Source organism: Quercus robur, chromosome 7, assembly GCF_932294415.1.
Source record: "Quercus robur chromosome 7, dhQueRobu3.1, whole genome shotgun sequence".
Lineage (NCBI taxonomy): Eukaryota > Viridiplantae > Streptophyta > Magnoliopsida > Fagales > Fagaceae > Quercus > Quercus robur.
Genome location: NC_065540.1, coordinates 874537 through 1018715, shown reverse-complemented (window position 1 = coordinate 1018715; position 144179 = coordinate 874537). Strand labels below are relative to the sequence as shown.

Below are 144179 nucleotides of genomic sequence, written 5' to 3'. Positions count from 1 at the left end.
AGGACCTGACCTAACTTAGTTTTTGTTTAATACTTCAATAGATGTCATTAGGTGTGGAAACACAAGATGCATGATTAACATAAATTAAAAGAAAAACCCAAACTGGACTACTTTTATTAATAATAATACCTCTTGAGATTATTTACATTCCAAGGATGAGGTACAACTTTTTCATCTAGGTCTTCCAGATAATAGGCTCCTATTCCGGCTACTGAAGTAATCCGATAAGGCCCTTCCCAATTAGGCCCCAATTTTTCCCAAGCTGGATTCTTGGTGGTTCCCAGAACTTTCCTCAGCACCAGAGCTCCTATGGCTAACGATCTCAGCTTCACATTACTATTATAGCCTTGCTTAAGTTTATGCTGGTAGTAAGCCAATTGGACCATTGCACTCTCCCTTCGCTCTTCGATCAAGTCTAAACTTTTTTCTAACATCCCATCGTTAATGTCCGAGGAAAATGTACTAGTCCTTAATGTTGGGAATCCAGTTTCCAGAGGGATGACGACCTTGGCTCCATAGGTCATGGAAAAAGGAGTCTCCCTTGTTAATCGTCGGGGCATTGTTCGATAGGTCCAGAGAACATGTGGCAATTCCTCTACCCATTTTCCTTTTGCATCGTCCAGTCTTTTCTTAAGTCCATTGACTATTACTTTGTTAACAACTTCAGTTTGCCCATTCCCTTGAGGATAAGCCGGAGTGGAATATCTGTTTTTTATACCCAAGTCTGAACAGTATTGCCTGAAGGCCTTACTATCAAATTGAAGGTCGTTATCCGAGACAAGAGCGCACGGAGTTCCAAATCGCATGACAATATTCTTCCAGATAAACCTCTTAACATCTACGTCTCTGATGTTAACCAAAGGTTCAGCTTCAACCCATTTAGTGAAATAATCCGTGCCGACCAGCAGATACTTTTTATTTCCTAAGGTTTTAGGAAAAGGGCCGACAATATCTAGCCTCCATTGAGCAAAAGGCCAAGGGCTAGACAGAGGGTTAAGAATTCCCCCAGGCTGGTGGATGTTTGGAGTGAACCGTTGACATTGGTCACATTTTCTGACATACTCCTGCGCTTCCTTCTACATGTTTGGCCACCAATATCCTTGAGTAATGGCTCGGTATGATAGGGACCTTCCCCCTGTATGACTTCCACAAATGCCTTCATGCTGCTCTTCTAGAAGTGACTTTGACATCTCGGGATGTACACAAAGTAGGTACGGCCTAGAGAATGACCGTTTGTATAACTTTTTGTCCTCGGATAACCAGAACCGAGGAGCTTTCCTCCGTATTTTCTCAGCTTCTATTTTCTCTTCAGGCAAAGTGTCACTTTCGAGGAATTTCATTATGGGATCCATCCAGCTCAGCGCTACATTAACTTGATGAACTTGACGTACGTTCTTTTCTGGTGAAGTGGGTGTATGCAAATCCTCGACGATTATCACCCAAGGAAAATTCCATGTTGAAGAGGTGGTAAGGGTTGCCAGGGAATCGACATGGGTATTTTCACCTCGGGGGATGTGTGACAAGAAGAAAGATTCAAATTTCGTTTGCATACGCCTAACTTGACTCAAATACCCTTGCATTCTTGGGTCTCGGGCTTCCAGTTCTCCTTTCACTTGGTCGACTACCAATCTTGAATCCGAGAATAATTCTGCTATCTTTCCACCCATTTTTTGGACCATACTCATTCCCATCAATAAAGTTTCGTATTCTGCTTCGTTGTTAGTAGCCGAGAATCCCAACCTCAAGGACTTTTCAATGATGATCTCTTCAGGGGATATCAAAACTAGCCCCAATCCTGCCCCCCGTTGGTTTGCTGCTTCGTCCACATATACCCTCTAGGAGGAACCGCCTTGTGTGGATATTAGACCAACCGATTTTTCATCCATGTTATTTTGCTTCATATTAACTTCTTCTGGGCACTCGACGAACTCGGCTACCAGATCGACAAGAACTTAGCCTTTCACAGAGGTGCGAGGCATATACTTGATATCAAAAGCACCTAGAATTGTGCCCCACTTAGCAATTCTTCCAATGTAATCTGCGCTTCTAAGTATGGACTTGAAAGGTAGCTGAGTTAAAACAACCACAGTATGGGCCTGAGAATAATGTGGAAGTTTGCGTGTTGCATGAACCACCGCCAGGATGGCCTTTTCTAATAATAAGTATCTCACCTCGGCTTCATGAAGAGACTTACTTACGTAATAAACTGGTCTTTGTACGCCACTGTCCTCTCGTATTAAGACAAAACTAACTGCATGAAGGGCAACTGCCAGATAAGCGAACAACACTTCATCCACCTCAGGATTAGACATGATAGGCGACCTGGATAGGTACTCCTTCAACTGCTGAAACGCCACAGCACATTCCTCGATCCATTCAAATCTTTTCCACTTATGCAGTAGACGGAAAAAGGGACGACACCTCTCGGCCGATCTGGAGATAAATCGGTTCAAAGCAGCAGTCATTCTTGTCAGTTTCTACACCTCTTTTGGATTCCGAGGTGCTTGTAAATCGTTGATGGCCTTAATCTGATCTGGGTTCACTTCAATTCCTTTATAAGTCACCATGTATCCCAAGAACCTCCCGGAGCCTACACCAAAGGAACACTTTGAAGCATTTAGACGTAGCTTATGCTTTCTCAGTATTCCGAAGATGTTCATAAGATCTTCCACATGCTCGGACACCACTTTACTCTTCACCACCATGTCATCGATATAGACTTCAATGCTTCTACCCAGTTGTGGTTCGAACATTTTAGTCATCATCCGTTGGTAGGTAGATCCAGCATTTTTCAAACCAAAGGGCATCACTTTGTAGTGATAGTTTCCAATAGAGGTGACAAAGGCAGTCTTCTCTTTATCATCCAATGCTAGCTATATTTGGTGATATCCTTGGAAGGCATTCAAGAAACTCATCCTAGGATGACCAACGGTTGCATCCACCAACTGGTCTATCTTTGGTATGGGAAATGGATCCTTGGGACAAGCCTTGTTGAGGTCCGTGAAGTCCACGCACACTCGCCACCTTCCTGTCTTCTTCTTTACCACCACCGTATTGGCCAACCATTCAGGATAAAAAAACTTCTTTGATAGCCCCAGCCTACTTGAGTTTAGTCTCCTCACTTCTGACAATTTCAGCGTGCTCTTTTGATGGTCGCCGAGGTGGTTGTCTTTTGGGAATTACGGAAGGATTCACATTGAGTCGATGACAAATGAAATTCAGATCTATACCTGGGGCTTCATATGGGCTCCATGCGAACACATCCACATTTGCTTTAAGGAATTCCAGCAATCGCTCCTTCTCTTGCAAAGGCAGTTTAGCCCTAACCTGGAAGAACTTTTCCGGATCATCAGCAACAATTACCCTCTCCAAATCTTCACATTTTACCTCGTTGACTGGTCCATCTAAGGGTAATGCTGGGGGTTTTAATTGCTATAATCCATTATCAGCGGTGGCCGAGGTCTCTGCCTCTGGCCGATGTTGTATAGCCGCTACCAGGCATTGCCGAGCTGCAACCTGGCTTCCTACTATCTCTAATACTTGGCCTCTAGATGGGTACTTCACTTTCTGATGTAGAGTAGATAAGACTGCTCCCAGGGTATGAAGCCAAGGTCTGCCCATTATAGCCGTGTATGGAGAGAAAACATCTACAACAATGAAATCCACCTCCACCACATCCATACCATTTTGCACGGGTAGTCTGATCTGTCCCTTTAGAGCGACCATCTTTCCCTCAAAACTCACCAGAGGGGAACTGTAGGCTGCTAAGTCCTCTGGCCTCAGACCTTGCCCTTTATACAAATCTGGGTACATTATATCAACAGCACTACCTTGATCAATCATCACCCTTTTAACATCGTACCCACCAATTCTCAGCATGACCACCAGAGCATCATCATGGGACCGTATGGTTCCAACCTTATCCTCATCCAAAAAGCCCAAAATCAGGGGGGCGTCCGCCCTGGCTCTCTTCGACGCTTGGCAATGATCCTCGGCCGGAGGTCGGAACACCGACAGTACCTTGGAATGACAAGATCCAGTCCTCCGAGGGTGGCGAAGATATTGATTATTGTGCCAAGGGGGAGTCTTGAAAAAGCGTCCCCAAGCATCTCTGGGCCTGCCTGGCCTCCCCTACCACTAGAATGGTGCAAGAGTTGCTTCAATTTCCCTTATTGGACTAGCTGCTCCAAATAGTCCCATAAATTCCTGCAATCTTCCGTCGTGTGCCCATGATCTTGATGATAGTGGCAATATAGGTTCGGGTTGCGTTTCTTAGGCTCTCCTGCCATCTTGTTTGGCCATTTAAAAAAGGGCTCATTCTTTATCTTCTCCAATACCTGTTGCACCGGCTCCCGATACACTCTATTGACCATCTGGGTGTCAGAAGAACCTGATTGCCCCCCGAAGTCTTTCCGTGGTCGGTTACTATTGTAACGGTTCGACCTGAAATCCCTTCTCTCCTGAGGGATTACCTTAGCTTTTTCTTTTCCCTGAAGTTGGTCCTCTTCTACTCTTCTGTACTTATCAATCCTATTCATCAACTGGTGTACATTGGTAACAGGTTTACCAGTTAGAGATTTCCTTAAATCATGCTCGGCTGGAAGGCCAGCCTTGAAAGTATTGATGGCCACATCATCATGCTCTCCCTCTATTTCATTAAACATTTCTCAGTATCTATCTAAATAAGTTTTGAGAGTCTCGCCCTCTCGCATGGACATTGACAGCAAGGATCCCAAAGGCCGAGGAACCCTATTGCAAGTGATAAAGCGAGCGCTAAAAGCCCAGGGAAGCTTTTTGAAGGACTCAATAGAATTGGCCTTTAAATCGTTGAACCATCTCATCGCCACCGGACCCAAACTTGATGGAAAAACCTTGCACATCAAGGCCTCATCCCTGGAGTAGATAGCCATCTTTTGGCTAAAATGGCTAACGTGTTCTACTGGGTTTGACCGGCCATCATACAGGGTGAATGTAGGCTGGTGGAATCGCCGAGGAAGGACCGCGTCCTTTATATTCCTTGTGAAGGGTGATTTGGAAACTTGGCTTAACGCTTTGTTCATAGCGTTGTTCTCCAAGCCCCTGCTAGGCGGGCTTTTGTACCTATGTCGATGGCCGTGCTCCTCTTCATAGGAGAAAGTCTCACTAGGCAGAGTTCTGGAGCTCCGCCTATAACTAGCTCCATCTGTCTCCTCGGATGATGGTTCGGAGCAAGGTGGGGAACATTCTCGCCGGGCATGATGCAACTCTCTTTTCAACTCGTCAATCTCACGTTGTAGGTTCCTGTCATGCTTTGCATGGGAAACATGACTCTTCCCACGAGAGTGACTTTTGGTGGTATGAGTTGTGCGCACACTCCCTTCACGACCTTCTCTCCGTTCGGGACTCCGATGGGGATCACCATGCTAGAAGCCCCTCGACTCTGCTTGGTGTGGGTTGGCATCTACCTGAAGTGGTCCTGCTACATAGTGATGCGGACCTGCTTCCTCCATCACGGACGTTGCACCGAATTTCTTTTAAGTTAGATCAAGCTCTCCCCACAGATGGCACCAATTGTAGGGACTCAATTTGTAACGATCCCAAATTCGTATTGGATTCGAACGTTAAAGGCCCAAACAATAAATTTGTAGAGCGTGAATGTCAAAGAACTAGGTTAACTCCAAAATAAATACGATAAAACTTAACGTTTATAGATGGACTAGCACTAATATCACGATCAATTTCTCCTTGAAACCAATTCAGTTCTTTGTTTCATATGATTTTCTTCTAAGTACTCTTTGTTTTTAGAAGTTCCGATCCCTTCTCTCAATGCATTCTTCCATGTTATATACTGCCCTCTTGGTGTCATTTTCACCACACACGTGTAGGTTAGGTTCGGGGGATCCCTTCCTCTCTCATCCAACACCTTTTAGAACCTCCAACCAGCAGCTGTAAGGCTGCCTCATCACTGTTCAGGTATCACCTCCACATTAATGCGGCTAGAGAGTTGATTGAAAGGCAATTAATGCGGAGGCAGCTGTTGTTAACGATATTTGTTTACCTTTTCTTTCTTATCCTTGGTCCCATGTCTCACTTTTAGTGGTAACGTAGTTCCGAAGTGTGTTTGTAACAATGTGGCGTTCAGGTCGTCCTCGGACTCATATTGCCGAGAAGGATTTTATCCTCGGACAAATACTGAACTCACCTCACGTGATATCTACTCTTCCTTTCGTTTGGTTACCCTTATAACCTGATATGGACCTCCTCGGATGGGCCACAGGCCCAATTAACACGATTTTAATAATTTATTGATTAATCGGCCCCCACACTCACTATTTGGCGCATTAGGCTTTTTCTTTCAAGTACAGACAATAACTATTTTCACCTAAAAAAAAAAAGATTAATGATTATAATGACACATTTGAAAGGTTATGGATTATTTTTAAAAATGGGACAAAGGTTTAGGAAAAAAATGATAATAATAAAAAAAGCATGTATATATATGTGTGTGTATATACTTGTAATATATCCATACGATGCATGAATTTATAATAAATTTTATGTAAAAGAAAAAGTATATCATAAAAATAATACCGAAACTATCATAAGCTACTTGAAATTCTAAATTAATTATCATAATACATACATATATTAAGTCACTTGATGTAAGAACAATATGTAGTGTGCGATTTCTAATATGTTAAAATATAAAATTATGATAGATGATTAAAATAATTAAAATAAATATTAAATTTGATTTCAAATTTATGCTCCGTTTGTTTCGATGTAAAGAAAATATTTTACCATGTTTGTTTTGTTGTAAAATCTTGTTAAACGTAAAACATTTTACAGTCAAACTGAAAATTAAGGCAAGAAGAAGTAAAATGGCTACACTCAAAACAAGTGTAAAACATTTTACATCTCACGCTCAATTGCTGAGCTCCTCTAAACCCCAAACGTCACCATTGTCATTGCCACTAGAGGCGGTGTGCTCCTTTTATCTCACCATTTTTTGATCTCACTGCCACTAGAGGTTCTCAAGTTTTGATCTAAGTTTTTGGCTTCATGGGTTTTTGTGTTTTCAATATGGGTTTGTGAGATTTTTTTGGCTCTCTTTTCGGTGGTTATTGGAATGGTTTAGTCGGATTTGTGCTGATTTGGTGGTTTAATGTTCATATATTATGGATTGCTGGTGATTTTTATGCTTAGATTTGTGGTTTAATGCTTAGATTTTTAGGTGGTGGCTATCTTTTTTCTCTCTTCCATATCTGGTTTTGGGGGTGGTTGGTGGTGGTTTGCATTTTCGTATGTTTTGTCATTCCAAACACTTAAAAATATCTTCATAGTAAAATTTTTTACATTTAAAAATATTTTTCATCAAAACAAACGAGGCGTCAAAAAATTGATGTATCACAATTTACCAAAAAAAAAAAAATCAAATATTTAGGTGATTGAAGCCCACACATCACATTTATCACCATATCACTTTTTAAATTTTTTATAATAAAATTTGTAACATGTCTTAATAAGATAAAAATAATTTTGAATTTCTTCAAATTTAATAATTTGAATTTTAGATAAATTAAATTATCCTACTAACCACACCTTTTCGAATTCAATTTTTATAATGAACTTGTTTGAGTTGTTTCTTAAAAAAAAAAAAGAAGTTTATAATGAAATTTAACTTTCCCCCCAATTAAAACTCAACACGTGTATGAAAGCTTTATAGACCCAAGGGGGGTGATTTGGTCATGTACTTAAAGCACAAGGTTATTTGAATCGAAACACTTCTGGCGGATCATTGATCTTTGAGAATAGTTCTCTCTGTAACGTTTCTACTTCTAGGGTTCTTTCTCTTTCTTGATAACAAACAAGTTGATCTTCACTTCAGGTACCTCACTCTTTTTCTCTATGTTCCTTTTCTTTATTATTATTATTATTATAAAACATTATATTCATGGATGTTTGTCTTATGTTAGGTTGTCCCTTTCGAAGGTTTTAATTCCTCAAATTTCGGAATTTCCTAGTACAGAGTTGTCTCTGCTCTGTTTTTGTCTCTGTTCGATATTTGGGCATTTGTTTTGGTTCGAAAACTTGCCAATAGGGTAGTGAAAAAAATTTGATCTTTTTTTGCTTTTCATGGGTTTGGGTCTGGAAATGTCTGAGGCTGAGGAGATATTAGCGTGGTGGACAAATGGGTTCATTTTAAATTTTCATTTTTATTTATTTTTTATTTTTTTAAGTTTAGAGTTTGGCAATGGTTTCTTGATGTTTACAAATGAAGATCAGCCATTACTGTAGGACTTGTGCTGTTTTGCACGTTAAAGAAAGTGCGTGTTGAAAATGTGGCTTGTTTGGAATTTCTCTTCTAAACCAAAAAGAGTTTGTTTAGGGCCTCTGTAAATGTAAACCAATGTCCCCAATGTGACTTTTTTCACTCTACGTGGTCCATACAACCAAATGATTGAATTTAATTGGCGTGCCTAAGATGCAACACCTAAGGAACTGTATGTAAGTTTTGCCCATAGTGGAAAATTTGAGTAGAATAATAGCATGGGGAAGGGAAGGGAAAGACTAATTCATTGGGCAAATTTGGTCCCAATGTAAATGTCACATTGGGTACATTGGTTTAACAAGGCCTTACATAAACTCTTTTAGTTTTGAAGAGAAAATCCAAAGAAGTCACATTTTTCCTGCTCACTTTAATGTGCAGAAGTTTGTTGTTTCCTATACATCTAAATGTAGGCCCTAAACTTAAGTAGAGACGAGTGGTCTTTTCTCTATGTAAGGCTAGAGACAACTTTGGAGGTTTAAATTGTAGCATTATTTGCTCTATAGTCTATATTGACTTTCGGATTGTTTTTGGAAGGTTTGGTGGCAAATAGATTTTTTGAAATGAATTGAATTCAATGTGGATCATTTGAAAATTGTGATTTTGCATATTTCTAAGTGACCTTTTCCTTTATGGGATGTTAACATATTAAAGAAGCTCTGAGGCTTAAATTTTTAACTAGAAGTTTTGTTTTTTGACAGTTTAAGTTTTGAGACTTGTTATGAGATGCACCAGGAATAAAAGACATGGCATCTGCCAGTGAAAGTAATGTTGGCCTATTCTGAGTAATATTAACTTACCTTTGTGAAAACCAAACAAAAAGCTGTAGAAGGCTAGTATAGATGATTTTCATTCCTATAATCTGTTTTTGCTTTAGGATATAATTATAAATTCTTTACTAATTAATTTTTTTTTTAATTTTTGAATTTCGTATAATCTTTGTCAGCTTTTAGTTTTTTTAGTTTTATAGTTTGTTTTAGCTTACAGCATACTTCCTAGGAAATTAAGAATATTATGTGAGGGAATTATCTTCTAGATTTGATGGACTACAGGTACTTGACATATATTTTTGGTGGTTCGAATCAGAAAATGTCTAGTGGAGGGGTTCCAGGTGGGGCTCCAACAAAGATTATTAATGTTGGAGCTTCTTGCCAAAGTAACCATGGAATGAACCATACGGCTTCCCATCAGGAGAATGCCTGCAATGCAGTTGTTGAAAGGTGATTAAAAGTTTCTTATGTGTCATGCTTTTCATTTTTCTTAGTACCAATATGTTAGCAGCTGAACAGAAGTTACTGTGTTACAGTATTTTTATATAAGAATTTTTATGGGAAGCAATAATTGGCACTTTTCGACTATAGAGAGCTGGTTCTTTAGGCTTCTCAATTTTGATTGTGTTCTTTCTTTTTACCCAAAATAAATAAATAAATAAATAGAGCAGCAAAGAAGAAAAGGGAATCAAGAATTATTGGTGGAGGACTGCGCCAGTTCAGTGTTATAGGTGTGTACAACCTAAATTGATTTACTGCAACCTGTCTTTCTTAAATTTGTGCTTTAGCATATTTTCTCAGTTCAATCATGAAATCTACCAACCGTAGGGATGTTGAAGCCTGAATGGTTTGTTCATGGTTTAATGATTGTCAATAGTACGACTGGTAATTCTTTGCCATGTAAACAATTTGTTTTTGTTCTTTTTCTCAGTTTGTCAGAAGTTGCAGAGCAAGGTTAGGACTACATATAATCAGGTATATTTTATGTTTTAATTGAAAATGTGAAGATTGTTTTAGTGAAGAAGCTTTTTGGAAGAGAATCAAGAGCTCCCTATGTGCTAATTGTCTCCTTGATCAAATTAAATAAGTTTTTTTGGCATTTTTTCTGATCACGAATATTTTACATTTACTTCAATGGTGATTTTGGGATTTCACTTTGACCATCCAAACAAAAATCATGCTTACTCAACTTGAGCAATCTATTGAGATTTGAGAAGCCATAGTTTAATGTTGTATATTGTGCAATTTCGAAGCCAATAAATTTATCTGAAATGGCATTTCCTCCTTCCATAATAATGGGATGGAGGGTAAGTCATGGGTTCTAGACCCATTGAGCGCATGAATAACTTACCAATAAAAAATATTATGCAAATAAAGTGAAATTTCAGGTTGAAAGCTAGATTGCTCTATTTGATTAGAATCTTAAGTAATATCATAGCATAAGTCATTCCTTTTGGTGGTCTACGATTGTGGAACATGCCATGTTGTTTTTCTTAAAATCGTTGGGTAATGCATCATGGAAAATAATCTGTCACTTTATTTCTTAAGTACACAGGGCTTAATTTCAGGTTTATCTATAGATCATGCAATTGGCCTTATAGGGTCCAAGCAAAAAGAAAAAAGAAAATGTACTTATGGGGAACGATATATTCCACTTCTCTAAATAAGCACCCCCCCAATATGAGTCCAACAATGTTTGTTCATATATTTTCACTGGGACTTGTAGAAGAGTCTTTGCCTTTTCTGATTGATTACCTTGTGTACTTTTAATTTTTAAATTTGGTGGATTGGTTGATGAGGTCCAGGTTGCAGATGAAATAATTGCAGATTTTGCTGGAACACATAGTGATACAGTAGTGCCTTTGGAGGTTCAGTTCAACTCAATAATTAAACATTTTCTTTTTGCTTCAAGCTACTTTATTATGTTGTGAAATGACATTTTGGTTAATCAGTCTGATGAGAAGAATATAAGACGACGGGTATATGATGCACTAAATGTTCTTATGGCGATGGATATCATTGCCAGAGACAAAAAGGAAATCTGGTGGAAGGGACTCCCAGAAACAAATATGAAGGATTTGGAAGAGCTTAAGGTTGGTAAGCAACCTCATTTTTTATTTACTTAAATTACACTACAAAATTTATGGGACCTCTCTCTCTCTCTCTCTCTCATACACACACACACACACACACATGCACATGAACACACTAATGAATCCCAGAATATTTAAATAATCTGACTGTGTTAATTTTGTTGCTGTTTCTATGCAGGCCTTGCGTGCTGAGATGATGAATAGGATTGGAAAAAAAGTAGCCTACATGAAAGATATAGAAGAACAGGTAATGTTATGTGATGATGCTTTATAAATTTGTCATTTGATGATTATGTTAGATTTTTAAAACTAAAAAAAATTATTTGAAGAATAATTATTTTACTGTTACCTAGGTGCAGTCTGCAACTCCACACCAGTGTTTTATGTATTCTTTTAAGTGAGATTGGTATCTGTATTGAACATTCTCAATTCTACATATCAGTTAATAGTTTTAACAGTCCTCTTTGTCTTCCCATGTAGCTTAAATCTATCATGTGATTTTTGTCATCATCTCTGATTAATTTATTGAGTATTTGTGATAATACAAGATCATTAATATGCTTAATGCTGTCAACAGTGTGTCTAATTAATGCTAAATAAGTAGAAATATTGTAGCTCTCAAAGTTACAGCTTATTCTTTGTATTCGAAGTTTTTAAAACCATGGTATAAGACCCTCATTTTTATGCTAATCATGTACATGATATTGGCAAAGATCATTTTGGGTGTTGATATTTCTTTCTCCAAAAGGTAAATGGGTAAGTAGGTCTATGTGTCAAACTGGGAGCATTTAATTGATGTCCTTAGTTTGTTTCTTGTGCATTTTAATCTTATACAAACATTATAAGAAAATCCGTCATTGGAGTAACCTTTTAGAATTTCCTCCGCTTATAAGTTCTAGGGGGAGGGTGAGGTCATGGGTTCTAGACCTATTACCGCATTTGTAACTTACCAATGAAAAAATGTATAGAAATAATTATTAAATTCCAAAAGCTAAGTATTATGTGGAATGATGGCATGTAAATAGGGCTTCAGTTTTTAGCAAATAGATACTCCTTTCACTTTACATAAAAGATATAATGAAGTTGAAACTTGACAATAGTATACTCCACATGATTCATAAACTATTCCTACATTCATGTCATGTTATACGACCTATTTTCCATATTTCAGAAATTTCAATTAGTTAGGATTATATACACCAATATTTTTGAATCTACAGGATATATTCATGGCATTTGGATGAGACTGGTAGGCTCAAGGGTTTAATACTTACTGCATATACAAACAAAGAAAAGTTAGAATGACAGTTTATACTTATTTATTACTCTGCTTTCCATGTTCTCAATTCTTTTAATGAAATGATTTTTATTTTTATTTTTAAATTCTTGTTAGTGAAATTATTATACCTTTTTTGTGTGTGTGTGTTCTCAACCGTTTTGTGGGGAAAAAAAAAGATTGTAGGTCTCCAGAATTTGATGGCACGCAATCGTCAGTTACTTGAGTGTGGAAGTGCCTCTCCAGAAGGAAGATTTTCTTTGCCTTTTCTACTGGTTCAAGTATATATTTTCGTTCAATCTATATGTTTTTTTTGTTTTAATAAATAAGTTTGTTTGTTTTGCATTAGTTGAAATTTGAAACATTATTGCTGTTCTGTTCTGCATTTCCACCTTATTCTATTTCTGAAACTATTTATCTTGTTTATGGTTAGGATGAACTGGAAACTTATGCTTGCATTGTTAATGCAATCTTCTTTAGAGCTTAGAAATCCCTAATGTTTTCTGCTAAAAGCATACAAGCTTTTTTTTATATTGTAATGAAAACGTTTAAATATAAGGCCCAATCTCTGCCCCTTTAATAATTTCTTTTGTTAAGTAGCCCCTTCAATAACTACTGAAGATAACTGAAAGTTTTATTCTACTTGAACAAAAAAAAATCAAAATTTTCTGAAAACCTTTTATCTTGTTAAAATGCAAGTAGGAAAAGTTACGTTAGTGGTTTGGAATTATGAAATACATTCTAGTTGTCAGTTTCTGTTTATGTGGGCAGTGCATTACCTAATTGTAACCTCTCTTTCTCTCTCTAGACAACCCCTCATGCTACGGTTGAGATAGAGATTTCTGAAGACATGCAATTGGTGCACTTTGACTTTAATAGGTGCAAGTAATTTGCCTTATTATGAAGAGAATTTAATGTTGTTCTTGGTAATGAATCTCATATTACTCTGTTTCATTTGATAGTTCACCCTTCTCCTTGCATGATGATGCTTCCGTTCTGAAGATGATGCAGTACAACCAACAGCCAGAATGTAGAGATGTTTCTCCAAGTTCTTTTATGCAGTCTTCTTCAAGCTCAGGCACTTCTCAAGGCCCCAAACCCTTTCATTGGAACTCTGAAACACACTCTCTGAGATGAACATATATTGGAAAGCATAAGTAGGTTTGTTGTAATGTAAGAAGGGAAAAGAAATAGGAAAAGCACACGTTTAAATGCATCTCAGCTGATGTTTATACGTCAATATATTTTGTTGTTTAAAATTGTTTTTGGATATCAGCAGCAGTTGCATGTTTGCTTTTGATTTTTAGGCTGAAGAGAGCCTTGTAAATGGCAATGTGTTAACATGTAACATGTTTTTGGGCAATACAATTGGAGTTTATCGCATCATTAGCTTCTAATGCTGTATCACAAAAGATGACCGTCAAACTGTTTATTGTGTTATGCATGGGATTTGAACACGCACAGTATCATATGATCAACGATATCTCTTTATTTATTTATTTATTATTATGGTTTTTTGAAATTAGGGGTGGGACATGGGAGGTGATATTTTTAAATGAAAAAAAAAAAAAAAAGGTAGGAGGTTTTCGAAGGTTGTCATAATAACATCCTACCTACTGAGCGTTGAGCCATAGCTAACTTAGCCTCACTAGGACACCAATGGCACTAAGCTAGTGTTTTACAAATAATCCATAGGTGATTCCCATTGCAAGAGTAAAACCCAGGACCTATTGCCTGTTAAACTCTTTGGAGTGAACCTGGTGACCATTGAACCACTGCCCGTGGTGGTAGTGGTGGGTATGGTAGGTGATTCTTGATTGGTAAGGGGTCCTTACTCCTTAGCATTCATCTATTGTGAAAATAGTTGTCCTTAGCATTGCTCTGTATTGGTAAATATGTTGCAGAAAAAAATGACTTGAAGTATACCACTCGCCTGATTAGCTTTCTTCTAGATGTGATCATAGTTAATAGGTGTTCAGCTTATCTTAGGGTTTGAGAGGATTATATGAAGGTATAGCTTATACAGATCGTGGACCAGATTATATGCACTACAAACTCAGTGATGAGTGAGTTTTCTTGTTTGTAGCGGTCTACGTTGATTTTTATTTATTTTTTAATTGTTGAAAAAGATATTCATTATTGAGCACCAAAAAGAAAGATTACATAAACGAAGAATATGCTTATTTAAGAATTTCTTATTTTCGGTAACTTATTTATGTAATGTGAGACAAAAAGTCAAAAGTTAGATTATTTAAAATAAAACTGAGACAAAAAGTAATATAAAACTTACCATCAGCACATGAAATAAGTAAAAAGTCATCTTATAATTACTTCCCAAACTAACAGAGTAAGAGTATTGTCAAAGGTTAGAGGAACCTGAAATAAGTTAATCATCCCTGCCTCACTTTAAGGATAACTCATGTGCAGCATTGTTTGAGTGCCTACTGATTGCTTAGGTTGTTCCTCGATCATTGAATATATGTAAAAACGGTATCAAAAGAAACAAGGAACTGATTTGAACAATTTGCCCTTTTTCTTTTTGCTTTTCCCAAAATTGGTTGGGGGGAGAAAATTGGTAGGAGAGTAGAATGGAGGAAACTTTGACATGGTGAACAGAGTGTTTGCGAAAATCTAAATGTCAGAGTGTATATATATAAATAATATTAATATATATTTTTGTAATGATTGTCAGTGTTTGTTGGAGCGGAATTTGGTACTTCGATAAGATGGCTCCTGGATGGAAGACGTACGGAATATTAACGAACTTAAGTTCTTTTGTCTTCGTCAAAGAGCAGTCTACTACTCTCATGTCCTAAATTTCTGCCCCTTGTTATTTATTTTGAGTTCTCTACTTTTTTTTTTGTTTTGTTTTGTTCCCCCACCCCCCACCCCAAAAAATAAAAGTCTAAATTTTAACTTTGAATGAGAAGAGAAAGTAATACTGTTAAATAATAAAATAAATATTAAAAAACAAAACAAAATATGGTCAAATACAAAACTATATATATCTAAGGATTGAGCTAATACCAGATACTATTAGAATTTTTTTTTTTCAATTTTATTCCTAAACACAAATATCATTTTCCATCTTTGATTGCTATTTATATCATTGGCAACCTAAAAGAATAAATCTAGATACAACTAATTGCATAATCAATTTCATAATTTATTGACTTGTGCGACTGTAAGTGGTCGACAGTTTTCACTCACCACTAACTTGTGTTATCCTACATTTTTTATTGACTACTCATAATTGCACGAATCAACGAAATTGGATGTGAGAATAGCTGTGTTCATAGTGTTATTGTACTTAAACACTCCATTATACATATAATTATTATAATATATAGGAATATGTTAACAAATGTTTGTAGGGTAATTATTAATAAACCATAATAAAAAAGTTTTGACACCACTTTCATAAGAAATATAAAAAAGCTATCAACAACATTTATTGTTTTGTCAAGATAGTTTTTGACAAGTTGTTGGAAGGAAGCATACATGTTATTAGTTCAAGATAGTTTTTGTAATGGGTAATTCTTGTTGTACATAGTGTATGAAACAATTGAAATTGTGACTTCAAGTCATAATTTCAAACTTGATATCATTTTAGTTGTTTCATATAGTGTGTGTACGTACACACAATGTGCAACAATCACTACTCTTTTGTAATTTATTTAAGAGAAGTAACTAGTGCACATATCTAATTAAGTGTGCACATATATAGTACATGCATGTTATAAGAGAACTCGTGACTTTAAGTCATGATTTCGAAGTTCAAAATCATGACTTAAAGTACGCACACACACTATGTGCAACACTTACTACTCTTTTGTAATGTAATATATCCAAGAGAAATGATTAATGCACACAGTTAAGTGTATGCATAGTACATACAACTACATTTTACAAGGAAACTCATGACTTAAAGTAACTAGTTCTCTTATAAACTGTAGCATGACCATGCTCTGTGTACACTAGAGTGTGTGTAATAGATACCAACCTTTATCCGATTAAAAAAAAAAAGTGGGAGAAAAGGAAATACCGAAAGAGAATTGTAAGGGGAGAGTGTTAGGACGCACTTGAAAGGAGCGTGAGGTGGCACACATCCATATTAATTCGCCATGCAAAATAAAGACCTAAAAGAGTGGGGGGAGGGAACAGAGAGGACCGGGGAAAAGGTTTACTCGGTCGGGACACATCGACTGTTTTGTTTTCACAAATATACAGTACACCACACCAAGCCACCAAGAACTAACTTTTCTTAATTATTAAACAAATTCCTTACCTCAATTTTTCATTCATTACTTTAAGTACTGCAAAATCATTATTAAAACCTTGGTATTGCCTATGTAATATCATTAAATAAACATAGGGCTGGTCTGCACTTTAATTTCTCTCTCTCTCTCTCTCTCTGTCAATGAGACAGACAGACAGTCATACATTTTAACTTTTTCTTCATGCTATGAGAGAAAACCACTTACTATAATCTCTTTCTCTCTTTCTTTTTTTCCAAAGCACAGTACCCATGTACCCAACAGAGCATCGCCAAGAAGCTTATGAGTTAAGAAACATCAACTTCTCTAAACCCTAAAAAGCAATAAAACAAAAAGAGTCTTAGTGAGAAGGAACAAACAAGAACTAAAATTATATATAAATATATCAAAAGGACCCTCCTTTATTTTGCTCCTCATTCCCACCTTCCCTTCCTTTCTCTTTCTCTTTCTTTTTATCTCTCTCTCTCTCTCTCTTTGATGTGATTCTCCACTATTATCTCCAAAAACTTATCAACCTTTTACAAAAGAGAGAAAGAGCAAGAGCCATGGTTTTTTCATCACTCCCAGCTTATCTTGATCCAACCAACTGGCAACAGGTAAGGGTTTTCTTCAATTTGTTCCGATGGTTTCTTTGCCAAAAAAGCCAAAAATTCAAAAGACAAATATTCCTGTTACTTTTCTTATATCTTCTTGAATATACCAGATATTAGATTTATTTATTAAGTTTATTTTTTGTTCACTTTCTTTTTCTTTTTTTTTTGGTTTTACAGCAACAAAATCATCCAACTGGGACTAGTAGCGCAGCAAGTTCCCATCTTCTTCCACCTCCACCACCACCGCCGCCACCCCCACAACCCCATATGGGTGGCGGCGGCGCGGGCTCGATCAGGCCTGGATCCATGGCCGATCGAGCCCGGATGGCCAACATACCGATGCCAGAGACTGCATTAAAATGCCCAAGATGTGACTCCTCAAACACTAAATTTTGCTATTTCAACAACTACAGCCTCACTCAGCCTCGTCACTTCTGCAAGACTTGCAGAAGGTATTGGACAAGAGGGGGTGCTCTCAGAAATGTCCCAGTAGGAGGAGGCTGCAGAAGGAATAAAAGAAGCAAAGGGAGTAGTAGTTCAAAGTCCCCAGCAAGCAGTGCTGATCGCCAATCAGCTAGTGCTGGTTCAGCTAGCTCAATTCCTTCTCATAGTGGAGCTGGAGATATGATGGGCTTGTCCTCACAAGTCCCACAGCTGAGGTTCATGGCTCCTTTGCATCAATATACTGACTTTCCTTCGAGTGAGATTGGCTTGAACTATGGCTTGAATTATGGTCATCCCATGTCAACACCAATGGGACTAGCTGGGGACTTGAATTTTCACTTAGGAAATGCTTTAGGAGGAAGTGGTGGTGGTGGTGGTAGTAGTCATGGGTCTTTGTTATCAGCTGGGGGAGTAGAGCAGTGGCGATTGCAGCAAACACAGCAATTCCCCTTCTTGGGTGGCTTAGATCCTTCACCGGGGTTTTACGAAAGTGGTGTTGATGCTGCATCGGGTTATGTAGGAGCAAGTCAAGGCCGGGCCAAGCAGTCCAATTCAGTGGCGGCTCAGATGGCTTCAGTGAAAATGGAAGATAATCAGGAGCTGAATTTGTCAAGGCAGTTCTTGGGAATCCCAGCTGGGAACGAGCAGTATTGGACTGGTAATACTACTGCATGGACTGATCTTTCTGGTTTTAGCTCTTCTTCCACAGCTACTAGCAATCCCCTATAGGATTTTGCTACCTGCTTGTGGTTTAAGAAGCTCGCCAAGAAGCTTTAAATTGTGGTTTTGTTAGTGTGACTGCAATCAAAGAAAAGTTAACCTTATAGACATAATTCTGTCCATCTATCCATAGAATGAAACTTTAAGCCCCTCGTCCAAGTTCTAGAAATTTGAGGATAAACCAAGAACCTTGTCTCAAGATCAAATGAAAACCCTAGAAATGGTAGTTTTTTTCTTTCTTTCTTTCTTTTTTTTGGGTTCTTCCCAATTAGGTTTTCTTTTTTCGTTTTCTTTATCTTTCTTATTTAGCTTTAGGTTGCCATGTATGATCATGTTTACCATATGAGTGTATGAGTTCATGGATTTTAAACCAATCAGACATATTGATCGATCCAAAGCATTGTGCTATATTATTTGACTGAAGTTCTATGCTGACGCAAACAACATCTTCCTTTAGTGGCACTGATTGTTGCATTATGTTCCAATTTGATTACATAGCATATCAGAAGCAAAATTTTCAGGTCTTCAACTATTCAATATTTCTAGAAACTTCAGCTAATAAGTGTAAATTTCTCCTATAACTTGATCAATTTATGGATGTTGTCATTCGTAACTAAGATCCATTTGGTAGAAAATAGTTAATGCTTTGTGTTTTTAGAATCTTCTTTTTTTCATTATCGAACACACTTCAAAATTTCATGTTCTTATAAGGTACTTAAAGAATGTTGTTATTAGAATATAATTGAAGGTTCTAGCAAAATGGAAAAGGCCAATTAACTTCTGTTATTCATCCAAAAAAGATAGGAGTATTAATAATAATAACTTCAGTCACTGCCAGCACAAAAGTATCATTTTGTTCTCTTCACGTTGAGTGTTGCAGTGTAAAATTTTGGAAGTTAAGGCAAGAGTCAGCGGCAGAATTTGGTATAAGTCCTTTTGTTGATTTTGATTCCATTTTAAAGTTCAAAAGTTAGTCCTCAGAGGAATAATTAACTTACAACAAAATGGTTAAAGGTAAGACTTTGGCAGTCCTTAGCCACTGTACCTAATTAAATCCTTAAATTTAATGTCTTGGATGTATTGACCAACATGTGATATCCTAAATTATGTGGATTCAATGGAATTGAATTGTTTGAGCATGTGTTGAATTCCACATTAAATGTTTATTAGGTAGATTTTGGGTTTATAAGTGATTATGAGAAGATTCAACTATAACTTGACTAGTCTTTTTGAGGTGCGACCATAGATTTCTTCAGAATCTTACAAGGTATCATAGATGTGTGATGCCCCAAAATTGATTGGCTATTGAGCATCTATTGGTTAATCTAGGCTTTATTAATAACTAAAAAGATACTTAATTGTGATTAGATTAGTAATTTTGTTGTTTAGTGCAAATGTGGCTAAACCTTAGGTCATTATATAATGTAAGCTCATGGTTCTTCAATGGATTGGTTAATACAACTATGGTTCTTTGTTGCATTGGTCAATATAACTATGTTGAATTTAGATTGGGAATCTAAGGTGCAGCATTTTAAGTAACCAACCATACCTACGCTTTGCGCTTAATAGTAAATGCTCCGTAAATGTTCCATTCCTTTTGAAGTTGCTTCATCCTTTGGGGGTAAAGAAAATTGTGTTTCATTACACTGAGGCTTTTTGAAAAAAAAAAAAATCATTTTTAACTGATAAAAATGGATAGAAGTATCAAAACAATTTAAATGAAGTAGGACTTCTACTAGCTAGCAATTAATGCCTACCTATATGTGGGTGAATATTTGGTCAAAATTATGCTTCTGTTTCAACAACCAACACGGCGGTTTTGAAGTTTGGTGTTGCTTATTTTGATGATTACTTCAACAATCAATTTACCTGAGGTAATTGATCAGGATGTTCTAGAAACTTAGACTAGAAAAAAGTTACTTAGTAATTCCTCCTACATCAATCAGCTTTCATCTCTTTTGTTGGGTAAGTAATAAATCAACTTTTAATCTTAAATGCAGAGAATTAACATTGAGTTAATGCTCCCTCTCATGTTATAAAATGGCTTATATATAAAAGTTTATTTTTGGATATATATAACATGATTTGAATATGGTGTTTTTTTTCTTTTTTTGAGAATGTTGAATATATGTTGTTGATTTCATGATAATTGTTTTTTTTATTATCAAACCAAGAAACCAATTGGTTTTTTTTATGTAAGTGAGATTTGAATCTCAAATATTTTATTCTTTTATGACAAAATACATAACAAATTGAGTTAATTGTAACCCACTGGTTGAGATGAAATGTTATGTGTCAATATTTATGTGTAAAATACTACATACTAAATATCTTAGGAACCTCAAACTTGGTCAGAATGATGGTTTTCTTTTATCTTGTAAAGCGACACTAACTACAACGAATCACTTCATAAACTTTGAATATGAGAAATATCTCTTGTACACACCCAATTACACATATTATACCCACTATCACACGTTTGTGGAATAGACATTGCCCTTTGGATATAGTGCTTTTTTAGTTTTTCCTTCGTTTTCTGTGTTCTCTGTCATTCCAAAGCAGATTCAAAAAAAATCTCAGGTTTCCACCGAGAGTAGTGACTTCCAACTGATCTCCAAGCAATCAATTGTTTAAGTCTTGCATGGTCTATATAAAATCATTATTATTATTTTGCATGACAGAAAGCATTATTATTGTTTTCTCTAAGACAATAGATTTCAAAATATAATAATTGTAATTGTAATCATGAAATCCCACTCACTGGTTAGGTAAGAGTGAGTGAGGGGGAATGATTTTGTAATAATATGGGAATGTACTTATTGTTGGGTGAGACTGAGACTCTGACTAAGACTGAGACTGTGTTGTCATCACTCTCTCTAAGCGTTAATTTCGTGGTTTCCATTGCAAGACAAAGGGTCTCAAAAGACGCCAAAATGCCACTCAATATCATGACCAAAAAATAATTCATTAAATAAATAAAATAAAGGAAAAAAAAAATCTTCTAGCTACCTGGGTCTTAGAAAACTGTTTGGAGAGATTTCTCGAAGTTTGTTGCTGAAGAATAACGTTAAGAGGAGACTGACTGCCACAGAAAACAGAGTCAAAAATTTCTAGCTACAACTCTGGAAAGAATGTCTGACCCTTTCGCAATCTTCACGCCCGTGAGCGCGTGTTCCTGTCACGGCTCACAAGAAGACAATGTACTTTTTGTCAGTATAAGCAACCTGACACTGGCGCTACCTCCTAGTGATTCGTTCACACACTTCACGCGCTTCACAGCAGGGTGGAGCTTTGAAAATCTTTTGCGGTGGTCCTCACTGTTCCGTTACTATGTAGTATTATCGTATTGTGATTGGTTGCTTAACACTTTAACATAAACCTAATATTCTTACCGACAATTAAGCATGTAAGAGAGTTGTGATAAAAATTATGCCTCATTTTGTGTGGTACTAGAATATTTTTTGGATATAATTTGCATTCATTTGCTCGTATTTCTGACACTAAAAGTGAATGTGGTCCAAACAGAAAGGACCTCACATACGTACGGTTCAAAGGTTACGGTTCAGTAGGGCCAGACTAATACGTACTCGACTCTACTCTACAATATTAATAATTTTGTGTGTGCATAGAGCATAGTATCACATTGAGTTTTTTAAGAAAGAAGACGAAAGTCTTTGGAAATGATGGTCTTAGCTGACTATAGGCCTTTTAGTTCAGGCTTCAGAGTTAACCATCTTGTGAATTGTCAATAGATTGAGACATGATAGTGAGAGAGAGAGAGAGACAGGGAGAGAGAAAAGGGAGAAAATGGAACTCAAAATTAACGTGATGGGTATGATGGTTTAATTATACAAAAGAAAATTCTTTGGAGTGACATATTTATTATATCACCTCTATGTTATCAATTTATCATGAACACAATGTAAAGTTGTATATATAGTTGTTAAGCCTAGATTAACCTTTAGACTGGTCCTAGGGAATAATACACGTACTATAAGTAAGATTATGATTATTTTATTTGTTCTACAAGTGCATTGGTTTTTCAAATTTCTTGAAACATAATATCTTTAACATCCCTTAAATTTAATGTGGAGGTTTGATGATACATTGAGTTTGGATTCAAAACTAGGTTGAACTGGATGTGTAAAAGATTGTACTTGATGTGGAATGAAACGCATGAGATAGATGTTGGTGACAATAGATGACCATGGTTGGTGATGGTCAATGCATGACAATGGCTAACATTGTTTGCCGACAATTTGTCCACCGATACCGATAAATGCTTCTACAAACTGATAATAGGAAGTGACTGCATCAGTTATGGAGAATGTTATTGATGGCTATTCGACATGTGGTTTGAGAAGGGCATTTATGCATGTGGTGCTTAGTCTTGGGAATTTAAATTCTAAATGTTTCAATTCAAAATATGAAGATGTACTAATTGAGTTACAAAACTCTCAACGTATAACCTTATTATTTAGTTTAATATCAATACTAGTCCGAAGAAAGGTAGTAACATAATACAGCTCGTTGGCAGCCTTATTGATGTGGCAACTCTTGAAAGAGTAATAAGTCTTCATGATTAGTGTGTGTATATATATATATATATATCTTCAATTACTATATGAATCATGTGATATAATGAACACAATGTAAATTACATTATAGTAGATAACCTTAGGTTAATTCTAGGGTTGTAATACTTGCACTATAAATAGAATCAAGCTTACTTGCTTTACAATATATAGGCTTACACTAATTAGTTTAGGCATCTTGAAATTCAAGATTTCTAACAACTCCAACCAAAGTTAACACCAATATTTTTAGCACATAATATAAATTCTGAATCAGGGATCAATGGGTGCAGCAACACAAGATGTGATTAGTTTGTTAAATTTTTTGAAGTACTAAGAAGTTTTTTTAGTTTGGCTTTCCCTCTAAATGATTCATAGTTCAAATCACTGGGAAATTTTGCAAAATATCCGCCGAAAAGTCTTAAAAAAATGAAAAGTTGTTTTAGAAAAAAAAATTTCTTTGGCGGTATGGGAAACATAGTGTTGGACCAATCCTCAAAACGATATAATAAAGGTAAAAGAAAATCCCATCTCAGTCTTTAGGAAACTTCCCTGATCTAGCCGTAATAATATACGATTACAATAATGGATTATATATATATTCCAACTGGGGCGGGTCATCTTGAAAGAAAGGAATCTGTTTGGAGATTAGCTTTTGCTAGAACCAAGGCTGCTTACCAAGAACGAATAAAGCACTTTCAAAACCCTCATGAAAAAGTCTCTCTCTCTCTCTCTCTCAAGCAGCTACAAAGATAACAATTTTCATGGTTGGTTGGTCGGTGATCGGTCGTCTTCGCTGTTCAGTAATCAAAGGGTTACCCTTATATATAGTGTGTGATCCCGAAATTATCGATTTTGAAATGCGGGTATTTGTGTGTGTGTATATATATATATATATATACAAAGACATAGTAATAGCTAGACCATGTAAAAGAAGCCTCGTACGAAGAGAGAGTAGTAGAAGGAATTAGAGGCTCAGAAATCCAAGCCAAATCTATTCTCTCTCTTTCTCTCTATTTGTGTTCAACATGACTTCCATGTTGATGCCCACATGGATATGTGTGTGTGAGATGTCCTTAATTCGTCAGTCTCTCTCTCTCTCTCTCACACACACACACATATTGATATAGCAGCTTTCACTTTTGTAACGTCCTTGTTATAATACATTCTTTCTCTCTCTACATGATCTCTATGAACAGTTGGGTGAAAGAAAGAAAGAAAGTGAGAGACTGAGATTCCAAGCTCTTCTGAGTCCTCACGTTCTCCCACATGTACTCAATCATACACGTCCCAGATTTTAGATTCCCTAGTCATTTCATTATACGAAAATTTTCAAAGACCCTACTGGACCCACATTAATAAAATCCTTGATATATAATGTATATCCCAACTTAGTTTCCTTAATGGAGCAAAATTTCAATCCGATGTCGTTTCTTTCGAAACTTTCCTTAACCCTGTTAAAGATGTCATCAAGAATAAGAAATAATCCAGAGGGCCCCTCTTAGGTTAGCTGGCCCTACAATATTAGATGAACCAAACAATTATTTGTCAGCTTTTTAGGTGAGCTTAGCATCCTATGAAATATGAATTCACTTTTTTCCAACTATGTCCAAAGATCTATGTCATTGAGTACTATTTCTACATCAGGATCTTATGTGATTAATCTAATGGCATTTGTATTTTTAGCAGTGGGATTAATAAATTAACTAAAAGCCTTAATTGATGCAGATCGATATCCTAAGTGGCACTCTGTGCATCAGATATGGTCATTCAACAATATTCTGGCACGAATATAAATGCATTATATTTTAAGATTAATTTTTAATTAAGTCCTGCTAAGGCATTATTACATTATGGATGCTTTGCCATTAGTTAATGACTCTCACATGCACGTGTATGAATTTTAAATGTATTCATGTTGTACAATTAGAATAATTTGGAGTTAGGCAAAGAAGGAAAAAGAAAAAGAAAAGAAAAATCTACAATAAGAAAATGCAAGCTACTGTATCAAAAAAAGAAAAAGAAAATGCAAGCTACAGACACTATCATCCAAATCCTCCATTTCCTATGTAAAACTTTATTCTCAATAATTTTTTAACACTTTTATAAAATAACCAAGGATTTTTTTGGTGAGTAATAAGAGGGAATAAAAGTACATATTAACAAGAATAAATAAGCTTACCACACCTAAAGGAATCTATGGTTACAGAATAATAGATAAGAACACTTATCACTTTAAGAAATCTACCTAAGAATCAGAGTTTAATAAGAGAAGAAATCTTCTTAAAACCTAAAGGCCAAAAATAATACTCAATATTCTCTGATTTCCATCTATATATATGAGATTGACCTTATATATAGAATCAACTTGGAATAACAAATACAACTAATTAACAAGACCCGTTAATAAGAGTTAGGAATTGAAAAGGAAACTTTAGAAAACAAGTAGACACAACTAGAAGCAAAAGAATACAAATCTTGCTATTTTTGGAGTGCATTCTATCAACTCAGAAAGTCTGCAGTAAAATGATCATAACATCCACCAAAAAACAAATTGAACACAGTTTGATGTGTTGAAACTAGAGACACAAAACCTTTCAATGATATATAACTTGCTACAGGCTAATTTTTCGGGATAATTCTAGAATTTAGTTTGAAACTAACCCAAAAATGCTAAAACAAGTTTTGTTAAGACTTTACCAATTTGATGTTCAATTTTACCTAAAGTTTTTAACACTTTTACAAAATCATTCTATGTCTAACACTATCCCTAAATAATTGAAAAGCACCTTCCTTTGTCATAACTTTTGTGCTGAGCATTTGAGCATTTCGTTGCTGTACCCACAAAATAGTATGATGAGAAGTAGCCTTGGCCAGCTTGTAGGGGTTGTTTTGAAAATTTTACCTTTTAGCTTGTGATTATGACACAATGCATGACATCACTGTAATTTTTTATATATACCAGCTATCAACCATACAGTTGCTTGCTAAATCCTTTCAGTAAATGAACATTCAAAGATCATACGATTACAACTTTTTTTTTGGGGCCAAAGAAACACCAAAGATTACCATTGTATCCCTTCTTGTCTTTCTTGTTTAAGGAGTTTAGTCTTCCCTACAATCCAACATATATATAAGAGGACACTATAAGAAAAAATGTTTATTATAATGAAAAAAATCGTTGCAATAATATTGGAGTCATTACAATAGTTGATGTAATGTGTTACAATAAAATATGTAATAATATATTTGTACAAAAAAAAAAAAATCCATTGCAATAAACTATATAAATTTTAATGAAACTTTGGATATAATATATATATATATATATATGTTGTTGTAATAAACAATTTATTGCTTCTAATGTACCCTGTAGCAATAGGTTATTACTACACAAATCTTATTGTAATGGATTACAAATAATCAAAAATAATAATTTGATCAAATTATTGCAACGAAACTTTTGTTGTAATAGATAATTATTTTTTATTTGTCATTACAATAGATTGTAAAATAATTAATATTGGGTTATTCTTCTTCTTCTTCCTCAAAAAAAAGGTTATTGCAATAATATCTTCGTTGTAGCTTCATATTTGACATTGTAATAGATTGTAAAATAATTTATATCAAGTTATTGCAATGATAACTTCGTTTCAATGAGCTATCATTTCAAAATTTTCATTGCAATAAATTGCAAAAATAATTGGCATTAAGTTATTACAACAATTTCTTCATTTTAAGTTATTGTAACAAATTTTCCTAATGCAGTATGGTATTAAATCCTCTATTACAACAAAAAATTATAAGTTATTGTAACTAATTATTATTGATTTAATAATTTATCAATTTTGAATTACTATTACAACAACTTTTAACTTGTAGATGCGATCAATATGGAATTGCCTAAATAATTTAACTAACATGTTGTTAGGATTAAGACATTAATAATTATGTTATTTGGTTCAATAGTTTACCATCTTATGTCGATCAATTAAATCAGTTGTAATGTGTTTTCTTTTTTCATCTTTTTAATAAAACTAATTGCCAGCTTCTCAAAAAAGTTAGTATAATAATATTTGAGATGTTATATTTCTTTCGCAGGTCACAACATGTTTAGCAAACCATTTGTCAACATATATCCACCATCTTACCTTATGGTACCATCTATCTCTATGGAAAAATATATTATGCATCGGATACATGAGTCCTTCATCTCACATAAGGTTCCACCCTCATATGAGAGGAAGGACTCAAGCACTCGATGCATGATATACCTTCTCCATCTCCACATCACTATTCCATGCTCCACCATCCCACCTTTACATTGAACCATCTTGTACCACTCACCTCCACGTCGCCATCTCATCCTGGCCACCATGGGAGCTTCATGTGGGTGGTGGTCTTACTGCTTATTTTGGTGGGCTATTTGTATGGGTAATTTTTCACCCATGCAAACAGTGGTTGCATACCACCTTCAGCTAGCCGTGAAGCTTTATGAGGATATATATGTCATATCTAGTTGCCCAACATCTCCGGTGTTTGATTTTTTCTTTTCTTTTTTTCTTCTTACGATAAATAAAATTTAATTGTACAAAACGATGGTTAAATAACAAAAACTACCCTTTGTGGATGCAACATCTTATAGCGTTTCATTTATTTATAAATTTTATAACTTTATAAGTTTGGTAGTCATGTACCACTATAAGAAAAAAAATGTTTATTACAATGTGAAAAATCATTACAATAATATCAAATTCATTGCAATAGTTGATGTGAGGTGTTGCAATAAAATTTAAAGTAATAGGTTTGTGCAACAAAAAATTTTGTTGCAATAAACATTAAATATTTTGAATGATAACTTTGATGCAATGATATAAATGTTGTTGCAATAAATAATTTATTAATTTGAACATCTTGTAGCAATAGGCTATTACTTGACAAATCTTATTACAATAGATTGTAAATAATTGACAAAAATAATTTGGTTAAGTTATTGCAATGATATATTCATTGTAATAAATAATTGTTTGATGTATGTGAAGCAAAATTGAAATAAAACTCAAATTGAAATAGAACTCTTATTCAACTAAAACACTAAGAGAGTAAATATCTGAAACGTATATTCAAATGGAAAGATAAGAGTGAAATAGTGTTTGGGTTGCAGTAGGTGTTTTCACTTTGCAGGATTTTTGTGTGGTTCACTTATCTAGAGATCTCAAGTGGGATATTTAAAGACTCACAAAAGTTATCAACGTTCATTTCAGTTCCTACAAATTAAGACATGAACGTTAAAGTTTCTAACATTTATTTAAATGTTAAAATCAGATCTCTTATCCACCTCACTGCCCTCATTCAAAACTCATGATCCTTGAGAAATCTCAACTGCATATTTGACTATGTCAAACCCCACACAGCCAATCATAGCCAAAACATGCAATTCCATTATTCAAACAATTTTATTAATAATAATCATCTCATATAGAATATTGTGTAAAGTAATTTCTTTTGAGAATTACACACATACACATTGTGGGTTATTTAACCACACAATTCAACATCCATATTGTGGGCTATTTGGCCACACAATCCAACAGTATGTCATTATAATAGGTTGTAAAATAATTGATATTAAATTATTACAATGATATCTTTATTGTAGTTTTATATTTGTTATTTCAATAGATTGTAAAATAGTTGATATTAAGTTATTACAATGATATCTTCATTACAATAAGTTATCAATTTGAAATATTTGTTGTAATAGATTGCAAAAATAATTGGTATCAAATAATCAAGTTATTACAATGATTTTTTCATTTTAAATTATTGCAAAAAAAATTTCCTAATGCAGTACGGTATTAAAGTCTCTATTGCAACTGATAATTATAAGTTATTTTGGTCTAGTGATTGCTGATAAAAATCAAACTCGTTTACTTATTCAATTTGTTAGGTTTAAGAGGGGAAAATTCTATGATAATGTAATTTAAATAGAGTTTGTAACATGTCCTCAAGTGTTCAAGATCTAATTGTGGTAAAGCAGCTCAAGAAGTTCGTTCTATCTAGTTTCGATAGCCACTTGATCAAGTCTAGATTGTTCAAATTTTAGAATTTGACATTTCCTCGAATGATGTACGATCAATTGACATATGGTGTTTGGCAGTTTCTCAATTGATCGTGATTCACATAGTTAGTCTATATTTACTGGTTTTAATTAAAAGATAGTGCCTTTGTTTTTAAACCCAACACATGTTTACTAAACAAAGAGAAAAATATATACTCCATCCCATGTTAGAATAGACATATTCATTGGGTGTACATCAAATATGTGTGATTAAAGAGTTTGAAACCACATCCTACTAAAGTTCATTGCGGTATCAAATCTTTGAGGAAGTGCCTTAGAGTCAATTAGAGGTTCAACCGTTAACACAATCGCGTTGTTCATGAAAGGGTTCATGCATGTATGAGAAGTTCCGAAATTTGAAAGCTATTGCAGGTCACAACAATGAGTTCTCATAGTGATTTTTCCTTGAGGAGACGTGCTCCATCGATTTTTCACTTTGTCACCAAGTGTTTATTTGGCTAAAAGCATAGCTTTTATTTTATTTTATTTTTTTTTGGATAATTTTAAAATTATAATATTAATAAAAAAAACTAGCTTTTAAAAAATTTTAAAAAAATAAGAAACTTTTGGTTTTTTGTCATATAGTTAACAATCTTTTGATAAACACTAAACAAATAAGTTATCAAAAATTACAAGGTTTTGCACACCAAATTCTATATGTTCATTATTTTATGTTTATTTCTTTATGATTTGATGTGCTGCGCGCTATTTGTGGTCTATTGTATTGAAATTGTGATTGCAAAATTTTGAGATAATTGAAGATTAATTCATAAACCCTCTGCATAATCAATTAGGGTCTATATATCGGATTTCTCACAATCTGTCCTAGCTTACTTCCTGTCTCATTTTCCAAGGTAAATGAACTTCCTAGATTTTAGATGGAATTCAAATATCCAGTTAATTGTGTTTGCCTAAGCCAGCTTAAATGGCCATTAACTCTTCTAATCTAGCATGTTACTAATGCCATACTCTCTTGAATGGCGTTTGATACTTTGATAAACATAGAGCTTGTAATACCAATCATCCTATCACCAAACCCGAATTTTAGCTTTAAGAGACCAAAGCATGAATAATAAAAAAAGGCTTTTAGAAGTCAAGAATGAAAATATATTAAAATTCAAGACCAAATATACTATAAAAAAAAAATAAAAAAAATAGAACTAGTATCCATGTAGCTTTTTAAAAAAACAAGATTAACAAAGTTACAAATAGAGAGAGAAAAAGAGAGAGAGATAGAGAGCATTTTGCAAATGGCAAATATAGAGGATCTAGTGCGCTGTCGTGTTTTTCATGCAAAACAAAGTATATCTTGATGTGTTTTTGTCCTCTATATATAATAATGTAGCACTTTGTTTATGTTTTCTACTGTACGTTCTCATACAACTTGGTGTTAATATATTATAATATGACCGGTACATAATTGAGCTGGTGTCACTCTTTGATTGGTGAGGGGTTTAGTAGTTTATATATATATATATATATATATATACACACATACATAGTAGCCTCATCACACACGCTTTACACGTATGATGAATTTTTTTTTTTTTTTGGGTCTAGTGTCATAATTTTATTTTTATTTAAATTTTGAATATTTTTATTTTGAAAACATAGATTAGTAGTAGAGTGTCTTATTTTGTAAGCATTTTAAGTGTTGAAAATTTATTTTTACCAGGTAGTCCTCAAGTTTTGCCCTTAAGGTTTAGAAGTATTTCTAAACCATATAAAAGTCCAATCCAAAGAGGAAAATCGTTTTATATATATATATATATATATATATATGTCATGTATGCATGGGATGGATGCTTGCGTGAGAAAGCACTCATATAATTGGGTTTGTTTCCATTACCGTTCATTTCAAATCTTATAATCCCCCAAACATAAATCTGGTGGTTGAGAATTCAGAGAGAGATTTTCTAGGATTCATCATCAGAATAATAACAATAGATTAATACACAGAAAATAAATTTATTAGGATTTTATTTAATTGCAGGATAATTGAGCTTTAAAAGTAAGAGAAAGAAGAAAATGAAAAATTCTTTTCCGTGTTGATCTAAAAGCGCGGAGAAATCGCTCTGTTCAGGTGGGCCCACCTAATTCCAAATCGCTCCATGTATCCATATTCCAAATCTCAAGGCCCACCTAATAGCACTAATTGTGATTTGAGTGTCATCCAATCCAATCATAGAGCTTCACTTTTTCTTGTTTGTATACATTTCATTTTCAATTTTCCTTTATTTATACATTTAATATTTTAAGTACCTTAATAAAGGCTTTAAATCTCCTTAAAAAGGATGAGGTTGTAGGAATATTGATTTAGTTCTCCTATTATTACACGTTTGGTTACAATTTGATTATATGTGCAATATGATTGATAAACCATCACTTTCACATGAATTTATTGTTTTTTTTTTCTATAATTTGCAGTTACACGTGTCAGAGTTATGGTACAAAATTTTTATATTTTTCATCTAAATTATTGAGGGTGTTCTTCATCTTCCATGCTGAATGCTTCTAGTTTTATTAAATAGTACAATAATTAGTACATTTCTAGTTCAGGAAAAGAGTGCATGACTTGCCACACCATACTAAGTACAATATTCTTAAGTTAAATGTTAAACTTCAAATAAGAACAAGATGAGTAGAAGACAAACATTGATCTTCTGCAGCGCAATTCTCGGACCAACTTCAGAAATTGTCAAATAAGTCAAAACAAGGTCCATGTCCAATCTAACCAATATCAACATATTTAGTTCATAGGGTACAGATTCCTCGTCCTCACCCTCCTATCTTCCTCTTCTTCCTTGAGTGTTTTCACACTTTTTGTGGGTTCACTGTATCCTGGTGCAATAATTTCCCATGCATCATAATATATACTATGTAGTTCTTTCATCAAGGTAGAATACTAGACTTCGCATATTTAAAGAGAAATTTTGTATATACCAAATGCATGAGATACACCACATAGTACTATCTCATGGAAAACATTCGGGTCAAGCCCATTCAAATAGCTTTTGACTCCCATGGAACCCATCTGATTTTGCAAGATAAGATTGTGACAATTGGATATATCATCGAGCTTGAACAGTGTTGGAGTGACACCAAAAAGCTGGCTTATTGGGCCACATATTCCTCCCCCCATCGCTGTATTGGCAATATCTCTTTCCAGTTGATGATGATTAGCACTACTGTAACATAATATCACCACTATAATCAGTTTTGCCTTTTCTATGTAACTTCACTGTTGCTTGACAGGATCCATTTCCTTTGCTTGGTCAATAATATTTGAGCCTTGTAGATGGAAGTTTCTTTTCATTTGCATTGCTTCAATAAACAAGATCACAATTGATGTCTTCCTCGTTGAGTCTATGAGTAGATTACGACAGATTAATTTTCATTCGTCCTATCTGCAATAGACAAGTCTCATTCCCATGATACACACTCAGTGTAAAGTGTGGACATCCTTGAAAAAAAGTGGATATCTGGCTTTACAAATGTGGACATTGTGAAAACTCGTGTACATCAAGTAGTGTAAAACAACAATTAGTGTTTAAGAAAAGGGCAGCGAGAACATATCTAAATGCTGTTTGACAGGATCCATTTCCTGTGTCTGGTCAATAATATTTGAGCCTTGTAGATGGAATTCTCTTTTCATTTGCTTTGCTTCAATAAACAAGATCACAATTGATGTCTTCCTCGTTGAGTCTATAAGCAGATTACGACAGATTAATTTTCATTCGTACTATCTGCAATAGACAAGTCTCATTCCCATGATACACACCCAGTGTAAAGTGTGGGCATCCTTGAAAAAAAGTGGATATCTGGCTTTACAAATGTGGACATTGTGCAAACTCGTGTACATCAAGTAGTGTAAAACAACAATTAGTGTTTAAGAAAAGGGCAGCGAGAACATATCTGAATGCTAGCCCAGTACAAAAAATCTCACCCTCAATAGCTCATTGTAATCAGAATACCAGACTAGAGCAACCACAACCTCTCTTCTACCCAATGGGCCAGACTAAGATCCGGATAAGCGTGATACGGAAGACTTCAAGCCTGTCTCCACACTCTTATGACAAACCATGTTGTCAAGGACTCGTGCAAATTCAGACTCTAATTTATGCAGGCAATACATGTTCCATTATAAATTTGTTCCACTATAAAAATTATAGGAATCAGCAGAAGTGCATTATAGCTACACAATTATATCCGCACCTCAATTTCTCCCATTCCTAAACCTCTTTACAACACCTCTCATAAGCCTCCTAACATAAATTACTACAGTATAATGGCAGTAGCACTTACCCCCATAAACGAAGGGTAATGAGCAAACAATACAGAATGATATAAAGTAAAATAAAAACTATTAACTTATACCCCCATAAACGAAGGGTAATGAGTAAACAATACAACATGATATAAAGTAAAATAAAAACTATTAACTTAGCTATCCCCTGTCCCAACATCTGTGCCACTTGCTACAAATGGCAAATGTGACACCTGAGCCTGAGGCTGGGCATCAGCTTGCATCTGAGTTTGTGCATGATTCTCTTCCGAGCTACCTACAATCTCAAGCAACTGAACAGCCTTCCGCTTACCCCTTTCTGTGCCACTTTCGGCGAGGTCCAACAGGAGAGTCATCACACCAAGTTCCTTGGCCTCAGAGAGATGCTGAGGATCAGCACAAAGGTGCACCAGCACTGCAGTTGCATTCTCCCTATTCCTAGGAGATCCATTCCCAATTAACTCCACCAAAGTTGGCACAGCATTCAAAGCTCCAATTGCCATTTTTCCATCAGGGTGACTGGCCAGTATTGCCAATATGGCCAATGCCTCGCCCACCATGTCACCACTAGGTTCTGTAAGCAGTTTCATCAGCATGGGCACAACTCCAGCCCTGATTGCCCGGCCCTTGTTCCCTTGAAAAATGCATAAATTGAAAAGTGCTGTAGCAGCATCCACCTTCCCCCTTTGGCTACCTTCACTCAAGAGTGTTACCAGTGCTGGGATTGCTCCAGAATCACCAAGAGTCACCTTGTACTCATCCACCACAGACAGGCTGAAAACAGTGGCAGCTGCATTTTCGCGTGCCTGCATATTCCCATTCTTAAGTACATGAAGGATTCCAGGAACAGCCTCAGAAGATATGATGCACCCTTTGTTATCCTGACATATTGACAGGTTCAGGAGAGCAGTAACTGCATGCTCTTGGGTCCGAGAGTCAGGTGAAAAGAGGAGACCAACAAGGAGGGGTATGGCACCAGCCTCAGCAATTAACACACGGTTGTCACCATTGTGCTTGGCAAGAAGACGAAGCTCAGCTACAACAAGATTAGGATTTGTCAGAAAGTAATTATAGTTGTAACAAAAGGACCTGTGTTTCTGAGATCCAAGAGAAGAATTTAAAATCCTAATCCTGACATACTGGGTACAAAATAAAATTGACAAAGAAAATCACTTTATCTACATAGATTACAGTAATCATATTTTGAACCTATCCATCTTTTGTAAACAAAGAGAGAATGAATTCACTGACAGGAAAATATCAACTGAAGTGTCCAATCATATAAGCTTGGAGAGATATTTGGAATCCCAAGAGGTGAAGTACATAGTATCGGGATCCTCTCCATTTGAGATGGTTCCGTTTTATGATTCAGATTAATTATTACAAATCTAAAGGTTTATCTAGAGTCACGTCATTTAAAATTTGAAATGACATGGCATTCAGATTCTATACACTGTCAAATTTAGGAAATAAAACTTTAGCCGTGAAATGGACTCTTTCCATTTCATGGGATACTGTTCCATGTGGTTACAACCCAAAATTAAAGAATCTAAAATTACACTAGAACCAACGAAATAAAACCCTGTTGTAAGCACCTTTCAAGTTTACCGACAAAGAAAGAAATATGGGTTTGTCGCCTTTTCCCTGCTTTCACCTTTGATTTATGGGATTTGGCTCCAGTTTTCAATTCAATTCTCTCTCTAGTAGAATATTACATTTCCTAACAATAAGTAGGATAACATGGTTCACTTGATTGGTTTTTTCTCTTTCTTCTTACCTATCAAAAAAAAAAGTTTTTCTCTTTCTTCTTATCTATCTATAAGGGATGAAGTAACATTATGTCAAACTCAAAATATTTAAAGTATAAATGGATATTGGAATTTTTTTTGAGTTAGAAATGAATTTACCACAATCAACCAACACAATTTTTAGCTAATTTCATATTTTGAAGCCATTGCTTGATAAATTCTGATTTTGAAAATTTTCACAGGAAAAAGGCACATATGTCAGTGAAAGTTGCAGAAGAAGATAGAGAATTCTTTCTGGAATAGAAATTGCAACTATACAAAGAAAATTACAATATTCAAAATTATTAAGACTTCAACAAAATAAAAAAGGAACTAGATTAGGAAAAGGGAGAAACGGGGGGGGGGGGGGGGGGGACTAAGATCCCAATATGCAGCAATGTATTCTTTTTTTATTTCCCCTTTCATTCTGAAATGAATAAATTTTTGTTTCTATTGTCACCTGCAGCAGATCGCTGGTCCTCAATGTTGTCAGAGGTGAGCTTGCTCAGAAGAATATCTAGCTCCGCACCTTCAGCAGAACCAGTAGACGCAACCCTTCCTTGGTGCGAATTGCCTGGCCGTTTAGAGGGTTCCACCCCATTCATCTCACACCAATTGGATATTAGACTCGATAAAACATAGTTGGGAGTGAGGTTAGTTCTGGAAAGGATCTGTTGTGTCTTTGGACATGTTCCATGTCCTCCTTCAAGCCATTTCTTAATGCAAGCTCGTTCATAAGTCTACAAAATGGAAAGACCCTTGTAAGAAATTTATACTTAAAATTAGCACTCTCCTAACAGGCTGTTTGGGAGGGGGAAGATAATGGGAATGGAATGGTGGCATCCCCGTTGGGAAGTTTTTTGGGAGGAAATGGAATGAGTCTCATTCCTTTCCATTGCCCTCAAGCCTACTTTTTGGGTCCCCCCAAAAGTGGGTGGAACACAAGGAAATAGAGAGCACATTAAGTGCTTTACTTACAAAATTACCTTTATAACCTTTAAATTTCATAACAAAACAATCTGTCTACATTTTAGAAAAGGGTATAATAATTACATTGTTCTAATCATGCTACAAAACAAGAGATACTGATTTTCTTTACAAATATCCAAACAGCAGAGGATCTGAAAGGAACAGAACTATAATCCTTCTGTTCCTTTCCATTCCCTCTTCATTTTAATTTCTCATCCTTTTCTACTCTCTTATTAACTTCCAAACACACCATAAATCAGACACTGGAAGTTTACAATCAACAATTTTTTTTTCTTTTTTTCAATTGGTAAATTACACAAGTAGATGGGATTTCATTAGCACTGGCTTCCTACTAGTTCTCTCAAAACTTAATATAGAAGGCAAAACCTTTCCAAAACATCCAAAAGAATGTTATGAGGAACCCATTAATCGATGACTCAAATGATTCTTTTAAGAACAAACCTGCCCTGTGGAAATAATGACATAAGGAAATAGAAAGCACATTAAGAGCTTTACTTACAAAATTACCTTTCTAACCCTTAAATTTCATGACAAAACAATCTCTACATTTTAGAAAAGGGTATAATAATTATATTGTTCTAATCATGCTTCAAAACAGGAGATACTAATTTATTTTCTTTACAAATATCAAAACAACAGAGAAACTGAAAGGAACAGAACTACAATCCTTCTGTTCCTTACCATTCCCTCTTCATCTTAATTTCCCATCATTTTCTACTCTCTTATTAACTTCCAAACACACAATAAATCAAACACTGGAACTTTACAATTGACAATATTTATTTATTTTTTAATTTTTTCAATTGGTAAGTTACACAAGTACCCAATTGGGTCTTGAACCTATGACCTCACTCTCTAGCTAAAACTTATAAGGTAAGGTGGTGCCAGTTGAGCTCATTGGTAGGGAGAGATGAGAATTTATTAGGATTAACTAAGACTTGTTAAATCTCCTAGATAGAACCCATTGGGGACAAGGTATTGGACAAAGAAGTTCAACATTAGCACTGGCTTCCTATTAGCAATTTTCTCAAAACTAAATGTAGAAGACAAAAACTTTCCAAAACATCCAAAAGAATATAGCGAGAAACCCATCTAATCAATGTCTCAAAATGATTCTTTTAAGAACAAACCTGCCCTGTGGAAATAATGACAGGATCTTTCATCAACTCAAGTGATATTGGGCAACGAAAATCATCTGGGACAACTGGTGATTGGGAACACTGATCAGTGCATGCCTGATCACCGCAACAGGGAGAACAATCATTACTTGCAGAAACACCCATGTTGCTGTATCCTGCTTGCACAAAGTTTTCAAATTTTTTGAGCAGCATTGACATCTTCTTTACACTTTCCTCCAGATTTTCACCCCCTGAACCAATTATCTCCTGCAGAGCTAGTGATTCTTGTTTGATGTCTTTAACTTCCCTAAACTTTAGTTTTTTGCATAATATACATAGAATCCCAGGGTCAGTGTCCACATCATTGCTCTGGTTGTACATGGATAACAGATCCTCATACAGCTCCAAGTCAGGAGCATCAATCCGTTCCTTGCATCTTTTAAATTGAGTATGAACAAGCTCAACCTGAAAATAGCAACATTTATACAACTAACATTAAACATCAACAGAACAACCTCAGCAAAACTCTAATAGAGCATCATTTTATAGGTGACTGCAAATTCTAAAGTGAATACATACAGGAAATGAGTGCTTCCAAGATTCACTTATGGCCTATTTGGATGGAGGGGGGAAGGAGGGGGAGTGGAGGGTAGTAGAGTTGTGTTGGCTAAAAATAAGCTAATTTTGTGCTAAATCTACTCTACTCCCTCTCCCTCCCCCTCAATCCAAACAGACCATTAAGCTCCACACTAAAAAAAAGGGGGTTTAAATATGTTGTTGGTCGCTAAAGTATAGCACTCGAGGAATTTTAGTCCCTAAAGTTTAAAGGGATTACTTTTAATCATTTAGATGACATCACCAATCTAAAAACTGACACATTATCACTCTATAGGACTAAAAGCAATCACTTTAAATTTGTTAGGAACTAAAATCGATCACTTTAAATTTTTTTGGGGCTAAAAATGATAACTTTATGTTTGTAGGGAGTACAAGTTATCACTTGAAGTTTGTTAGGAACTACAAGCAATCACTTTAAACTTAAAGTACTAAAATTGCTCGTGAGCTAAATACCAACAATTTATTTTGGCCATAAGAAAGATATATGAAAAACGTTGTACCCAGTACGCAAATACCCAAAAAAAAAAAAATTGCAATTATGTTTAAAAAAGGTCATACCCCCAAAATTATTAATAAAAAAAAAAAATCTTATTAACGGGTGCCCTTAGGAGTTTAGGAAAGTTTTAACACCACTTTCATGGGAAATATAAAAGGTTGTCAAAAAAATTAATTGCTTTTTTCTTTTCCCATCAAAAGTTTCTAAAAATATTTCCTAAACATTAGCTTAGGCATCCATTAACTTTTTCCTTAAAAAATTCCCTGGTTAGGTCTTTTATGACAAGAAAACATAGTTCCTACAAGATGACTGCACTCTGTTTGATGCTGTTAGACGTATTATGACCCAAGTGGCCCAAATCAATTGTAGGCTCATGTACTTGTAGAACAAGCAAATTAACCTTAAGTTAGCCTAGGGTTAATATTCTCTAGCATATAAACCCTATATTGGGCTCGTTGTAACATCAAGAGCTTTCTCACTATAGGAGTAAGCCGAACCAGGAAAACCTTTTGTGTGCTTTCTCTTTCATGCTTCCGCTCATTATTCAATTATCACACACAATCACACAACAAGTTTAATAGATGCAAAGAGTTCCTTCTTTTTATGGTTCCCCTAATCAATTTCATATATATAGTACATTACTAAATTCTGCATAGAAGAATGAAACATAAGCGAGCTATTTCTCACTAGAGCAAAGAAACTTGCAATTATGAATAATTACCTGCTCCTTAACTTCATCTGAGATGTCAAATTTGTCATAGGAAATATCACTTAATGCTCTTTCAAAATGAATTGTAACTTCCTCAAATTTACAGTTTATTTCTTCTCTCTTCAGTACCTGTAACCACATAAAAGCCATTCATATCTCAGAGAATTGAAAAAACATAAACAGCATTAATTTTTTTTTTTAAAAAGGAAAGGTAAGAAATTGGTGGTGACCATGTAAAGCTTGCTGCCTCGGCTTCCAAATAGAAGCAAATCCTTGGCTTTGTCCAAAGCTTCCTTTAAAAAAGCGAGAGCTCTGACAGTGTCTTCGGAGATTTGGAGCTCGATCTCTTCCAAATCTTCGAACAAAGGCTTCAAGAGCCTCAATCTCCTGCTGAGATCGTGACACTGCTTCCTGAAAACGCATCTGAAGTCTGAGATCTCGGAGATCTCGTCCACGACGTCGATGAGGTTCTTGAGTAGCACAGCTTTTTGGTCCTCCATGAGGAATAGGAATAGGAGTAGTAGCTTTGCTTGGTGCCATTTTTGTTTTTTGTTTTTTCCAGTTGTAAAATACTAAAAGTTTGTACTTGTTGTAATTTGGGTTAAGCTTAAGCACAGTATTATTATTATTATTATTAAGGTTGTAGTTGGACTAATTAAGGTGGGTTTAATTACTTGTTTACCGTATTAACTACTATGGTGTCTTTGTGTGAGGCTTTGGTAATGACTAAGTCGTCGCTATCAAGGATTCAGGGTCGCTGCACGGACAACCTACCTAAGATCTAAAGCCGTGTCCAACTACACCTCGTTTAATAATATGAGTTCGCTTCTTATTTAGTTGGAACTAAATTTTTTTTTTTTTTTTGTTAAAAGTGTTATAAATAAATCTAAAAAATAGTTGAAATAGTAAGGTCCATAGAGAGTACCAAAACATGAAATAGGATCCATAAAATAATAGTAAAAATAAACTAAATAGTAAAAAAAATTGATTTTTAAGCTAATTTCAAACGCAACCTATACTATATACTACTGTTGAGTTTATGTCCTTAAGAGGAGGCAAAAAAAAAAAAAAAAAATTGCTCAAAAAAAAAAAAGAGTAGGCAAAAATGGCTTAATAGTTTAATTTTTAAATTATATAGCGAAACAACCCATTTTCAAACTATATAGTAAAATACTACTACTACTTTGGAATCCAACATTGTTAATATCGAGTCCTAGGCAGAACTCAATATAAGCAATGGAGTTTTATGTGTATTTTGCCACTTTAATTTTTTTGAAAATTTTGTGTAGAATTCAATATTAGAGAATGTCAAATTCTACTTAAAAATATGCATAAAACTTGACATTGCTAATACTGAGTTGCAATCGGAACTCGACATTAGCAATGTCAAGTTCCAAAAGAGTGGTATTTTTGTTAGATGGTTTTGAAAAGAGGGTTGTTTGGTTACATAGTTTAAAAATTAAAGTTATTTAGCCATTTCCCCCATATCAGGATGTGAGTGGAGTACTAGATTTGGGAGCTAATCTAGCGGGCCTTTTAAGTAGAATTGATGCTCATATAATTATGGAAAAAGTTTGACTCCAAATTCCAAGAATGTTATATTTTATCATCCTAAATTATAACTTAAATTACAATTAGCATCATAAACTTTTCGAATGTACATTTTGCACTATAAACAATGACTCTTGTTACACTTTGCATTACAACATTAAATTTGCTATTAACTTGGATGGAAATTTAGAGCTTAGGATGCAAAGTATAATCAGGAGTATAGTTTAGAGTGATAAAGTATAATTTCTTCTTTATTTTTAAGGGATTGAGAAGGGTGCAAATGGGTCTTTTCATATAATGTCATACTTTTCCATCCAAGTAAACAGAAAACTTTACATCCGAGTGTAAAGTGTAACAAATGTCATAGTTTATGGTGCGAACTATAATCTTAAGTATAGTTTAGAGAGGTAAAATGTAATTCCCTCCAAATTCCTATCTTGATATGGCGATTGAAGAGATCATTCATGAGTAATTTGGAGCTATTTTCTCCAACTTACTATATGGCGATTTTATAAAACAATCCATTTGTATTATTTAAACAAGCCACATAATTTTATTAAAAAAATGTTGTGTATTGAAATATTATCCTATTTAGTAAATTATTTATATTTTGAATAACTTTGTTTATGTTATGATATGTAAACTGTGTGGTTTTTTTTTTTGCAAATAAGCCTACTCACAGTTTAGTATGTCAGACTATGTTATGTGTAAGACCCCTTACCATCAGGATTAAAATGATGTACCACTAAAAAAGCAATATGGAAACTTACTCTATTTATGTGTGTATGAACAAAACAACATAATTTGAACACATTATAATTACGTTATTTTGAGCTGATATGACACTTACTAGATACATAATCAGTGAGTATGGACGGAAGAGCTATTTTCCAAACATTAGAGGTACAAATTTAAAATTTAAAATTTAAGTGAAAAATCAAAATTAGCCCTAAATTTGAAGAGTGCAAATTACCTTTAGTTGAATAAAAAAAAAATTTTTAAAAAAAAGTTTAAACTTCCTTTCTACCATACTCAAGAAGAACAAAGCGTTGCATAACACAACTATTCATTGCTTGCCTTCTTCAGGAATGAAAAAAATTCTACTATTTGAAGTGATAGTGAATCCTTTTTTTACTATTATTTGAACAAAAAATCATTTTCTTCTATATTTAGATGAAAGAAAATGAGGGAAGAGTAAAGAAGAAGAGAATAGAACATGACTAAAATGTACTAAATTTTAGTATATTCCAACTACCTTTCTGATACTGGAATCATATGAGGTAACCCAAATTTATCTTATTTGATAAATGAGGGCAAGGTGGATGTATATATTTTTATATTTTCTAGTTATATGAAATAAGAAAACACTCAAAAACTAAAATGATAAATAAGCTCACCACCAAAGCAAACCCAAAGGGATATAGATATTACTACCTAAAGGAATTTAGCTAAGGATACATAACTAAATTGGCTCACCAGTCACCACTTAATGGGATACAGAATATCACTACCTAAAGAGATACAAAAACCGAAACTCGCCACTCAAAAGAATCCACCTAAGGGATAAGAGTAAATTTAGAAGAAATCCATCTTCTGAAAAGCACAAAGGCTAGTTCTGAGAACACTCTATAATATGATTTTATTCAATTCAGTCAAATGGCTTACATAATGCTTAGAACAACCCTTTAAGCATGGGAGAACAAAATTAGCACTTAAAAACATTACATTTTTAAGACCTTAACTCATAGCAACTATAACAAAGTAAATGACTTGTCTTCCAAGGAGAACTAAAACATAAAAGCTAAATATTCCCCAATCAAATGTTATTTGACTTCTTGGACAAAATAACCTATTAATCTTCAAATTATCTTCTAAAAGTGTGGGAAAATTCATTCAAAATAATGGCCTTATTTGCTGCCACTATATTCCTGTGTCACTTTCCCTCTACTCTCCCCTCTCTTTCCCCTCTATCTCCAATTCTCCACATGCTCTAAACATAGTTATCAGTAGCCAAAGCTTGAGGGCTTCTAGTAGCCGCTACTACATGAGCATGGTCGGTCTTTGTGCAAGGAAGATTAGGTTCTATCTCGTTTCATTTATTTAATCCGTTTGCTTTGCAAGGAATGAAGGCATATTGATGTGACAGTTAAAAGTTTCGGATCAAGTTATGGGCACACGAGGTCTCAAGTTTCAAGTCAAGTTATGGGCACTCCAAAATCTCCCACTAGAATTGATAAGTTCCATCTTACAAGAATGGTTTTGAGATCAAATGATAGAGGTCATGGCACAATTTTTTTTTTTTGATGAACAAGAAATTTTATTCACAAGACAAAGGAACTACAAAGAGGAAAAAAGAGCATCATCCATAATGATAAGCTCAAAATAGGAAGGGCTGAAACCTACATTGAAAGAACCAAAAACATTATTCACAAATGACCACTTAGCTAGAGAATGAGCTGCTTTATTTGCCCCCCTAGGGATCCAGGCGACATGACAGCCAGGAATAAGTGACAACAAGTTGAGAATTTCATTGCATAAACCTCTAATTCTCCAGGGAACCTGATTACCAGAAGGAGCTAGAGCGTCTACACAGCCTTTGGAGTCACTCTCCACAATTATAGTAGCTGCATCAATACTTTTAGCTAAACTTAAAGCCCATTTAATGGCTTTTGCTTCTGCCTGAAGAGGGAGGTTGGAATATACTCTCTTAGCACAAGCAAAAACCACTTCACCTCTCCAATCTCTAGCAACCGCTGCAATGGAGGATTTATCATCTTTGAAAGCAGCATCAACATTTATTTTGATTGAATCTCTGGGTGGTTTCTTCCACCTTTGAACTTGTTTCAGCAATTGGAAGCCCGAATGAGTTGCTATGGGCATTTTGTGCTCACCTATGGACTTATCAACTTTCTGGCATAGCTCAATTGGATTAGTTTCTTTGCCTTCAAAGATAGCTTGGTTTCTAGCCCTCCAAATGGCTTCGCAAATGATAGCCCCAAACAATAAGAATTCATCCCTTTTAACTCCCACAATATTACCTTCAGCGAGAGGATTAAGAAAGACCCCAATAAGATGAGAAGGAGAGTTTAAGTTCAGATTTTCTAACCTTAGTCCCCATTGGGAATTAAACCACACAGCTCTCGTAAAGGGGCAAGAGATAAAGAGATGAAGGCTAGATTCTTCAGCATCCTTGCAAAGAGGGCAAAGGACATCATCTAAATCACAGAGTCTGGCTAAACGATCTTTAGTAGGTAAGCAATTTGCCACAATATGCCACAAGTGCATTTTGAGCCTTTCATGGATTTTTGACTTCCAAATGAGGCCACAAGTTGCATCTTGGTTTATGGGAGGGCTAATGTTTCTACTTAACCAATAAGCAAACTTGACCGAAAACTTCCCTGTGTTATTGGAGATCCACATCCAACAATCTTTTGGAGCAAGCCGTGAGAGGGGGATTTTTTGGATGAGCTAGGATGTAGTCTCATCAAAAGTATTTCTTATTTTGGTAAGATCCCAGCCTTCTTGGTTGACTAGTTGTGAAAAAATAAGTGCCAATTCTGGACCGGTCCCCTCCCTTGGACTCGAGATGAAATTAGGAAGATCTGGAATCCAAGGGTCCTCACATATTCTGACTGTGTTTCCATTACCTATCAACATGCACGCACTTCCAACAAGCAGAGATTCCGTGCCTTCTAAGCTTCTCCAAATCTTGGAGGGAGACCCCACAGTCTTATGGTTTAGCCAATTGCCCCTAACTTTGTATTTTGCTCTGAGCACTTTTACACACAAACAATCTTTCTCTAAAAGAATCCACCAAGCTAACTTGGAAAGTAGAGCTTGATTAAAGTCCCAGAATTTTCTAAAACCCAAGCCTCCTTCCTTTAGAGGCCAACATAAAGACGACCAAGCAATGGGTGTTAGGAACGAGCCAGAATTAGACTTTGGGTTGCACAATTGAGAATGCAAACTTTTTTATTTTTAGTTAGATTGAGAATGCAAACTTTAAAAAAGCGATCATGCAGACACACCTTCACTAAAGACAGTCCCATATATGGACTCGAGGGTCATGGGCATTCCTCTGTTTCTCCCTTACCTGTTCCCCTGTGTTCAGGAACCAAGTTGGTCATTTTTTAAAAATCTTGAATCTAGTATCAGCCCAAATCTTAGGGTAATTTATTAGAATTTACCCTTGATTATATAATGCACTGCTGTACCATTAGATCAGATACCCAACACAATAAATAAAAGGATGCTAGAAACTGTATTTCGAGAAGATCATGAAACAGTACAGTTTAAGGTTTTAACTTACAACTACCCAGAACCATAAACAAAGATTGGCAAACTTGCCAGTCCCCTTCTATGCAAGCAATACCAAAGCCCAACTGGCCCTATGGAGGAGCACCCATTTGAGCTTCCTTGCTCTTTTTTAAGAGCCAACAAGATTATTATCCAGCATATATTGAGTATATAAATGCTTCAACCCAAAGCTAACATTCTAGTGACAAATGATCACTGGTAGCAAATTAGATAAGCTAATCAATCATGGAGACAAAACCAAAGTTAATCTTTCCTCATTTCAAGCACAAACTACTTCCATTCTTTGGCAAGTTATTTCCAAACAAACACATCAAATAAAAGTGCCCAAACTATAAACTAAATTTTGTAGCAGATATCACACGTGTTACTAGAAAGAGTAATCAAACCTTCCTTGATAAAAAATAAGTCCCAAAATAAATGCTGATTATAATAAATTAACAACATCAAATTAAAGGGAGAAAACAGCCTACTACGCAGAGCTAAATACCAAAAAGTAGGTCTCCAGAATGTTACAGAAACCATGCAGTACTCATTGCAGATTGTAAGAAACACAGCATATTTAAGAGTTCCGCCAATTGAAAACCAATATCAAAATCCTTTCATTTATTCTTCTTCTGCATCTTTATTCTTGTTTCTTCTTGCTAATATAAGCAACACCATCACCAGCACCATCAACAATGGCAGTGGACCATGCAGCATTAAAATGCTCAGCCTGTCTTTATTCCCCATCTTCCTTTAAATCTTAAGGTCTAGTCCTCTCTAATGTCATTTATTGGTTTGCTCAGTTCACTTTGCAAGAAAGGGAAGGCATTGCAGAAGGAAGTTAAAGGTTGGGGTCAAGCTATGGGCAAAAGGAACTAACATGTAAGAGAAAATGTGATTTGAAGAGGGATTGCCTATATTCACAAAACAATTTGAACTCACTCAAGGTATTTGATGCGAAATTACAAATGAAAACAAGCTGCTTCTTTTTTCTTTTTTTTATAAGTACAAATGCAACCAAGCAAATTTTGCAATCATTAGTAACATAATTTGCAGGAAAAAAAATAAAAAATAAAAAAGTTAAGAAGATAAAGTTAAAGCTAATCAAGTTGAAACAGCACACAAGTCTCCAACTAGTACTGGGAAGTTCATCTTACCAAAAAGGTAGAAAGAGGTGTGAAGTCAGATGAAAGAGCTCATGGCATAATCTAATATTCAAATTCTAAGAATCATTTCTTCACACAACTTCCCTAGAAGCTGTCCCATGCCATGACTCATGAAAGTCTGATGTTTTGAGAAGAAATTCGAACAACAAACACAATTAAAACTAAGAAAAAGATAATTGGATTGAAATTGGAACAATCAAATATCAATTTCTAGGCTCAAAGAGCTCAAAAAATTATTCAAGTTTGAAACTCCATAAAATAGATTAGAAAAGGCTTCATACAATGACCCAAAAGAGGCTTATTTATAATAGCCTTTAATAATCCTAGAATCCTGAGCTTTCATCTTACATATAAGAATTAAATCCTAGCCATCCAACTTCATTAAAATTCATATACTCACATGACCTTATAAAATATTGAAGACAAGTAGACAACTATAAATTTAACATAACATAGAGAGATTAAAGACAATAAACCAATGAGTGTCTTTTTTTATTTTGGGCTTAAATTTTCCTACATCAGCCAGGGTCCATATACCTCTCTCCTGTTTCTGCTCTTCTCCCTTCTATGTTCATGACTTTAGAATCAAGACTCCACTAGTAGAGAGAAGGCATTTCTTAGCTAGCTCAGATGTCCCACAGAGTAAATAAAATGGAGGAAACCAAATTTCATCGAGATCAAAGACGAATTAGAAATAAGCTCTCACATAGAAGACCACATGTTATGATGTTACAAATTCACTCCATACCAAAAATCAACTGCAAAAATCAGCAAACTCGGCAGCACTTTATGCAGGCACTAACAAATTTCAATCCAGAGAGTGAGCATCCATTTGAGTTTCCTCATTCTTTAAGGCCAGGAAAGATTATTAACCAGAATACATAAGGGGGTATAGATGCCTTGACTCAAAGAAAACATTCCCAATGGCAACCGACACTTGCTGACTAGATAAGCCAATCAATCTTAGAGCCACAAAAATCCAACTTATTTTTCATTTCAAATACATTCCAATTGCATCCATACAAAAGCTAATTTGAAACCATATGAGCATACATTTCGACTAGACATGCCCATTTGTAGAGACTAAACCAGGAAAAATTGGCATACGTTCCTAGTTAGGGGGGAAAATTTGACATATATTTAAATAATGAAGAATTAACAAAACCAAAATTAGATAGAGAAAACAGCCTCAAAGCTAAACTGTGGAAATTAGGTCTTGGAAATGCATAAAAGAGTTACAAAAACTATAATAAAAATACTCATTACAGATAAGATGGGAGACAGATGGTCATACATTCATTTCTTCCACCTATTCTTCATCTGCATCTTTATTCTTCTTCTTCTTCTTTTTCTTCTTCTCACTCAAATCAGCCTCACCATCACCATTAGCAATGCCAGTGGGCAAAGCTGCATCACCATCCTCAGCCTCTTTGCTCTTTTTCTTCTTTTTCTTCTTCTCAGACTTCTCTGCTTCAGGAGAACCAGCTTCAGCCTTATCTTTATGCTCCTTTTTCTTCTTCTTCTTCACAGCCTTCTCATCACCTAAAGGCTCCGCATTACCGTCCTCTTTGTCCTTTTTCTTTTTCTTCTTCTCTTTCTTTCCAACTTCAACATCCACATCCTCTTCCTTGATCTTCTTAACCTTCACGCTCTCTTCCTTCTCAACTTCTTGGACCTCGGCAACTTTAGCTTTCTTGGAAGATACAGGAGCAGGGCCATCAGTGCTTTCATCCAACTTCCGCTTTCGCCCTTCCCCATTTTCATCATCCTTACTTGTAATCTTCTCTTTCTTTACTTTCTCCACTAAAGCAGGTTCAGTAGTGGCAGCAAGCCCTGCAACCACAGAATCACCACCAGCTGGTAAAACTAGATTCCTTGCCCACTCCTGAGGTGTATTATCAATCGGCTTCCCATGCTTATCCAACTTCCCCTCTGCAATCAACTTCTTCTTCATCGACGCCCTCGGCCCCAACCCCCATTTCCTTGGGTAGATATCCCGATCCATCACCACCCTCTTAATCTTTGCCACCACACCATGATCACAAGTAGCCATCACAGCAGTAGTCATTTCCGCAATCCCCAATGCAATTGCTTCTCCTTTAGTAGTCATAAGCACCACTTCCTCCCCAACCTCAATATCATTCTCAAACCTCAACAATCCAGGAATCATCAACTTGGCACCATAACAAATAGCATTGACAGCCGAATCCTTCACAACCAACCTCTTATAACTCGTCAAAAGCACTTCAAGTGGCATAATAACCCTCCTCAGATAAGTCTCATCCCTGTAATTCTCATAAACCCATTGTGCATCCATCACATCGTGCATCGTTACCATATTATCCTTCTCCCCCGAAATCCCAGACCTCACTCTCCTCAACTCCTGCATATGCCCCCCAACCCCAAGAATCAAACCCAAATGCACACACATAGTCCTCACATAAGTCCCAGCCTCACAAGAAATCCAAAAAACAACCAAATGCTTATCTGAGTCATACTCAAGAAGCTTACTTTCATAAATAGTCCTAATCCTAAGCTGCCTTTTCACAGCGGAAATCAAAGGGGGCCGCTGAAACACGGCCCCAGTAAGCGTCTCAAGCGCCCGGGCCACCTTAGACACATCAGGCACAGCAGAATGCAATCTAGCAACACAAACATACTCCTTCCCAGCACCCTGTTGGGATTTAACAAGCCTAGTAGCTCTATCAATACAAACAATAAGATTTCCAGTGACTTTGGGATCCAAAGTACCACTGTGACCGGTTTTCTCAACCTTGAGAATACGTTTAATCCAAGCAACAACTTCGTGAGAAGAAGGGTTAGCGGGTTTATCAAGGTTGAGAACACCATACTTGATATACTGATCGAGAGGGCGCTTGAGAGGAGAGTAACCGGAGGGAAGAGGAGTGTAGTGTCCGGTTCGCACGTTGAGGCGGTCGTAGTTTTTGAGGAGGATCGGCCACTGTGAGGTGTCGATGGAAGGAGTGAAGCTCTGGGGTTTGATCACGAAGTCCTTGTTGTTGTCGGGAACATCGTCGAGTGGAGCTAGTGGTTCTGGTAAGATTATTGGGGTTTCGTCTTTGGACTTGTGCTTCTTCTTTTTCTTCTCCGACCGTGAAAGCTCTACCTCGGACATGGTTTTTGGGGTTTGGTTCGGTGGTTGCTGTGTGTGTGTGACTGTGTGTGTGTGTGTTTGTGTTAATGTGAGTGTGAGAGAAAATGAGGGTTTCTAGGGTTTTAGTGAAAAATGAGGCTTTATAGGGGTTTTTGGGGTTTGGGACTAATAGTACTGATAGAGACTAGAGACTAGAGAGGCCTCTCTTCTCTTTCTTTCTGTATAATATCGGGATGGGGATGACGAGCTAGGGTTTCAACTTTCAAATTGGAGGATTGGGTCGGGTTGATAGTTTAGCCGAAGCTCAAAAACTTTGATTGGTGACTCAAGATAACCCTGGCCCATGTAAAGCCCACCTCCAGTTAGGACTTGGGAAGACTGAAACTTTTTTTTTTTTTTGGATTAAAAACTAGAAATATTATTTAAATACAATTATATGAATTATAGTTTTGTTCTTCTTATTTTTTTTTTTAGAGTTTTAACCGTCACGCCGCAAACCCCAAAGGATCCAAAGCATGAGAAAGACGTCTCAAAGTACCTATAGATTTTTTTTTTTTTTTTTGTCTGACTGACTGGGGCATTACATTCTTCCCCTCTTATAAAATTTCGTCCTTGAAATTTTACGTACCTTGATTCTGAAAAAGGCTTAGGTATTTCAACAACATATCATCCTCACGCTCCCAATATGCCTCTTTCACTTAATGATTCTTCCAAAGTACTTTTACCCAAGATATTGTTCTATTGCATAACACTTGCTCCTTACGATCCAAAATCTCTATCGGAACTTCTTCATATGACAAATCATCTCTAGTCTGAAGAGGCTCATAGCTCAAAACATGTGAAGAATCAAGAATGTAATTCCTTAACATAGACTCATGGAAAACATTATGAATTCCTAAATTATGAAATCTGCTTCTAATAATGACATTCTTTATCATCAGACCAAACTTCAATCGGTTTTTAGTGTAGACGGGGTTTTTTGAATAAAAAAACTAGAAATATTATTTAAATAGAAGTATAAGAATTTTTTTTCAAATTTTTTTTTTTAAGAGTTTCAACTTATGAAATCTGCTTTTGATGCTTGCGTTCTTTATAAGACACCAATCGTTTTTCGTGTAAGAGAAAATTAAATCTCGAATCTCTTATTTAATCATAAGAAATTTTATCAATTGAGTTAATTGGATCCTACTTTGTTCCTGTTATTTAGTCTTTATTATTTTTATATATCCAAATCCATCTCATTAATGGCCTTTTAGAGTTTTTAGACTAACTCTACCATTAAGTTCTCAAAATCCTCTTGATCCATTTTGAAACGAGTAGATAGGATTTTACCACATTATTAAAATTTAAAATAAAATTTACTATCATTGTTTTGGTTTCTATTTAAATAATTAATAATATGGTAAAATTCAATTAGCTCATTTCAAAATAAATGGATAGTATCCTAGGAACTTCATGGTGGAATTAAACTAAGAACTTTGGAGGATCATAATCTATCAAATGCAACCTTCATTTATTACACCAATGACATGGTAAATGAAATTATGGATTAACCTATAAAAATCATGAGTTGACCTATATTTTATTTGAACTAGGAATATTTATAAAAATAATCAATTCAATCAGTTTTTTTTTTTTTTTTTTTATTCTTGTATATATATATAATATGAAACTTGAAATTTGTATAACTTATTTAATTATAGAAACATTGTCATTAAAATCGTGAATATAAATTTAATATTATTTTTACCTGATTATACTTTATTGTCTATTTATACTTTGATTGAAGATTATTATTTTATAGTGTCAACATTTTCCCAGCTTGATCTAGAAGCGGGGTCAAATTTGTTAACCTTTTCATTCTTTAAGGTGAAAAGTTAATATTTTGATCCTTTTGATTACGAGTTTTTGTATAACATTCGAAATTCTCAATACTATATATAATAACAAGCTAGAATGCTATATGCATTTCAAGGAATCCTGCAATCCGATCAGGTTACTTTTGTTATCTTCTCTTGTTTATCTTTCCTCTGACATAGCTCACACCAAAATGGACACAAATATTCAATAGCTCAAATTCCATAGTAGTAGATGATGTAATCATGCCACTGCGTACTTAAAAGTTGAGGTTGAGTGGTTTAAGAACATAAACTAGTTAACAATTTTTTGCTACAACTCTAAGAGAAACCGCATTAGATGGTGCATAATTTCAATCTATTTTGCAAGAAAAAACATACTTTTTCTATTTTACACACTTATCTTTACAAAATACTCGCATCAGTTTATCTATTATACACTTTATTTTGTATAAATAATATTTTTTTTATTCTACTTTCTCCTAACCCTCAAACTCTCTGCCTCTCTCTATTCCCTAATCCACAAAGTCTCTGCCTCTCACTTTTCCCTAACCCTCAAACTCCCCACCTCTCACTTTCCCCTAACCCACAAAGTCTCTGCTTCTCTCTCATCCCTCAAAATCTTTGCATCTCTTTTTTTTCTTTGACAGTTCGAAAGCTACAGGGAAGAGAGAAGATGATGATGATGATGATGAAGAAGAAGAAGAAGAAGATGAAGATGATTGAAATATAAGGAAATCATTGGCTCCACATGCATTCAGAGAGAAAAGACGGGTTACGAATTTCAAAGAGATCTCCACCCCTTATGGGTTTTCAGTTAATGGTTTAATTTTGAGTTGATTTTCTGTGGATTTTGGTTTGACGTTGTTTTAACGGGTTTTAGTGGTGGTGGTTGTTTTAACGGGTGATGGTGGTGGTGGTTGGGTGGTGATGGTTGGACAATGTGGGGTAGATGGTGGGATCTGTGTTTTAATGGTAGTGCTCTTGTAGGTTCTGTGAGACAGTGAGAGATGGTGGGTCTTGAGTTTTGTGCGTCTCTATGTTTGTTTGTCTGTGTGGGTGTGTTTGTGTGTATCAAAGAAAGAAGAAGATGACGAGGGAGAGAAGAAGTATGAGTTGGTTTTGCAGATGGAGAAGAGAGAGAAAAAAAGGAGTGAAATGGGAAATTAATAAAATAATATGATACGCAACTACTGAAATCGTATATATATGCACGGTTATTGTAGCAAATGTGTAAATATACATAGTTTTAGAAGGACTGATGTTAAAGATTTTTGAGATAAAATGTGTAAAATTGGTTACTTTTTGTATTTTGCAAGTGTTTATATCCACTAATGTGGATGCTCTAAAATGTCAGAATAGTTACCTATCACTTAAATGGTTGTATAATTAGCTTGTGCCATTGTTGGTAGTACCAGATTTACTCTTAAAAGTTACGAGATACTGAATCTAAAAAAATACAAAAAAATCTATGAGGGGCAAAAAAAATGCACAATTTTGGTCACAACGCTCCTCTCTCAGATTGGTGAAAAAAAATTAACAGGTCCATGTGAAAGTGACATGCAACCAGTCACAACAACTTGCCGCGAAAAGTTGTGAATTTGTTTTAGCGCCCAAGAACTAAAGAAAGTAAGCTACTAGGATACCGGAAATAGAAGTGCATATCACAGGTTCTCCATAAGGGGAATACCAGATCAGGTAGAATTCCTAACTTCTGCAGAACCTCATGTAAAACACTTCATGTTCATCTGTTAAACAAGTCTATTTGGAATATGTCTGGTTAGTGAAATCTATAATTTTTATTTAATTGTAAATTTCTGAAATTTCTGCCAAACCTGAGTTTAACATCTTGCTAAACAACACGGAGGATTTGCACTTTTGGGTAGAGGACAAGTAGCATCAACATTCTCAGGAAGCAACATTTGGATTGTTTTGTACAACTAAACGTACAATTTAAATTGTTTCGTTGCATTCCATAAAAGCATTAAGCAAGACTATGAACAAAGCATTCACCAATTAAGCAGCACCCATTGCGATTCCATGGCACAAAATAATCAAAGCACATACATATCCAGGGCTCCGAAGTCCAAACTTTGGAGTTGTAGCTAACATGAAAAGAGCATGATATTGCAATCACTCAGCACAGAAGAGGTTAAAAAATAGCAGAATAAACAAAAATGATTGCAACGTAAGAACAGAATAAAGTAAGAACAAAGATCATGCGTGCCTAATGCCTATTCCAGTAGAGACAAGAAACCTTGTGCAGAGCACGTCCCCGCACCCCGCCCCGGGTGGGGGGGGGGGTGGTGACAGTGGGTGATAGAGGAATTTTATCACCATCAATAATGAGAGATAAAAGGGTGAGACTAGTGTTTTTGAAATGACAATATATATAGACATATGTGTGCGTGTGCACGCATGCTCGTGTCAGGCCAAGCAAAACCCATCCCTGCCCCATCCATTCTTCAAGATAAGGAAAACCCACAGGGGCAAAACAAGGGAAGACAGCTCAGCCCACCCTTTACATAAGCATTAAAATCACTTTAAAAAACACTGCAGCCTCCACTCCCCTATCCCCTCCAAATGAATGATAATCATCATAGTAAAAGACGACAACACCTAGCATCTATATAGATAGACTAGGCTTACACAACCAAACCAAAGCCGATAATGAATGGCACCAAAATTTGACATTCACATCTAAGACTCACCCTTGTAGCATGGTGATCCTTCCAAAGCCATAAGATTTCTTCAGGCACATAATCCAAACACCCTTTATAAATCAGATCAATCTTAGACAGCTGGCAAACAAGTACTAGATGCAATAGAAATTCCAGTGATCTCAAAGGTTTCAAAAATTACAAAATTCTACTATCTTTATAGAGGTTTTAGCAAAATGCATAATCAAAATAATCAGCGTAATTGAGCTACAAAAATAATTCCAGCCACTTTATGAGGTCAAAATTTCAAATGCTATGATCTTCCCTCATTTCTTCTTATCAGAAGCTCCACCAGACCTGCACATGGCAAAAATCCGAAACCATGCATCAAGACAAAACACCATAAAAAAATCCATCAATGCCCACCTATGTCAATGGGATGACCAAACAATCAATTTCTAGTTGAATCTAGTATCTTCAATTATGTAGAGTGAAAATTTAAAAATTGACTACTATCCCAATCATGGCCGAAGCAACAATCACCATGGAAACAGACTATTTAAATCCTGAATAGCAAAGGCTATGCTACCAGTACCAGATCAATTTTGTATAAAATTCTAAATTTATTTAAATTTAGATCACAAATGCTGAATTCAACTTTAGATTTATTCAATCATTTCAATGACCCAGTAAACTTAAGATTTCTTTGCACTTATCTTCCTAATATACATTGAATGCGATTCACATAAGAAGCAGATATGACTTAAACTCAAATACAGCCACATTGAAAAAGTTACAAAGCAAGCCAGAACAAACAAATCCAGAAAAAGGTAAGAGAAGGGCAGAATGAACAGCTCACCTCATCTTGCGAAGAACATTGGACATCTCCTCTCTCTTCCTCTTTGCCCTCTTGTGGGTACCCAACTTTCTCTTAGCCACTTTCAGAGCACGCTTATCCTTGCCCACCTTCAAAAGCTCAGTGATCCTCTTCTCATATGGAGCTAAACCCGCAACTTCCCTAATAAGATTCCTCACAAAGAGCACCCTCTTGCTAGTTTTCTTCAAATCAAAATCCCAAATCAACAAATTATCACATTTTCACACCAAAATATCCATACAATCAACCCGTATAATAAGAAACAAAATTATAGAGCAACCTATTCAATGCATTTGGCACTAACTCACAAGATATATGATTCAAATAAACCCATTTATTTCTATAATCAACAATTTGAAAATCTCTATTAATCAAAAAATGCATACCCCTTTTCGGTCAGATGGGCGAGGAGCCAATTCACGCCTGGTGACAATGTGCCCTTTGTTCTGTCCAACAGACAGACCACTTTTGACTGGTAGAGGAGCCATTACCTACACATAGCATTACAGAATTCAACACCATGTTCTCCTACGTTTTCAACAACAAAGAAAGCGCAAAAGAAAACATGAAAATGAAAACAAAAAACCTATTAACTAAATGGGTTTTATATATATTTGATTATGGTTTCTACTTTCTATTGCTTCTGAACTGCAAGTTTTGTAACAGTACTAATAGGATGCTAAAAACTTAGACAAAAATCAAGAACACCAACACACAGTGTCATAGCGATTCAGAGTGATAAATAAATTCTGGGTAGCTTTGATTTGATCATACCTTTGGCTCTGTTTGGACCAAACCCTAGATTTCAGCAGCTGCTAGTTGGGAGAGAGAGCCACCAAGAATCCACACGCAGAAAAAACCCTAATGCTTTGTGTTTTATGAGCTCCAAAGACACGCGGTTTATTAAAAACTACGTAGTTTTGGAAGCCCTTCCTATGTTTTTTGGGCTTGGGTTTTCGTGCACTTGCTATTTAGGAGTTTTGCTTTATGAGACTGAATTGGGCTGCAATTTGTATCATTTTGTGGGACAAAATCTAGACTTAAAATCTACCATCTACGTGGGCTTTGACTGGCCCAATGGGCTAAAGCAAAAAGTACAGCCCATGGACTCTTTTTTTTTTTTTTTAAGTATTATTTTAATTAAAAGAACTCCTACTCTTCCCATTTTGTAAAATTCATGAGAAGTTGTGGTTGATAAGAATATAATGGATGGATGTATAGCTCTTAATGATGAACCAGTGGTTAGATGGGTGAAGTATCAATGGGATACCTACAAAAAATAAAGATTGGTTGGGGTGGTACTAGTAAAAGTACTGATTTAAGGGTTTCTCAATATGTAAGTGGGTGAAAATTTCATCAAGAGTCAATTTTTAAGAGATATAATGCACTCAAATTTTGGTACCTTTTATAGGCTTGGGAATCTTACATTTATGGGCTTATTATGGGTGCACATTCCTTCATTATAGCTCCCATCTTCACTCTGGATTGCTTTTATTATGGGTGTAGGTTATGTACATCAAACTTGGCCCTCTGATTGAGGGGTTGTCTTTTTAGTTCGCTCATCCCAAAAGCTTGGCATTTAAGGTCCTAGCTTTCAAAGTGACCTTACGTTGGTTAGTTCATCCAGTTTATTCTATTAGTTCGAGTTGCAGTGACAAGGCAAATTGTCTAATCATCAGCTGGCATGGCTCTTTTGGACAATCTTTTTCGTGATGTGTCTCTTGTTCAATCAAATTACCTCGAGCACATCAATCGCCAGGAGGAGTGGGTGGGAATGTCATCGATGCAAATTAGATTTATGGCATGTTTAAGAATTTGGGTGTGTTTAGATACCATTTATTTTGTTGAAAACTGAAAATTTATTGTTAAAAATAATAAAAAAATTATTTTTGGATTACTGTTCACTCCCCTAAATACTGTTCATTTATCTTAATACACTGTTCATGTCCCATGAACAGTGCAAGAGACGCTGGTAAAAAAAAAAGGCAAAACACTAGTTGTGGATGTTGGACATGCGATCGAAATGGCTACTTTAATTAGCTCTCCTTTTCATGGAAATGCATTGGTAACTTTTTGTTAATTGTATGATTTTAAAAATAAAATGGTCAATGAACCGAAAATAAGTGCATTTATCTGTTGAACTACTGATTTTCCCACTTTTTACTAGAACTGGTTCCTGATTAAATCGTTTGGTCTGAACCGATTTTTTAAACCATGTTTGATCTACCTAGCTATCATTTTGAATGCACTAGATGTCTGACCCCTTGGTTTTGGGTGTTTTCATTCCAACTCAGTTCTCATTCATTGATCACGATCCTAGTTCCTCCCATTGGTATTTTTTTTTTTATATATAAGTAGATAGTGGGAGAAGAAGAGGTGAGATTCAAACTATAAATATAAGACATCACAAAAGATATCATTACCAATATACTATCATTTGAAATCCTTAAGTTTGGTATTGTTTATTGGACCAAATATATAGGTTTAATTTTTTAACATATAAGTGTCGGGAATAAAGTGTATTGAACTAATTGATATACCAACGTGTAAGGCATCCTACCTCTCGGTGGCATAAGGTTCGATTCTTTCTTGGATGGTTGAATCCTTACTCATTACAACACAATTCTCCTCATCACCATCGCCATCACCTTCCAATAACAATGATAATGCATGCCACCCCCATAACAAGACCAAATTTCACGAAATCATATCACTCCTACAATGACCAAAATCCTATGTGTCGTTCATTATCAAGCATATTGCTTAAAGCAAAAAAATAAAAAAAATGCCATTCGCCTTTTATCTATGAAATTGCTATACAAATTCAAATGGCTTGATGTACTTGTGAATTTGTTAGGGAAACAAAACTTATGGCTTTTTTTTTTTTTTTAAATAAAGACCTTCGTTAGAGTTTTCTTTTCTTTTTTATTTATTTTTATTTTAGATATAAGAAAAACAGATTGAACACTTAAGAATTACTTTTTTTCTTTTTCTTTTTTTTGGTTTAAAGGGGAATTACTAGTTAAACACACAAATGATTCATTAGAATCACCATATCTATGAAGGAAATCGGTAGAGTAAGTAAACTCACCAATATGTTGGGACTATTAATATGAAAATTCATAGGGAAATCAACTCATTTTTAATAAAAGATTGCAATACAAATGTAAATGCATGACTTTTTCGTTAACCCTCGCTATATGCCTATATTGACTTAGGCAGTTTAGCTGCGCAAACAATGGACTTACTAATTACTATATAATTTTTGTCTTCTCAAAAAAAAAAAAAAACTATGTACTTTTTGGAATATTACTAAGAAACTTTTGACTTATTAAAACTATGGTGTTTCTCCTATTTACAGTTTTTTCATTATTATATTAATATGATGCCTAAGCTATGATTTTGGCAGTGATTTGCTTTTAGATAAAATGTTTTGTTAAGCATGCCTCGACCAACAAAAAGAAAAAGGTAGGGGGAAAAATAAAAGCAACTAAAAACATGCATGCCTGCCTGATTTGACAATTTCTTTAAACTTTTTATTTTTGTTTTATCTTTAATTAATCATTTCCTTGTTTGCCTTTACTTTTGAGCTGTATTAATTGACCAAAGAATGGAGTAGAAAAAGAAAAAGAAAATTAAAAAAAAAAAAGTAAAATGAGGAAGATAACTTGGAATGAAACACTATGAAGAGGAAGAAGTCCAAATAAGAATATTTGCTGTCCAACAATAATTTGATATGAAGCTTTTTCTTCGTTGTTGATCGCCTATAAATTTTTTATATAATTATCATCTCTCTTTTTTTCTTTTCTTTTTTACCTGCCTAACAAGTACAATAATAAAAGTTGTTTCTTATATCTCACTTTTTTTTTTCATAATTGTTAAGATATCTTAGTGCTTGCAATTGATGAAGTAGATCAACGCAATCAAGTCCAGAGCCCAGCCAAATGACTTGTAACTAAATTAGCACCTCTTCATGTACAAAGTGTTTGGAGATCTAAGAGGGAAAGGGTTCGAGCTGCGGGGTTAGCAGCATGTTGTAATTATTTCTCAAAAAAAAAAGTCCAGAGCTCAATTTCATAAACTTTTCTATTTCATATTATATAACAATATAATTATTATAAAATAAATGCATGTAACCCGTAACAAAAATACTTGACCCTTCAAAAAGTTTTTAATGTTTTTATTCTTCTAAGTACTTTTATAGAAAATAATCAAATAAATTAAGTTATAATCTTCTCAAAATATATGTTAGGTGATACATACATTGCAATTAGATTTAAAATAATTAGATTAAGAGCCTTATAGTTCAATTAGTTGGCATTGGGTTGTATTTGGCTCGATGTAAAATGTTTTCTGAGTATAAAATATTTTCAAGTGAAAATATTTTTTTTGGAAAATGAAATAATTTAAGGTGTTTGGTTGTATTTCGAAAAATGTTTTAGAAAATATTTTCAAATGTTTGGTTGTAATTTTGAAAATGCTCTAGAAAACACACTTTTTACTAGTTTCTCACATTTTTCTAGCTTCCAAACAAATATTATAATAGAAAATATCAATATATAAACCAAAATAAACAAAAAAAAAAAAAATCAATCTTCATTAACCAGATGAGAGAGAGAGAGTAGTAGCAACCAAACACTCGATGGCTCAATCCAGTTGTAGAAGCAATATGATCGATGGTTCGATTGAGAGACAACAACAAGATCTTGTTGGGTGGGTGATCAAGGTGACGATGACAAGATCGTGGTCAAGGTGACGACAAGATCAGTGGTCTAATTAGCTTAGGGGTGGCTTTCTCGACTGGGTCACAATGGTCCAATTTGTTTTTTGGCAGCTTCTCTTTGATCTCTTAATGCTATTTCATCTGTGTTCAAGGTCTCCTCTCTTTTCTCTCTCTCTTTAGTTTTAAGGCTGGCAATGAAATGTAGGAAAATAGAAGTGTAGTTCATTTTACACAAAAATTGATCCAATTTTATAGTCAAAGGGAAAATGATTTCAGGTTGATCATATTTTTTAGTCCACCCAAACACCCGCAAGACTGTAAAATATTTTCAGACGAACCAAACACAACCCTAATTTAAATCCCCCTCAATGTTGTAACTATTGAATTATTTAAAAAATAAGATTAAAATTATAGTAAATACATATAGACATATATAAAGGCATGGATGGACCTAGGATTTTGAGTTAGGGAGCCAGATTATAAGTAAAAAAAATATCATGAAATTTCAAATAAGCATCTTGTAGGATCAAGGGCCCAGCCCACATATTGGGCATTGGGCTCTGGCCGAGAGCATGGTGATCTGAAGACAAATAAATGGAGGTGGTAAAGTCAAGCTTAGAATCTAATAAGTGAAATACGAATGGGAGGATAGTCCGAGGAGGAATGTCTCCTCGAATAGACTAAGCACAACTCAAATATGTCTCCTAAAAAGTCAAGGTGACCTTCAAGGAAGCTCCAGTGATAGGGACGTGCCTCATGAACGTACAAGTAGGATAAGAGTTAGGAAATATCTAAAGGAAAGCTGCTGCCACCGTATTTAATGCCCTGCAGCTAACTTTCTGGCCATATTTATGTGGAGAAGCCCCTGAACAGTGTTAGCTTGGCTACCACAACTATCAGAAGACCAGAGGGGGTGTCTGATGGGACAGACACTTAAGTAGTGGCTCAAATAATCAACAGATATAGGATCGAGATCATCTTGAGGGACCTATATAATGTAAGAGGTCCTCCATTGATAGAGGGGGGGGGGGAATAGAGAAAAGACACTGTAGCAATCTAAATTGCACTTGTACTCTGTTTAATTGATTTATATAAAAACTTACCTTCTCGGACGGTGAATTCATTCAGTTTTATGTTCTTTGTTCTTGCTTAATCATTTTCTACATCAATACTAGCCGTTATCAAATTTATTAGGGCCTAGTTCTTTAACCCACTCTCTACAAATTCATTATTTTTGGCTTTTTGGGCCTAAGTCCATTCATCCTGGACTGAGTCTCGAATCTGGTCTTTACACATCTATTTAGTATTAACAAACTATTAAAAAAAAAAAAAAACACAAAGTCATTATTTCGTAATACATTATAATGCAATCATCTACTAATAAAGATAAAGACACAAAATACCATTGTTTCTTACTACATTAGGGCATTTGCATCAGCTCATGCAAAAATTTCTGTTTATTTTAGTATAATAACCTACTTTTTTTTTTTTTTTTTTTTTTTTATATACTCACTTTTTAAAATACCCCACATTAGATTCTTTATTTTATACTACATTTCATTAGAATACTATTTCCTTATCAAATTTTTGTACTATAATCTCTAATCATCTCTCTATTCCTCGACCAAAAACCACTGTCCTCAATCTAAATAATTTATAAAACATTCATTTGCATAGCAACACCACTTGTGTAAAATTTTCCAATCAACCCAAAATACACTCACACCAGTCTATGTATCGTTGTACAAAAATACATTTGTGCTATAGTAATTATGTAAATTTGCAAAAATATATTTGTGTTACAAGGAGGGGCCCACTTAGTTCCATCATTCTATAAATGTTATGCATATACAAATTATTATTAGTTTTAATCTGAACCCACTGCGAAAATTAATTTTTTACCACAAATAAAAGTCCATAACAGTTGTGGGTTCTAGTTAGCTCAACTGGTAAAGTTTTTGAATGTTGAATAAATAATTTGGAGTTCGATCCCCGCCTTCACCAGAAATCGATTGGTGTCTTGATTTGATGATAAAAAATTATTATAAAGAGCAGACGCCATAAGTTGAAACTTAAAACAGAAAAAAAAAGAAAAGAAAAGGTAACAGTTTGCCCGTGGATGTAACATTTTTTTATGAACTTAAGGTTAACTAATTATGAAAAAGTTTAGGAATGTACATGTGCAAGGTTCATTTAATATTGCAAATATGCAATCACACGCGAAGCATATATACTTTGAATAGTCTGCTAGAGAAAAGACGTACACGAGTTGGTTGGAGTTGTTAGATGTTAGAACTCGTTAAACCAGTTTCAGATTTGTGTATTATTATTATTATTATTATTTTTTATCATTTGATTCATTTCACACCAACCACTACCCAATTAATAAAGAAAGTATAAAAATGCAGAACATTGATCTGGCGGCAATGAGTAACCGCGGTGATATAGGACTGTTCGGTCATTGTTCGATTAATATTGTTTTTATTTTTTAAAAAGGTCATGTTGTCCTTAAGACATTTGTTAATAATTCATATTATTTTAACATCATTTTTATGAAAAATAAAAAAAATTATTAAAATATTAATTTTTTTTTTCTTATAAAAATTTTATTTAACTGAATTTTTAACTAGTGCCTAAGGACACTTGTTAGTATTTTTTTATAAAAAAATTTGTGTTGTTTAAAAATTAAAAACTAAATGCCATACCAAACGACTCTGTTATCTTCAAAGAACGCGTTGAAATAAATCCATGTGGGGGGGATTCCAATTTCCAAATTGGACAAAAGCTTATCTTTCACAGACTCGGTGGACTTAATAAAAACATATATATATATTTTTTAATGTTTCAAAGACAGAAAAAATAATAATAACAAAATAATTGGCCGCGAAAATATCTCACAAGCTGCCCGACACTGAGAGTGTCTCTCGTACACATTACGGTCAAGCTGCCCGTAAAGCCATTGCGGGCAGGTACAAACTCCGAGGCTTACTAGTCCAATACTTATCTTTGGAATAGTTTGGATTGCCTATCGCCCATATAATTCAGCTGAGCAATTGTGTTTGTGTGTGTGTGTGTGTGTGTTCAGCTGCCCCGCCAATACTGCTAGCGCAACCACCGTGGAAGGTGGCGCGTGAGAAGTGTTGGGGGCAACTCACAATGGGTCAGGAGCTTAGCTGTGGAGAACGCAGAAGAGAGAGTGGTCTGTTCCATGCGGTTCAGGATGGTGAACTGGAGTTAGTTGAGGCTATGGTAGAGGCACACCCAAGTGTGTTGGAACTCACCATTGGATATGGGAGACTCTCTGCTCTTCACGTGGCCGCTGCTAATGGTCGGATCCAGGTGAGTTTTTGATTCATTTGGGTGGTTTTCTTTATTGATCTTTGGTTTTCTTGGGAAAATTTTGATGGGTTTTGTGTTTGATGGTACATAGGTTCTTTCTATGCTGTTGGGTCGGTCTCTTAATCCGGATATCTTGAATCGACATAAACAGGTACATACAATACAACTTTCGAGCTTGAGTGTCTAATGTCTAATGTTTGTGTTAGATCAAGATTCTTTTCTTTAATTGCATGCTATTGATTGGATATTCTTATTGTTTGTGATTGGTTTAGACCCCGTTGATGTTGGCGGCAATGCATGGGAATATTTCTTGCGTGCAAAAGCTTATTGAAGCAGGAGCAAATGTGTGTTAATTTTCCCATTGAGTTTATGTACATTTTAATAGTAAATTTCTTACTTGAACTATTAAAAGAGGTATTGATCATGGGTTTTGTATTGAATTTATCAGATATTGATGTTTGATTCTGTACAAGGAAGAACCTGCTTGCATTATGCTGCTTGCTATGGCCATTCAGATTGCCTGCAAGCTATTCTTTCTGCTGCACATTCCACCCCTGTTGCTGATTCCTGGTATCTCTCTTTCTCTCTGATTCACATACTTGTTGATTAATTGGCATTGGATGGAATAATTTGATTAAATTTCAATGTGTGGCATTGGTAGGGGATTTGCAAGATTTGTGAACATAAGAGATGGAAAGGGTGCAACCCCACTACATTTAGCTGCTCGTCAAAGACGGCCAGAGTGCGTTCATATCCTTTTAGACAGTGGGGCTCTTGTTTGTGCTTCAACTGGTGGATATGGGTAATTTTAAATTATGGTCTTGTAGATATTATAGCTAAATAGTGATCATTTGCCATTCAGATTGATGAAGGTACCATGATCTGCAGCTACCTAGGGAGTTCACCCCTTCATTTAGCTGCTCGTGGCGGTTCGTTGGAATGTGTCCGTGAATTGCTTGCCTGGGGAGCGGATAGGCATCAAATAGATTCATCTGGGTAAGATTCATAAACAGCCATGCCATGATCAGCCCTTATTATTTAAATTTTCAATCACTTTGAAATTTTCTACCAAAACTAATGATTATAGTGGACTTTTCACTTGCCTTTTGTGAACTTCTATTCAATCACCCAGATTCCTCAAAAAGGTACTCCAGGGAAACCCTTTCCATGGCAGCACTTTTTGTATTTTGAAAAATATACATCCAAGAAGTTGTTCTAGCAAGAACTTCAACCGCGTCTGTATTGAATACATGAATGAATATTTCCATAGTGACGGGGACAAATATCTAATATTTGAAAACTAACAATTTGGCCTGTTGTCCTCTGAGGCTCAAATTAATCTGTACCCACCTGTCTTCATGAACTGTATTTGTCAATGGATTAGTTTGTTCTGAAACTTGAGAAAACAGGTACAATTCAAAAATTGATTCATGCTTGGCATGTATGAACTCTCAAAAGAATATGGGAATTGGCTTTTTAAGGATGAGAGCAGTGGCGTGTAATTTGTTCTCCTACAGTTAGGCCAGCAATGTGAACCTCACTGAACTGACCTAGCATTATGCTTATAGAATATAGATGGTATATCAATAACGTCATAGTAACTAATAATACATTTGTCATGCAACAGTACTTGAAATTGTCTTTTCTAATATGTACCATATGGAACCTCACTTGATTTTTTTTCCATGTAGTTTTCCTTCATCCTAAAATTGCCAGCATTTGATTTCCGTAATGACTACAGTCCCAATTACAAGTTTTTGAAGGTCTGTTGTTGAAACTTGTAAATGAATGGATATTTGCAGGAGAATACCACACACAGTTGCTCTGAAGCACAAGCATCGAGCATGTGCAGCCTTGCTGAACCCTTCATCAGCAGAGCCTCTTGTCTGGCCATCACCTTTGAAGTTCATCAGCGAGCTTAATCCAGAAGCAAAAGCACTGTTAGAGAGGGCCTTGAAAGAAGCAAACATGGAGAGGGAGAAGACCATATTGAAGGAGACTGAATACTCTGTTCCATCTCCTTTGGATTTTGATGTTGGGGCTGACGACAATATGTCTGAGGTAATATCCTTCATTTCTTTTTTGTTGTTGATTAATAAATTTAATTAATATCTACAGATCTATATTTCACATGAAATTCATATTTGATGAAAGCCCAAAGCTCTACATCATGTTGAGGATGTTTGTATAAAAATTTATAATTATCTCTTGTTGAGATGGTTTAATTTTTACTTTTTAGTAGAATACATTTGACACTAATTAATAGGCATTAATTTAATATGTATGGGTAACCAAGCTGGCATATAAAGGGTCATTGGACACCACCTGCGACTGAGATCGTTCCACTTCATAATATATGATATTTAAGATGATCTGAACTATTGGGTTCTTTTCATTTCTATGTAAACCATTTCTTGTCGAAATTTAGCAGTGCAAGTAGTGAAGTACTTCATTCAAATGCTACAAAATAATTTCTAATCATCCAGCATTTAGGAGATGCACATTTGTCAGCATATCTTTAACTCTTCATATAGCTTAAGCATGGTTTTTGTACAGTCATGAAGAAACCCAGCTAGCTTAACTCTTCATTTTGCTTAATAAGTATGGTTTTTGTACGAAGTCATGAAGAAACCCTCACAAGTGAATAATGGAGGTGAAATTTTGTCAACCAGGCTAGCGATGTGGAGCTATGCTGCATATGCTTTGACCAGGTATGCACAATTGAGGTCAGACCATGCAGTCATCAAATGTGTGCTCATTGCACTCTAGCCCTATGCTGCCACAAGAAGCCCAACCCTACAACTGCTTGTTCTACTGCCCCTGTTTGTCCATTTTGCCGAAGCAGTATTTCCCAACTAGTAGTTGCTGAGATCAAGACTGGCAATGATTCAGAACTTGAACTTAGTCCTTCCAAGCCTAGGAAATCAAGAAAGTCAAATTTCAGTGAAGGCAGCAGCAGTTTCAAGAGTTTATCTGCCATGGGCTCGTTCACCAAATTGGGCGGTCGCAGTCCAGGAAAGGTTGCTGCTGGATGCAATGAGGTTGATAAGCCTTGAAGTAGCAGTTCTGGTGCATTTGCTTTCTCAAACGGGGGTAAAATAGCTATCCTGAATTTGGTTCAGAGATGAGACCCGCATGGGTATGTATTTCAAACTCCAATTATATATATACGTCTTAATAGAATCCATAAGTACAAGGCCCTTAGGTAAGTGTCGGTTGATGAATTCCATTCTATAGATTGTAGTCTGCTTCTCTAAATATTGAGAAGTGGCGATGCTTATGAAAGCTTGTTACCTAAGTACTTAAATCTATTTTTTCCTTCTATATAGTCAGTTTTTGTTTTAATTGCTCAACTCTCAGTGGAAAAGTTCTAGTCTTACTGTTGTAGTCTGCTTCTCTAAATGGTAAATATTGAGAAGTGGCCATGCTTTTGAAAGCTTGTCACCTAAGTACTTAGATCTATTTTTTCCCTCTATATGGTCATTTTTTTAATTGCTCAACTCTCAGTGGAAAAGTTAAAACACAGTTTTAGAGAAGTAGACCACTGTATCCACTCTTTATCTTACTAATGGAAGATGGAGCGGGAATTCTGTTTGTGGCGGGGAGCTGCTGTTTCCAACATCTTTCCTGTTGACACACTAATATCTGAGTATGTGACTTCAAGAGTTAAAGAGTGCAAGCTAATACTACTTCAAATGGTATTTGTATAGATATCATGTCATGACCTTTGCATATTTATGTTCCTATATCATTACATGATAAAGGTCTGAAAATCAGGATTACTATTTCTCTCATAGTATATTTTTTCATGTTCTTTCCTCTTTTCCCTTTTCACTTATCACCTAGCGGGTCAGTGGTGGCTCCAAATTTTTTTTAAAGGTGGTCATTAAAAAACCTAAGTTCTATGAATTGGATCATAGCAGTGGCGGAGCTGGGAATTTGTCTTTGGGGGCCTAATGAGAATAGTCTAAAGTATTATGTAAATACTAGTAAATATATAAATTAATTACTTTATAACTCAACATTAGAATTCAAAAGTATAGTATTATTCTGAAATGTCATCATGAACAGATCAAATAGTTTTTAACTGGCCTATGTAATTAGATTTCAAAATTTAATTATAATCCATCAAGTATAACTAGGTTGTAACCCATCCTTACGAACTGAAATATCTGACAGTAGATTTTGTATAAAAGGTATAATACATCTCCACATTAATGGCTAGGGAACTTCCATTATCTTTTTGGTTATGTGGTAAAGAAAGTATGGAGTAGAGTGCTGGGCCTGAGATGTATAGTGTATGGAAAAACTACTAACCACTACATTAAGTATTATTACATGTTTAAGAAAAATATGTATGCATATTGGACTTTGACAACAAGGTTGCCAGAAGCCTACAACATATAAATATTTGCATTCCCTGAGTCAGCAAGCTTTGAATGTCTTCCATTTCGGCTGTTATTTGTCGAACCACAACCCTCTTTCCTATAAATATATCCTCCACCAGTCTGTTGCCAATTGAGAATATAATTTAATGAAAGTCTTGCTCTCTTCTTTTGCACAACCTCCCTATAACCAATCAGTGCAACAATACTCTTATAGAGATCCACAAATTTCCTTTTTTTTTTTAATATAAATTTTATAAAACCATGGTCTCATATATAAGTGGTGGGAAAAACCAGCATGCGGGATCCTAAATTTTTGAATTACAGAACATTAACCACTGATAATGGAGAGTTCTTTGAGAGATTATATATCGGAGAGCAAGTAGAATGACTAATTTGTCAGGTTTTTGGATTATGAAACACAAGCATAGGCCTAGTATATATAAAAAAATTGTGAAACATTAGAATGTGTACTACCTAGAACCAATCAATAGTCCTTCACAATTGGAAACTGACAAATTGTTATAAAGCAAGAATACCAGGAAGGAAAATTTTGAGGTACCAAATTTGACGTAGCAGATTCACTAAAGATATCTCCATTGGCACTGAAAACTTTATCTAAATAAGGTTATATTAACTTATATTTGACCAAAATATTTAGGGTGAGGTTTATAAGTCTTGATTTACATTAAAGACAAACAATAAACATTTTTCATGTTAATTGAAAGATAAATTTATTGAAGATGAGGCAAAATCTATAAGCTACAATGTTGGCTATTCTATACCATTTATTTTATTGTTACAATCCTAGCTTGATTCGTGAATCCAACACTTTGACCCAGAAAAGCAAGAAAGAGATTGAAATAACAAACACAGGTAAAAAAAAATGCAATAGACATAAAGAACAACAGATTACCAATAAAAGTTTTAGGTGTTTGTGCATAAACTTATATTAAAGGAATTATGGAACCTTTACTCTATCACCTTTGCCCTGTTCTTCCACTTTAGAATGCATTGGCCAAGAAGTTCCTTCTGGTTTTGTTTTTTTGTTTTTGTTTTTTCCCTATATCAATATTCACAATTTCACATGTCAAAGAAAAAAAAAAATCAAATAAAAGTGTATATGATCTGCCCCAAACATTATTTCACTAATCCAATCAATTCATCCACCAAAGGAAAGATGGAATCGAGATTCACCTACCCCTATGATTTGCGAACATGTCTCTTGTGAATAGTTGTGATAGATGGAGGCATAAATGCATTGCTAAATTTTATGAGACATAATCCCCTTATCTTTTGGCCACAACTTCCAATTAAAAGTCCTAAAACATCCATCACACTTAAAAAATTAAAACCTTGAAAACTCTTCAACCACAAAGCCCCCATAAAATTTTGGACTTATATTCAGAATTAGAAAATTTTACTCATGTCGCACAACTATAAACGAAAATATATGTTTCTCAAAAAAAAAAAATAATAATAATTAAAAAAATAAACGAAAATTACAAAAAGAAATGAAATAAAAATTAAGAACCTAAATTTGTAAGATAGCACCAAACATAATGAGATCCCTATTGTGAGAAGGGAAAGAGAGGGGAGGAGAAATCTAGAGCTTTTTGAGAAGAAAATAAAAATTTATGAAAAAAGCTAATACAAGAAAAAATAAACATTTTTTTTGAAAATTCTGAGTGAGCTTGCCCTATGCTTAGGGGCAGTTTGCTACCCTATCAAATTGGAAGCTTCAAGAAGATATAAAAGAGAGGTATGAAACCTTTACTTATAAAAAAAATATAAAATAAAATATTAGAAGAAGAAGAAAGAGAGGTATTGAACCTTTCTTTACATGTTGAGAAATTCAATAGCAATATTCAGATTGCCATATTGTAATTTTCACCATCAATGTTTACTAATAGATCACAACTCATTGAGGAATTTTGTAATCATGTAATTTCTAGTTGGGGGCCATAGTTGTGGCCATGGATTTTATTTTATTAGTAGGTGAGTTTAGCTTTATTGATGACACTCCCATCAAAAGGATGATTCTCTATCAATCAAATCTTTGGGGAAACTTCAGCCAAAAAAAAAAAAAAAAAAATCTTTGGAGAAACAATACTTTATGAACTTTGGTGAATATGTGGTCATAGAACATGCATACACCAATATTGCAAAATTGCTCGGGTTTCTAATTGCTTTTATCATACATTAAAGTTAGTTAAAATAATAATTCCAACAATAATCATAGTTTATACATACATATAAAGGGAGCAATAATCCAGTAATTTTTTATTCAAGAATGTCAAATGTCCATAACTAGGGCGGGACATAAGGGGAGGGGGGGGGGGGGGGCATGGCTGTCACAATTTTTTTTTTTTTTTTTTTTTTTTTAAATTAATAGTATGCAAAAGTAAGACTCACCAATTTTTTTTTTTTTATATACCCCTAACAAAGAAAATAATTGGGCCCCCATTATGACATTTCCATATAGCGAATTAGAAAACTTTTAGAAAGATGTAAAGATAGTTTTGTAGAAATATAATTTTTGTATGCAATATATACGAATTATGACTCACTTTGGAATTAAAAATCCAAGACTTATATGTGTGGGTGTTTGTGATAGTTTAGTCTCGGCCTCGCCAAAGTAAAAATCCTGATTACCCCCCCCCCCCCTCTATCTATAACCACAACATGAATAGCAAACCCTTAATCCTAATCATAAATATACGACATTCTAAAACTTAAATTAGTTAATTAATACCAAATAAGATGTTTTACCTAAACTTCTAAGCCCCTTTTGAAGAGTTTTGGTGTGGAAAGTTTGGTTAAGGCATTTCTTTGAACATTTAAAGGGGGTAGATAACAATGTTATTTAGAAAGTGAGAGAGATACCTCTATGAGGTGTGTTGGTAACCCATCTTGGCTTGCAACCACATACATAACACACTTTTATCAATAGAAGCTCCATAATCTTTCTTCAATGGATTGAAATAAGGGCCTAACATAAAGTTGATTAAGAAAAATATAACATCCACCCAAAGATTCTACAAAACCCATTAATAAATAAAAAAAGCATGAAAGATTAAGATTGAAGCGCGGAGAGAGAGAGAGAGAGAGAGAGAGAGAGAGAGAGAGAGAGAGAGAGAGAGAGAGAGATTTTTTTTTTTTTTTTTTTTGAAAAAGAAAAAGTTAAAGTAAATTATAATAGGTTTTAAACAACATTGGACAAAAGAAGAAAAAGAAAAAAAAGGAGAAAGGTTGGTTGGAAATATGGAAATCAACGGTGAAAATGGGGGAAAATTGTCCTTTGCAATAAAACCCTCTTTTCTCTCCAAATTAGAGAGATTGGTTTTTAGTAGCGGGAGAGAAAAAATCCGGGCCCATCAAATTTCCATCATCTCTCCTATTTTCAACTAAAAACACACAAAAATAATTTTCTCTCCACTTTTCTCTCCTATTTTTCATCCTCCCTAAAATTTTTCCAACCAAACGGATCTTATGAGTGTTTTTGAGTGAAAATAAGGTGGATGGAAAATGAGGGAGAAAAAAATAGGAGAAATTTTGTGTGAAATGGGTGTTTGGTCAATCTCCCAAATTAGATAAAAAATGGGGAGGAAAAAAGGTTGGATGAAATTATTCATTTGCTCTCCCTAGAACTAAAATCAATGTTGACTCATTTTTTTTATTGGTTTTTAAATTCAACATTTAGTTTGCTAATTTTATTCCAAAACAATACTTTCTTTTTTCCCTTTATAAAATACTATATAAAAAAGAGTAATACTTTATGGTCACAAACTATTTTACAATATTTTTACAAACTATTAATGTAATAAATTTTTACTGGGTCTCATTTAGGTCCACCACTATTATTTTTTTGCATGCCAATAGTCATTCACCATATCAGCAATTTGTAAAATATTTTATATTTATAGCATTTTCCTATAAAAAAAAAGTTACGCAATAGAGTATGAGAGTAAATTTATACAAACTCTATTTTCTATTTCTCTATTTTTCCACTCTTTAATTATCAAACACAAGTGAGTAAAACTAAAGTCTCTTTTTATATTCTCAGTTTCTCACATTTTCAGTTTCTTTCCCTTTTTCTATTCTCATACTTTTCTATTCTCGTACTTTTTCATTCCGCTGACCAAGCAAGTTCATATATAAACCAATATATCAATTTAAAGTCTAAACATTTACCCAATAATTATAATAATATTAAAACTGCAAAAATTCAAATACCACATAAAATGACACAACTTGTGTCATAATTGTCCACGTGGCAGCTTGTGAGTTGTGGAGAAAAAGTGATAGATCTATGTAAAAATAACAAGTAGCCAATTATAATTTGACACATAAGATAATTGTAGCAAAAGTTATGATGTACTAGAACTATCCTTAAAACAGTTTTATTTTATTAATAATGGGTCATGAACTTATGTTAACATATGCCGTCACAAGCTCATAAGCAATTGTTAATAAACAATAAAAAGTTTTGACATCACTTTTATGAGGAATCAAAAAAACTATTAAAATATTAATTATTTTTTTTTCTTTTTCCATAAAAACTTTATTTAATTGGATTCTTAACTAGTGCCATGTTAGGATTTTCCTTATTTTATTAAGGTGTGAAACTTTTTTCATGTCTCCTTTGTCATTTCCAATGCCTAATCACGTGTCTTGCTCTCAGGAAAAAAAAAAAAAAAAAAAAAAAAAAAAAAAAACCAACTGAAGAAGTACCAGCGGACGAAACGAGGAAAGAAGAAGAAGAAGAAGAAGAATTAGACTCTGCCAAGGCCTGGGTTCAACCTGGAAAGGTAAGGTAAAAGTTATGTTATTTTTTATTCATTAATTATTTCCTTGTTTGCCTTTACTTTAGAGCTGTAATTTATTGACCAAAGAATGGAACAGAAACGAAGTAAAACTAGGTGACAACTTGGAATGAAAGACCAGGTGCAGGTAACATGATAACTCAGTCGAAAAAAAAAGCCCTAAGAATCAGGAAAAAAAACAAAAACCATCAACTGCACAATTCAAATCCAACAATCCAAATCAATATATCACAACAACACATATAAAAAGCTCAGAAAAGAGAGAGAAAAAAAAGAAGAAAAAAAAGTAATAAACTAGCCGTTACAATTTGTCTTGTGGGTCATTTGACTTTACTCCAACGTTCAGCAAAAAAAAAAAAAAGACTTTGCTCCAACGGTCATATTTTGAAATATGGCCGTTGTGCCTCTCAGCTCTCTCACTCTATATCTTTCCCTTTCCACTCCCCATTTCTCTCCAAACAAATCCACCATTTCTGAGCTTCCAAAACTCAATTACTCACATACCCCCATTTGCCTAAAACCTCTCCAAATCAACTTTAGTTTATCGAAATCAGCTGAATTTGTCAAAAATCCTCAAATGGGTATGCACACCATCACTATGGGCACAGTGACTGATTCCCACTACCACACCCACAAGGTCTTCCTCTTCTGCAATTACATTCTCCTTGGTGCAGCCTCCAGTTGCATCTTCCTCACTCTTTCTCTCCGGCTCTTCCCGTCTATATGCGGCTTCTTCCTAATCCTCCTCCACATTTTCACCATAGCCGGAGCGGTCTTCGGCTGTGCAGCAGCCGGCTCATCGGGGCCTAGCCGGTGGTATGCAGCTCACATGGTGGCAACAGTGCTCACTGCGATATTCCAAGGCTCGGTTTCTGTGCTGATCTTCACGAGAACCGGGGATTTCCTTGGCCAATTGAAGTCCTATGTGAGGGAAGATGATGGTGCTGTGATACTGAAGTTGGCTGGTGGGTTGTGTGTGTTGATCTTTTGCTTGGAGTGGGTTGTCTTGACACTTGCATTTTTCTTGAAGTATTATGCTTATGTTGAAAGTGATAATGTTGGGGCTAATAGCTATGCAATGAGGAAGAGTTCCAAGGTGGGAGTCGTGGGACAAGAGGAGGACTTGAAAAATTGGCCATGGCCATTCCAAGTCTAAATTGATTGATACTTTGGTTTGAATGAACTTTTTTGTGGTCATGGGCATTGTCGTGCCACCACTGTGCACTGTGCCATCTCTAATCTGCGACAGGATATTTCATTATTTGTTGATTCATTGGAGTGTGAACTATTATTTATTATATTCTGATAATGTGTTTATCTTGTATCAGTCTTTTTTTGTTTTACCTATATGAATATTTATATATATGGGATTGGCCTACAAAACTGTATTTCGTTTTGAATTTTTGTTAAATTGATGGGTCTGAAATCTGTTAGCTAATTTTGCCAAATTTGTTAGATTCTTTGTGGGCTTAATTCTGGAATGCCACTATTAGTTCTTCTTCGTGTCTTTGTTATCTCGGGCTTTGTGACAAAGTTTTACCATGAATCTGAGTAAAGTAGATAAGAAGTTTTGAGAAATACTCTTCAAAACTTTGTTTTTTACAATTGCATCAATTATCTAACTTGAATTGTCTCCAACATTGTGAATCCAAAAATTGTCTCCAACATGTTTCTAAAAAAAAAAAAAAAAAATTGTCTCTCCAACATTGTTTTAGTGGAAAAAATGAAATTGCTCTCAATTCTTCCATGTTTTTGAGTTTTTGTAATTATGTATAAAAATATAATATCCGATTTGAAATTTCCAAACTATTTAGATGTGGAAAAAACTGAATATGTATGTGTTAGTTTAGATGGAGAAAGTCAAATTATTTTGTCAAATCATTTTGTGATAAACTACAGCTGAAAAGTAAAATTTTGTCAATTTCTTTTGCAGTGTGATTTGTGATAAATGAAGTTCATTAACAGATGGCCAGGCCAGCATCTGATAACAAAGTCCTTTGATCAATATGCATTTTGATCTGCTTTGTCACAGATCTGCCATGTCTCCGCCGTTTGCTACATCAGCCGTAGTAGAAATGAAAACAAAAAACAAAAAAGAAAGTTCTGGGAAGGGGAGAGAGCAGCACCAAGGAATATTTTGAAAGACACACAACCTTTAATTTGAGATAGCGATGTCTTATTTCTTATTTATACCGCACAAGACAAATTAAATAACAGTTTATTGCAGCATTGTTTTTCAAAGTTGCTGCTTGCCTCAATACTCTCACCCCCTCTGAATATAATAGAAAAAAACCTCTCCTTAAAAACCTCTTCCTCTTGAAACAAATGCAATCTGAGTCTTATGTCTTTAACTCATCAAAGAAATCTAGATTCCCACAAGAAACATAAATAAAATAATGCTCATCTAGAGATTATCATTTGATGAGATGGCCACGCAAGCATGAGAATAGTAATGGAATCCTATATCCATTGCTATCTAATAATTCATTGTCCGACTTTCTTGGAACACTTGATTGGGGAGCAACTTGGCCACCAACAAACAGCGAGTTTGTGTCCAAAACGGGCGGGATGGGTGAGAAATCACTAGGTCCATAAATATCTGGGCTCTGATTCCTTCTGTATACACTTGCAGTTCTCCTCTCTTCCTCAAGAAAGTGACCAAGAGATGGGGTATTGCTCTCGTTCACAGCATCAGTGCTTAGTTTTGAGCATAGTGAGAATAGCCAAGATTTGGGCTTGTGGTTCTTTCCTTCTCTTAAGGTTTCTGCTGTTCTCCCCCTTGTTGATCTTCGTGAAAGCTCTAAAATGCTTGAAACTCCAATTAGGCTGCCAAGTGTGATGCTTTTGTCGTGGAAGAACGACCCAGTGGACTGAAACCAATCACACAAAAATTCATGGTTAAAACACAGCATGAAAGTTCATAAAATAGTCTGAATTGATAGACATATTGCCTCTTCAGATAAGACACATTCTTACATATTTTTCTCTAGTTAAGGTACAAGTTAATGCACATTTTTTTTTGCACAAGTTAATGCACATTTGAGCAAGAGGCTTGGCTTATCTTTGATTTGAAATTATATATTGTAACCAACCCAATAATAATCCATAGTGAACAATATTTAAGAGGAAGCAATTTTTTTTTTTTTCAAAAAAAAAAAGAAAAAAGTTAATGTAGTGATATGCCACTTGAGTATAAGATTTCAATGAAAAATAAGACCATGTTTGGGGACCCTTCTAAAGCAAAATGTAAAATACAAATCAGCTAGGAGCTCTAAGTGCTAGTGATCATCTTTCTCGCGTTGTCACTACATTGAATATAGCTGAAAGCTGAGTATGAGAAGCACCAAGTACAGATTTTTTTAATACAAAGAAAAACAGATCCATATCTAAAGGAGCACTTGAAGCATATAAATGTGGGCGGACGCCATCATAGAGAACCATGTGGAAAGAGTAAAGTGATTTCAACTTTAAATAGGCATGACCAAGAGAAACTAGTTAACTAACTGCACACACACATCCAACAAATACAAAATCAGGTAGGAACATAGATGTAACTTTTGTAGAAACATTTTCTGTCCTCTAGCTCTAGGTAACATACATTGAATGTGATTCTCAACAATCATCAAAAAGGGAAAATTGGTCTGAAACTGAGATGTTCATTCTAGTCAAGTTTTTTTTTTTTAATAATTTTTTTTTTAAGTTGAAGGTCATGTCATAGTAATAAATGTGTAAACCTAAACATAACAAGAAAATGGAAAAAGTGGCAATTATTATTTCTATCATGACAGTCAAAAACTGTTTGCTAGAACACAACGTAAACAGAATTACAGAATCATCATAGAAGCAAGTATAAACAAAAGACGCATGCTGGGTTTTTTTTTTTTTTTTCTCCTTCTGTGTTCCACTACTGCTTTTTATGAGGAAAATGTGTACTGACCTCAGTATCAAGATCTGAAGAAGAAACAATGGAGGAGGTGGGAGAGCCAGTGAGCAAAGTGCTGAAGGAGACTGATCCAGACAAATCACGATTTCTCACCAACCCAACTCTTGCATTCAGTGGTCTCAACCCCAAAGGCCACCCTTCTTCCTGCATTCCAAATCAATCATCTGGGTTCAGTCATTTACTCAAAATCTCCAAAAAAAAGTCCATAAAAAGCATTCATTATCGTACATTTACTAAGTGTTTGTGAGTGCAAAAGAGAGAGAGAGAGAGAGAGAGAGAGGCAGAGGTACCTGCTGAGCCATGATTCTGTAGCCCCAAAGTCGTTAAAGAAGCGGGACTGACTGATATACTAGGAGGTCACCTCAGAGAAAGAATGAACTGTCATTCCACCATTATCACCTAATCTGACCAAGGAATTGAAAAAAGAAGTAGAAGATAAGATTGAAAAGAAAAGGAAAATGAAATGTAGAACAAGAAAAAGAGTTCAAAAGAACAGTGATTGTTTAGATAATAAAAGAAGGGATAAAAAAGAGTAATGCTTGAAGCACAAGCTGCCGCATTGCCTGTTTGAGCATACAGAGTCAAAACAAAAATACTTGGGGGAGGGAGTGTGACGTCTTACCGTTTTTTCTATGTGTCTCTCTCTGCCTCAGCAGACAAAGACTAGCTAGCGGAAGGAGATGCAACTCATGGAAATAAGAATAATTTTTGTACGGGGGAGTGACACAAAAAGGGGACACAGTAAGGCAAGGAGGACCAGAGGAAGGCTACTTTCCTTTTCTTTTTTGGCTATAAATTACTAGAATAGCCCTTCATATATTGGATTATTTTTGTTGCTTTGATTTGTTGTTTAAACAAATCACAATCGTCCACCTGGCTATATTTTTATGACTTTTATAGAAACACAAAATCTAATGCTGGTGCTTAAAAACTCACTTCCTTATTGGAGATTATTTGAAAACCATATCTCTTTTCATAGAAAAATACTGTCAACGCTGAAAATGGAGAAATTATTAAGTACACCTAAACATTGCTAAAATGATCCTCCCAACCAATGAAATAATGTCATATATGCAAATGTGAGTTAGATTCTTAATCAACACAAAAATAAAAAAATAAAATAATTACTAAACAATATCACATTTGCATAAATAGCAGAATTTTATCTGTTAAAATGACTAAGAATACCATTTCAGCAATCCTCCATGACTTAATAATTTATCCTAAAAATCAAAATTTAAGAAAGAATATCAATTTTGGTCCACGGTAGGTTATACTTGGCAGGTCCATTATTCCAATCTTTGTGGTCCATTTCATGCAGCATCTATTTTTGTGATTTTATACGTTGGCATAATAATCTCATAGTAATACATGGGGCTTGTGAAGCTAATTTTGTGGAACGTATTGCCACCACGGATGATGGGTTATTATTTTTCAATATGGGGGAGGAGGACAATATGCCTTGTTAAAGACTGAAAAAACTGAAAAAGGAAATCGTTGTGCTTTGGTATATATCAACTGTTTCGTCATCCTGTCTTTGGAGGCCAACTTTTTCTTTTTGGTCCAAAAGCTCTATTCTCTTACTCCCTTGTCCAAAACAAGCTCCCTTCGCTATCATGCAATTCTGCCCAAGCTCTGACACATTCTGCATATGTTCTCAAAAGTCTCAAACTCTTCAATTTCATCATGATTTTTGGATTGTTGCACAACAAGAGCAAAAATAGACGTTATTCTCCATATTCCTGCCTTCCCTTCTTGTTCATTTCCCCTAGGAGGGGAGAAAAATGAAATTTCATCTCTTTATATATGCATGTTTCAATGGCTTTCACTTGTTGAAGGAACAATTAGGCTCACTCGAACAAGCATATAGTCATCTACAGAATCTTGTTTTACCTCATTTTTACAAGGGTCCCGTTAATGTGGGCCCTTATGGTACATATTAGTAAAATCATATTTACAATTCACGGTCAAATCAGTGTAAATATGTTGACTGGTGAGAGCTTTTTGCTGACACCATACCCAGTCTGAATCTGATAATTTCTTAACACAATTCAGAGGATGTGGTGGACCAGAATTGCTGACTGGATTCGAGGTTGATGTTTCTCATCTTTGGCCTTGGCTTGCACCTGGTCGATATTCTCCAATTCCAAGCAGGTCCTGCAAATGTAAAACTACAGATGTGAGCTTTCACTTTTCAGCAGAAAAGTAGGCTATATTAATAATAATAAAAATCCCCTTCTACATTTCACTTTGTTTTACAAAGATGTCTCTAATCACAAAAATTTAACAATGAGAACAAGATAGCTTAAAACTCAAATGGTGAAACAGATCCATTTCCCCATTATCCATCAAATTCTTTGGAGAAAGTGAATCATCAATATCTAAAAGAAAGCAAATTATCATTGTGGGACTGGGGAATGTCACATGCATATTGTGCCAACTCGAGTGTGCTATGGGAAAAAAAAAGGGAAAAAAGAAGAATAATAAGGGAATTTCAATTGTATGCAAGAAAATCTTGATGTTACACATAGCTAATCCAGCATGCAGCAGGGTATAGACCATCAAATTGTACAAATAATGACTTCATAGCATTGGAAATGAAACAATGCAAATTAGAATCATGGGTCATGCACCATTTTCTAATGGTTAGCTAAGGAGAAGAAAGGCTCAGGTATTAGTTAATGAGGCAAGACAGCATATCCTAATATGAATGATACAAATAATGCAATATTTGAGTCATTTACAGGACAGCCAGTGAAGCTTGCAAGCATCTAAATCCATGACACATTGTTGTAGCACTTCCAGACTAAAATTATCTGAAAATGTTGTCTTTGTGTCTAGAAATCTTTCCCAAATTCCAACATTTGATCAGTGTCTTGCATAATCTTCATAATGAAAGCTCTGATACTATCTTCATACAATAGAGGTATCACCAACTTGTAACATTGAGACTTGACAACAGCTAGCTTCAAGAGACTAAAATTTTAATGCAAGCACATATTTAACATTCAGGAAAATTTTCTTAATGAAAAATACTTGAAATTTTATACTGTTTAACAAAAATTCTACTTTTGTCTTCTAGACTACATGTTGTGCAAACAATGGCAATGGCAATTGTCTGTAGACCAAAGGGCATCACCTCCCTCCTCTAAACAAAGAGTGAAGGGTGGGCCATAGGTTCAACCTAGGTGTGACATTTATCTTTGCCTTGAAGAAACAATATGTGACCAATGGCAATCAACTCAATGTAACTTACTGAGCTATACTACTTGTTCCATTTTATTATTTATGGCATCTATAGGATCCACAGAAAGAAAAGAAACGATACTAAAGCTACATACTAACAATATGATAAGACTCTAAGCTGATCCAAGCTTCAGCCAATGATTATGACGCTAGTCTAACATCAAAGCTTACTGTCTATGTAAACCAGTGAAAATGCAACAATCATATGAACAGCTAGTTGTTGAATATCAATAGCATATTTAGGCACAAGCCAACTGCAAGAAGAAAAGATATACCTGGCATGATTTATTTTTCGCTCTGGTCTCTGCTGTACTGGGTATATCATGATTTGGTTTTAAAAATCTCTTCTCACGCCGCTCACATGAGCCCCACCCATCTGAGAACCTACCACCTCTAGCAACAAAAGAAAAGAATAGCAAATCATAGTCAGAACAAATAATACATTAGATATACTAACAATATGGTTTAATACTCAAAAGCCAGATAACATACTGCATGTATGCCCGAACCACAAATTCAGCACGCTGAACGTTTCGATTTTCATCAAATTCAATAGTCTTGTCTCTGATTTCAAAAGAGAGGTTGAAGTAGAATGATATCTTCCTCCACCCTGCTTAATACAGACATCGGATGTTATGTTTATTGCTTCATGTTGAAACAGCAAGAGAGGAGATACCCATAATCTTTTACCTGATTTTTTTATGAAAGGGTTTCCAGAAATCATCACGTAATCACTTCTCTCCAATATCTGTCCATTGACAGGATTTGATTAGAACAAATTGCATGAAATTCCTTTGGAGTGTACGATGTGTGGCATGTGCACCCATCCATTACAGGAGCATGTAACAACTAACACTATATTGTGTCTGTGCAGATATTTTAAGTTCATTCCAAACATATGATAGAAATTCAATATTCAAGCATGAGATGCTTCAAAAATTCATCTAAACAAGCAGGGAAATAGTAACTTAAGCCTGTAGGACAGTAAGAGGTGTAAAGTAAAAGTAAAAGGGAAAACTAAGTAAATTCAAATTTAAAAAGTTGCTAGCTGAAATCCAAAAAGGCAACAGAGACATTAATGAAAACAACTGCACTAAAGTCTAAAGGGTTGTCTTATAAAAGGTACACTTGGGCTAGAACACTTGGGTTTTACTTTTACCACTTCTTAAGTTAAACATACAACAAAAATCAAATTCACCAAAAGGCCTGACCAGAGAGAAGAAATGGGGAACATAGGAAGGTTCTGAAGAAACTTCCAACCAAAGAACAAGGGTTGTGTCACATTAGAGGCACTAGTCTACAATAGGACGTATTTCAAATTACACCAATTTATAAGACACATTCTACCATGTGCTTGTAGTTGTGTCTCATCAACATAATGCTGGTCTGAGTGCTCTCTATCACTAATCCAAAGGACACCCATTGTTACATGAATTAAAATCTTACATGTCCTATTATAAGTGAGTAACATATATTGATCATACCTGTCAAACACCAAAACACAATGGTTTTTACTACAGTACTACTAAATTGTCTCTTCTTTAATCTTACATCAGTACTTTATACTATGAATTAAACCCTTACAACCGAATACAAATCCTCTGAAACAATAGGCAAATTTATCACATATAACATATGTCATACATTTAACAAAAACAAAAATACAATTCATTAGAATCCGAGTCCATCATTGTTGAAATGATTTAACATTTTGTGTTTCTTACGTGCCACGCTTAAAAAAAATAAATAAATAAAATTGATTTCACACAAGCAAAATCAACTTAATCCAATATATAACATAAAAATTAATTTTGAAACTCAAATCAAAGTAAATTACCGCCATAGCTGCATTCTGATACTCCTTAAACAGTGAAACTGAAGGGAACCTCCCAGACAAGCTATGCACCATATGCTTCTCCTCGCTCCGCCCATAGCTTTCCGAACGACGACTAAGCTCCTTCACACTGAACTTCCCAATCTCCGGCGACAAATGCGCTTCCGGCGACGAATACACCGGAGTGGTCGGCGTGCGCTGCACGTTTTTGAGCACGATAAGAGGACTGGTCTCGCTAGCTTCCGAAGCACAAGTCCTTGCGACCTTCCGCGGCGGGCGATAGACCCAGGGTTCTTGAATCACCTCGCCTTGGACCGAAACCCTAGATTTGGTGTCGGACTGGTTGGAGTTTGGGGTTTTAGGGTATTTAGAGAGCTTTGATGGCGGCGAGGGGTTTGAGATTGGGGATAGGGATTGGAAATTGGGGGATCTGATAGCGAGGGATTTGGAGGCGGAATGAGAGGCCACGGCGGAGTCGATTACGGCCCATAAATCTGCGTCGTCGAGGTCCCTGTCGTCGGAGACAGAGTGAGGAACTATGGAGGCCATTTTTTTGGTATTGAGGCTTGGGAGTTTTTGAAGACTGGAAATAGAGCTTTAATAAATTTGTGAGAGGTTTATGATTTTGAGCTGAGAGGTAAGAAGATCTGGTTTCTTCTCAAGTCTCAATTCTTTCTGAAGAAATAAAAGGGCAGCAGTGCTGGGCACGGCGCGCGAGAAGATGTTTTTTAAATTCAAATTTGTGTGATGCGAGGAAACGGTGTCGTAACACTTTACTTTGTGTTGCTGTTTGAATTTGGTGAACAAATTCTATAATAATTTCACTTTTTTTTTTATTATCTAATTTTTAGTGTTCAATTTTCTTAAATGACATGGCTGCCTGTACACTTTTATAGAGTTGTAAATTTGAATCCGAATTACGAAATTGAGGAAATGGACAATATTTGAAATTGAGGGATCCAATTCCAACCAACCACAGCATATGCTCATTCATTGCTCACCAATGAAACAAATTAAGGTTTCATCTTTCTTTTCTTTTTTTTTTTGAGTAGAACACGTGGTGCACAATATGAATCCTCTAAGTTTATGCAATCTTTACACTAAATTGTAGACGGTAAATAAAATTGGTGTAAGTGATAGTATAGTAATAATGACATCTTTTGTGATACTTTATATTTGTGATTTAAACCATACTAGTTTTCCTTCCCCCACTATCTATGAGTCTAAAAAAATGTAAACAAATCAAACCAAGTTGAGTATTAAAAATTCAAAATTGTTTATTTAATTACGTAAAATTTAAATACTGAACATTAGGTTTTTTAAAAAAAAAATATGAACATATAATTCAATTGAATTTAATTGTAGTTGAAAAAGATTTGTGTTTTATTGGTCAATAGAACAATGTGTTTGAACTTAATTGAGGAACTTAATGTACAACACCTAAGGAACTCTAAAGAATTCCTAATCAACTTTGTTTCAAACAAAGTTCATAACCAAGTTAGATTATATGTTTATGTTTAGTTTATTGTTTTGTTGATCACGAGTTACTTGATTAATGTATCATTTCCCTGCATATAATATACACCAAGATTAAATATTTTGTCCTTTTATTATAAATATATGCTAATAATTAAGAAATAAATTATAATTGAAATTATATTGTTTGAGTTAATTAAATAGAATTATTTTCATAAATAAATTTTGTTGAGGTCTAAAAAGGATCATAGTGAAGGAAGCCCAAAAGAATGAGTCAAGCCCAAAAGGAAAAATCAAGCTAAGCCTAAAGTAGCAGATGCAGGAGACCCATGAAGGAATAAAAAAGGCCTAGGGGATCTTGAGGCCCAGACGAAGAAGCATCCAAAAAAAAGAGAACCACGACAAGGGATAAGAAGTAAGGATCCTCAGGAACCATCAAGAGGCGTGGATCCTTTCAGGTACAAAGACAAAGGAAGACTAGGACAGCTCGAAAGAAAAAGACAGAAGAAGAAAATAAGAAACAAAAGCAAAAGAACACAAGCGCCAGTAGAACCCAGCGACCTCTCATGGCACAGACAGAAAAAAACCTCGGGGAACCCGAATAGGGAAGCACAAAAAAAAGAATGATAACAAGCGGCTTTCAAGTTGGCAGAACAGGATTCCGCCCAGATAGGAAAGAAAAGGGAAAAGTGGAAACTGCCAAAAAACAGGGATGCCGAAAAGTGCATACCTCAGCACATCCCAAAGAAGATGGCCAACCAGGAACTTTCAAAAGAATCAGAACTGAAAGAAGGAAAGAATGAGAAAAAACGGAAATGGGACTTACCGAGTGATAGGTACAGGACGTGCTTTGTTTGCAAAAGGGAAAAACAGGGGAACCAACGGTTCCCCAGGAAGACCAAAACTCCATTATAAAAGGAAGGGATGGGTTGCGAAGAAAGGGCAGCGAAAAAAAGAGAGAAGCACAAAAAAAGAAGAGATTTTCTAGATAAAAAAAAATTATCAGTAAATCTGTGGTGAAGAGAGAGAAAAAATACTAAGGGAAAAACAAATATTGCTTTCCGGTATCCTGTAAAAGCCACTATTGCACATACTCAGATTTAAAGAGAATCAAACTTTGCAAGTTTTGAAGGCTGAAATAGCCACTCAAGACTATAATTTTTGAACTCGATTGAACATTGTATCACGTCCTAGTGAGCTTTCTGTAATTAAACAGACAATGTATTAATGAAATATGCCTCATATTTCCCATGATCCCCTCAGCATTAATTTTGTATCACATTGCTAATCCCGTTTTCTTTCCTTCTTAATTTATCTTGTTGGTTTTTTTTTTGGCATTCTTCAATACGGATATCCTTGCTTGTCATTTTTTATATTGTCAGGAGCATCCCCTGTATACCACTTGATTCTTAAACAGCTCGTTAGCTGCGGTGAGTCAAGGCCTGGTTCATCAAACCTTTTATTTAGGCCCGGGATCCTTGGGCCTAAGTGTCACAAAAAAGGGCATTCTCACAAATTTATTTTAAAAATAGATTAACCAAGCATGTTACGAATTATATAAAATTTATAGTATGAAATAAACTATTTTATAATTTCAATAAATTATAAACATTAATTTGATTTTATATTAATTTATTTACAATTTTACACCATCCAATCTCAAGACTATATATATATATATATATATATAAATAAATCAGAGTTTTCTACTCATAAGTTTTGTAGGGACACAAAATCTTTAACGGCCCAACAACGATGTTGGGCTCGCCCCTCACAATAATATTTGTAGAGAGTGAGATTAAAAGGCCAGCGTTGGATCACAGGGGGACATTTCGGGCCGGACTTTAGGTGAACTAACATGAGATAAAGCTTTGGGCTGGATATTCAGGCCCTTTAATCATGTGTCTAGGAGGATTTGGCTCCTCGGATCATGTCCGAGGAGCGATGGTGTTGTCCTCGGTTACCCGTCGGCGGGTTTTTAGGTGGTGTCCGGCGTATATTCTCCAGGCATTCTCTTTCATCAAGTCTTTTTCAGAAGCTCGATGAGAGAGCCCCCTCCTTTGGTCATATAACATTCTCTTTTATACTAGTCTACGTTTGTTGTCCTACGTCCACGTGTAGGGTCGATCTTTCTAGGACAGCTATCTGTCCCATCAGTCTAATCCCAAAGATTGCTGGAGATGATCCATAATGCCTAAGATTTCGGCCCTGTTAGGGGCAGTGCCATGTCAGGGAAGGGCATTAAAGACAACTTCCCCAGGATATTTTCTGATCTTTCTAGCTTACTCGTATTCCATTACTATCCCTGAGGTTTCGGACCTGCCGAGGACGAAACCGTCCTCGGCTATGTCTTCGGGCTATTTTTATGTTTCCTAATTTCGAGCTTGGGCCCTGGCCTCCTTCAATTTAAGACCGGTGGGCTTCCCATAAGCGTGTGGGCCGGACCCATAAATTATTGGACCCCACATTAGCCCCTCAAAATCCTGCTGTCCAACATCATGGTAGGACAGGTGGATTTTGATGATGTCAAGCCCTTATTGCCGTTCACTTTCTTCGGATCTTGATCAACATTGGCGACTCTTCCCCTCCACAAGGAACGCACCGGTCTACGAGCCGTTTTTCCTGGATTTGCGCACGCTGCCGTTATGCTGCGTGGTTATCTGCAGCGTGTCTTTAATGTCTTCCCATTTACGAGGCCTCCCAAATGCAACGGTTACTGATGGTGTGGGAGAACGAAACGGCGCGTTATACTCTGGATTTCCCTGGGGATCTGAATATGTCACATACCCTCTTCTTCGTTCCCTATATAAAGAGAGAAGACAGAGGGTGACTCTCTCATATCTGAATCCCTCACGTTCTTCTCAGAATCCACTTCCTCCATCCGACTCCTCCCCACTCAATAATACTTCTCTCATAGTAATCCACCATGAACAAATCCTTCCTTTCCCAGAAATGCCATGTCCTGATAAAACTTGAGACGGCTCGGTCAGGGTAAGGATGGCGGAGGCTTAAGATTTGCCTCCCCATTCTTTTAGCCAAAATCCGAAGCAGGGACTCGTCACACCCCATTTCTGGTGTGACCGAGTCGAAAACCTCCCTTGTCATCTCCATCCGCTCTCTCATGAGCATACCTAATATGGCTCCCCTTCTCCCTCTTTTGCTCCTTTTACTTTCTTTTCATTGCTTCCCTCTTCTTCTCCTCCTTCCCGCTCATGTCCTCCATCTTCTTTTTCCCTTGGATTCTTTAGTGACAAGAGCTTGCTGAAGTGCTTCCATGTCTTCTAATTCTTCTTCCTTCTCCTTCATTATTTTTGTATAAGGATCTTCTCCTGATATGAGCAGTACTGAGGCATAGATTTCAGAAAGACTTTGAAGGCGAATTCAGAAGACACCTGATGTTTTACTTGTGTTACGGATGTTGTTACTGTCTTAGCAGTTCATTTTTTGTATAGGCTCGTTTAAGCCTTTCCTTGTACGTTGTAACAATTTTTCATATTAATAAAAGTTATCGTTACTCTATTTCGTATGTCTTGTTTATATATTTTAACAAATGTGAAAGCGCTGCTCGGCATAATAGTATAGCATTTCAATCGATAATAAATAAGGCCAAAGTAATTGTTGATAAAAAGATGCCACGATGACTTTAACAAAATTATTATTCAACATAGCAATCCGACCAGTGAGGAATGAGACTTATCTTAAAATTAGCCGTGATGGGTATTAAATGCTTCAATAAGATGTAAGAAGTAGCTATCCGAGGACGTGTTACCCACCGGATGAATGGCCTCTTTAGGTTGACGATCATTAGGTTGTTCTGCCATTTTCATGATACGCGAGACTTAACCCTTTCCAGTATTTAAGCCGAGAAATTTCTTCATTCGGGCAGTTGATTTCCCAAGCAGCCTGAGTCCGAGGACTTTGCAAAACCTGGGTTTTGTTCAAGACTTATGCGTTTTATCTTATGTACTTGACTTTTTCCCTTTAGGCTTGAGTCCGAGACTTGGGTCTTTATCGATACTAGGTTTTCCCTTTTAGCTTGGGTCCGAGGACCATGCAAGCCTTAGGTTCTATCCGGGACCAATGTCTGCATTAGTACTTGGTCTTCCCTTTCAGCTTGAGTCCGAGGACCATGCAAGCCTTAAGTTCTGTCCGAGACCGATGTCTGCATCAGTACTTGGTTTTTCCTTTCAGCTTGAGTCCGAGGATGATGCAAGCCTTAGGTTCTGTCCGAGACCAATGTCCGCATTAGTACTTGGTTTTCCCTTTTAGCCTGGGTCCGAGGATCATGCAAGCCTTAGGTTCTGTCCAAGACCAACGTCTGCATCAGTACTTGGTTTTCCCTTTTAGCTTGAGTCCGAGGACCATGCAAGCCTTAGGTTCTGTCCAAGACCAATGTCTGCATTAGTACTTGGTTTTCCCTTTTAGCTTGAGTCCGAGGACCATGCAAGCCCTAGGTTCTGTCCAAGACCAATGTCCGCATTAGTACTTGGTTTTCCCTTTTAGCCTGGGTCCGAGGATCATGCAAGCCTTAGGTTCTGTCCAAGACCAACGTCTGCATTAGTACTTGGTTTTCCCTTTCATTAGGCATTTCCCGAGGTGCCGAACAGGGTGTCCTTGGGCCTTTATGCAAAATGGGCCTGGGTCGCGAATTCAATGAACCCGCGGATTAAGAGATATTTCTGCAACCTCTGGCCATGCAGTACTTCTCTGACGCCCCAAAGATCGAGGCGCGTCTTTACGAGGCTCCTTCAGTCTTTTGGCTGCAGTTGACGTTGGAAGTTGAGCCAAGACCACTTTGTCTGTAGCGCTCCTTGGGACGCCGCGTGAGTTGACTGTCACTATCTTGTCTTTTCAAATAAATAGGAGGGAGAGAGGGTTGCTTTATATATACACCCAGCCTTTTAGTTTTCTCCCACATCACGCTTCCCATACCCGGAGCTCTCCTTTCTTGGCATAACATGTCGAAAGCGAGGGTTGGGAAGAAAGAACTTCCTCCGCCGCAGAGGCGCCGTGTCTTCATGAGGCTTATAACAGTAAGGTATGGGCACAGGAAACACAAGTTCAGGAGGGTGCTCCATCTCCACCGAGGGGGCTCCATCTCCACCGAGGGGGAAAGGAATCTTCCCCTCTTTTAGTCAAAATCCGAAGCAGGTTCTGTCCATGCCAGAGTTTTGGTGCGGCAGAAGAAGGGTTTTCCTCCATCAGCGCCTCTGCTTTGCGGCAGGCGTATATTTAGAGAAAGCCCCACCACCTCCAACTCCCTGCACCTTTTCTTCAACGGTGTCAGGTTCAAGTTGGGTCTCTTGCGCTGCCTGAGTTATGGGCAGGTAAGGGTGCGGGGGAAGAATAAGGTCTCGGAACTGTAGCCAACCTTTCCTCCGACATACCTCTTCGGCTTTCTCCAGCTTTCTTGTATTTTTCTTTTTCTTGATTATGTAGTAAGCTTTGACGTAGGCTGATTCCAGCTTTTCGTTTGTACACTGTACTATTTCTTCATCGCAATAAAAATGGAAATTGATTTACATGTTTTAAGCGTTGGTCTAATGGGCAACACAACTTTGTGAACGAATGTGCTCTATGTATGTGTTGCTTTGAAAATATTTGTGATAAAGCTACTTTGAAGCATAATCTAACCAACTCTCGTCTGTCAGCACTATCAGGCATTATATCGATAACTTGTAATAAATCAAACTTAAGAAACTAACCGGAATATCAGTTGGGTACTCTGTGATAAGCGCGTGAATATCGTCTAAGGCTGATGATTTATAAATATTCCATGCGAGCAATCGACTGGGAGTTAGGGGACTCCGATGGCGCTTTTGCGTACTTGGTTTCCCCATAGGCTTGAGTCCGAGGACCATGCAATGCCTTGGTTCTGTCCATTACTTGTAAGATTTCTTTTTTGTACTTGGTTTCCCCATAGGCTTGGGTCCGAGGACCATGCAAGGCCTTGGTTCTGTCCATTACTTGTAAGATTTCTTTTTTGTACTTGGTTTCCCCATAGGCTTGGGTCCGAGGACCATGCAAGGCCTTGGTTCTATCCATTACTTGTAAGATTTCTTTTTTGTACTTGGTTTCCCCATAGGCTTGGGTCCGAGGACCATGCAAGGCCTTGGTTCTGTCCATTACTTGTAAGATTTCTTTTTTGTACTTGGTTTCCCCATAGGCTTGGGTCCGAGGACCATGCAAGGCCTTGGTTCTGTCCATGACTTGTAAGATTTCTTTTCTGTACTTGGTTTCCCCCATAGGCTTGGGTCCGAGGACCATGCAAGGCCTTGGTTCTGTCCATTACTTGTAAGATTTCTTTTCTGTACTTGGTTTCCCCATAGGCTTGGGTCCGAGGACCATGCAAGGCCTTGGTTCTGTCCATTACTTGTAAGATTTCTTTTCTGTACTTGGTTTCCCCATAGGCTTGGGTCCGAGGACCATGCAAGGCCTTGGTTCTGTCCATTACTTGTAAGATTTCTTTTTTGTACTTGGTTTCCCCATAGGCTTGGGTCCGAGGACCATGCAAGGCTTTGGTTCTGTCCATTACTTGTAAGATTTCTTTTTTGTACTTGGTTTCCCCATAGGCTTGGGTCCGAGGACCATGCAAGGCCTTGGTTCTGTCCATTACTTGTAAGATTTCTTTTTTGTACTTGGTTTCCCCATAGGCTTGGGTCCGAGGACCATGCAAGGCCTTGGTTCTGTCCATTACTTGTAAGATTTCTTTTCTGTACTTGGTTTCCCCATAGGCTTGGGTCCGAGGACCATGCAAGACCTTGGTTCTGTCCATTACTTGTAAGATTTCTTTTCTGTACTTGGTTTCCCCATAGGCTTGGGTCCGAGGACCATGCAAGGCCTTGGTTCTGTCCATTACTTGTAAGATTTCTTTTTTGTACTTGGTTTCCCCATAGGCTTGGGTCCGAGGACCATGCAAGGCCTTGGTTCTGTCCATTACTTGTAAGATTTCTTTTCTGTACTTGGTTTCCCCATAGGCTTGGGTCCGAGGACCATGCAAGGCCTTGGTTCTGTCCATTACTTGTAAGATTTCTTTTTAAGTAGTTGGTTTCCCCAGAGGCTTGGGTCCGAGGACCATGCAAGGCCTTGGTTCTGTCCAAAACTTGTTGGAGATCAGCCCTTAGACCATGGCGGGGGGGGGGGGGATTTGGCCTGAAGCCGGAAGCCCCTAGAGCTGTCCGCGCTGTTGACACTGCAGGGCGTAGCCCCTAGCAAAAATTCGGGTCGGAGCAACGACGGCATATCGCCGGAGATGGAGGGAATCCCACGAACCTCAGCTGGCTAGAGAGTTGACTCAAACACCTCCTACGCCAACGCGCAAGCCTTTCCCACAGACGGCGCCAATTGTAGGGACACAAAATCTTTAACGGCCCAACAACGATGTTAGGCTCGCCCCTCACAATAATATTTGTAGAGAGTGGGATTAAAAGGCCAGCGTTGGATCACAGGGGGACATTTCGGGCCGGACTTTAGGTGAACTAACATGAGATAAAGCTTTGGGCTAGATATTCAGGCCCTTTAATCATGTGTCTAGGAGGATTTGGCTCCTCGGATCATGTCCGAGGAGCGATGGTGTTGTCCTCGGTTACCCGTCGGCGGGTTTTTAGGTGGTGTCCGGCGTATATTCTCCAGGCATTCTCTTTTATCAAGTCTTTTTCAGAAGCTCGATGAGAGAGCCCCCTCCTTTGGTCATATAACATTCTCTTTTATACTAGTCTACGTTTGTTGTCCTACGTCCACGTGTAGGGTCGATCTTTCTAGGACAGCTATCTGTCCCATCAGTCTAATCCCAAAGATTGCTGGAGATGATCCATAATGCCTAAGATCCCGGCCCTGTTAGGGGCAGTGCCATGTCAGGGAAGGGCATTAAAGACAACTTCCCCAGGATATTTTCTGATCTTTCTAGCTTACTCGTATTCCATTACTATCCCTGAGGTTTCGGACCTGCCGAGGACGAAACCGTCCTCGGCTATGTCTTCGGGCTATTTTTATGTTTCCTAATTTCGAGCTTGGGCCCTGGCCTCCTTCAATTTAAGACCGGTGGGCTTCCCATAAGCGTGTGGGCCGGACCCATAAATTATTGGACCCCACAAGTTTATTTACAAACACATTATTATATTTGAGCTAGACTTGTTTATTAAACCTAAACGTAGACTTGAACTTGATTTGTTTAATAAATAATTAAACTAACATAAACACATTTTCATCCCTACAGAGAAGTCTCCTCACAAGAGTTCTTCCAATCTTTTAAGATTGTATGTTTATTGTGCATGCCATATCATCCCAAAAAATCAACAAATAAACAGTTTGGATCCTTGTATTATAACTGTTAAAAAAGAAAAAAAAAATAGTAAACGTAAAAAAAAAAAGGGCTAACAAGTTTGGTAAAAGTTGATTGTCGAAATGTAATTAATGTTAGAAAGATTACTATAGTTTGGACAAGTGAGGTTTTTAATTCAAATAGTTAAAGTGATTGTATCACATAATCAATGTATATTTTCCTTGTCTTCATATATTTAATCTTGATTCAATACGCAGTAAATATAATACTTACATGAACATGAATAGTAACTTTGATAAGCATCAAATCGTGTTTATTGTTCTCTACTCCACGTGAGCAACCATTATGGTTGATCGAGTTCCTTGAAACGCTTTAACGCAGATTGCTCAAAACGCCGAAACGGAGTGCAAGACTCTTCACTTTCTTCTTCAATAAAATCTACTAAATTATCGTTGTTGAGATCCACGACTTGGTCGCTCCTGCTGGCATCAGCCACGAAGGCATTCAATTCATCAACAGGCCACTCAAAATCCTTGACCATGACCAATTTCTTCTTCATCTCTGGAAGTAATGGAACCTTCTGCTTCTTTACGCGACCGATCTTGGAGGAGATCGCAGAGAGAAGAACCGGATCCAAGTAATCCTCAAGCTGCTTCTTCTTGCTGATTGAAACACCGATAAGAGTTGAATTGAACAAGCAAAATTAATTGAAATTTAAAGAAATTAATTAAGCAATTGTGAGAGAGAGAGAGTACGGGGATGAGATTGGAGGAGAGTGGAGAGAGGAAGGTCGAATGAGGCGTTTCTGAATGTCTTGGACGGTGGCGATGAGAGGACTCGATTCTTGATCTCTGCTTCCCTGCATCGTTGTTTTTTTTCCCGCCTTTTGTTTCTGACCCAATTATGAACTACGCAGGTGTGTTTGTGGTTATGCTCTGTGGAGTTGTGGTGCATTTGTTTTTTCATTTTTCACGCACTATTGATTATATATGGTGCACCCAACGTGGTCCCATTCCCACTTGGTAGCTTCTTGGGCACGATGGTGCGCCTGTATCACAGCCGGACATGATAATTTTGGCTTTTGTTTTAGCACACTCTTAGAATTTAAGATCTATTTAAATACTGTTTATTTTGTTGAAAACTGAAAATTTATTGTTAAAAATACTGTAACAAAATATTTTTTATTGTTGAAAATACTACTCACACGTTTTTCATCACATGACTGGTCCATGAACAGTGCCATGGGACCAGCCAAAAAAAACACAACAAGAAACTGGAGATGTAATTAAGAAATTGTCATGTCCTTACCTAATTGGACACACAAGAAATAAAAGTTAACCGAATGACTAATATCGCTCTTTTATTTATTTATTTATTTAATTTGATGGACTAATGACATTCATTAAAAAAAGAAACTTGAGGAACCATTAACACTCATTTAAAATTTAAAAGATTAAAAATGCTGGAGATGTAAACTTTGTGGTATGTTTGGCTGGATGAAAAAAAAGGGGAAGATAGAATTGGAGAAAGAAAAATGAGAATTTTCCTCTGTTTAGTATGGTTGAAATGAGGTAGAATAGACTCCCCTTTTTCTATCCTCCCAAATGGGAAGAAAAAGTGGGAGAGAAAATGTTTCTTACATGAAATTTACATATTTTGTCCATTCTAATTACAATATTTGCTATTCTCATATAAGTCATATTTGTGGATTGGATGACTGACTTGTCTTATACTAACATTGCTCATTCATCTCTTATTTTAGATTGCAGGGATTTGGTGAGGCAAATTCCAAGTGTGAAAATCAACCATTACTTTAGGGAAGTTAATCAATGTGTGCTGATTGCTGACTGGTTGGCAAATATAGAAATTACCTTACCGCATGGATTTTGTAATTTACGATACGCCTCGCATGGAGATCAATTTGCTTTTACTTTATGACTATATTTGTATTATGAGAGGTGTTATAATAACTCTTACTTTGTTACTTAGTTTATTTTTTTATTTTTTATTTATATCAGATGCCTTCTTTAAACCAAAAAGAAAAGAAAAGAGAAAAAGAATAAAAGTCATATAACAATACATTTAGTAAATTACATTTTCTATACTATACTTCAAACACACAAGAAAATGAAAATGTGTATGAGTGTAGGAGGGATAGAGACCAGAGAGGATTCTCTCTGGTCTCTATCCCTCCTACACTCACACATTATCATTCTCCCAACAACCAAAACAATGTATTTCCGCCCATAATTAATTCTAATGTTTCCAGGGGTCCCCTGGCCACTATAAGGGTCCTAGATAGTGTGATATACCGAACTTGATTTAAATTCAGTTAGCCTAGCTCTCCCAACTGTAAACGGTCAACTATCCCCCATACCCCATTAAAGTCTCAACGAGCCCTTTAAAAGCTCCCACCCCATTCTTGAAAGTATCACCAACAAAACCAAAATCAAAATCAAAATCAAAATCGATTACTTTTATTGCATTGCAAATTGCAATTCCCAAATCCCAAGCAAGCATGAAGGTCACTGTTATCACTCGGAGCGGTAGAGAAATCATCAAAGGCGGCCTCGACCTCAATCACTCTGTACCATTTCTTCATTTCCCTTTCATTTTGCAAATTTAGTACTGTAGTTTGATAAGCTAATTATTTATTATTGCATTGCATTGCATTTTAAGGTTTTCTCAGGAACCAAACATAGACTAATTTCTCTTTTCTGTTGCTCTGCACTGCAGGCTACGGTGAGTGATCTGCAGGAGGCTATACATCGACGATGTAAGTTCTGAAAAACATATGTGTGTTTGTTGTTTCTGTTGTTGATGACTAGATGTTTGTTCTATATTTATCAGCTGTCATTGATGTTACTGATCTTAGAGTATATGTAAGAATTTCCATGAATATTTCAATTCCCAGAAATTGCAGGAATTGTAATTCTTATCATCGATTAGGTAGGAAATTTTAATTCTTCCATATCTTGTATTTGTAAAATTACTAATATGAGACTTATAAATTCTTGTTTTTCAACTTTATCTCACCCTTAAAAACTATTATATATACAGTTAATTTTAGAAAATGAAATGAATTTTTTGATCCAAATAATGAGTTTATCATTTAAAGAAGTTGTCCATAATGGTTAAATTATTACTAATGAAGTTTGTAAAAAATGATCATAAACAATTATATAATTTTAAATCTAGTATTGTCTAAAATGTGATATAAACTCAAATTCTCCATATATCTGAACAAGTGTTCTTCAGAGCGTTTGATATGTCAAACTGTATGCTAATTTGTGATCTGTTTAGCCGTTTGGAGTCAGATATTTCCTTAAAAGAACATCGATATACTTAATTGATGATATCTACACATTTTTACCTTTTCTGCAGAATTATCAAAATATTTTGTTAAACAGATAAACGAAGATTTAGGAAATCATTCCATTTGTTTTAGGTTGGATCACTTCCTTATATTTTTTAGTTATCAGTTCATATTGATTACATGCTGGCTCGACAATTTCTATCGATATGTTGATAACTTATTGGTTTTGAAATTATGTATCACATTGTTTGTTTTCCTCTTAAGTTCTGGAAATTCTTAGCTGGAGTTATTTTGACTCTGGGTTGGGGCCCTTTTTTGCTAATGAAGGTCCATAATTGGTGTTTGGATTACATTTGTTAAGAAAATTGAAACTAATTTGATATTTGATCTTTTTTTTTTTATTGCTATTAGTTTCTCCCATTTAATAGAGATGTTGGTTATTAATTTTATAGTTAATTTTCCTTATTTCAGAAACCTTATACAACTACATTTTCATGTTCAACAGGCAAAAAATACTATCCTTCAAGACAGCGTATTACTCTACCCGTCCAACCTGGATCCAAAGAAAGACCTGTTGTTCTGAATCCCAAAAAAAAAATTGAAGATTACTACGATGGAAAATCAGATCACTTGACTGTAATATTCAAAGACCTGGGTCCACAGGTCTCCTACCGTACACTCTTCTTCTGGGAGTATTTGGGGCCTTTGATAATCTATCCAATATTCTACTACTTTCCAGTATATCAGTACTTTGGTTATGGAGGGGAGCGTACCATCCACCCGGTTCAAACATATGCCTTGTACTACTGGTGCTTCCATTACTTCAAACGTATTATGGAAACTTTTTTTGTGCATAGGTTTAGCCATGCAACTTCACCTCTATCCAATGTGTTTCGGAACTGTGCATATTATTGGACTTTTGGCTCACTCATTGCATACTATGTTAACCACCCATTATACACCCCAGTGAGCGACCTACAGATGAAGATTGGGTTTGGATTTGGGTTAATATGTCAAATTGCAAACTTCTATTGCCATCTTATTCTGAAAAGCCTTCGCAGCCCTGATGGAAGTGGGGGATATCAAATCCCACATGGGTTTTTGTTCAATATTTTGACCTGTGCAAATTACACCACTGAGATTTATCAGTGGCTGGGCTTTAATATTGCAACACAAACTGTTGCTGGTTCTGTATTCCTTGTGGTGGCTGCTTTTATAATGACTAATTGGGCCCTCGCAAAGCACCGTCGCTTGAAGAAGGTAAATACTAGTTGCCTTTGCTCAGATAAAGGAACTGTTTGATCATTTATATTGTTGGTCAATGCGCCTTATATTAATCTAGATTCTTGTGGGAACCATTCAAATCTTGGTATTCCTGAGAGTAGCTTTTGACCTTCAGTTGATACAATCTATGTTAAGCAAATTTAGCAGAGTTGTTCCTGTGTAGCTTTAGGATAGAGGCTAAATTATGATGTCTACTGCCAAGATAATATGGGAACTTGATCAACTATAGAATACCCTAAGCAGATGTCTGTGCTTATCTCATTATTTTTATTTTATTTCTGTTTAGTTTTACGTGTCAAATGTTCCTTAGGCCCATCCCTCTTTGGAATAATTGATGTTAAATCTCTGTTATCCAGAACTGCAATATGCAAACATTGAACTTGCATGATTGATTCTATTGTTTTGTAACTACAATTTTGAATCATCTTTTCTCATTATGGACGCTTCTTAATCTGCAGCTTTTTGATGGGAAGGAAGGAAGGCCAAAATATCCACGGCGATGGGTGATTCTGCCTCCATTTCTGTAAAAATTAAAGAATACTTACCATAATTGGACCACAGGTAATGGTGTTATTTTAAGAATGTTCAAGGACACAATCTTTTTTTTTTGGGTAATCATTCCGTCCAAAGTCATTTCCTTAGTCTGATTTATTTATTAGACAATTGAAAAATGTAAGTAGAGCCATAGGAATGATTAACTATGGCTGGACCTCCTTTTCATAAAAATTGTGATGAGCTCTTAATGTTCAATTTTGTTGTTTTGGAGGATTCTTTCTGTATTGTTGAGAATGTATTGGTGCTACTTATATTTAACTATCTATATGCACATTCTGACTTCTAATAACAGAATGTGCAACCCAAGTTCCACAAGCTAGGTTAGAAGTATGGAAAATTCATTAAACTTGAGAGTTTCTTTGGGTTTTGGGTTTTGTTTGAGTGTTTGTTGATTTAGTGCTACTGTTATCTATGCTAATTTATAAAGCCTGAACCTTTGGTTAGTCTCTCACCAAATGTAATATTTCCGAAGGAAAAGAAACTATGTCTGGAATTGATTTACACTCATGGATAACTATACAACCATACCAACAACTAAGTCTTAGTCCCAAAACTTTGGGGTTGGCTCTAGAGCCTCAACAAACTAGTCAGTGCTAGTATAGTTTGAGGTTTCTCTATGTTTTTGGGTATTTCTTTCACTATGGTCAACCATTTATTTATAAGTGTTTTTAATCTCTGCGATAAAGCAAGGAGTGATTTAAGAGGTTTTAGAAGATGGAAGTTATCTCCATGTAGGAAGGAGAGGGAAGATAGAAGCACATAGATTGGCAAGGCATGCCCAACATATGGAAGATGCTTGTGCTTTCATAGAAGATGTACCAATTCTTCCGGAAAACCATATCTCTTCTGATGTAATACAAATCAAATGAATATAAAATCTATCTTCTTCTATTAATAAAAACTTAAAATAAAGGATGTTGATCATAGTAGATACCATACCCCAGAGTTACCATAGATGAAAAATAGATGAGAACCACTAAATAAAACTTTAGGACCAACTCTCATGGTCCTCTTTCTCTCTCTCTCCAACTTGGTCAAAAGCTTCAAGAAATATCTTGCAATAAAAATGCTCACCTGTCGCATGGATTGTAGGAATGAAAGAAATGCTGTCATCTTCCAACTGACAAACAACCTCCGATTTCATTTTTAGTCAAGGTTAAACGGCAAACTTTGAATGTTGTTTCACAATCGGAACAATGGTTCAACTGCTTTGGATTTAAAAAGATGAGCAGATACCTAGATGAATGTCGTTTTTTTTTTAACCTTTATGACAAATCGTTTACACTTCCAGCAGGAAAATTTCTACAGAAATATGGCATGAAAAAAAAATCTAAAAAAGATGACCAGATACCTAAATGAATGTAGTTCTATTTTTTAACCATTATGACAAATCGTTTACACTTCAAACAGGAAAACTTCTACAGAAATATGGCATGAAAAAAAAAAATTCCAAAAACAAACGTTGGATCATCTTTTGGAAGAAATGATTAAATGTCAAACAGTTTATGGAAAACACACTGTAGTTACCAAACAAGGACCATCCTTTTCAACGACAATCATATACAAATAACACAACACCTTTGTTTTAGGTGTATCATATGAATAACTAGTAAATGAAGCTCTTGCAAAGTACAACGATGGAGCTCTACGATTGTCATCAACTTGAACCCACCCTTAATCTTTTGTTGCACCCAATGATTTTTCTTAACCACAAATAGAATCAATGACCTTTTATTATTTTTTCTTTTCTAGCACAAACTCAGTTGTAGAAATTACTAGAATTACTTTGTTGTTTGCAATGATTTTGCAAGTAGACCAAAAGCAATAAGAAAATAACTAACAAAAGAATTATGCAAGTGAACAAAAGTACAAAACCATAAGAAAATGATCTAACCTAGTGTAATATTTAATGCGGACCTGATCTGATGTGTAAACACCAGCCAGATGCTGGCACAGAATCTCCTTTGCATGCACCCTTCTGACAGTACTGATCAAGGAGACCAAAATAGAGTCTATTTTGTGAGGTATGTGATATTCATCAAGATGGAACACTAACACGCATTTATGTAGGATTTGAACTCAGGAACTATCATTCATTGCCATATGTTACATGACATACAATTACATGTGATCATGGCTTCCAATGATATGTAGAAAATCAAAACACCTATGATTTGGAGTAAACACATGTAGGCATCAATTATGTGGGAGTGGATCAGCTATAATTTACAAAAACTATTGTGAGGAACTTTTGGCATATAGAATATTAAATACCAGTCCTGCAGTTTGATTTCACTGGAATGGAGCAACTCCCACTTGCAAGAATTATATTCTCATGTTGCAACGCAGAAGTTTTGCCATAAAAAAGGAATGCTTCTATCTTTACCAATAGAAATCCACTCATGTAGGGCCTCCAAAAATGTTTGTTTGGCGGCCAATCCTACGCGGTAACCCAAAATTTTGGTAAGCCCTGATCTCACCTCCCAATCCTGCTGTCACAATTACTAAGCCCCATGCTGTTGCTTGGGTGGTATGGGTCGCATGGTTATTACCAGCATCAAACCAAGACCAAGATGAAGATGATGGATTGGCAGCAGAAATAGAAGGTGAATCACCGTATCTAAACAAGGCAGAAAGTGAAGTGAATGACTCGCCAATCCCAGAATCTGTACGAGAAACATAAGCAAGCTCTTCTTCTGGCGGACTTGAAACACTCTCTGAAACATTAGTGCTTTTCTTGGGAAGAGGTGGCAAGTGTCTTTTACTGTTTACAAAGTTTTCTTCTTTGGTTGGCGATCCTCCAGCAGAAGGTGTTGGAAGAGATGGCAAGTGTCTTTTACTGCTTGCAGAGTTGTCTTCTTTGGTCGGTGACCCTCCAGAAGAAGGTAGTTGTGAAGTAAGGCGTTTGGATTGTCTTTTAGATTGCACTGACATGGTTGGTGGTTCACCCTTTATGGTACCTGGCCATGGGATTGCTACTGAAACATCCTTACACTGAAAGTGCTCGTGTGATTGGGTGACTACATTTTTGGGTTTTCCTGTCCCAGCATTTCTGGGCTCTTCATGCTTCCAAACATAAACTTGAGAATCTTCACTTGCAGTAACGATATATTTCCCATCTTGACTAAAAGAAGCTGAAATTTGGCTGCTTGTATTTCGAAAACCTGCTATATATCCAACCAACAAAGCCATTAACATAACCAGAAAAAGGTTAAAACACACCAGCTAAAAGGTAGAGACTTCTGCTCCTATGATTATGAAGATACCTTTGAATTTTTGAGTGACATCGGGACCATCCAAAATTCTAATCCGGGAATCAGCTGAAGTAACAAGCACTTGAGATGGATTTCCTGGTGCAAACTGTTCATAAACAAAGTTACTTGCCTCTTAGGCACACAGCATCACAAGAAAACAAAAAGGGAACAGAGCTAGAAACTGAAAGTAGAATTACCTGGAACCCAGTAATCTTTTTAGCTTGAGATTTCTTCTTTGTTTGAATATCAATCTGGCATATTTGATCTAATTTACAATCTAGGTCAACAGGTACAGTGGAATCAACATATAGGCTTTGGTTTTTAGATGATTATATTAGAAAGTAGAATAATGTTCAACATGGGTTCAATTGAATTCTTAGCATATATGTATAAAACAGAAACAACTAAAGGAACTCCTACCTTCTGTGCTGTACATGCGAATAATTCCTTTGTGTGAACCAATGATGGCACCCTACAGTTTCCAAAACATAAATTTTCACTAAAGGAATAAAGCCATGCCTATTGTATTTGGAAACAAAAGCTTTTGATTGTGATATTTACTAAGTTGATCCTATTTTACTGAGATTCGGTTAAACTGAAGTGAGCTTCCCTCCGAAAATTATAACTTTATTCAAGAGTATGAGACACAAAACATCCTGAAAAATTCAATTTAACTGGACCTGGCCGTCAGGGGTGTAAGATGCTGCAGTAACCATTTCATGAAAGTCAATCCAGTCCACAACGTGCCGTTCAGGTATGTTCCATATTCGAACCTTTGCATCAAGTGAGCCACTGATGAAATGGTTGTCGTCAATAGGATTGAACTGTATGCAAGTTACTGCAAAACCAAAATTCCCATGTCAAAAGAGTCCTCATAAAAATAAACTTACTTTTTCAAAAACAACAAAAAAAATCAGCAAAAAACCAAATAAACTGATGCCAAACAAACCCTATGTTAGACTCAAAATAGACATAGTAAGAAATCTAAGAAAAGAATACCAATGTTTGACCAAAATGAAGTCAAGATAGTATTGGAAACATGGTTAGACATCTCACCATAGTCGTTGTGGGCAAACACCTTTAGACAGCTCTTGCTTTCCATGTCCCATAACCTGACAGTTTTGTCCATTGAAGATGAAAGCAACAGCTGCAAATCCATTCCAATTGGACCTGGTTATATTAAATCTCTGTATGACTATGTATATAGGAAATGTGAAGAAAAGCTATCTATACAAATACAATGAAAACAATCAATTAAGTTCTCTTTACAAAAAATGCTGAATTTCTTGAGATTTGTTTGTACATATACTACTACTACATGAAGGGTGAGAAGCAGGCTGACCTGAGATTTGGACCAGGACAGGTCCAAAACATCATCCAGATGACCTTGGAAGGAGCAGACAGGTTTTTCCAAGAACGAGAACACAGTTTCCGGAACATAAACATAGTCTGGAGCTGAGTTCCCTTTTCTTGTACTAGACTTTCCTCGTCTCTTCTTCTCTGATGGTAATGGCGTGACCTCTCCAATCCCAGGTCTATCCAGAGAACTGGAAGCGCACAACGACAGTTGGAAAGGTGATATATTAGGACTCATACTCCCTTCCTCCCCTGACCTCAATGACATGACCTCACATTCCTGCACTTCCCACACATGAATTACTCTGTCTTCCCCTGCACTTGCAAGAAACCGCCCATCTTGACTGAACTTAATGCACCAAATCGACCCTTCATGACCCTGAATTTCTTGACACAAATGCAAAGCAGATAACTCCTTAAACGACTTCCCGCTCTGCCGGACTTTTGTCCATTCCGACGACGATGAATTCTTGATCGGTTTCTGCTCTACAACAGGTGAAGAAACCTGCGAAAGCTCTCTCTCCTTTTCACCCATTAGTCCACTCATCGAATTGGCCAAACCTTTCACATTCTTCAACAAAGCGGCACCTCCTTTCTTGCTCATCCTCAAACTCCTGGAAAAATAAGAATTTGCACTCACTTTCCTATCGATGATCTCGTTCCTCCTGGACACATTTTCTCGACGCATTAGCTCCTTAACAACCGGCGAATACCCAACACATTTCTCGAACTCTTCCATAGTCATCTTCTTCCCAGTTTGAAGATCACTCAACCTATTCCACATCCCATCTTCACCATATTCACTCACTACAAACTCCTTCCCTGTATCCAAACTCTTGATCAGAAAGAAAGCCCCCAACCTTCCCTTCGAAGACAATTCCGACGACAACGCGCTGCTGTGTCGTATCGATCGCCTCCGTCCCAGTCTGGATCGAGCTTCGTTAGGAGAGATTGAATCCGTATAGGTACATATCCGAGCATGTTGGGCTAATATCATGGAGTACGTTCTCGTGAGACGTTGCCTCGATATTGTACCAATTAGCTCCTCTTTCCTACGCGTGGATAGCGAAAACGAATCGCTTTGAATGTCTCCCTCTGAGCGCGAGCGTACGAGGACGATTGGACATTGAGAAGGCGAATGTGGAAGCGTCGTAGAAACAACATTGTCTTCTTCTTGTTCTTGTTCTTGTTCTTGTTTATGTTGTGGTTTGGGTGGTTCTTTTTTCGGAGAAGAAACATGATCGTGATCGTTTGTGTCGACTTTTTTATTGGAAACCACGTGACTAAAGCTGAGGGTTTTGCTGTCGCTGTTGTTGTTGGGGGTGGTGGTGGTGATGGTGGCGGTGGCGGTGGCGGCTAAGCCCATGCCTTGGAGGAGGCGTTTCCGACGTTCATTGATGGAACCTGGTGTTGACATCCAGACATCATAATTGGGCGGCGAATTTATGAAGGAGGAGGAGGAAGGGGAGTCAAAGTGGCTGAGTTTGGTGGAGCGGAGGGAGGAGACGGCGGAGGCGAATGACATACGGCTGCTTTCGAAATCGTCATCTTCCTCGTCGGAGGAGGAGCTGCAGCATGCGGCGGTGAGGTTGATGGAAACGGCAGAGGAGAAGGAGAGGCGGTTGTAGGACTCGAAGAATTGATCATCGTCGTCATTGTCGCCCAGACCGTCCCAGTTCATGGTAAGCGTTTTTCTACGTTCCATTTTTATTTTTTTATTTTTTTTGGGTGCAATGTGAGGGAAACATGTTTTTGTTTTTATTTTTGTTGTTTTTGTTTTTGTTTTTGGTTTTGGGTTTGGTTTTTTGGGTGAAAGGAATTAGTAGGAGGAAGAGGAAGAGAGAAAAAGAAGGGGGTAAGGGTGGTCAGTGGTGGTTGTTACCGTTATGGTTTTGGTTTGGTATGGTATTTGGGGGATTTTGATGGTAGGAAAAGAAACGGTCAAAGAGGGTTTTTTATTTTTATTTTTATTATTATTTTATTTTCATTTCATTGCTTATATGACATGACATCTCTTCACGTCTGTTATCTTCTGTTGGGGCTGTCAACTCAACACCATTACTGCAATTGGCACGTTATTTTATTCTGTTTTTGCATTCAAGTCCTTGTCTTGGCACTCTGTCCTGCATGTTTATATTTTTTTTTTTATAAAAAATTCTTAGTCATTAAAATAAATTCATAAAAAAAAAAAACGTTTAAAACATTATAAAAATATATAAAATTTCATAAAATATTAAAATCTAATAGATCAAAGTACAACATGGAATTTTGTTGGAATGATTGGTATTGTTCGTTATTGACCGAAATTTGTATCGAAACATAACAAGGGTTTAATTTGTTGTACTGATTTACATACCAAAACGAACAATTCCGATCGGAACTGAAGGTAATTCAATTTTTTTTTTTAATGAACTCCCCCCATGTCTTATGTTTCTTTTTATAAAACCCCATGTTCAAACCGTGACTTTGGAGAGATAATGCTTTCGTTCACAGCGAGTTGGATGAGGAAGTGTACATGAGATTAATTACATCTTGGATTTTGAAGAAAGTTAAAGGGGAAATCTTCTCAGTTTTGCAAAATCACTAGATCTTTGTATGGCCTTAAACTGGCCTCTCACCATTGGTCCAACAAGTTTTCTTCTACCTTGTTGCAGTGTGAGTTTGCTCGATCAATGTGTGATTACTCATTGTTCACTTGTACACAAGGTTTTATAACTATACTAGTGCATGCTGATGATATTTTAATTACAAGTAATGATCTTCCTTCTATTAACAAATTGAAGGCAGGCATTTCTTGATCAATAGTTCAAATTAGAGGATATTGATGGAGCCAAGTATTTCTTAGGTTTGGAATTAGCTCACTCTTCTATTGGTTACTTGATTTTTCAGTGTAAATATGTCTTGAGAAATGATATATTCACAACATTTTTATAACAAATCCTAAGTGGCAAGTTGTTATTGGTTGTTATTGTTGGTGTAAAAAATTGTAATTTTAGTATTAAGTTCAAATTTAAACTAATAACAATTAACCACCTATAATTTGTTGTGAAAATATTGTAAAAATATTGTATACGTAGTATCTCTCATATGCCTTAGATATTCTATATGATTTAGGCTTTCTTGGTTGTAAGCCTACCCAAACCCCCATGGAACATAATATCAACTTATCTGCCACTGCTGGTCCTTTGCTTGATGATCCACCATTCACAGACAGCTTGTTGGTCGTCTTCTTTATTTGACATTACCATGGCCTGACTTGTCTTATTCCATGAGTCCTTCGCCAATTCATGGTTGAAGCACATGTCCCCCATCTACATGTTGCTCATCAAGTACTCCCATATCTCAAAGGCATTGTGGATTAAGGGTTCTGCTTCCCATCTTCTTGTTTTCCTCATCTTAAATCTTTTACTAATTCTGATTGGGCTAGATGTCCTCATCCTGATGCAGCCAATTGGATATGATTTTTCAAAAACGTCTTTAATATTTCTAGATGACCTCATCCTTTATGTTGTATTTTGTGTAGAATTTAAGTTATTTCACAAGTCCTGATTTGAGTTAATAGTCTTATGTGACATTTTGACTACATGATTGTGGAACTAGGGAGAGTATTTATTGTTGCAAGCTATCACTAGAGAATGTAGTGCTATTTAATAATTATTTGTTGAGTATGGACTAATGTAGATCATCTTTTACTAGTTAATATATATATATATATATATTTTAGCACTCTCTGCAGCCCTATTTTAGGTTTGTTTCTTCATCTACTCTTTCTATTCTCCTATTTATCTTCACTCTAAATCAGTTCCAGCAATCATTGGTTACTGTAGACTGCATCATTTGGTATCAGAGCTATTGGGTTTAAGTGTGATTTATGTGGATATGGCTGGTCGTGGATGTGGTAAACAGCCTATTGGTCATCCAGTGGATCCCAATCCTTGTGCCTTTGATGTTGAGCAATTGAAGAGGCAGATTGAGTTTCTTACCTAGAGAGTAGCAAAGTTAAAAGCTTCAAGATCTTTTGAAGAAGGCGAAGGGTCAGATGGTGACTTTGAGAACCCATTTCATGGTCGTGCTCCTCATAGGCAGCCACCTGTTCGGGATGACAGAAGATGGCAGATGAACATAAAGCTTGAAATACCATAATTGAATGGTAGTTTACAAGCTGAGGAAGTCTTTCATGTGGATTTACTTTATTCATATAATATATACTATTGTGTGGTCGATAGATTATTTTATTGCAAACATATTTGAAGATGGTGAAAAATGCTATAAAGATTAAAGAAGACATTATTATTGATTGGAATTCTCTAAACCAATCTATGACAAGTTCCTTGATGAAGATTATGTTGTGCAAACAACAAGTTGAGGAAGATGACGATGAGGTTTTCTTTGTTCAAATACAAGTTGTTGATTTTACAAAAGAGAATTATTCCAAGGTAAGATTCATTGTTGTAGCCATAGAGCAATAGGTGTCAAATCCACATGTTGATTTTCTTGGAGTTGGCAAATATATATTTCTTGATGATAAATTTGATAGGAATTTTGGTCCGTCAATTGAGATTAAGGATCCTTGTTCTAAAAAGATAAGTGAAGCTTTAATGCTATGTGAATTAAAAGGGAAACAAAATCTAGGATCAATGGATGAATATGCTGATTTGTTCTTAGCAATGGTCTCACATGCTACACTTTGGGAAAAAAAAATTACAAATAAGGATTCATTTAGCAAGGTTTATCATGAACGAGAAAAGATTGACCAATAGCATGTCGATTCCACTTTTATCACTGAAAAAAAAAAGGATGGAAAGGAATGATTGGATATCTAATAGATAGAGGGAAGGATCTAATTATCTAAACCTGAGCTTGAGTTCAATTTTTCTAAAATTAGGGGAGATTGATGCAGCAAACTGGATATGGTTTTTCAAAGATGCCTTTAAAATTTCTTGAAGTCTGGTCAATTTATTATTTAGTCCTTTGACTTGTAATTTATGTTGGATTTAAGTTAGTCAAATAAGTCCTAATTTGAGATATATATATATATATATATATATATATATATATATATATATATATATATATATATATATATATATGTCGAGGGGGAAATTGATGCCTCTATCTAAAATGTTGGGAAGCCAAGCCGAAACTCGACTATGGGCTCTTGAGATGGTACCCAAAGGCTTTCGGTGTGATGACAAAGCCTATCCAAGCAAGAAACTAAGGTTGTACTTGACAAAACAACAACAAAAAAGCCCAATGAAAAATACATTACAATATTTAATTAGTACATTAGTAGTTCTGGTTTGATAGTTCGAGTGAAATAAAATCTCCAATGGTAAGGGTAAAATTACACTTAGTCTAGAAAAAACATATTTAAACAGTCCAATGGTCAATGATTAAATAAATTTAGGAATGTGTTAACTCCTGGGGGTCCTTGCATGTCTTGGTCAGGGGAGTTCATTGTACTTTCAGCCACCATTACATTAATGTGAGGGAAAAGTTCGATTGTTACATATACATTATATATATCCTTCAACTGTAAAATAAAAAGTAAAAATTAAAGGTTCCATGGGAAGAGGAAAATGATTAATTGGCATGGTGTGAAGGGAGAGAGGGATCCTAGCTCAGTGCAGCAAGTATTAAGCTAAGATTTTGATGGGTGTGTGTTCATAAGGCATGAATGAGACAATATGGGCTGTTTTAGTGAGTGAGATGAGATTAACTCTGAGATTAAGGCTTTTTGTGAGTAGTGGGAGGCATTTATGAGCTGTGTTTGTGTAAAAGAGAGGAAAGAATGTCTGAGGTTATATGAACGTGGGCTGAAAGGGACGAGTAGTGAGATTAAAGAGAGCTAAACTACTAGCAAAATGGCAAATAGACCAGGGGTTTCAGAAGGAGTTGTTCTCTTTGTGGGCTGAGGTGCTTATGCTTTTATAATGGAGTTTAAAGAAGCATTAATTAACAAGCATCCAAAAAAACGTAGCTCTGATTTAGGGGAGCAGGTTAGTTGAATTAATAACCTGGATTTGGCCTAAAAATGGGAGATTTGCTTTTGGAGCTGTTTTGCTTCTTTTGGCAAGGTAGTACTTGGAGTAATCTTGCATTAAATGCTAAGATTGCTGAGATTGTGTTCAGTCAATGGGATTAAGGCAAGTATTAAGAACGAATTCTAATACTGCAACTGAGATTTAGACCCTAGGAAGTAGGACTCAACACCCTAAGCCAGGTGTCAAAATTTAAGCCCACTTCAAAGGGTTCTGCTGGAGATCCCTTTATGCCCTCCAAACCACATGTTCCCAATTTTTTTCCCCTTTAGGATTCATGGGCTTGGCACATGAATCACGTCTTGAAGGTTTCTAACATTTATAGCATTAATTTATTGAAGTTTGGATAATTTGATTTCAGCTCCCTTTCCATTGGAGGTGCAATCTTGAGGAAGATGATGGAGTCCCTTCATCCTTTTGACTTCAGCTGATATGACAGCCCTTGGGTACTATTCACATCAGGTAGAGGGTGGTAGAAAACTGATGGGACAGCCCTTAGTTCATCCTTAAAGGCTTGGTCCTCTTATAGGGGGCTCTAATTGTTTCTTTACTTAGGGATGAACAGGGGTTGGTTGCCCACTTTCAAGCCTCTTGCTGGGACCTTTTTGGGCTAGAACTTTGCTTCATTTCAGCATCTTTAGTTGGGCCATGTGGCCCTTTCTTTGCTTGGGCTTTTATTAGATCACTATGGGTTTTGAGAGTAGATAATTCATAAATTCCACAAGTTTGTAATATTGTAATAATAGGTTTAAGAATTTAAAGCATTGGTCATTATTGGACTTCTAGGTGAAATAATTATGATATAGTATTTTGCCATGTATTGATAACCTTGGGCTTTTAATAAATAGTGCCAACGTAAGTTGGACTTTTGATGTTGCCAATGAGAATTGAGTTTTGATATTGCCAATGAGAATTAAGCTTTGATATTGCCAATGTGAATTGGGATTTGGATAAATAAATCACCATGGTTTCAAACCATGGGCTTTGATTATGGATTTGAATTCTATTGATAAAATTGTTTTGCCATGAATTTGAGTCATGGGTTTTTCAGATATTGCCAAGCATAAGTATTCTTAGGCTTTAAATAGAATAATATGTGTGTATTGGGTTCATAGGGCTGGTTTTGGGTTTACCTAAATAATGATAATAAAATTGGATAAAATATAAGTTTTTGGGCTTTTTGTGATATTTTATATTATGACCCAATTTAGATAATGAGATATGAAATATTTGGAAAAACCCAATAACTTATTGGTGGTATAAATAGGTGGTACTCAAATAAAATTAGTTGTAAAAAAGTACCCTAACAATATATATATATATATATATATATATATATATATATATATTTGAAAAGATCCTAATTTGAGTAAATAGTCTATATGACCTTTTGACGGCATGATTTTGGAACTAGGGAGAGTAATTATTATGCAAGTTGTCACTAGAGAATGTCCTGCTATTTATATGTGGGTCAGACTTAAGTTCAGTGTTTAGTAGTACTGAACCTGTTAAGATGATGACATGTGTCCACTTTTAGATATGTGTCACCATATGATCAGGTCTAGGGCACTAGATGCACTGGACCTAAACTAAGTCCTTTATATGTAGTATATGCTAACGTAAGTTATTTTTTACCAATTAATATATCTATTTAAGATAATCATTTTCTACGGCCTTATTTTGGGTTTGTTTCTTCATCCACTCTTTCTATATATTCTCCTGTTTTTCTTTACTCTAAATTAGTTATATCATTTTTCAAAAAATAAAAAATTAGTTATATCAACCATTGGCTATTGTGGACCACATCATGTCCTAATATCAGATGCTCAATCAATGGTTTCTATATATTTCTTGGAAATCTAAGAAATAACAAGTCATGTCATGCTCCTCAACTGAAGTTTAGTATTGTGCCATGCCTATCAGCTTTTCACATCTTTGGCGATAAGGGAATTTTGTAGCTCGTAGTCTTGTTGGATGTGCTAAACATGTATTTACATGTTATAAGTTTATTTGTGTGGATGGAAGAAGTTTCTTCATACCTCAATGTTGTAATCTTAGCCAACTTGGATGCCAATTCTTAATAAAGTTTGTAGCTTTATTCTCCCAAAAAAAGAAAAAAGAAAAAAAGTTAAGCCTCCCAAACCTCATTTTGGAAGGTGATGCATTTAACGTTTTCAATCCTCTTCAATCCGTCTTTGTACTCCCAAACTGGCTTGTAGCACCAATATTAGAGTATTTTGTGATCGGTTTCAAAATTTCATTTAAAGCACTACCATCAGGTGTGCCAAATGCCAAATATTTGGCATTTGGCACACCAAATAACAAAAATAGACCCTCATGAGGTGTGCCAAATGCCAAAAAATTTGGCACACCGCTACAGTACCGTCTCAAATATGAGACGGTACGGACACATGTGCTATAAATTTTTTTCCTTATTTTATTCTCTTCTCTCTCTCCGCAGCCCAGTTCTCTCTCTTTCTCTGCTCTCTGGTCTTCGTCTCTCCTCTCCATCTCTCCGTCTCTACGCCTCTTTCTCTCTCTTTTTTTTTTTTTTTTTTTGTTTTTTTTGTTTTTTGTTTTTTGAGAAGGCGATTCCGATCTGAGTTTCATTTTCTTTATCTCTCCGTCTCGGCGCCTCTTTCTCTCTCTGTTTTTTTTTTTTCCTGAGAAGGCGATTCCGATCTGAACCTCTGCTCGCCAATTTGAACCTCTGCTCGCCGATCTGAAGCTCTGCTCGCCCAGGGGTGGTCGCTGATCTTTGGTCGTTGTCCTCCACAGTCGCCGTTCTTTGCTCGTCGTCCTCCACAGCTCTTGCCGCCGATCTCGTTGCCGATGGTTGGTTGAGTTTGGTCATTGATTGATCTGTTCGGTTTGGGTTTTGTTGAAGATTTTGAGTTTTTTTTTTTTTTTTTTTTTGGTTGAGGTTTTTGGATTTGAAATTTGTTGGAGGATTCGGTGATTGTGGTTGTTGTGGCGGTGGTTGTAGCAGTGGTTGTTGTTGTGGCGGTGGTTGTAGCGGTGGGTGTTGGACCCGGTGGTGACTGGATTGTGCATTTGTATTTTTGCTGTGTTTTGGATAAATATATTATTTTAATGGGTAGGAAATATTATTTTAATGTATAGAATTGAAGTATAGAATATCTGATAAATGATATGTTGTAAAATGATGTTCTAAAATGATAAAGTGGGTTTTTGGTGTGTTAAAATGACATTTTTTTTGAAAAAGCTAATGAGAATGCTCTTACTTGCTGGAATATTTTAATTGTAAAAACTAAGAAGAGATACAAATAGTGTTTGCCCATAATTTGTGCATTGTGTTGTAATTGGGTCGGGCTTGTGCCCATCTCCAATCTGGCAGACTGTTTTTTGTCAAACGCAGCTGGAGATGGGTTAGTCTCATAACTCATTCCTCAGTCTAAAAAATATTTCATTTATTATTATTTTTTTTGACAGTAAAGCAATAGAAGTATATTAAGTCTAAAAAAATAAATACAACGATTTTAGCACCTGAAGGTTGTACAATTAGAAAAGCCAACTCAGTGGCTATCAACCTCAGGGAAAAAACCAAAAAAAAAAGAAAAAGAATTCTGAAAAAAAGAAAAAGAAAACAGAGACACAAAAAAAGTATAAAAAAGAGGATGAGACCCACAAACAGAGCTCATCGGTTGGAAAATGCCCCCATTAAGTCTCTTGTACTCTTCCAGAAAAGACGAAGCACCTTTAAAAATCACACAAGGAGGAGTCTGCACCTGCTCAAAATGGAACTTGTTTCTAGCATTCCATATAGACCACCAAACCATTGCCTAAGTCTCCAGCTCTGAGGTTGTTAGTCGCGTCATCATCATCTGTGCTAGCTCATAGAAACTTAAAACCCCCGATCTACTCTTCTGCAGCTTCCCACGCACCAAGGCCCAAACATTTCTAGCAGACGGGCAATCCCATAAGATATGAGTCGTTGTCTCATCATGCTGTCCACACAGGGTGCATCGTGGATCAACCTGGATCTTGCGACGGAGTAAATTCACTCGAGTGGGGAGGATGTCTGAGCTCGCACGCCATATAAAGTTACGGACCTTAGGAGGGGTGTTCAGGGACCAAAACGTCTTCCACATCCTCACATCCTGCCTTGCATTAGAGTGCTCACCTGATGGAGGGTTAAGGAGCTTCACAGCGATCTGGTAGGCAGTTTTGACCGAGAATGTTTTACTCTTGTTCTCATTCCAGCAAAGCTTGTTTCGTGACCCAGGCGGACCAAGCTTTAGGTGGAAAATATCACTTCTCGTGGAGTCATGGAATAGAGACTGGATTTTTGCTCGATCCCATTGCCGTGTGGTTGCATTGAGTAAACTACTCACCTTGAGGGATTTGTCTACCCCAGGACGAAAACATGGCGGGCGAGGCAGCCACTTATGACTTTCTATCCCAATCTGCTCCCCATCACCAACCTACCATATTGAACCCTCCCGGATGAGGTCTCTCGTTTGGAGTAGACTACGCCAAACATAAGATGGATTTGATCCGAGTTCGGCATCCATAAAGGAGCAAGAGGGGAAATATCGTGCTTTGTATACCCTATAGAAGAGGGAGTGTGATTCATGAATAAGCCTCCATGCTTGTTTGGCAAGCATAGCTAGATTGAACGCATTAAGATCACGGAAGCCCATAACCCCTCTATTCTTTGGACTACAAAGCTTGCCCCAATTGATCCAATGAACTTTCTTCTCATTTTTGGTTTGCCCCCACCAATACTTTGACAATGCTGAGTTTATGCTATCACAAATAGACTTGGGAAGTTTGAATATGCCCATGGAGTAGGTTGGTATAGTCTGAGCCACTGTTTTAATTAAAATCTCTCGCCCCCGCCTTGGAAAGAAACTTCTCCTTCCACTGCATTACTTTATTTGCAATCCTTTCATGAATCTCCCGAAAGGTACCAACCTTAGACTTTCCTCCCACCATAGGCAAACCCAAATATTTCTCACACTCCGATATGATTTGGGCTCCTAACATGTCACGGATTTCATTTTTAACTTCTGGTTGGGTATTTCGGCTAAAAAACAAAGTTGTCTTTTGCCGATTAATTGCTTGACCCGAAGCTTGTTCATACTGAGCTAAGATGTTTAGGAGATTTTGACATTCAGTGACCCGTGCCTCACAGAACAGAAGACTGTCATCAGCAAAGAGGAGGTGAGAGATGCGTACACCCCCCCTACATGATAACAAACCCCGCAGATGGCAAGTTGCAGTTGCCTTTTGTAACATGTTTGACAATCCCTTTGTGCAAAACAAGAATAGGTATGGGAATAGTGGATCACCTTGTCGAATACCACGTGATGGGGTGACAAAACCCTTTGGTTCTCCATTGATGAGCACCGAGTATGATGTCGTACATACTGTCTCCATAGCCAAATTAACCCATTGTTCTGAGAGGCCCAGTTTCAACATGATTTTGCGTAAAAATCCCCATTCCACCCGGACATAAAGTGTAGTAATATTTGATGGGATTAGAATGAAAGCCAGCAAGTTGCAATATCAAAAGCCCAGTGGGCTGTTGCAGCCTTGCAATTCTATTCGTTGTGGTGGTTTCATCATCCAAGAATTCGCTTTCAGGGCTGAATTAATTCAGCAAAAAAGAAGAAGGCCTTAACTAGACCAGGCTTCTGTTGGCCCAATCCAGTTACCCAAAGCCTAACCATGACCTTGTCTGCCAAACCCAAGAACCAAAGGATCACTAAGATTGGGCCAGATACGTACAATTGTACAAGAACTGGATTGAATTAGACTACATTTTTGTTCTGATTTGTTTGCCAAGTTGTCTTTTGCAAATAATTTTTAATTTTTATTTTTTAAAAACTATATTATTTAGTCTTTGGCATAAAGATAGAGTTGATAGCAAGAAAGAAGATTGACGTCAGCTGTAAAGCAAAGTCCAATGCAATTGCATGAAATCAAAAAGTCATTTGTGGGTTTTAGTTAGCTCAACTAATAAAGTTTTTAATCGTTGAATAAAATATTCGGAATTCAATTTCTGTTTACACCAAAAACCGATTGGTGTTTTAGTATGATGATAAAGAGTTATCATCAAGAGCGAACATTATAGGTTAAAACTCTCTTAAAAAAAAAAAAAAAAAAGTCATTCCAATGCTATTTCTTTGTTATAGGAATAATAATACTTAAAACACATATCCGAATTATATGTACGTGTTCATGTTTATATATGCAAACAAAATCACAATAAGATAGCCCATCAAAAAAAGAAAAAGAAAATCACAATAAGATACAATTGAATAGATAGGCATACATATTTTAAGGTTTTGGCCGACATTAATGCTTACTTGTCAAGTACACAGGAGTGGCATACCATCATTTGAGGCTTAAGATCGTTTTCTGATCAGGGAATTGTTATTTTCATACCAGACATTTGCTGCTTTCACACCATCCCATTCACATGATGGGGGCATGGGGCCCACAGGTGAATACCACCATGTAAATAGGAGTGATGTGGAAGCATCAATACTTTGGAGGGTATGAAAGTAATGCACATTGCCATGCATCCTTTCTAAAATTGATGAATCTTAGCTGGTTATGATTGTTACATTCTCAGTTAGTGTGTATATATATATAAGAAACTACTAATATGGATTATAACCTCTCATGGGAACCCATTTAAGTATTAATTTACTAGGTATCTGATTGATGAATTGGAACTAGTAAAAAATTCTTAGATAATGGGGATGTGCCCATAAATATTCATTTACAATTCGGTATTCTTCGCAATATTTGAGTATCATCATGGAGGATGTTTGGCCCTCTCGAAAATCAAAGCTTGATCTATATAATATACACATAGAAGAGAAATTCTATAAGCACAAGAAGAGGCTAGGGATTTGAGCGCACCCCATTTGTTAAAGCAAGCCGTAATAATCAGAAGCACTAATTAAAATGTATGGTCACCTTATGTTGCAGAACAAATGGCATTGCAGTAAGGAATGAATTAGTCTTTTGCTTATTAGAGTATCCAAATTATGAAGATACTCTACCATTATATAAAAAAAAAAAAAATAAATAAAAATGACAATGTGCAAAGCTTACCTTCTTGGCTTCTTCCTAGGATCTCATGGAACCTTATTTGAATTTGCCTAAGCGTAAAATGAAAGAAAGAATCTTTGAGAAAGAAAATGCTTTCAAATCTTGAGTGCATAAAAGATAGAAGCATAATTTTTATTCAATCTCAAAGAATAAGTTCTCTCTTTTAAGAACAGCATAACACCTTGAGTACAAAAGAACCCAAGGGTGCAGTAAAGTAGGAATTCTACATCACAACTCTTTTTTCTTGGTCTGTACTTCATCTTTGATCATCTTTCGCAAACTAACTTTAACTTTACACCTTCATCTGGGTCATAGACCAATCCCACCAAATCAAGATCTAAACCCCAGAAAGAATAAAAAAAAGAAGAAGAAGAAATTACAAAGAGGAAAAAAGAGTGAATATAGAACCAAAATCAATCTCAATTGCAGGATTATCATTCATGGGGTAGAGCCTCATTGTGCAAAGTTGATCTCTTACCAAATAATTATAACTTAAGTCTCTCTTCGTCGTCTCTTAGAGGCCGAGCTTTCTTGATCTTGCAATGAAAATCTGAGAGAAGAGAGGGAGGAAAGAGTGATTCGACTTCTTTTGATAGATCAAGTTGAAGACTTGTACGTACATTTTGTGACACTTTTCTTTTCATTGATGGCTTGGGTTTTCTTGGAGCAGGTGGGCACTGTTTGATCACTGGGACTTTGTGATCCAAAGATGTTGGAGTTTTGAAACCATCATCGTCCTCTTCGACCTTGAATTCACCTAGAGATGGCCTTACACTTTCACATACATCAGAAGGAACCGTAGCCTCGCGCTTTTCTTCTTTCTTTTCTATCTCGAATTCTTCTTTTTCTTCATGAAGCTCGGGCACGTTTGAGGCCATGGCTGGATAACACTTATCTTCATTTCTCAACGTGGGTTCCTCGAAAATGCTGAATTTGACACTTTCTTTATCGTCTTTGATGAGAAAGGTCTCTGAATTTGGCATACTTAGCAATGGTATTTCTTTGAATTCCGAGAACATGTGAGATATACACTATATAGAACTACAAAGAACAAGTGTGTGTGTGTGTGTGTGTGTGTGTGTGTGAGAGGGTTTGAAGAGAAGGGTACTTGTTATAGAGATCCTACATACATAAGGAATGGAATATAATGATCAAAACACTATCTTTTTCTGTTTCTGTTGAGCTTCTTTGGCTATACTTTTGGTGAGAGAGGGAGAAAGAGAGAGAGAGAGAGAAGTGGAAGCGGTTTTTAACTGTGCTCATGAATAGAGAGATTTAGAGGTTTATGCGCATTGGATCCTTCGCCGAGAGTTTTTGACAGCCACCAAGTCTAACTTCTCTCTCTCTCACTCATGGACAGAGAATTTAGAATTTAGGACTAGAAAATCTGGGTTTCGAACTATACTTTTCTTTTCTTTTTTCCTGATCTCTACGAACTTTGATGCATCTATGCACGTGGTCTACCTACGTGGGGACCATATTAGTTGGATAAGACCCCGTATTATCATCTCGTGATATTTGACCTGGTTATCCCTGCATTCTTTGTTTATCTTGCAAGTAAGGCCATTAGAAATCTGACTTTATCACCACGGGTACCCGTAGCCGTAGGTAATTCATTAGTCTACTCAGATTTTTTTTTTTTTTTTCCATTAAGAAATTTAAATTATACAAAACTTAATAAAGAGATAGTTTGAATATATCAACGTCATAAAAAAAAAAAAACGTAAATACATAAAATATTATAATTGTTTTTTTGTACTAACAATGAGGATAAGAAAAAAAATAGACTAATAAAAGATAAAATGTAAATTGAAAATGCTGATATAAGAATAATAAAGTGACTACAATAATTTTATAACAAATTTTATGTAACAAGTTGTTAGCCTATTATTGTGGATAAAACATGTCAATATTGAACCCGAATTATAATTAATAACAATAATAAAGTGATCACAACAATTTCATAACAAATCTTATGCAATTAGTTGTTAGCCTATTATTGGTGGGTAAAACATGTCAATATTGAACTCGAATTAGAATTAATAACAATTTACCACATAAGATTTATTGTGAAATTACTGTGAAAATTTTGTAGATGTGGCATTACTCTTATATTTATTGAACTAAAATTCTTATGATTATCAAGTAAAGGTATTCAACATTTTTATTAGGATGATCAAAATAGATTAATTTAGTATATAATATGTTTTTTCTAAAGCATATTGTGGGGTCCAATAGTTTATGGGTCCGGCCCACGCGCTTATGGGAAGCCCACCGGTCCTAAACTGAAGGAGGCCAGGGCCCAAGCTCGAAACTAGGAAACATAAAAAGTGGCCCGAAGACACAGCCGAGGACGGTTTCGTCCTCGGCAGGTCCAAAACCTCATGGATAGAAATGGAACACGAGTAAGCTAGAAAGATCAGAAAATATCTTGGGGAAGTTGTCTTTAATACCCTTCCCTGACATGACACTGCCCCTAACAGAGCCGGGATCTTAGGCTTTATGGATCATCTCCAGCAATTTTGGGATTAGACTGATGGGACAGATATCTGTCCTGGAAAGATCGACCCTACACGTGGACGAAGGACAACGAACGTAGGCTAGTATAAAAGAGAATGTTATGTGACCAAAAGGGAGGCTCTCCCATCTAGCTTCTGGAGAAAGACTTGATGAAAGAGAATGCCTGGATAATATACGCCGGACACCACATAAAAACCCACCGACGGGTAACCGGGGACAGCACCATCGCTCCTCGGACATGATCCGAGGAGCCAAATCCTCCTAGATACAAGATTGAAGGGCCTGAATATCCAGCCCAAAGCTCTTTCTCATATTGGTTCACCTATAGTCCGGCCCGAAGTGTCGCCCTGTGATCCAACGCTGGCCTTTCAAGCCCACTCTCTACAAATATTATTGTGAGAGACTTTCCGTGTGCGAGCCCAACATCGTTGTTGGGCCGTTAAAGATTTTATGTCCTCACACATATATATACATTTTTTTTCAATTTAGGGTGGTTACCAAACATATTATTTTAAAATGATTATTTATATATATATATATATATATATTTTTTTTTTTTACAAGTAAGGGTGGTCCTAGGACCACCCTCACATACAATTAGATCCACCAGTGGTCTAAACTTGACATACATTTAAAAAAAAAGTTTTTGGTTCAATTCACTATACGCACTATTTGTCCATTGAATTTTAAAGTGTTTAATGAATAGGGAGTGCGATAACCTAGTCAAATATGAGACACCACTTTCTAATATATATATAAGGGAAAAAAACACCACAAAAAAAGTTGAAAATTGCATTGTTGTTTTTTTATATTATATTTGTAATCATTATGATTTTGTTGGATTTAACTAAAAACATATTGAATTGGAGATATTTGCTCATTTTCCAAGTATAAAGGAAGAAATTGGTTAGTTTAAAAAATAAGAGAAGAAAATTGTGAACTACTTCCCCCAAAAAATAAAGGCAGTGTTAATTATACACACCAACTTGGAATTACACACAAATACACACAAGTACAAAAGCAACTAAAATTGTGAGTTGAATACATGATTTTAAGTTGAAAATCGTGTTTTCATCTAACGATTTTAGTTTTTGCACACCAATGTGTACGTACAAGCACGTGTGCAACAAGTTCAATCATTACAAAAAAATACTTCTTGTTAGGGGTGTCAATTTGTGTTAGTGGGTCGATTTCGTGTTGTGTCAAGTCATGAGTATATTCGGCTATATAGGTTAACCTGAACCTAACCTGTTTAGTAAATGTGTCCAGATTCCTCAACCCTAACACGATTTCTCTATTAAACAGGTTGATCCAACATGACACGTTTAACTTGTTTAATTAACAAATCATGTAAAAGTTAATACAAATGATTCATTTAATAATCTATTTGATTTATAGGTCACACCTAACCTAAATAACTTGTTATCAATTTCTACATATCTAAAATTAAAATACAATTACAACATAAGTATATATAGTAATAAACATAAAAATACAACCATAAATTAAGCAATAATAACAAAATAATAATAACTTTATAAGCTAAAAGGGTCAAATGGCTTCGCACGTTAAATATGAACACGTCCTGTTTATTAAACGGGTTAGTTGTGTCGACCCGAATATAACTCAAACTCATTTAGCCTCAATCCATGACTTGTTTATAAATAGGTTAGTCGTATCAGGTTCGCTAGTCATATTAGATTTTGTCACGCCTACTTTGTGCTAGCTTCCTACCTTTTCACGAGGTGTACATCATTGTCATTCTCAATTTACAATGGGAAATGTCAACCAAAGCCTTAGGGCATTGGCATTGGTTTAGGAGTTATTTTTAGAAACATTTTATTGGGAGAATAATAAAATAATAAATGTTGTTGATAGTTTTTTTTATATTTTTCATAAAAATGATGTTAAAACTTTTCTATTATGGTTTATTAACAATTGCCCTAAAAGTATTCGTTAACATAACCCATTTACAATAGCCAACTGCATTAATGTGCGTTATGGGGGAGGGAAGTATGGATTCATGTATCAATTATTGCGTCTTAATGTAAACATGGTTTTAGGTAAAAGCTTGAAGAATATAGTTTTACATCCAATGGGGGTAGTTGTTATTCTGGCATTAGTAATGGGCATTGTTGAATTTTGTGTACGGCATGGACAAGCTTCATAAGCAATATCATTGTATCTATAATCTATGCTAATGGGCATTGTTGCATTTTGTGTACGGCACTATTGGTGAAGATTGCATTTCACATTTTCACCTTTCTTTTTCATCCCCATCCCCATATTATGTTGTTCTCAGCCTTTTCTTATTATAAACCAATTTCTTTCAATTTCTAATATCTCATTAAAAGAGATTTTTGGTGTATATATATATACTTACCACTAAATTATAAAGACTTTTGAATCCTAATTTAGCACAAATAGTACTTTTTTAACCACTCCATGAAAAAAGGTTAGTTTAATTAAACAATCCAATACAATAATGAGAGCGATTTGGGTTCTGGATTAGGTGGTAAAGAGGTGGACATTGAATGCTTATTAGGTCGAAATCTTGCCAACCAGGAAAATTTGTCAATTTGTTCATTTTAGTATCATATATACACTGTATATATGAAACAACTTGTTCGTAGTGTATAATATCATCTTGATGTATGAATTTGTCAATTTGTTCATTTTAGTATCAAATATACACTACGAGCTAGTTGTTTCATACATCAAGATCGATGCGTGATGTAAATATCAAAATTTGAGCATCATGCCATGCATGAAGAAGCTAGCATCTCTGACTCTGAGCGTTATCATGTGGTTGCCATTTTGCTAAGACCATTAATTAACCACCAAATTTCTACACGATAATAACTGTGACCTATAACTCCATCGTACGTGATGGACCATTCATGCCATTGGCTCCACGTTATCTCAACAGTCAACATAAAATGCTTATCGGTTGCATTCAATTACCTCAAAAGCTAGCAAGGCCAAACCAACATTTTTATTTTGTTTTGTTTTGTTTTTTGAGTAAAAACGACAGAAAGGCAAACCAACTTTGGTAGCAGTCTTATCTTTCTGGTTATTAATTAAGGCCACATGAAATCAGCTACTGCCTCATAAAGCCGTTATTTTCGGGGGTAGAAAAGGGGATTTTCATCACAATTGAAAAAAAAGAAAAAAAAAAACTAAATATACTTTTCAAATTTATCATGTTAAATTTTTTTGCTGAAAATGTGTTAAAGAATACTTATACTCTAAAAAAAGTGAAAAAAACTAATAAAAAAAAAGATTTTAAAATACTGTATATAAAAACAAAAAAAACAAAAAACTGGCTTATCGCTTTATGAGGGTAACAATCTTCAGCTATTTTGCACATCTAGTAGTACTAATAGCTAACATAATGAGTTCCAGTTATCTAAATTAGTAAAGTCTTTGTTGGTTAAATAAGAGATCTAGGGTTCAATCATTCCCCATACCAAAAACCAATTGGTGTCTTGGTTTGATAATAAAGAGCTATTATTAGAAGCAGACGTCATAGGTTAAAACTCTTTCAAAAAAAAAAAAAAAAAAGCCAATATATGTTGTATTTGGTCCCTAGTTTACCATGGTCCTATTTCTTTCTCAATAACTCTAGTCACAAGACTCACAACAATGTTCACACAAGGATAAGACTAAGATATAGTTCCTCTACACTGTATTAGATTCTTCAATTAAATAAAAACATACTTTGCTGCACTATATTAGATTCCTCAATTAGATAAAATACATAATTTGTATTTAATTGTTCTTAAAAAAAAAATTATTTATGTTTTATAGAATCAATACAATCATGTGTTTGAATTTAATTGAGGAATCTAACGTGTTGCATCTAAATTTTACCATTCACACAATATTTTACAACAATCGAGGTGATCCGTAATTGATGGTTGATAATATAGTAACATGTTTGTAGTGGATCTAAATGCGAATTAATAAAAACATACACAGTTATTGTTATGAAATTTTTTGTAAATATATAGTAAAAGAAAGAAAAAAAACCTTTGGGTTAGCACATTCCTCCACACAAAAAGCGAGTTAAGATCTAATGAAATTCCTTGTTTCCTACTGCTTTTTTTTTTTGGTAAAATGTTTCCTACTGCTAATATTACATAACTGATACTAATTTCTTAGCATTAGGGGAAAAAAAAAAAAAAAAACAAGTACTATTAGTCCTAAAGCGAGATGATAAATTGACGAGAAAAAGGGAAAAATGAGAAAATCCAACATGAGTACAAAGCGGGGAACCGGTGTGTTAGAGTGCATGGTTTTCATCATCAAACAGTGAGGAGAATTTTAACTTTTACAAAAACCATCCACGCTTCTATATCTACGTGTCTATCACGATCCAATAATATAGTGCCAGCTCAGCCCCAAGGAATGGTATACTCTTCTATGAGTGGCAGGTGCACCAAACCTTAAACTAAGGCACGTGATAATGAATTAATGAACCTTTTTGCTTTTGGGATTAAGTACAAATTAAGTAATTTAAATAGCGTTGTTTATAGGAGTAGTGTAAAGATAGAGTACGTAAAGAATAACATTTTTAGGAACAGAAACACACACAAATTCAAGCACTCTCTCATGGAGCATCATTGCAACTCATGCACATGCCTCATTATTTTGCCCCCATTGCCAACCATCATGTCTTATGTCTCAAAATCATCTCCCACCCCCCAATTTCAACTCATACCTTACATTGTGGTTTACTTTCTTATTGCCCTCTTTATATACATGGGTCCTATAGATCATGAATACCTAAGAGTATACACTAATTAATAATTAAAAATTGGGTAAAATACATTTAACATCTTTGAGATTCGGGCTAGTGTCAGTCAGGTCTAAGAAATTTTAAAATTGACCAACTTGGTTCCTAAACAATGTGAGAAAAAGAAGAGAGAAATGAGTAACGGTCTATAACAGTATTGGGTTTAGAGACTAAGTTTGTCAGTTTTGAAATGTCTTGAACCTGATCAACATTAACTCAAACTTCAAAGATGTTGTCTAGCTATATTTTATAATAAAAAATTATTACTTTATATTAACAGTGTCCACACTCACCATGCATTTTACGCATGGTGTAAACAAAGCGTAGAAATTTTTTTTTTTTTTTGATGTGAAACAATTGGAAAATAAATAGTGTTACTAAATGACATTATCCAGGCATGATTAAATTTCAATCAGGGAGATTCCTTTTTAAGCAATATGCAGCAAGCAAACATGAAACATGTACATGTACGTCTAGACGTTCATATTCGGAAAACGAATGAAACAATTCACTAACCACAAGAGCATATATATTCTTTTACAGCCACAAATTTCTGTTGGCTCATAAGGAGTTGTCACATTCACATTCATATGTTACCAAGCAGAAGGTAAATTCGAGTTCAATCATTCAGGAGGCAGTACTTTGATTTATACCCAAATACGTATGAGGCTTACGTCGTATGAGATATCTCGCAGTCACAAAGGTTAGTAATAGTTTATCTTGAGCATTCTTGGTGTTGTAAAAACTTGTACTAGATTCCACATACTGTCCTTAATATTTCAAATAAATTCTAGAAAATAGTTGCATCATGGAGAGTGAGTGATACATTATGTATATATGTGAAGCACGTAGAAGTATATATTGGCCTGGGATCTGGGTCCAGATTCTCTGATTTGATGCACGATTCGTCCACTTTTAGCAGATGCTTGGTTGGTTGTACAATACAAAAACTTTCTTTGAGTACAAAGGCCTTTTCTTGTCCACTAACTTGTGTCGCCTGCTAGTGACTTATTATGTCAGGAACTCAAACTCACATAAATTTATCTTCTTGGTTACCCAGCTTTTTCTTACAATTATCATATATATCTTATACTTTTATTGAAGATCTTGGTCACGTCCTTGGCTATAAGTCAGGAACCATCATGCTGGGACAATTGAAATCAGCTTGTTCCTTGAAAATTAATGTGGCAGACCCAAACATATCATGAGGATGATATGTGTCTATTTGGGTTTGGCATCCTCTTTTTTAGCCTGATTTATTTGCTTAAATCCTCTTTTTATCTCATTGTTTAATAAATAAATAAATTTGTCTTTTTTTTTTTTTTGGTTGAAATTAAGCTCATTTATTTGTTTAAAGTCACTTTTTTTTCTTATCTGTTAGTAATAAGCTAATGGAAAACATGGGATTTCAAACTCACAATTCTGGTCTCTATTGTGGCATGTGAGTTTGGATATGCACAACATGAGAGAACAACAATGGATTCTACTCAGCCAATTGGGTTGATTTTTTGTTTGTTTGTTTTGGGAATATCAGGTATTTTTAGGATGGTTTTTGTCCATGAGAACCATTTATAAGTGATCAACGAAATTGATAAGGAAGTTAGTAAATTTTCTTATAAAAGTAATAATAACCAAACTTTAGTACCAATTTGTTGGGTTGACTAAACCTTCAACGTGTATCTATAGTAAATTCATTCGTAGTACAGTGATCAAATTTTCTATTGGATCTCAACCACAGCCTTTCTCCTTTTATAGGGCTTCGGATCAATTGTGAACAAAATATACGTCATTGAATACAAATATAGGCGGAGTTAAAGTTGGTAAGACTATACAAATATGTTTTTTCTTTTTCTCTCTTTTATTACATGTAATCTGATTGTTATAGGACTATACAACTCGTATCAATATCAATTAAACTTAAACCCATGTATCATATAACCCATGCAGACGATCAATGGACCAAAAGTTATGAGTCAGGTCAAATTCAGCCAAATTACTAACAAAAACCCACCACCTGGGCCTTCATGCAACAAAACAACAAACACCTTTGATTTTAGTCAAATTTTATTGTCACATATAAGATCCAAACTCTAAGATGAATGCATTGAACTTCTATAGGGCCTTAATAAAATAGGAAAATTACAATTTATCATATGTGATTCGGTCAATCATAATTTAATCCTAAAATTATTTAGTTACTATATGTTGACTACCTAAAGTTTGGATTTAAAAAAAAAAAATCCTTAAGGGTTTACTTAAGATTTTAGTACAAAATTTTGGGGATCAAATAAATCAATTGAAAGTTTGTGAATTAAATTGTAATATGACAAAATCATAAAGAAATAAAATGTAATTTCACCTACTGTCAACTTCATTGGATAAACAATATGAAATTTCTCCTATTGGATATCGCAATGAATTAATCCTAATGAAACTCTCCCGTGTAAATTCTCCTATTGCCAACTTCATTATATAAATAAAATGTAATTTCTCCTGTTATCAAATTCATAGGATAAACAAATATGCATTGATCCCAATCAAACTCAATTGCATATCCAAACAAGGGTGAAGGACTAACATCTTTTAGATGAAGTATAGGACGGATTTAACGTTTATAGTGTTTGGGAATTCACTAGAAATGAGAATTTAGCAAAGAACATACATATATTGCCAGTGCCGGCTTTGGACTGTTTTGTTAGTCGGCGGACTTCACAATAACTTACCCGGATATATATAGCTTTCAATTCCTTCCTTTTATTAGCCCCCCATTTCTCTTACACTTTGAGTGAACAACTTTAATATTTTATCTGAGACCACAGGCTCTTGGGAGAGTTCTCTGATGAAAAGCCAAACGTCTCCATGGCTAATCTTAATTTGCCTTACTTTTACCCTCCTTAATTCCTGTTATGGAGCGATTAATGATGATCGAAAGGCAAAATAATATCTCTCTCATATTTATTTTGGTGCTTTTCATTTTATTTATTTATTTATTTGCATGATTTGGCAAAATTTTGTGAACACAGGTTTACATTGTGTACATGGGGAATCTACCAAAGGGCGAAATCTCTGCATCATCTATTCATGCCAACATTCTACAAGAAGCTATTGGCAGGTGCAGGTTATTAACAAAAAAGACATTGATTTTTAATGACAATTTAGATTATGAGTGTGGGTACCTGTCCCCCATTAATCGCGGTTTTGTCACGAAGGGGTGGGAGCTAAGGATTTTTGCCATGAAGTGATTGACACCTAGGCTCACCCGAGTCCCATATCGCCTAAGTAACCCTCCCACTCATGGTTTATAAGTTTCTGGAGCGACCAGTAGTGGTACACTCATGGTCGCTCCAGAAGCTTATAAACTATGAGTGGGAGGGTTACTTAGGCGATGTGCAAAGTAGTGGTACACTCATGGTCGCTCCAGAAGCTTATAAACCATGAGTGGGAGGGTTACTTAGACAATGTGGGACTCGGGTGAGCCTAGGTGTCAATCACTTCATGGCAAAAATCCTTAGCTCCCACCCCTTCGTGACAAAACCGTGAGGGACTAGCTCCCCAAAGCGGACAAACACCGATTAATGGGGGGCAGGTACCCACAATGAGTATTTTTTTTTTTTTTTTTTTTTGTGGTAATAATTAGAAGATAGGTACTTGCTTGGGCAGGCGATGAGTGCATTCAAATACCATAACTTTAAAATTGGACATGATAAATGCCGTTTGCTATCATAGTATATTGGACAACAAAAAGAAATGTTTCTTCTACCTCTTTCTTTTTTTTTTCTTTTTTTTTTTCTATTTTTTTAATAAATTTTTTTAAAATTTTAATTTTTGGAATAACAAACACACACACAAGGGATAGAGAATGATGATCTAACTCAAAGTCACACTATATTCTCTACTCAAACAAGAAAACATATGCATGTACCTTTTTTTTTCACTGAATAAGTGATGCCATGTACTCAACTTGTCTAATGGAATGCATTGTACAGTGATGGAGTTGATTTTTTGGTATATAGCTACACGAAGAGCTTCAATGGGTTTGTGGCTAAGCTAACCATGGAGGAGGCGCAAAAATTAGAAGGTTGGTGAGCTATGATTTTCTAGATATATATTGCTACCAACTGTTCCTTGTTTTATTTATCCATGTGCGCACACACTCGAATACTTATAACATATTCTGCTATTCATATATATTTTTTATAACTCTTTTTTAGTTGGGTGGTCATGACATATAAACATGCATGCATTCAGATATAAACATTTATAATTATTTTAAACATTTTAACTAGACACAAGACTTGAACTCAAAATGAGATGTGTATAATAAATTATTATTTATTGATCTCAAAAGTTTAAATTTAATCACTTAATCATTCTTTCAACAATTTTTATACTTCCAGCAAAATCATTGGAGGTCGACATTATCTGAGCCAAGGAAAAATAGTTCCACATGATTTTGCTTCACCATGAGACTCCAGAGGCCATGGGACCCATACTGCATCAACAGTAGCTGGAAATGTAGTCAGTGGGGCAAGCCTATTTGGCCTTGGCTCAGGGACAGCCAGAGGAGGAGTTCACTCTGCTCGCATTGCCGTTTACAAGATATGTTATCCTGATGGGTGTTTAGATGCTGACATTCTTGCAGCATTTGATGATGCAATCAGCGATGGAGTGGATATAATCTCTCTTTCCGTTGGAGGGTTTCCTAAAGATTATTTGAAGGACTCGATTGCTATAGGAGCTTTCCATGCAATGAAGAATGGCATACTCACATCTAATTCTGCAGGCAATTGTGGTCCTTCTCCTGCAACAATCTCCAATGTTTCACCTTGGTCACTATCAGTACGTGGCTGCTAGCACCATAGATAGAATTTTGTGGCCAACGTGAAGTTGGGTAATGGTCAACTTTATGAGGTGAGTTGGATTCTCTCTCCATGTTGATAATTTTTTTTTTTTTTTTTTTTTTTTTTTTTTTTTTTTTTTTTTTTATTGTTGTCTTCTATACTCAAAATTGTAGGCTGCACGCCTGCACCAATATTGACATTGTCCCTATAATCATACTAATCATTGACATCCAATTACAATGTGATGTTAAGAATATATACAAATATAACAAAATCATAGAAAGTTTGAAGCTTTATCAATGGAGGTTATGAACCGAGAGAGATTTGTGTAAAATGCTTCATTGAATAATTGATTAAAGGGATCTTTTTTTATATATAAGAGAGATATGCTACGTTTACAACATTTTTACAACAAATCACATATGGTTGTTTGTTATTAGTTCAAATTTGAACCTAATACTAAGATTACTTTTTTGCCCTAACAATAACAATCAGTAACAACCTGCCACTTAAGATTTGTTATAAAAATGTTGTGGACATATAAAAGTGGGAAACTAGGAGAAAATAACTAACTTACAAAACTAACTTCCCAACTAATAAGGGAACAATCACATAATGATACCTGTCAACCATATACAAACTAACTCTTAATATTAAATATTTCTTAGACGACAAACAGTTACACAAAGACTTAACACTATTCGATTGTAGCTTGTGCTTCAATCCTTGCAAATTGCAACTTGTAGCTCCGACTCTTATAGCTTTAGGCTCTATGTGCTTTAACACTTCCCCTCAAGATGGAGTGTATATATTGAGTATGCCTATATTGGAAAGAAGCTTGAAGAATTATGCATGCCTAAGAGGCTCTGTGAAAAGGTCTGCTATTTGGTGTTTTGTGGGAACATGAAATGTTTTGATTGTTGCAAGGATCTTCTCTCTGATGGAATGGCAGTTGATCTCTATATGTTTGGTCTTTTCATGGAAGACAGGGTTTGTAGCAATATACGAAGCTGCCTAGCTTACTGTCACAATAAAAAGAAGCTAAGTGCAATTAATCATACTATTTCACTTGTCATAGGAGTCATTGCCCGATATTTTGACTCTGCTGGTGATCTACCTACAACTTTGATTCTTGCATTTCCATGAGGTCAATGAGTCTTCCAAGAACACACAAAAACCATAAATTGACCTTTTAGTTTCAAGACATCCTACCTAATCAGCATAACAATAAGCTTTTAGCTGCAAACTGGATAGTACAGAAAAGAAAAGGCCTTGTCCTGGTTTGTGTTTCAGATACTTGAGAACTCTATATGCTGCCTGAAGATGAGGAATTTTAAGAGAATCCATGTATTGTCTCAGTTTATGAACTAAATAGCGCTAGCTAATGTCAGATCTTGTTAAGGTCAAATATAGAAGTTTTCCAACTAATCTTCTATACATGAAAGGATCTAGGACATCATCCCCTTCTGTACTATTGAACTTAGCAAATTGTTCCATAGGAGTTTGCATATATTTACTACCTAAAAGACCTACATCTGACAACAACTCCAAAGTATACTTTCTTTAACAAAAAGATATTCCTTTAGAATTTCTAGCAACCTTAAGACCTAAGAAATATTTCAAAGATCCAAGATCCTTGAGTTTAAACTTGTTGTCTAGAAACTGTCTGCAACTGCTACATGATTACTTGCAATTAAAATATCATCAACATACACAAGATGACAAAAACAATGATGATTGACAACTTCTCAACCTTAATACCTTAATGAACATTGAGTAGTCTGATTTAGATTGTATAAAACCATGTTGAACATTGGTAGATGGCAACTTGGCAAACCACTGCCTACTAGCTTATTTAAGCCCATACAAAGACTTTGTCATCCTGCACACTTGTTGAGATACTACAAACTTTAATACATTGAGCATATTGAATGATATGTCACTAATCACACACACGCGCGCACACACACACATCATTTAATTATCAATGCTATAGACACAATTTCTTTACAATAAATTTCACAATTGCTAAGTTGGTTGATTATGGGTGGTGGTCACAACTGACATTCATGGACCTACCACTTTTTTCTCCATCATCATTGTTTATTTATTAGGTGCTTGAGTTGAAGTTCACCAATCATATTCATTGACATATCAATTTATAAGATTTATGTAATAAAATTTGTAATAAATTTATCATTTTCCTTAATAATATATATTTTCTTTGTATGCAGGGACTTTCTATAAACACTTTTGAGCTAGAGAACAAAATGTTCCCTATTGTTTATGGTGGAGACGCCCTAAACACTAGTGTAGGTGTTGGCCCGACCCAGTCTAGGTTAATGAAGATTAGAATGTTGGTTAGGAATGTATTAAATTTTTTGCTAATGTGCTCTTAATCATAGAAAAAAAATGGAAAAAGTTTTCCTTCAAATTGGGTTGGACTTTGGAGAGAAATCTTCTTTGATATAATCCATTAAATAACAATTTATAGGAAAATCTATGAATGTTAAATCACATTATTCCTTAAATCATTTAAATAAATCACATGACTACTGAGTAGTTCACATAATTAAAATACACATGGATAATCTTTTGAGTTGCCACAAAGTGGATTTGAGGAACAAAATAATACAAAACTATTTAAGTATGTTTACATGTTATTAAAGAGAATTACATAAAGCAATTTGTGCTAAAAAAACACTAGGGTCTTAAAATTGAAATAGCTTTAAGCAAGCTAATGTTGAAATTTGAAAATTTCAAAAAAAAAAATGTCTGCAATTCACTTTAAAGCACTATATATTATAATTAGTCAAACACTCTGAAAAATAAAGAGCTTTATAATTAAAGCACTGGGGTTAAAACTCTATTTCGAACATCAATACCAAATAAGTATTGATTTTGAAATGCAGATTCTGTTATATTGACACATTGGACAAGAAATTGGTAGAAGGAAAAATTGTTTTTTGCGATATGGAAACATTTGGGGTTGAGGGGGGGCAACTGGCTGTAGGTGCAGTTGGTACTATAATGCAAAATACTGGATTCACTGATGTTGCCAACTCTTTCCCTTTACCTGCTTCCTACTTAAGCTTGAAGAAAGTAAGCGAAGTCAAAGACTACTATAACTCATCTAGGTATAATGAGACTACCCTACAAGTTTTCTCAAATATTATTGCATAATACTCTGTACTAATGAGACACATACTCTATACTAATTAATTACATCCTTAGTTTTTGATGTTTTGTTAATTACTAATTAATAGAATACCCACCGCAACTATACAAAAAAGTATTGAGGAAAATGATGGATTGGCCCCATACGTAGTATCCTTTTCGTCAAGAGGGCCTAACCCAATTACAAGAGACATTCTCAAGGTAATTTAAGTAATTCTCTATTTGCTACATAACGTCCCTCCCTTCTTCTTAGTTTTTGACTTTAAATAGTTTTATACAGCTCGATTTAACAGCCCCTGAAGCATATATTTTGTCTGCATGGTCAAAGGCTACAACTGTGACAAAAGCAGAGGGAGATACAAGAATAGTTCTATATAATATAATATCTGGGATGTCAATGTCTTGTCCACATGCAATTGCAGCAGCTGCTTATGTGAAATCATTTCATCCAACATGGTCCCCTGTTGCAGTTAAGTCTGCTCTAATGACAACAGGTAATTAACGTCAAAGAAAATTTTACTAAAAAAACCTTATGTTGTTCAAAAGAAGTAATTCAAAGATATATTATGTTGTTCAAATCTACTGAATATAATAATTGTCACAACAATTTATAAAATTTACATAACAAAATATATTGTATCTTTCGAAGTTTCCATTGTTAAATTTAAAACCTTTGAGAGATACAAAATCACTAAATGTCTAGTCCTAGAAGTCATTTTATAAAAAAGAAAAACTAGATTAGCTTCATCTTTACTCTTTAGTGAATTTGAAACTCTTTCCTTAAGGAACTAAATTAAACAAACTATTTTTATATATAATTTGTACTCTTATGCTGTTTACAACTTATCCCATGGATGTTGACAAGAACACAGATGCTGAGTTTGCTTATGGGACTGGTCATATAAATCCCACAAGGGCCATTAACCTCGGTTTAGTATATGATGCTGGAGAGATTGATTATGTAAATTTCTTGTGTGGGCAAGGCTATAGCAACCGGTCTTTAGGACTTGTCATAGGAGATAACAGTAGTTGCTCTCAAGCAAAGAAACCTGCTTCGCATATGAACTATCCTTCCTTTATATTATCTTCCATGTCAAAATCTGTGATCACTAGCTTTTTCCCTAGGACTGTGACAAATGTTGGGTCACTAGTGTCCATATACAAAGCCATTGTGAATGCACCAACGGGATTGAAAGTTGAAGTAATACCAAATGTCCTTTAATTTGAGTCTCTTGGGCAAACGAAATTCTTTTCCTTAAGGGTCATAGCAGAGATAAATGAAAGTATAATCTCTGGCTCCTTGATTGGGTTTGATGGGGTGCATCAAGTAAGGAGCCCTATTGTTGCTCATTTTTCCTCTTAAGAGAGGTTTTGTTAATGCATGCTTATATTGGTTTTTCACTTAAGAGTGGTTAAAGAAATAAAATCCTCTCTCTCTCTCTCTCTCTCTCTCTCTCTCTGGTCTGGGGAGACAATTATAAAATGTAAAAATGAAAAAAAATTAATAGATATATTTTATTTTTTAAAATATTTTTAGGTTATTTAATTATATGTGATAATTAAATCCGTGTGGTAGGATTTAATGGGTTGAACTGGAACATAAGGCTGGCTTAGGTATCACTTAATGGACACATTAGTATAGCCATTAACGAATTGGTTGCTAATAAAAAAAACCCTAATGTTAATTTGATTTGTTTTTGAGAGCACAAGGTATTTTTATGGCAATTTGTAACCACAGGAATCATTTTCAATTTATTAAAGAAAATGACAAGAATGTTGGTAAACGTTTTATAAAAAACAATTACAATCAAACTTTAGTTCCAAAATTTTAGTATTGACTAAATCCTTAACATGTTTCTGTGATGAATTCATTCAGAATAGTGTGATTAAAATTAAGTTATTAAAAAAAAATTATATTTGATTTTAAAAAACAATTTTTAGTGTTTTAATATTGAAAACTGTGGCCTAAAAAAAGGCGTGTTTGTTATGGGTGTTTGATTAAGAGTGTTTGAGTTATGATTCTCAATTTAGGGTGTTTAGGCACTATATTTTGAGAATACATCCGGATTAGTTTTTAGTTTTTGAGTAACAATGCTGAGTGGCATTGTTGTAAATATATTGAAAATCGTGAGACCCATATGATTTGACCAAACACTCTTTGAATGACAATTGGTGGACCCTCTTTCTCTTCCTTTCACGTTCCCCTCTTTCTTTCTTTTTGTATCTCTTTTTAAAAATTCATACCTATTAATAATTTTACTATACATGTCAAATGAGCCATCATTTAAAAAAAAAAACTCATACACATACCAAACATACAATTATGTTATTAGAAATATAGTATACAACACATTTTTTACATTATGAGTATTTTAAAGTTTAAATACGTGTTTTCAAAATATTTTTTATATCACAATTTTCACTTGAAAACACTTTTTAGATCACAATTTTCATATAATTTTAAAAATTGCTGTTTGCAATTACATATCAAATGGGTCCTAATTTAGCACTTGTGATTTTGTCAAACATAATTTAATCCTTAAATTATCAAGGGTTATTTTTTTTTTTGGTAAACAAAAAATGGGTAGAGGGGGGTGTTCAGTGTGGCTTCCCTACCTGAGCGTCACCATAGTAGCACTCTACTCGCTCCCGAGTGAGACTCCATACTCTCGATTTGTGAGAAACTCACTTATTATTATTTTGAATTGTTTGGGATGGAAATTGGATATAAGGAGCACCAACACACAACTAGTTGTTAAGGCTCGAATTCAAGTCCTGAGACTTACCGGCCCGGTATCTTACCAACTAGGCCACCCGAATGTTGGTCAAGGGTTAGGTTTGACTCCTTTAAAATTGGAATTAATATGAAATTGTTAAAGTTGCATCTAAATTAACGTATTTTATATTTTGTTGGACCAACTTTAAATTATCACTTGGCCTCTTGTGGTTTGACTCATCCCAATTTTGTCCTACAAAGCTTTCAATTACTAAAGTTGAAAGGGCCGGCTCTAGGCCTTGGGCCCCTACCTGAGAAAGACCCGATTTGGGCTAATTTCATCACAGCCCAATTTGATCTGGACTTACCTCCGCTTATCTTAAATTATTCTCATTTGTTTTCTTCTTTTGTTTCTTGGATTCTGTTAGTGAATATGTATTTCCACTAGTTGATATTTGAATTGAGAATGCAATAAAATCGACACTTTAGCAAAGAAATATTTAATAAAACACAGATTGAAGTGGGTCATAGTTAACTTTCCATTCATTGATATGCTTTGGGCAATTGTGTTTGTTTTGTTGGCGGGCTTAACAAAAGCTGTTTGAGACCCAAAGTCTAAAAAATTTAGATTCAATTCTATCCGTTATAAAAAAGTCCATTTCTTTTCACAACAAGAACATTGCCAGGCTTTGGACTGTTTTGTTTGTTAGCTTACCATTTTGAACCCAAAAGTCAGCTTTCAATTCCTTCCTTTATATATATAGCCCACTCTCATGCTTTGAGTGAACAACTTTAACAGTTAACTACACCACAAGCTCTTGGAAGAGTTCCCTGATGGAAAGCCAAACGTCTCACTTTCCATGACCGATCTTAATTTGCCTTACTTGTACACTGCTTAATTCTTGTTATGGGGCGATTGATGCTGATCGAAAGGCATAACATCTCTCTATTAGGCCTATTGGTATTTCTATTGCCTCCCTTTTTTCCTCATCTTTTTTAATCTGATAACTCATGGGTCAGCATTATGATCAAAAGAATGACTAGCTAGGCAGCCAGGTTGCATTCAACTATTGATTTTGCAAGAATCAAAAAATTATTTTCGACTTAAAGACTTGGGCTTGGGTTTACTTTGAAATTTGATTGGGCGAAGCCTATACAAAAAGTTCCATACGCATTTTGGTGTTTTTCATTTTATATATTTACTTATTTGTATGATTTGGCCAAATTTTGTGAACATACACAAGTTTACATTGTGTACAAGGGCGATCTACCAAAGGGCGAAATCACTGCATCGTCTATTCATGCCAACATTCTAAAAGAAGTTATTGGGAGGTTATTAATAAAAAGACATTGATTTTGAATAACAATTTAGATTATGGGTACTTTAAAAAAAAATAATAATTAAATGATAGGTGGTTGGCCAGGCGGTTGAGTGCATTAAAATACCACAATTTTAAAATTGGACATGATACATGCTGTTTGCTATCATAGATTCATAGTGACACAAAAAAATGTTGTGAAATTAAAATGCAAAAATGAGCAGTGGCGGCTCTAAGAATTTTTCTTAGGGTATTCTTTAAGAAACATAAATTATATAATCTAATAAAAAGAGAAATTTATATGTTGATAACAACAACAATTAAAAAAACATGCAAATACATAAAATTTACAATTTTCTTCTATGAGTTTTTATATTTTGAAATCGTTGCATGATAGTCTTATTGTCAATACTACAAGCTACATCTCTTTCAATGTACACAACCAAGCAATCATTCATCCACTAAATATAGAACAAATTATGGAGCAAAATTTAAGTTTATTGGCATAAAAAAATTGAGGGTGTTTCCAAATTTTTTTTGAAGGGTAGACAAATAAATTTTTTTAAATTATATATATATATATATATATATATTTTTTTTCAGGTCACTCTGGCCTTAAGGTGGTGCCGTCCCTGAAAATGCGTATCCAAACAAATAAAGACCACCCTGACCTTAAGGTGGCGCTGCCCTGAAAATGCTTATCCAAACAAACAAATGCATTTTCTAAAGAGTTCACTAAGTGATGCCACGTACCTAACTTGGCTAATGGAATGCATTGTACTGTGATGGAGTCGATTTTTTACTACATAGCTACGCAAAGAGCTTCACTGGATTTGTGGCTAATCTAACCGTGGAGGAGGAGGAGGCGCAAAAATTAGAAGGCTAGTTTTTTGAACTTTGTTTTTCTAGAAATTGCCATCAACTGTTCCTTGTTTTAGTTATCATGAAGACATTTATGAAAGAAAGAAAGAAATTTTGGATTTTAGGGATGGAGAGAATAGTGTCCATGTTCCCCAAGAATGTCATTAGAACAATTTTTGAAAGCGACAATGTTTGACTCAAGGATTTGGACAGAGTCGGAGAGTTTCAATGATCCAATTTCACTGTTTATGCTTAATAAATTCATAACTTTAATGAACTATATACTATGATTAGCCAAACACTTGAAAAAATAAAGAGTTTTACAGTTAAAGACTGGGGTTAAAACTCTATTTCATTCAACAACATCAGACAGGTATTGATTTTGAAATGCAGATTCTGTTTTACCGGCACATTGGACAAGAAATTAGTAGAAGGAAAAATTGTTCTTTGTGATACGGTAACACTTGGGGACCAAGGGGGGCAACTGGCTGCCGGTGCAGCTGGTACTATTATGCAAGCTGTAAGTTACACTGATGTTGCCTTCTCATTCCCTTTACCTGCTTCGTGCTTGAGCTTGAAGAACGAAAGTGAAGTCAAAGCCTACTATAACTCATCTAGGTATAATGAGATTGCCCTATTAAGTTTTCTCAAATATTGTAGCATACAACTCTGTTCTAATAAGACACATAGTATATACCAAATTATTTACATCCTTAATTTTTGATGTTTTGTTAATTACTAATAGCATACCCACCGCAACTATACAAAAAAGTATTGGGGAAAATGATGAATTGGCCCCATACGTAGCCTCCTTTTCGTCAAGGGGGCTTAACCCAATTACAAGGGATATTCTCAAGGTAATTTAAGTAAATCTCTATTTCCTACATCCCTCCCTTCTTCTTAAGTTTTGATTTTACATATTTTATACAGCCTGATTTAACAGCCCCTGGAGTGGATATTTTGGCTGCATGGTCAGAGGCAACAATTGTGATAGGAGATGAAGGAGATACAAGAATAGTTCCATATAATATAATCTTTGGGACGTCAATGTCTTGTCAACATGCAACTGCAGCAGTTGCTTATGTGAAATCGTTTCATCTAACATGGTCCCCTGCTGCAATTAAGTCAGCTCTAATGACAACAGGTAATTAAGAATAAGTGATGCCAAAGATAAAATTTTTACTAATAAACGTTACGAACTAATGTTTCATCAATTTCAAAGAAATAATTCAAACATTCATATATTATGTTTTTCAAATTTACCCATTATATTAATTGTCACATCAATATATAAACTTTATGTAATAAAAAATATTGTATCTTTATCATTTTCCATTATTAAATTTAAAATCTTCTAGAAGTCATTTTATAATAAAGAAGAAACTAGATTGGCTTTTTCTTTGACTCTTTAGGGAATTTGAAACTGCATGTTTGTTTAGAGAACTAAATTAAACAACCAATTTATATGTATAATTGATATCCTTATGTTGTTTACAGCTTATCCCATGGGTGTTGATAAGAACACAGATGCTGAGTTTGCTTATGGGACAAATCATATAAATCCCACAAGGGCCATTAACCCTGGTTTAGTATATGATGTTGGAGAGATTGATTATGTAAATTTCTTGTGTGGGCAAGGCTATAGCAACCATTCTTTAAGATTGGTTGCAGGTGATAATAGCAGTTGCTCTCAAGCCACAAAGAAACCTACTTCGCATCTAAACTATCCTTCCTTTATATTATCTTTCACGTCAAAATCTGTGTTCACTCGCATTTTCCCTAGGACTGTGACAAATGTTGGGTCACGAGTGTCCACATACAAGGCCATTGTGAATGCACCAATGGGACTGAAAATTGAAGTAATACCAAATGTCCTTTCATTTGAGTCTGTTGGGCAAAAGAAATCCTTTATCATATGGGTCATAGCAGAGATGGATCAAAGTATAATCTCTGGCTCCTTAATTTGGTTTGATGAGGTGCATCGAGTTCAAGTGAGGAGTCCCGTTGTTGCTCATGTTTCCTCTCTCTCTCTCTCTCTCTCTCTCTCAGTGTAGTTTGGGGAGAACAATTATGAAATGTTAAAAATGATGGTTTTTAGACCCCTTAAAACACAATTGGATTAACATAGGTAATTAGCCAAGTTGTTACTTAGTCCAATTTAACAAATCTAGGTTATCACAATCACAACAATCATATCATGCAATGCAGCAGAAAGATAAATAACACAAAGATATGATCACCAAGGAAACCAAACCGGTAAAAACCTAGGGAGGATTTAACCTAGCTATCTTCAAGGTAAACTTGAATCCACTATCTTGAAAGAATCGAAATTCATACAATAAGACTTACAAGCCCCCACGCTTGACTTCTTATTGCTACCCACTAGTAGAACTTACTAACACGACTACGTGCAAGCTCCGAATCCATGGACTCCTTCTTTCTTGGATTCACCACCAAATACAAGCACACCTGCTTGTGTTTCTTTAAACTTCAATGGCAGCAATTGAATTGATCATCAAAGTGTAGATAATATCTCCTCCTTGAAAACCCTAAGTTTGTGTAAAGGAAAGCTCCTCTAGATCTCACAAGAGATTTACACAAACAGCAATATGAGCCACACTAATATGTGACTAAAGTTTGCCTTTTATACTTAGGACAAATTAGAAAACCCTAAACGTTTTAAACAAACTAGGGCTGAGTTGGAATTCTGCAGAAAAACACCTCTGACCCGATTTTCGATCGATCGAGCCTAAGCTTCGATCGATCGAACCAGGCCGAGAAGCATAAAAACCTTCTGCATCAACTTATTCCAACTTTACATAAATGAGACAACTTTGAGCAAGTCTAAACATGACTAAACATATTGTTTTGGTCATGGTTTGCCAACAATACACATTAGAGTTCTAAATACACAAAAACCTAAGTCTTTAGAACCTAACAAAAAAGAAAAAAAAATATTAATTACGTGGGATAATTAAATCCACATGGAATGATTTAATTGGTCTAACTAGCACATATATAGTAGGCTTAGGTATCACTTAATGGACAAATCATCATAGCCATTAATGGAATGACGGTCAATCAAAACTAATCCTAATTAGTTTAATTTGTTTTTGGGAGCAAATATAGGTACTAACATATAACAGTTTTTGTGCCTATATTTGCTCCCAAAAAGTGTTATATGTTAGTGATTTAATTTTAGTACAAACTTTTGGGGATCAAATATATCAATTGAAAATTTGTGAATTAATTAAATTGTAATAAGACAAAACCGTAGGGAAATAAAATGTGATTTCACCCATTGTTAAATTCATTGGATAACACAATGCATTAATCCTAATGAAACTCTCCCATGTAAATTCTCGTATTGCCAACTTGATTGGATAACAAAAATGAAAAATTTTCAATTATCAATTCATAGAATAACGAAATGCATTGATCCTAATTAAACTCAGTAGCATATCCAAACAAGAGTGAAGGACTAACATATTTTACATAAGGTATAGGACTGATTTAACGGTTAGAGTGTTTGATATATTACATTAATAAAATTATTTGAATTGGTTATCCCTGTTTGAAAACTAAATTGATAAAAAAAATTTAGACGTAAGAATTAACAAAAGAGGATAACTAGCTTTGGACAATTCTGTTTGTTGGTGGGCTTTAAAAATAGTTGTTTGAGAACCCAAAGACTTAAAGCGTAATCTCAATTCCATCCTTATAAAGCCCATTTCTTTTCACAACAAGAACATTGCTAGTTCCGGCTTTGGACCTTTTGATTTTACTCGAGTTGATATGGGTACTCTAAACCTTAGAGTACCCGTATCAACTCGTGTAAAATGGCATAAGAGTCAACTTGAGTTGATATGGGTACTCTAAGGGTACTCTAAACCTTAGAGTACCCGTATCAACTCGTGTAAAATGGCATAAGAGTCAACTTTTGCCTAACCAATCCTAGAAATCATCCACTCCAGCTCATATATTAATTGTGCAAAATGCATTTTTGTCACAGTGCTTGTGCAAATATATGCAAGCACTATATTTGGGCATTTCAATTTTTTATTCTTCTTTTGTGTTTTCCAAAGATGAAGGAAGAGAGTGAATAGTTGTTGTGCTGTGTGAAGAGAGAGAAACAATTAAAAAATCAAGAAAAATTAATATTTAATGAAATAGAGGATAGAAACTTATAATAGATAATTTGATATGTATGTTTTTGAAACTAATTAGATAAAAAAAAAAAAAAAATTTCTTATGCTAAAATAAACTTAAATTTGTTAAAGTTCTAAAGATTAGAAGAGAAGAAAGGAAAAGAAGAGCTAAAGACTAAGTCTGGAGATAAATGACAAGAGCAATGGTAAAACGATGAAGACTGAATAAAGTTACAAGTAGTTTTAGTGCCTTAATTATTTCACACATGTAAATACGTGTGGCCTGTTTTCACACGTGCTATAACTAACTTAGTAGAATTGGTTAGTTAGTTCTGCTCTTAGTGTATGTAACAGAGTATTTGGTACAGATTCATTTCAATGCAATATACAGATATTTTCCCAAATATCTCTCTAGGTTTCTATTTGAAATTCTGTTAAAATTTCTACATGAGGTTATGTGAATATTCTTAGGTGTTTGAGAACCCAAAGAGCCAAGCGTCTCTGATTCCATCGCTAATCTTAATTTTTAGCCTTACTTGTACTCTGCTTAATTCCTGTTGTGGGGTGACTAATGATGATTGAAAGGCAAGTATATCTCACTAATGACTAGGATTTGTGCTCAAGCTCGCCAATGAGTTTTTTTTTGCATTTAATTGGTTTTTGTTTTTAAGTGTTTAATTTGATTGTTGGAGTTCTTTTGACTTTAAGATTGAGTTTTTGCATAATAGGTTGATTGGTCTTTGTTGAAATGTTTAATTTAGCAGCTTGAAGGTTTAGTTTTTAGGCAATGAGGTTGTGGTAGTTTGTTTGAGTTTGGTAGTTTTTTTGGGTTTTTTTGTGGTTGTGGTGGTGGTAGGAGTTGGTGGTTGTAGTGACAGGGGAAGAGATATGAGATAGATGGGAGAGAATAGAGATGGTTTTGAGTTATATTATTTTATTGTGTAAATATATTATTTTAATGTGTTGTACGGTAAAATAAAAGTTGGGATGTTGGGTGTATTGAAAAATGGTATTGTATAATAAATAAAGTAATTTTTGAGATGGTAAAATGAGATAATTTTTAGAAACTAGATGTGAATGCTCGGCTAATCTTGAAATATGAAATTTTGAGGAAAAATGTATGCAGTGCACTATTTATGCTTTAGAACTTCATAACTTTAAAGCACTGTATGCAATAATTAGCCAAACACTCAAAAAATTAAAAATCTTTACGGTTAAAAGAAAGCTCTAATATTAAAAGTTAAAACTCTACTTTGTACGTACAACAATTCCAAACGGGTATTGATTTTGAAATGCAAATATTGTTTTATCGACACCTTGAACAAGACATTGGTAGAAGGAAAATTTGTTTTTTATAATGTGGGATCGGGTGGGATCGATCACCTAGATGCTAGTGTAGTTGGTACTGTAATGTAGAGTTCTGGATTCCCTTATGTTGCCTTCTATAATTCTATTTACCTTTACCTACTTCCTGCTTGAGCATGAAGAACGGAAGCGAGGTCAAAGACTACTATAACTCATCTAGGTATTTTCTCAAATCACAATAGTGATCTACTAATGAGATCATGTTTTCTTAAATATTGTTGCTTACATACTACTCTATTCTAATAAGAAACATTGGGTGTGTTTGGATACCGCTTATTTTACTAAAACTGAAAATATATTGCTGAAAGTACTATAGATAAAGGTAAAAGTTAGTTGAAGCTGAATAGTAAAATAATTTTAATTTGGCGAAAAACACATTTTGGTCCCTACATTTTGACCCGATTCCCGTTTTAGTCCCTAAGTTTTTTTTTTACCGTTTTTAGTCCCTCTCCAGAAAAACGGTTCCATTTTGGTCCCTACCGTTACTTCATAAACGGATATTGCTGATGTGGCAAACGGCATTGGTAGTCAATAATAAAATAATGTCTACAGTGCCACTGTTAGTTACTCCCGCCCTTACTAGTCACTTGACACTCACGTGACGGTCCCTAACCAAACAAAACCCCAAATCAGTCAGATGAGATCTAACGGCGAACTTGTTGAAAATCCCTAATCTCTTACCTTACCTTACCCGTTGCTCATCACAAGACCGATCAAAGAACCCACAAATCGGCAAGCACAAAAATCCCATAAATCGGCAAGCTTCAGTGTGTTTGTGCTGAGCAGATTGCGAAGGTTGTATTTCTCTCCAACTCTCTCTCTCTCTTTAGTTATGTTATGAATGCCATTTTAAGTGCTGGGTAATCGTTCTGGGTTTGAATCTCAATTGTTGGGTTTTGAGAATTTGGGAATTTTGAGATGTTGTGTTTTGTTATTGCTCTGGAATTTCAATCTATCTCTGTTTCTCTCTCATTGTGTCTCACTTTCACTCTCTCTCTTCCTCTCTCCCTTTATAGCTTTTGTAGTGGACATAATACTGACCGTGATAGTGGAATATTGTTTGGCTGTTGTGTGTTGCTTTTGTTATTTGCGTCTCCCTTTATAGCTTTTGTTTATCAGGGACCACATTATCAGGGACCACATTACTGACTGTATTTTTGTTGGCAATTGCATTGTTTGTCTGTATTATGTGTCACTATTGTTTATCAGGGACCACTATATTGACCTTTGATAAACCATGGAATCTTTGTGTTGGTATTTGCACTGATTGTCTGTATTGTGTCTTGCTTTTCAAGAAGTGGCTGGGTCCATGTGATCCCTTTGTCGGTATTATATGCTTTTTTATTTGTTTATTAGCCTAACAAAGTATTATTAATATCTGTTTTAATTTTCATTCTGTTTTCTTCCCGTGACTTGCATGCAGGATGAATGAGCTTTTTACTCTGCATGTCCACCATTGTGGGTATTTCATGTGGAACCCTCAAGCGTATGTGGGAGGGACAGTTGATATAGTGGATAACTGTGACCCAGATAGGTGGTCAAAAGTAGAGATTGAGAGTATATGTAGGGATTTTGGCTACTCTGAATTAGATAAGCTATGGTATAAAATGCCTGGTGTGGACCCAGAGCGGTCAAATTTCCATCAGGTGGTTGATGATGATGCTGCTATGTTCATGACTGACTTGGTGAAGGGATATGGGGAGATTCATGTCTTTGTGGAGCATCCAGCGCATGAACCAATTGAGTTACCAATGGAGGATTTTGATCCCTTAGCTGCTGGAGTACCTGGTAGTGAAGTAGAAGGTGTAGGTGTAGAGGTTTTTGCTAGTGACAGAGTGCTTCAAAATGATAATGAAGAGTACAGACCTGATTTTTCACAATTTGGAGGCCATGATGATGCTGAATTTGTTAATGTTGACCATGGTGAGCCACATGAGGTAGATGATGAGGAAGTTTGTGCTAGGAGGGCTGGCAAAGCACTAGTTGTTGATGACCAAGTTGAGGAGAGTAGTGAGGGCAGTGAGGGTAGTGAGGATGAGAGGAGTGACTTAGAAGAAGAGCCAGAGCCAGAACCAGAAGTGCAACCAATGAATATTGGTGAAGATAGTCCTGATAGTTGGGACAATCAAGCTGAAAATGCTGAGGTTGAAGCAGGACAAATGGGTGGTGGTGTCATGAATTCTGACTATGAGAGTGAGGAGTTGCTTAGCCTTGATGAATCATCATCAAGCAGTGAGGGTGGTGATGATTCAAGTGATGATGACATCCCTGTTGCTGAGGTTGACAATTCTATTAGGAGCAGCAAATATCCAATCTTTAGGCCAGTAGCCAAAGCTGAGAACCTTAGGTTTGAAAAGGATATGTTGTTCATCTCAGCTGAACAATTTAAAGATGCTATAACTGATTATGCAGTCCATGGTGGGTGGGGTATAAAATTTGTGAAAAATGACTTGGTGAGAGTGAGAGCCCGATGCCAGCTAGGGTGCAATTTTGTTGCCTACCTTGCAAAGGTGCCAAGGGAGAAGATTTTTAGATTGAAAATACTGAACATGGAACACACATGCAGCAGAAGCTATAGAAATCCAAGGTGCACAGCATCATACATTGGGAAGAAGTTAGTGAAGAGGGTTAGGAGACAGCTTGGCATAAAGTTTAAGGATATTCAGGAGGCTGTGCATGAGAAGTATGTGATTGACATAAGTGCAGGCAAGGCAAGTAGGGCTAGAGAGAGAGCTCAAGATGCTGTTGATGGGACCTACACTGCACAGTTCAACCAACTATGGGAGTACTGTGATGAGTTGAGAAGGTGCAGTCCTGGGAGCACAATATTGATGAAGGTGCATATTTATGAGGATGGTGATTTGGCAGCTGAGCATGGATTGGCAACCGGGCTGCCATATTTTGAAAGAATCTACATCTGCCTTGAAGGTTGCAAGAAGGGCTTCTTGGCAGGGTGCAGGCCAATCATTGGTCTAGATGCACGCCATCTGAAGACCAAGACAGGTGGTCAGCTGATGTGTGCTGTTGGCAGAGATCCCAATGATGAATACTTCTCATTCGCATATGCAGTAGTAGAGGCTGAAACAAAGGACAGTTGGACCTGGTTTCTTAATTTATTGCTTGCTGACATAGGAGATAACAAGCAATGGGTGTTCATATCTGACCAGCAAAAGGTATGATGGTAGCTTTATTGCTTGTTAAATTATTTGTAGTTAATGGTAGTTTCATTGCTTGCTGAATTAAATGATTGTGCTTTGCAGGGGTTGGTGAACACCTTTGTTGACAATTGGCCACAGTACGAGCACATGATCTGCTGCAGACATTTATACCAAAATTTGAGGAAAAATCATCCTGGTGTCATTATTAGAGACCTTTTTTGGAAAGCAGCCAAGGCTACCTATCGGCAAGCATTTGAGAGGGCAATGAATGAGCTAAAGGAGGTGGATGAAGATGCATTCAAATGGCTGCAATCTCAGTCAACAACTATCTGGGGTAGGCACATGTTCAAAAGTGATGGGCAGAGTGACACGGTCTTGAACAACATGTGTGAAAGCTTCAACAGCACGATAGTTAAGTTCATGAGCAAACCTATAATCACCATGGTATGCATAATTCTCCCTTTCATGTGCATTATGATCCATAGATCTATGTAATTCATGAATGATTAATTCTCCCTTTCTCTCTATGTGCTTGCAGCTTGAGTGTATTAGGCTATATCTGATGACTAGATTTCAAGCAAACAGAGAAATGATTACGAAGGTGGAATCTGAGTTGTGTCCTAAGATAAGGAAGAGACTGTACAAGGAGAAGTTGGCATGCAGCAAGTGGATAGCATGTTGGGCTGGTCGTATGAAGTTTGAAGTGAAGAATGAGTTTGAGAGTTTCATTGTGGACTTGGAAGAGAAGAAATGCAGCTGTAGGAAGTGGGACATAGTTGGCATACCATGTTGCCATGCCATTTCTTGCATATTTTTCAACAGAGAAGATGCTGAAAAGTATGTCAATGCTTGCTACAAAAGGACTACCTACATTGATTGCTATGAACCCATTATAGAGCCCATCAATGACCAGAATATGTGGGGTCCTAGTGGACTGCCACCTGTGCAACCCCCTATCAAGAGAAGACCTCCTGGCAGGCCTAAGAAGAAGAGGGCACTGGAGCCTGATGAACCTAGAAGTCACAGAAAAAAAAGAGACCTAGGCATCTCAAAACAATGCAAGTTATGTGGGAAATTAGGACACAACAAGAGGAGCTGCAAGGGAGAAGTAGGAGGGAACTCCTCTTTACTTGGGAGTGCATCCCAAGCCAGTAGGACCACTAGAAGGGTAAGTATACACTTTGACTTAGATATCCTCATTGTTTTGTTTTTCAGTTGGCAAACTATTAATTGTTATTGTGCTTATGCTTGCAGGCAGCCAAGGATGCTCAGCCAACAGTACACAGGGCACAACCAAGCTCTAATGATGATGTGACCACAAGTGCACCTCCACCCCCCACTGATAACCAGTCCAATCGAAGACCAAAAAAACAGAGGAAGAGAAGTGCAGTCACTACTGAAACCTTGAATGCAACTGGGAATGCAGCAAGATATATGGCAGCAATGAGATCTGCTAAAAGATAGCAAACTGAAGCAGGACCTTTTTTGTTGTTGTGCTATGTGTTGAAGCACTCTTCATATATTTATGTAACTGCTAGAACAATTGGCATATGTTTATGGGCTGACCAAATCCTTTTTTGTATGAATGTGCTTTGTCCCATATTTTGTAATTATTGTGGTACACC

The 144179-nt window shown here is 35.7% G+C and overlaps 12 protein-coding genes across 15 annotated transcripts; 5 read left to right on the top strand and 7 right to left on the bottom strand.

The window, feature by feature from the left end:
• The first annotated feature begins 7730 nt into the window (after positions 1 to 7730).
• On the top strand, positions 7731 to 13833 carry LOC126691613 (transcription factor-like protein DPB). Of its 3 annotated transcripts, none has more exons than XM_050386655.1 (10): positions 7731 to 7871; positions 9365 to 9528; positions 9745 to 9809; positions 10010 to 10053; positions 10884 to 10946; positions 11031 to 11171; positions 11350 to 11418; positions 12627 to 12728; positions 13256 to 13326; positions 13410 to 13833. In XM_050386655.1, exons 2-10 carry the CDS (start codon positions 9398 to 9400, stop codon positions 13582 to 13584), a joined length of 861 nt encoding a protein of 286 aa, XP_050242612.1. In that variant the 5' UTR covers positions 7731 to 7871; positions 9365 to 9397; the 3' UTR covers positions 13585 to 13833. The 3 variants fall into 3 exon arrangements, with proteins under 3 accessions (XP_050242612.1, XP_050242613.1, XP_050242611.1); XM_050386656.1 differs by having other exon boundaries at positions 7739 to 7867; positions 9395 to 9528; XM_050386654.1 differs by lacking the exon at positions 7731 to 7871 and having other exon boundaries at positions 9141 to 9528.
• Positions 13834 to 17124: 3291 nt separating this feature from the next.
• LOC126691612 (dof zinc finger protein DOF2.4-like) lies at positions 17125 to 18904 on the top strand. Its single transcript, XM_050386653.1, has 2 exons — positions 17125 to 17320; positions 17495 to 18904. The coding sequence occupies exons 1-2, from the start codon at positions 17270 to 17272 to the stop codon at positions 18488 to 18490; spliced, it is 1047 nt and encodes a 348-aa protein (XP_050242610.1). The 5' UTR covers positions 17125 to 17269; the 3' UTR covers positions 18491 to 18904.
• A 14408-nt stretch (positions 18905 to 33312) lies between these two features.
• Positions 33313 to 39737, bottom strand: LOC126691609 (U-box domain-containing protein 13-like). Its single transcript, XM_050386650.1, has 5 exons — positions 39410 to 39737; positions 39192 to 39308; positions 37369 to 37821; positions 35709 to 35988; positions 33313 to 34497 (listed from the first exon to the last, which is right to left on the bottom strand). Exons 1-5 carry the CDS (start codon positions 39677 to 39679, stop codon positions 33620 to 33622), a joined length of 1998 nt encoding a protein of 665 aa, XP_050242607.1. The 5' UTR covers positions 39680 to 39737; the 3' UTR covers positions 33313 to 33619.
• Positions 39738 to 43067: 3330 nt separating this feature from the next.
• Positions 43068 to 44015, bottom strand: LOC126690763 (uncharacterized). Its single transcript, XM_050385892.1, has one exon. The coding sequence runs from the start codon at positions 44013 to 44015 to the stop codon at positions 43068 to 43070; it is 948 nt and encodes a 315-aa protein (XP_050241849.1).
• Positions 44016 to 47350: 3335 nt separating this feature from the next.
• LOC126691610 (H/ACA ribonucleoprotein complex subunit 4-like) lies at positions 47351 to 49539 on the bottom strand. The gene has a single exon (XM_050386651.1). It carries the CDS (start codon positions 49329 to 49331, stop codon positions 47505 to 47507), a length of 1827 nt encoding a protein of 608 aa, XP_050242608.1. The 5' UTR covers positions 49332 to 49539; the 3' UTR covers positions 47351 to 47504.
• Positions 49540 to 53966: 4427 nt separating this feature from the next.
• Positions 53967 to 55644, bottom strand: LOC126691618 (60S ribosomal protein L36-2-like). Its single transcript, XM_050386663.1, has 4 exons — positions 55478 to 55644; positions 55090 to 55194; positions 54686 to 54885; positions 53967 to 54183 (listed from the first exon to the last, which is right to left on the bottom strand). Exons 2-4 carry the CDS (start codon positions 55189 to 55191, stop codon positions 54153 to 54155), a joined length of 333 nt encoding a protein of 110 aa, XP_050242620.1. The 5' UTR covers positions 55192 to 55194; positions 55478 to 55644; the 3' UTR covers positions 53967 to 54152.
• Positions 55645 to 62394: 6750 nt separating this feature from the next.
• On the top strand, positions 62395 to 66110 carry LOC126691611 (putative E3 ubiquitin-protein ligase XBAT31). The gene is made up of 8 exons (XM_050386652.1): positions 62395 to 62765; positions 62857 to 62916; positions 63038 to 63109; positions 63214 to 63335; positions 63427 to 63567; positions 63654 to 63761; positions 64568 to 64826; positions 65438 to 66110. The coding sequence occupies exons 1-8, from the start codon at positions 62583 to 62585 to the stop codon at positions 65819 to 65821; spliced, it is 1329 nt and encodes a 442-aa protein (XP_050242609.1). The 5' UTR covers positions 62395 to 62582; the 3' UTR covers positions 65822 to 66110.
• A 6242-nt stretch (positions 66111 to 72352) lies between these two features.
• On the top strand, positions 72353 to 73376 carry LOC126691615 (uncharacterized). The gene has a single exon (XM_050386659.1). The coding sequence runs from the start codon at positions 72368 to 72370 to the stop codon at positions 73130 to 73132; it is 765 nt and encodes a 254-aa protein (XP_050242616.1). The 5' UTR covers positions 72353 to 72367; the 3' UTR covers positions 73133 to 73376.
• Positions 73377 to 74109: 733 nt separating this feature from the next.
• Positions 74110 to 76666, bottom strand: LOC126691616 (uncharacterized protein At3g17950-like). 2 transcript variants are annotated; one of them, XM_050386660.1, is made up of 4 exons: positions 76542 to 76666; positions 76210 to 76323; positions 75914 to 76063; positions 74110 to 74846 (listed from the first exon to the last, which is right to left on the bottom strand). In XM_050386660.1, the coding sequence occupies exons 2-4, from the start codon at positions 76219 to 76221 to the stop codon at positions 74391 to 74393; spliced, it is 618 nt and encodes a 205-aa protein (XP_050242617.1). In that variant the 5' UTR covers positions 76222 to 76323; positions 76542 to 76666; the 3' UTR covers positions 74110 to 74390. The 2 variants fall into 2 exon arrangements, with proteins under 2 accessions (XP_050242617.1, XP_050242618.1); XM_050386661.1 differs by having other exon boundaries at positions 76210 to 76318; positions 76542 to 76637.
• Positions 76667 to 77405: 739 nt separating this feature from the next.
• LOC126691614 (uncharacterized) lies at positions 77406 to 81719 on the bottom strand. Its single transcript, XM_050386657.1, has 5 exons — positions 81003 to 81719; positions 79856 to 79913; positions 79658 to 79775; positions 79441 to 79558; positions 77406 to 78076 (listed from the first exon to the last, which is right to left on the bottom strand). Exons 1-5 carry the CDS (start codon positions 81546 to 81548, stop codon positions 78023 to 78025), a joined length of 894 nt encoding a protein of 297 aa, XP_050242614.1. The 5' UTR covers positions 81549 to 81719; the 3' UTR covers positions 77406 to 78022.
• An 11293-nt stretch (positions 81720 to 93012) lies between these two features.
• LOC126691608 (very-long-chain enoyl-CoA reductase-like) lies at positions 93013 to 96169 on the top strand. The gene is made up of 4 exons (XM_050386648.1): positions 93013 to 93343; positions 93493 to 93532; positions 94578 to 95332; positions 95815 to 96169. The coding sequence occupies exons 1-4, from the start codon at positions 93275 to 93277 to the stop codon at positions 95881 to 95883; spliced, it is 933 nt and encodes a 310-aa protein (XP_050242605.1). The 5' UTR covers positions 93013 to 93274; the 3' UTR covers positions 95884 to 96169.
• A 1610-nt stretch (positions 96170 to 97779) lies between these two features.
• On the bottom strand, positions 97780 to 102639 carry LOC126691607 (uncharacterized). Its single transcript, XM_050386647.1, has 7 exons — positions 100508 to 102639; positions 100222 to 100312; positions 99846 to 100003; positions 99586 to 99637; positions 99363 to 99442; positions 99178 to 99271; positions 97780 to 99075 (listed from the first exon to the last, which is right to left on the bottom strand). Exons 1-7 carry the CDS (start codon positions 102224 to 102226, stop codon positions 98312 to 98314), a joined length of 2958 nt encoding a protein of 985 aa, XP_050242604.1. The 5' UTR covers positions 102227 to 102639; the 3' UTR covers positions 97780 to 98311.
• Between the last annotated feature and the right edge of the window lie 41540 nt (positions 102640 to 144179).

Coding starts and splice junctions, on each gene's coding strand:
- LOC126691611 (XM_050386652.1), top strand. CDS start 62,583: ATGGGTCAGGAGCTTAGCTGTGGAGAACGCAGAAGAGAGAGTGGTCTG. Junction 62,766..62,856: donor CTGCTAATGGTCGGATCCAG/GTGAGTTTTTGA, acceptor GATGGTACATAG/GTTCTTTCTATGCTGTTGGG. Junction 63,336..63,426: donor ACCCCTGTTGCTGATTCCTG/GTATCTCTCTTT, acceptor TGGCATTGGTAG/GGGATTTGCAAGATTTGTGA.
- LOC126691609 (XM_050386650.1), bottom strand. CDS start 39,679: ATGGAGGACCAAAAAGCTGTGCTACTCAAGAACCTCATCGACGTCGTG. Junction 37,822..39,191: donor CAGATGAAGTTAAGGAGCAG/GTAATTATTCAT, acceptor TGCTATTTTCAG/GTTGAGCTTGTTCATACTCA. Junction 35,989..37,368: donor TCATTATTTCCACAGGGCAG/GTTTGTTCTTAA, acceptor TCCATTTTGTAG/ACTTATGAACGAGCTTGCAT.
- LOC126691615 (XM_050386659.1), top strand. CDS start 72,368: ATGGCCGTTGTGCCTCTCAGCTCTCTCACTCTATATCTTTCCCTTTCC.
- LOC126690763 (XM_050385892.1), bottom strand. CDS start 44,015: ATGCACTTGTGGCATATTGTGGCAAATTGCTTACCTACTAAAGATCGT.
- LOC126691616 (XM_050386660.1), bottom strand. Junction 74,847..75,913: donor CTTCAGATCTTGATACTGAG/GTCAGTACACAT, acceptor GATTGGTTTCAG/TCCACTGGGTCGTTCTTCCA.
- LOC126691612 (XM_050386653.1), top strand. CDS start 17,270: ATGGTTTTTTCATCACTCCCAGCTTATCTTGATCCAACCAACTGGCAA. Junction 17,321..17,494: donor ATCCAACCAACTGGCAACAG/GTAAGGGTTTTC, acceptor TTGGTTTTACAG/CAACAAAATCATCCAACTGG.
- LOC126691607 (XM_050386647.1), bottom strand. CDS start 102,226: ATGGAACGTAGAAAAACGCTTACCATGAACTGGGACGGTCTGGGCGAC. Junction 99,638..99,845: donor CTTACACCCCTGACGGCCAG/GTCCAGTTAAAT, acceptor TGGAAACTGTAG/GGTGCCATCATTGGTTCACA. Junction 99,272..99,362: donor AAAAGATTACTGGGTTCCAG/GTAATTCTACTT, acceptor GTTTATGAACAG/TTTGCACCAGGAAATCCATC.
- LOC126691610 (XM_050386651.1), bottom strand. CDS start 49,331: ATGTCCGAGGTAGAGCTTTCACGGTCGGAGAAGAAAAAGAAGAAGCAC.
- LOC126691618 (XM_050386663.1), bottom strand. CDS start 55,191: ATGGCTCCTCTACCAGTCAAAAGTGGTCTGTCTGTTGGACAGAACAAA. Junction 54,886..55,089: donor GCCCATCTGACCGAAAAGGG/GTATGCATTTTT, acceptor TTTGATTTGAAG/AAAACTAGCAAGAGGGTGCT. Junction 54,184..54,685: donor AATGTTCTTCGCAAGATGAG/GTGAGCTGTTCA, acceptor TGCCATGTGCAG/GTCTGGTGGAGCTTCTGATA.
- LOC126691608 (XM_050386648.1), top strand. CDS start 93,275: ATGAAGGTCACTGTTATCACTCGGAGCGGTAGAGAAATCATCAAAGGC. Junction 93,344..93,492: donor GCCTCGACCTCAATCACTCT/GTACCATTTCTT, acceptor TCTGCACTGCAG/GCTACGGTGAGTGATCTGCA. Junction 93,533..94,577: donor GGAGGCTATACATCGACGAT/GTAAGTTCTGAA, acceptor CATGTTCAACAG/GCAAAAAATACTATCCTTCA.
- LOC126691613 (XM_050386654.1), top strand. CDS start 9,350: ATGGACTACAGGTACTTGACATATATTTTTGGTGGTTCGAATCAGAAA. Junction 10,054..10,883: donor TTAGGACTACATATAATCAG/GTATATTTTATG, acceptor GATGAGGTCCAG/GTTGCAGATGAAATAATTGC. Junction 12,729..13,255: donor TGCCTTTTCTACTGGTTCAA/GTATATATTTTC, acceptor TTCTCTCTCTAG/ACAACCCCTCATGCTACGGT.
- LOC126691614 (XM_050386657.1), bottom strand. CDS start 81,548: ATGGCCTCCATAGTTCCTCACTCTGTCTCCGACGACAGGGACCTCGAC. Junction 79,776..79,855: donor CCCTTTCATAAAAAAATCAG/GTAAAAGATTAT, acceptor TGTATTAAGCAG/GGTGGAGGAAGATATCATTC. Junction 79,559..79,657: donor GTGGTTCGGGCATACATGCA/GTATGTTATCTG, acceptor TTTTGTTGCTAG/AGGTGGTAGGTTCTCAGATG.